This window comes from Stegodyphus dumicola, chromosome 2 (genome assembly GCF_044657685.1).
Source record: "Stegodyphus dumicola isolate Sdum_Otavi_A_Nest chromosome 2, ASM4465768v1".
In the NCBI taxonomy this organism is placed as follows: Eukaryota; Metazoa; Arthropoda; class Arachnida; order Araneae; family Eresidae; genus Stegodyphus; species Stegodyphus dumicola.
The window spans coordinates 79618077-79733063 of record NC_140769.1 but is presented as its reverse complement, the minus strand read 5'-3'; the positions used below and the strand labels follow the sequence as shown (position 1 = coordinate 79733063).

The 114987-nt window shown below is 32.5% G+C and overlaps 3 protein-coding genes across 5 annotated transcripts; all 3 read right to left on the bottom strand.

Annotated features, from left to right (window-relative positions):
- Window positions 1–1729: 1729 nt before the first annotated feature.
- On the bottom strand, window positions 1730–3877 carry LOC146998487 (peroxynitrite isomerase THAP4-like). The gene is made up of 2 exons (XM_085810804.1): window positions 3563–3877; window positions 1730–1973 (listed from the first exon to the last, which is right to left on the bottom strand). The coding sequence occupies exons 1-2, from the start codon at window positions 3713–3715 to the stop codon at window positions 1758–1760; spliced, it is 369 nt and encodes a 122-aa protein (XP_085666930.1). The 5' UTR covers window positions 3716–3877; the 3' UTR covers window positions 1730–1757.
- Window positions 3878–16922: 13045 nt separating this feature from the next.
- Window positions 16923–104174, bottom strand: LOC118187976 (insulin-induced gene 2 protein-like). 3 transcript variants are annotated; one of them, XM_085810803.1, is made up of 7 exons: window positions 103891–104174; window positions 88265–88451; window positions 74118–74305; window positions 48059–48183; window positions 36078–36244; window positions 32007–32106; window positions 16923–23586 (listed from the first exon to the last, which is right to left on the bottom strand). In XM_085810803.1, the coding sequence occupies exons 3-7, from the start codon at window positions 74299–74301 to the stop codon at window positions 23545–23547; spliced, it is 618 nt and encodes a 205-aa protein (XP_085666929.1). In that variant the 5' UTR covers window positions 74302–74305; window positions 88265–88451; window positions 103891–104174; the 3' UTR covers window positions 16923–23544. The 3 variants fall into 3 exon arrangements, with proteins under 3 accessions (XP_085666929.1, XP_085666928.1, XP_085666927.1); XM_085810802.1 differs by lacking the exon at window positions 88265–88451 and adding an exon at window positions 74762–74837; XM_085810801.1 differs by lacking the exon at window positions 88265–88451 and having other exon boundaries at window positions 103891–104170.
- On the bottom strand, window positions 99913–103051 carry LOC146998486 (uncharacterized). The gene has a single exon (XM_085810308.1). It carries the CDS (start codon window positions 100430–100432, stop codon window positions 99929–99931), a length of 504 nt encoding a protein of 167 aa, XP_085666434.1. The 5' UTR covers window positions 100433–103051; the 3' UTR covers window positions 99913–99928.
- Window positions 104175–114987: the final 10813 nt, after the last annotated feature.

Below are 114987 nucleotides of genomic sequence, written 5' to 3'. Positions count from 1 at the left end.
GATTTTCACCAAATGTAATATAAATACGAACTAGAAACTGTAATAAAAAGTCCTTCCTCTCCAATCAGATCACCTTTGTGTTCCATTGTATTTGTAATACTTCTAAAAATGCAATTTTTACCTAAATTAAAAAACAGTTATTCCATAAAAGATAATAAATTTGAACATATATAGAATGAATTTTGTAATTTGAGTTATGTTACAAAATAAGTCATAGTTTATATATTTTATACTAATAATTTAGATAAAACCTGTCCAATTTAAGAATGTGTGTTAACCACATTCTTAAATTGTAAAAGGACGACTTAACCCCACGTAATTCATTTCAAAGCATAAAAGAAAGCTTATTTTCTATTTTACACAGCAACAGCATTTTCATGCAGTCAAGGTTTTTTAATTGCTAGTTATTATACATAATACTTAATTTTTAATTTAATAATTATTAGAAAGCATAACTAAGAAACTTCTTTTTAAAGCACCACAGTGATTGCAAAGAATGTCGTTAAATTTACAAAAGTATTGAAGATATATTTAACAGCATTATAACAAGAAACTACTGTACAAAATATGTAAATTTAGCATAATTTCTTTTTTAGTATTTGCATAGTTTCCTCCAAATGAACCTTAATGGGAAGTTATCTTGCGAAAATTTAAAAGTATTAAAATGGCCTCTATTTAAGATGTAACTGCATTTATAATTATTTTGTAATTGTGAATAGATTATATTATTGCAATTAGATTATGCACTTACATAATTGCATAAAGTAATGAAATTAAGAGTTCCCAGATACAATGTAATATAATTACAATGCAATTATCTAAATTGTAATTATATTCACTTATTTAATACCACAATATTATTACAATCACAATGTAATTTAAATTGGGTACTATATTTGTATACCCTCCACTCAAAAGGAGGTACTGATAAGCCTGGAAGTTATTATCAACTAAAAGCCTGTTCAGGACAGTTTGATGACAATTTCCACCGGGCGAAAAGTACATTCTTAAGCCCAGGCAAATCATGACAATAAAAATCATTTAGTCTCATGATTCACTATATTTCAAACCCTAAATTTGAATTCTGCACCAAATTATTTACCTATATTTTAACATACTTTATGAATTATTAGAAGCAAATATCTTCTAAAAATAACTGTAAAATATTTGTATCCATTAATTGATTCAGATACACACTTTTATTATTTAAGTATATCAAAGTAACAGTTTCATGTTCCTGAAATACAAAAATTATGAAAAAAGTTAAAAGTAATATTCTTAGAAGCATGATATTAGTCACCAGCTGCAAAATAGTTAATTTTTTGCCCTAAATACAAGTTTATTACACAGTAGTCAAACATGTAACTTAAAAACATGTTATATAAAAAATTAATGATAATAAGTTTATCAGAAATGAATTAATTCTGCAAATAAACTTTCTGCATTTGAAAATTTTCTACACCTGAGGGGAGAAAGAGATCTAGTAAAATTAGATTTATTATAACTTCAGTTGGACCAAATACCTTCTCTCTCTATATATGCATCACTAAAGAAATAAATAAAATTATCATGCTTAAAAAACAGATGTACCATACCAGTTTTTTTCCCCTTGTTACCCTTTACATTGAGAAATAACAAACAGTACAACGCTGAAAAATACTATCCTTGAAATTTTGTTTAAATGAAGAAACACACGCACTATCTTTTTATTTAAGCATTACACTTCAAAAACATATACACATACCAATTTATTTTCACTAGCCTTTATACTGATAACATGCCATATAAAAATGAAAAGAATTATCCTTGAAATTTAGATAAAATGAAGTAACACAATGGGAAAATTTATGCACACGGACATCAGTTACAGATGGTGGTGGATTTGGAATGCTAAAGAGTGTTGGTACTGCAGTTTTTCTTAGTTTTTTTCTATCTTTGCATAGTGACTCAAATTGAGATTCCTCAAAATGATCCTGTAAATACATAAAGTAATAAAAAAAAAAGTATACAAAATAAATAAAAGTACAAAAAACAAACCACACAGTGAGGTTGTGCCAAAGGCAGCAAGCATAAACTGTAAGTAAGTATAGGCAATAAATAAATATGCAGGTAATTAAATTAGGCCCAGTATTATAAAAAACTGAAACAATAAACAAACCATGTCTAACATATCAGCAGCAGCATCTTGTAAGCTTGGACAGAATTTAATTATCCAATATTTATTTTTTGCCTATAATTTAAAGTGTTCTTTAGAACATTATCCAAAAATTAAATGAAGTAGTGTTTTGCTATAACATTAAAAACAACTAAAATAAAACTTTATATTTCTTGCTATAGTGCTCTTACAATAGATAAGAAAATAAGAGTTCACTTCACCCAACTTTTAAGATACTAGGCCGATAAATACATTTATAATTACAGCAGACTATGATTCTTGTTATAATTGTAGTAATGTTTATTGCTCTAATTGAAATATTTAATTTTTAATTCTCTAATCATTCAAAACATAGCCCTAATTTCGGAGCACAGTGCCAACATGCATTTTAAAAAGCATCAAGGCCAGTTTAAACAACAATTTTTTAAATTACACCGGCACAGACATATCCAATTAAAGTTATTAAAAACTCTAGAAGGTAGTTCAGTAGCTTTCTGAATTTGTAGGCAATTTTTTATTTAGAGATGACAACACAAAATAACGCTTCAGAAAATATTATTTATCATGTATAAAAATCTGTTTTGTAACACAGATCAGTAATAACTGTTTATCAATGTCATGAGGATTTAATTTGACGAGATCACATTCTTTAGAAGTATCAAATTCATGAAAGGATTTTGGCTTGGCCTTTGAAATTCATCATTACAGGCAGATTTATTTGATTGTTATGCATGCATTAAACACTACACATGCATTAAAAACACTACACATGCATTAAAAACACTACAATTATTTTTGAAAAATACACATGCAGTTTCACAAGTTTTCTGTGCTTATTTGAAAGTTCTGCATTCATTTCTAAATCTTTACTCCATTGCCAAATTGTATAATACTGGATTATAACTATATGGTACTTGCAATTATTGATTAGATTATATATATTTTGTCTCATACTATTCAATTTATTCTACTGACATCAGATGTCAATGTCAAAATTCTGGAAGTTATTTTAACCAAGAAACAGTAGTGGGCACCGTGCATAAACAACTCATCTAACTTTTTAACAACAGTGATTATAAAATAAAGAAAAAAATTATATATCATTCCAACGTTATTGCAACTATAGTATAATGTTACATACATTAGTATAAATTCCACAATTAGCACAGGAAAACAAAATCTGCGCTTTATATTAGAAGAGAAATTTCTTTTCCACATTCAAAACATCCACATTGGCGATGTTTGGCGACGGGTACATTAACCCTAGACTAATTTAATTATAGCTATTATTACAGAAATTAGCAGATACTCAGGTTATTGTACACAAGAATTTCACTTTACTTGCACATTATAAACATCAGAGAAGATATAAACTCTAAATGAAGGCGTAATTAACATTATACTTACTAAGCAAAGTTCAGCGCCTGGACCAGGTTTCCAATTGTCTCTTCGGCAATTATTTACCCATATTTTTCTCCTTTCTTCATTTTTAGGAAATTTTACCAATGTATGACCTTTCCGTGAATGATTTGAACAATTAATAGCTGCACATTCGCCCATTTTACACAAAAAAACACAAAAAATTGTTGCACCGTAACTACACAGCCGCCATTAAATCTCCCACTTGGGATCGCGAATGCCTGATGATTCAGCCTGGTATATAGGAGCCTTAGTTTTGGGTTTTAATCATACGACACTGGTCGAGATCGATGCCGGAAGACCTAAGGCTCATAAGGAAGACCAGTCGGGATTTTCTTTCCATTCGACAGCTGAAGGAAGAGTAATCCGTCGGCGGAAAATGAAGCGAAATTCCGTACGGAAGTAACGTTTATGGCATAGCAACCAGTCTGTCTCAACCAAGGAGGTTAGAACAACGAGATATACAGGGTTATCCAAATTAAACTTCCCCAACTCAGAGGCCTGTGCAGAGCGTTGTATGGGTCATAATGTGATGAAATTTTAAAAACAGACACTTCAGATCATGCGCTCGAGATTTATTACACAGAAAAATTAGTACAAGAAGTTGCCGATAGGTGGCGCTGTAACACTAGTAATGTGCATATTGCAGCAACTTGATTTGCAGAAAAAAAGCTTCTGCGCAACTTATCCAAAAGACGAGCCCTACAAAAAGTGGAAGACAGGCCTTGCGCAGGCAGTTGTTTCCAGCTCGCGGATGCACAATGGCGACTTTGAAAGACAAAACTCTGTTAGTGAAACTTTTCTAACAGAATGACGAGAACACTGCTGCGATAAGAGCATTCTGTCGGCTGAAGATCTTACGCCGAGGACCAATGACACCATGCGCTCTACGAGACATGATGAAGAAGTTCGAAAGAACGGGACAGCTGGGAATTTTACCAGGTAGAGGACGACAGGTTGTGGACTCTGCACGCGTAGAAGTCGTTGCTTTGGCGGTCGTGGACCCCACTAGCCAATCGCCACATGGTGTTGTCAGTGTGCCAACTGTTTCTCGTGCTGTTGATATGCCCTATACGACCGTCTGGCGTGTGATGCGTTGAATCCTCGGTTATTTTCCTTACAAAATCCATAGTCGTCATCAGCTGTCCGACGGGGATCCTGTAGTTCGGGAAACATTTGCGTTGCAGTTCCTTTCCAGAATGGAAGTCGATGCTGCTTGGCCGTGGAACATCCTTTGGACGGATGAGGCACATTTTCATCTGAATGGTCAAGTGAATACGCATAACTGCCGCATTGGGCAAGTGAAAACCCGCGCGCTATCCATCAAGTGCCCTTGAACCCTCCAAAGGTTACTGTATGGTGCGGTTTCACTGCAACATTCGTCATTGGGCCTTATTTTTTTGAAGAGGTGACTCCAACAGGGTTCAAAACCTGCTCTGTCACAGGAAAAGGTATCAGGACATGTTGACAACGTTTGTGATCCCTGAACTGCAACAACGTGGCCGCCTCCAGGACACGATATTTATGCAGGATGGTGCACCTCCCCATGTTCTTCGTGGCGTTCAACAGGTGTTATGGGCAACTTTTACCGATGCACGTGTAATCAGCCGCTGTTTCCCTACATCTTGGCCTCCCCGCTCGCCTGATCTCACGCCATGCGAATTTTGGTTATGGGGATTCTTAAAGGATCGGGTCTACCGAGAACACCCCAGCAACCTTGGCACATCTGAAAGACGCAATTATTCGACATGTTCGTGGAATTAATGTGGACTTACTGCGTTGCGCTGGGGAACACACTGCTTTGCGAATGGAAAGAGTTGTAGAGAACCACGGCACACATATAGAACATCTGTAGAATGTTTTGTTGATTTGCAGCGCCACCTATCGGCAACTTCTTGTACTAATTTTTTTTTTGTTGTTTAATAAATCTCGAGCGCATGATCTGAAGTGTCTGTTTTTAAAATTTCATCACGTTATGACCCATACAACACTCTGCACAGCCCTCTGAGTTGGGGAAGTTTAATTTGGATAACCCTGTATACTGGTAGAGAACTTATTGCAACCTCCAACCGTTCCAACATTAGTGTCACGTGACTGCTGGTCGAATTCCGAAAGTCCGGAAATACTTTACATTCATTTCTATGGGACAAAAGGCGCCTGCTCTGCTTGGTCACACAAAGTTTAAGAAAAAATGGTTATTCGCTGCAACGCCTATGTATGTAAAGAAACTTTTGTAAAAGGAGGACCTGTAACCATTGATAGCTAAGTTAAAACTGCATGATTTATTATTTTATTTCCAGTATTTTTGTCATTTTACTATCTCTGTTGAATTGGTTGGAAAGTTTCAGTCATATTGTTTAAGAAAATTGCTGCTGTATATGACATTTTCAGCATGTATTAATAGCATCAAAATGTATTAAATGCTGTAACATTATTTATTGGAATCACCTTTTACAAATAATTGAATTTTATGTTCTTTTTCCGTGTACTCCGTTGAAATTGAAAGCTGCGCAAATTGGCGCTAACCTTTTTTCGCCAAGCCGTACGCGTTTTGGTTTCGTAAACAAGTACTGCCTGCAATAAAAAAAAAAAAAATCTGAAATATTTCAGATTTTAAATTACGTCCAAAGGGGCGTTTTTTAACATTTTGTGTGTTACCTTTCTTTATTAAATATCATGTTCCTCGCACTTAAACCATAAGATCCAATGCAACAGCAATATCGCAAAATAGTTTTAAAACGAGCATATCTTTAGAATTTCCGATACAGCGACTCACGCGCTGGAGATAAAAATGTTTTTTCTGCACAACGTTGCCATTGCTCGCTTTGAAATCCTTGAGTTTGTTAATCAAAAATTCGTCAAAGTTTTAAAAAATAGGAAATCGATCATAAAACAAATTTCAAATTTCAAATTTGGTCTTCCACATGCTCATATTCGTTGGAGGATTACGTTATTCAAAATTCGATGACTCTATGTACCGTTGTTTTATCACAATACGAGAAATATACATACATTTATGCAGATTTTTCATTATTTAATTTCTTCAAATATAATGCAGGACTCTAACATTTTGTTGCAATAGTTTGAAAAGTGAACCGACATTTATGAGTCCGACGCAAAATGCCAAAACGAAACTAATAGTCCTTCGGGATTCAAATCCCTTTGGACTAAAAACAAAGAAAGAAAGAAAAATGCTGTTATTATTAAATTATTGAGATAAGATTGTGCGATATGTTTACTTTGTTAAAAAAAAAGCTAATTCAAAATCTATAAATGAGCTGAAAATTTGTATACTAGTGTATTTTAGCATTAAGAAATCCTAAATTTTTTTAAATTTAAGCTAATGCACAAGAATGCTCTGGTAAAGCAGGAATAAAGTGGCAGTGAATTCTAACTTACCAAACATTATAAGGAATAAAATGGTATTAACTCGAAATGTCAACAGATTGCCTATACGTAAAAGTGCCATCTATTTATAACTTAATCACCTCAATATTTGATTGCAGAGTTTTCCCTCTCATAGTAATATTTCTTTAATTTAAGATTTTTTAAAAACCTTTTCCTTTAAAACTATATTTTAGCAACATAAATATATCATAACTATAGAATTTTCTTTAATTTATAATGAGAAACGAACTACCAGTGTTCAGCGATTTTACCGCTCGGCCGCTGGTGAGCCATAAAAGATTGGTGTTCATACAAAGTAGTATATTTTTGTTTTACTTAATTTTTGAGTGTTTATTTGTAATTAAATCCACTTACTTTATAGTATATACTATATTTAAATGCACATTTTCGTAATGTGTTTATTTAATTGGGATACAGTAATAAAATAGAATATGGAAATCGATCATAAAAAAAATTTCAAATTTGGTCTTCCACATGCTCATATTCGTTGGAGGATTACGTTATTCAAAATTCGATGACTCTATGTACCGTTGTTTTATCACAATACGAGAAATATACATACATTTATGCAGATTTTTCATTATTTAATTTCTTCAAAATGTTATGTTTGAAATTATAATTCAGAAAGTAAATTTTATTTTGGAAATGTACATTTTACAACTGATGTGCAAAATATGAAATCTTACTAAATTTAATGTATAACAGCATACAGTTAAGGCAGTAGCTTCCAAGTTTGCATGAAATTATTTTCTGGACATTTCTAATAAGTTTATAAGCACTATAATATGCAAGTAACTGAAAATGGGCATTTACAATCAGTGAAAGATCTTTTTAAAAATAAAAATTTTATTTACTATCGTACATTTCCAGAATGCAAGTACTATTGGTAACACTGAAAGGTCAAAGGTAAATGAAATTGTTCCAAAAACTATTTCTGACTTGAAGTAAAATTATGTTTACTTAAATATAAGTGTGTGTGTGTGATTATGGCAAAGCCTCGAGGGCTATCTGCCTAAGCGAAGGGATGCCTTCGTGGAGGACTTTCTAAGGGAAACTGCCTCGTATCAAGGCCAACTAGTTGGCCTTGCTCGTATACACGTTACACATGGGGAAAACCACGAAAACGCCCATGCAGCCAGCCCGTTCACGGGATTCGAGCCTCGGACCGAACTACCAGTGTTCAGCGACTTTACCGCTCGGCCGCTGGTGGGCACTTAAATATAAGAGAGTAAAATATTTTTCTGTAATAAGATTTCAGTATAATTATAAGCTTGGACAGTAATTGTTTATAGTTCCAGCTGAAAGTCTGTAAATATATATTTCATCAATTGCATAAATACATACATTACAATGTGATTTTCCTTTTCTCTTTAGGATGCAATGCATTAAAAATAAACGAGATTTTTTTACCTTCTCAAATATTATGACAGAAGTGCAATTAATTTTTAAACTTTATTCAAAATTAAAGTTTCCATCTCAATTTTTTATTATTTATTTTAGATTTTCTTCCTAAAATTATTTAACCTAAACATATTAAACAATGGCGCAAATAATTTAAAGTGATTATTAAAAATATAGATAAAATAGTCAGGAAAAAAGAGGTTAAGTTATATCTAAAAATAATTGTAAAAAAATCGAATAACCTAGTTCGAGGTCGTTGTCTGCCGACTGCCAGCAGACAGAAATAAAAAACACTACCTGCCATATCAAAAGCACGCCAAACTGGCGATGAACAGCCTAAGCTATCACTCCCCAAGAGCGCCAAGACCATAAGTCACGTGGTATATGTTGGAGACAGCCTAGCAAACGAATTCTCTGTGGGTGAGCCGTCTACCCAAGGAGGTTAGAATAGAAGGAGGGAGGGTTCGCAGTTTCCTCCACTATCGGGGAATGAAACTCCACCGAACAAGCGGCGTCCATGTTTGTGACTTCAAAACATTGCATTACAGCAGTGACATGTACGTGTTTCTAAGCTGTTCCTTGCATTTATTTTCCAGTAAAAATATGTTAAATTTATAATGAAATACCTCGCTATTGTTGACTTTTTGTTTTAAAGTAATATCCATAATGATGATATCCATAATTTACTATGTACAGCAAATTATTAAGAAATAGTTCGAAATCTAAATGCATGCGCATAATATTAAAGCCTTTAAAAAATGATGTTTCTGCACATTTCACGGATTTGCTTAGGTTAGAAAATAAATCTTAATAAAATAAAACAGATTTATGTGAATTCAATAATTTCAGTTTATGCGCATTTCATATTTATTAATCTCAAAGAAACTGCCTTTAATTAAGTTGAATTACAGAAATACGCCTATATAAGTTTTTGGATACATCTTTCCACATGTTCAATTGTGTAAATATTTTACTTACTTTTATCACTATACTGCCCAGAAATTTGTAAGTTTATGCAAAAAAATTTTAACAGCAGAACAGTATATCTTAACTTAAATGAATAATAATTAATATATAAAGAAAAGCATTGCTTTATTTAACACCTTTACAATTAATAAAAGTAGTAACAATTGATTTCTTACTTTTCATGAAAGTTATAAAACGAATTAACTAAAACGTTCAAATTATACAATTGAAATCCTACCACATAGAATTGTATCTTAAGGAACGAAGATACCAGCTATAAACCGAAACATTAAAATGTATTTAACATATTTTGATTATAGTTATATTACATAACCTATTTTGATTATTTAAGTTCTTTTTTTTCACATCTGGAAAGAAAACAACATGACATTGTGATATTTTTGACATAGTTGTCATATTACATAAAAAAAGAAAATCAATATTTACGTGTGAAAAATAATGCCCGGAATTTTTTTCGAGAATCTATTTGTGCATCCATATGCAACACAAGCTGACATGCTTCAAAAGGAAAAGAAAAAAATGTTGCAATGACAGACTTCCTTGCACAAGTCACGGTGATAACAGGAAGATGGCCGCCAAGCTTCACCGTTTTAGTTGAACCTTCCCTCCTTCTATTCTAACCTCCTTGCGTCTACCTGAAGTCGTTGTGTTAGAATAGGAGGAGGGAACGTTCAACTCAAATGGTGAAGCTTGGCGGCCATGTTCCTGTTATCGCTGTGACTTGCGCAAGGAAGTCTGTAATTGCAATATTCTTTTCTTTTCTTTTTGAAGCATGTCAACTTGTGTTGTATATGGATGCACAAACAGATTTCGAAAAAGATTCCTGGGATTACTTTATTATTTAGTATTGATTTTTTTTTTTTTAAGTAATTTGATAACTATGGTAAAAAACATCACAATGTCATGTTGTTTTATTTCCAGATGTGAAAAAAAGGACTTAATAATAATCAAAATATGTTAAATACATTTTAATGTTTCTGTTTATAGCTGGCATCTTTGTTCCTTAATATACAATGATGTATGCTAGGATTTAAACTGTATAATTTGAAAGTTTTATGTAATTCGTTTGATAATTTTCATGAAAAGTAAGACACCAATTGTTACTATTTTTATGAATTGTAAAGGTGTTAAATAAAGTAATGCTTCTCTTTATGTATTAATTACTATTCATTTTTAAGTTTTTTGAACTGTTAAGAATATAATTTGTGCATTTGATCAAGATAAACTAACTTTTCTGTTGTTAAAATTTTTTTACATAAATTTACGAATTTGTGGGCAGTATAGCGATATAAGTAAGTAAAACATTTACACAACTGAACGTGTGGAAAGATGTATCCAAATATATAGGTATATTTCTGTAATTCAGCTTAATTCAAGGCAATGTTTTTTAAGATTCATAAATATGAAGGCCCACCAGCGGCCGAGCGGTAAAGACGCTGAACACTGGTAGTTCGGTCTGAGGTTCGAATCCCGCGAACGGGCTGGTTGCATAGGCGTTTTCGTGGTTTTCCCCATGTGTAACGTGTATACGAGCCAGTTTCCCTTAGAAAGTCCTCCACGAAAGGCATTCCTCCCTTTAGGCAGATAGCCCTCGTGTGCTTTGCCATAATTAAATACACCAACACCATAAATATGAAACGCGCATAAACTGAAATCACTGAATTCATATAAATCTATTTTATTTTATTAATATTTATTTTCTTGTTGTTATACGGTTGTTGGTTGTGAAAAGAATCTATTTAAAACTTTCATTTAAAAAAAATGCAACCTGTGATTATTTTTTTAGATAATTATCCGCTATTAATTTCAGGTTAAGTATATTTTAAATGATTCTTTAATAAATTACAATATTGTAAATAAATCAGAAATATCACTTCTTAAAGGAAAAACTGGAAAGTACACCCTAAACAAATAAAAATAAAACCTAAGCAAATTCTTGAAGTATGCAGAAACATTATTTTTAAAGGCTTTAATGTTATGCACATGCATTTAGATTTCGAACTATTTCTTAATGATTTTCTGTACGTAGTAAATTACGAATATCATCTTTATAACTTTAAAACAAAAAACTAACAATAGCGAAGTATTTCATTATAAATTTTATATTTTTACTGGAAAATACATGCACGGAACAGCTTAGAAACACGTACATGTCATTGACGAAATGCAATGTTTTGAAGTCACAAACATGGACGCCGCTTGTTCGGCGGAGGTTTCATTCCCCGATAGTGAAGGAAACGGCGAACCCTCCCTCCTTCTATTCTAACCTCCTTGGTCTCAACTCTACATTGCTCGAGGCAAAGAAAGATACATATTCTTTGCTCGTTCTCTTTTGTGTACATGTATTCTTCTGTGAAATAGTTGTTAAAAAATAGTTAATTATGTATGGATTAGTAATTAGGTACTTAAGGTAAAAAATATGTATTTAACTATTAGCAATTATGAATTTAAACTCTTACTCATTTAATTATTTAGCACATTCAGTTGTATTTCTCATAATTCGAAACTTTTATCATGTTATTCGATGAGGGGTAGGGCTAGGGCGCCCAGGCACCCTGGTGGTTAAGCACTGCAGTTCAATTGTAAGGTCCAGGGGAAGCGGGTAGTTTGTTGTCAAAACCGCTTTTTCGCACGTGCTTATCGCTAAGGGTGGTGGTAGCAAAAAAAGATTACCAACCCGTTCAAGTACATGGTGAAATTTTTTGAAAAAATCTGCAGCTATTAAGCGGTAAACTCGATAGCACATTTAGTAAAGAGAACATAAATGGGAAGAGTTAATGGATATTTTAAACGCAGAAAGAAAATGCCTTTCCTAAACCGTAGATATCTGAAGAAACGTAAGCATAATTTCACATATGATCTGTTGCAAAATGAAAATTTTCTAAAAGCTTACATTACTGTAAAATATTTGTTAATAGGAATTTTATGATTAAAATATTTTTTGTCTTAAAATGTTACGCAACAATGTCATAAATCAAATCACTGAAATATAGCATCGCGTATGTGTGTTTAATATTCCTACTGAATTTGAACAGAAAAAACTTTAAAAATTTTTAGCAACTGATGATTATATCAGCAATATTATTTATTCAAAAATTAAGGCCCGTTTCCACTGCTGCGTATGCGTTGCGGTGCCTATGAGTTTCTCCAATCAGCGAGCGACTTCACTTTTATTGACATCTGTAATCGGGTCGATGTGTGATGACGGATGACGTACGGATGGAGTCAGTGCCTCCTAATGTTCAACTTCTATCCGTATGTCTGCGGATGCGTTGGGGTCACGTGGTAAAAAAAGGAGCAATCATGTGTTGTCACCAAAAATTAATGGCGGCAGAAGTAGCGATGAACGCTCACTTAGGGAAAGATTGTATTTGCTAAAAAATACTTATTTCTGAATATTCTCATGAAGCCTTCGAACAAACTGTAGACCGTACTACTTGAATTCTAGTGGCAACATACAGCTCAGGTGACAGCTGTGAAGCTATAGCAGTCCTGTGTCGGCGCGTTGAAATTTCCAAATAACGATCCTCATTCGTGGTTGTGGTTCTCGGTACACCTTGTCGAGATCTTCTCGATGCGGATCCACTGTCATGAAACAGTTTCTACAAACTGAAGACAACACTAGGCGTTACACTGAGCTCCTTAACCATCTGGACCTGTAATTGGATTACTTTCAATCTACCGAAAATTCATCTCATTCTGTTCTTCATCGAAAATTCATCTCATTCTGTTCTTCATAAGTGCATGGCTACTCACGTCTTGGAGAAACACGACGAATTTCGTGAAAGAGCACGAGCGCACCAAATTGTCGAAAACCCCTGGTGCCCTTATATCCCCTCCATAATCACAGCTCCGAAGACATACACATATATACTTAGGTACTCGACTCTGAATATTTGCATAAGTATTATCTTCGATTCAATACTTTTCCACCAAAGCAGACTTAATTTGCAGTCTCTTAATTTTGCACAAGAGTGTATATGTCATCCCGCATCCTTTCTATTTTAGGACGTTCTATTATCGCAGAATTCGCACATTTCTAAAAATTTTTGTAGATAATGAAAAAATCTGCTTGCCCGTTAACCTTTTTTGGCTCACTCGTGCAATGCTTTTTTTTCCCCCTTACTCTTGTCAGCAGGAAGCGTTCGCAGCCATGACGAGAGTAAAGGTGAAGTAACATACATCATAGACACACATTACCTTCCTACAGTAACTACTTCTCGGAATCTTAATCATTACTGTGCTGTTCCGAGCAAGAGGTCAAAAGAGTTTCAGTCTTGAATTTAGGGTGTGCGTCAATGTCAGTTTATCATGTTTAAATATGTCGTCCTTATGAATTGGTAAACATGAGAAGCGTAGAAACTGCAGTGCTAATACGAAGGAAAAGAAATTACAGACTCATAAACTTGAACAAAGAGATGGAGATAATTAAATGTTCTGAAAATGGTGAATTCTTAGTTTCAGCCGGAAGTTTCTAGGATGTAAACAGACCTATGATAGTTCGCTTCCAAAAAATAAGATTTTTAGAGACATTAGGTATTTTTGGAAGCAAGCAAGATGAAAAATGAGCAATCACCTTCCCCGGGAATCGAACCACGGACCTCTGGAATACCGCTCCAGCGTGCAGAACCACTACACCACGAAGACACGCTAGGAAGGCAGGAGAATTACCTTATAGATTAAAATTAAGGAGCACGTTCAAAACTGTGGTAATGTATCTTCAAGGATTGTTTCCAAAAGATATGGTATAGTGATGGATAAAATGAAAAGATATCCGTCATCATGGATTGATGATATAAATCAAAATAATGTCCCCTTGAATTTTTCGATATTCAAACTAATGCTGTCAGTTTGTATGAAAACTGGAAAACTATATTAAATGCAGATTCAAAGGCAGTGTTTCAAGCAAGTAATAGTTGGTTCGAAAAATTTAAAATGAGACATTCTTTACATAATGTTACTAATTTTGTACATATATAAATAATTTAGTGAAATTTTAATATTTTTTATGTAATCTAACACAAAAATTTAAGGAGGCGCTGCTTTGCCGGAAAAGTAAGAATACAGGGGCAAGTCTATCTAACACTGAGCAAATGGCTATCTCGCTAAATTGGCCAGATATCGCCAAGCTGGCCATGGTTTCGGCGACTAACTTTTGTCTCAGGAGAGAAATTACCAACCATTTGGCGGTATTTCGGTCCGGTATCTGCATAATTGTAATGGATATTGTAATTGTATAAATGTAATTGATCACTATATGCAACTGTTCCGCATTCGGCCCTTAGATGTAACTTTAACCGTATATGCATTCAATTTATTTCAAGAAATGGAATTTATTACAGACTTCTCAGTGGCCAAATGAAAACTATATAAGAACGGAGAGAGCATCGGTTTCTAAGTTTTTATTAGTTCAAATCTGAATTCAGAGTATTATGATATCCGCTCTTTAGATGTGATTTTGCATTGCGTTGTGTTAAACATTCATAGTAGTGTGAAGTGTAATATGTGATTGTATCTTTTGAAACTCTGCAGAGTCGCACGAGTAATTTTGTTGAAAATTCCAGAACAGTGAAGTGTTCCTTTTGCTAAAATAGATTTTACCAAGCTATCATCAATTCCGTGTGCATTCAATCTATTATGAACCGATTCGCATGGAACAGTTTTTGGTGTCAGAAGTGGGGAATGCCAGTTACAAAACCGATGAATGAGCAACAGCTTGTGGCAGTCTTTGCTGCATTTAAACAAGTGAAGAAGGGAGGCCAAAAAGACATGCAAGCGAGCCAAGAACCTGTTAAGGAAGAGATGGAAGCTGTTTAAGGAAGATGGAAGGAAAGGGTCGTCAAATCAGTTCAAGAAAAGATTGACACAGGCCGGGAAGAAATGAAAAGAGAAATTACCTGTGTAATAGAAAACAAATTCGGGGCCTCGGAAAAAAGGAAAAAGACGATTGAAAATAAAGTTGGATTCATTTAAGAAAGAGTTTCTTCTGTCAAACAACAAATCGAAGAAGGCGTGTCCCCCATCCTGCAACAAATTGATGAAGGAGTTTCTGCTGCCAACACCAGGTTGAAAGTTTAAGAAATCCATAAAGATAGATAGTCACAAATTTAAATCCTTTGTTCCTATTAGTGTGTTATATTCATGATAAAAATTAATTACAGAATTTTTTCTTCTTTAACAAATCAACAGAAAAATAATTTGTCTTCCATTTCATGTCAAGTCCATTACCTTGAGATTATTTAATCCAAAATTAGTTTATAAATCTATCTAAAAGGGGCAGTACATATTCAGTGATATAGATAAACTAGTCAAGCTAAGTTTGACTACATTGAACATGTACTGTCCCCTTTAGGCAGATTTACAAACTAATTGGGGGAGAATAATGTCAAGGTAATGGACTAGTCATGAAGTGGAAAAAAAATTCTTTTTATTGATTTGTTAAATTTTTAACTAAAAATTTTCAATAGATTTTTTTTATAATTAAATTGTAGAAATATATTTATAGTCATTTTATGCACTGCATTGCTTAAATTAAACTTTAAATATTAATTTATCTTGAGTCTTCTTTCCTTTCTTCTGGGACAGCATACGTAAGCAAAATTTGAAAAAGGGCCTAATAAACTGCCAGAATGCTTTGATATGCATGCCGAACAATAAAGTGGCCATTGAGCCAAATACTTATCATATAGATTTTTGCTAATAAATGATTGTGTTTACTCAACATGGAGGTATTTTGTTTAGTGTCGAAAGTGAAATTAAGATCAGGACTCTCCACACGCTATATTAAGAGAAAAAAAAAAAATGTCTATAATGCATGCATAATCCTCTCATTTTGCAAAACGTTGCTGGTCTGGATATTGAATGTCTGAATTTCGGACATTATACTGTATATTTATTGGCTTCCCTCTCCGAGCTCTCATAGTTTCTTTCTCCTTCAATATCTTCCGATTTTCACACACACGCACACACACACACACATAAATAAGTTCTTGATCGATTGCGGTTAGTAACTGTAAATGTACATACTTAGCATAAAATAAATAGCTTTTATATACCAAACTTGCTTTTTTTAAAGGTCCTATAGTATTTATATTTCACATGTTAGATGCCAATATGTATAATGTTCATATTTCAGGCAGATTAAGATGTAATAGATGCAACATAATTTTAAGTTCAAAAACATAGATCTGATCATTAGAATAAAATTGTACATTTTCCCGAAACTTAAAACTTTCATAGCATCTCAGATCTAGTATTTAATTAGTTTGAATTATAATTCTAATATAGATCTTGAAACATTTTAAGCATCTTAATTTATGTCCTAGTAGTGGGAAATGTACAACACAAAATGCAACTAACATTAGTGTAACTAAATGTTTAATACAGACTCAATTATAAATAGTTTGTGATAATCATTTTACTACAAATCTTGATTATCACAAATTATGACTTTGTAGAAAAGTGCAACTTCAAAATAATGCATATGAATGGCCATAAAAGAATGTATAAAACTATATTTTCAAGGGATGCCAAAATATTATAATTCATAAAATTTCAAAACAAAATCAGTAAAAAATTTATTATATAACTACATACAGTAAAATAAATGACCTAAATATGGCATAAATATAAAAGTTTCACAAAATAAAATATATGACAATGGGGTTATATACATGAACACAAACTGAAAATGCTCTTTCAACACCACAGTACAGCGTTTCCCAAATTTTTTTGTCTGCGGTTCGATACGAGATTTTAAATTTTTTCGCGACTCACCTTATAAAAAACATTTTTTTACAAAACAAATTTTATTTTTTAATAAAAATCAAAATTCAAGTTATTTGTTTGTTTATTTCATACACAAAAATTGAAAAATAATTATATAACAAAAACATAAGTAACTAAAGACAATCCATTATCTTCATTTAAAACTTAAAGTAAATTTTGTTTTACATATTTTGATCTTAGTGCGAAGGATGATGTTGTTTTTCATCACATAGTAATTTCAAATTAGGACTTAATGATGTTAATTTTATTCTCAAATTAGGTTTGACATCCAATCTGTTTCGATACTTATTTTTTAAGTACACCAAGGCTGAGAATGCAATTTCACACGTATAAGTGGTGATAAAAGGCATTAAAAATTGTATCGCTTTTTCGCTTACGATTGGATATTCCTTTTGACAGCGCAACCAAAAATTAATTAGTGGTACAGTTTCAAACACTTTTCTAAGATCGGTGTCGCATGAAATTTCAATTAAATTATCAACTTCTTGTTCACTAAGATTAAGCATTTCTTCCTTTTCAATATCCACAGGAAAAGGATCTTTAATCCACATATTATTTGAAGGAATATCCGGAAAGTAGTCTTTAAAACTATTTATTAGCTCCAAAAGATGTTCTTGAATTGAAACTGATAGTGTTTCAAGATGCACATCTTCTTCATTGTAGTTTGAATGGGTTTCAACAAATTCATGTAATATTTCAAAAGATTTAAAATTTCCTTTTGAAAGTCGTTGTTTCAACAGAGTCATTTTTTTAATTATTGCAGCGACTTTTTCTGATACTTTGAAAATATTTAAACCAAAAATCCTTGCAAATTTAAATTCAATTCATTGAATGTAGCAACTATGTCACACAAGTAAGCTACTTTTATTAACCACTCGAAATCATGGAATCTATCCTTAAATAGAAAAATAGCATTTTTTTAGATGGTGGGTGTTCATTCAGAAATACCAAAGCTTCGTCTTTTAGCTTAAACACACATTTTAAAAATATTTTCTTTTGAAAGCCATCATGAATTACAATACAAAAGGAGGTGTTTATGATCACTCCCTATTTCCTTGCATAATTCGATAAAAAGTCTGCTATTTAATGGACAAGACTTTATGTACTTTACAAACTTTACACATTCTTCCAAAGTCATGTTTAAATTTAAAGGCATTTGTTTTACTGCCAACGTTTGTTTACGGATACTACGGATACTGCAGTGCACTCATACACAATTAATTGCTAATTCTTGAATTTGTTTAACCCTTTCGTGGGCCATTTATTTCTCTTTTGAATTTCTCCCGTTTTTTTATGTTTTATTATCAACTAAACAATAGCATTTAAGGAAATGTATTTTATTTTGCCAAATTTTTTTGTTTACATTTAAATTCTAGGGGTGGGAAGTACGGGACATTTTATGGTCATAGAGAAAATTCAATTTAAAGGCGATTATTTGCCGTGAAAAGATGAGAAACATGTTGCAATGCACAAGGGTACATCACATAATGCACACATATAGCGGGTCCTCTTTTCTTGGGCCTTTGAGCTACATTTCTTACATCATCTATAGTTGGAAAGCATCTTTGGCATATGATTTCCCACATTGGCTAAGCGTATATCATCCAGAACTGCACACCTTTTTGTTTGGAAGCTAGCAGGACGGCCTTTCCTTTTTCGAGGAATATCCGTCTATTAGTTGACGAGCTAATGCTATACAGAATGTTAGCTGGTCTAAACTTCTGTTTCTCTTGTTTACTTGCCACAGTATAAAACTATTTACAATGCCAAGATCAATAAGAAAATCAAAAATACGATGCCACCATTCTACAGATCTTCTTCCTATTTGGTATCTTTTCTTTGATTGAAGTAATCAACCCCTCCCATGATATCATTATATACTGCTACAGCTTTAGGGCAAGGCACTTCTGTTTTAGTACCATCCTTTTGTGTACGATTTACAGATGTAATATTCGCTGAATTGTGTGCAGTAGTCAACAATGTAACAGCCTTTTTGTCCATCCACTTTATTGCAGCAACGCCTTCCTAAGTTAGGAACACTGATTCCCCTCTTTGTAGTTTGTTATTAGCCTTCAGCATTGGTAGAAGATCCTTCCTTTGCGGCCTCACAGTCCCCACAGAAGACAGACCATTTATAAGTAGACTTTTTGCGAGCCTAAAAGATGTCAAATAGTTATCATAGGCTATAAGATGACCTGTCTGTTTCACATCTTCCGTTAGTTTAGTTTGTTTCCCCTAAGCTCAATATTTTACCCTTATTATCAGAAGTTTCTTTTCCACAATAAATTTCAAATTTTTCAATATATCCAGTCAGAGTCTGCTAAACACCACACCTTGTAACCTCTTTTTATAGGCTTCATTGGCATATACTGCTTCAATGAAATTCTCCCTTTGAAAGCTATCATACATTCATCTATTCATAATGTTGACGAAGTTTCGTAGACTTTAGGTATGGAATCATTGAGCTGTGAGAGGATTGGTCTGACTTTATCGAGTTTATCATGCCCAAGTTGCCCACATGGATTTGTGCTGTTATCGTTTACATGTAAAATCTCAGTTACTTTTTTGAACCTCTTTGCGATTATTATTCTTGCTCCTGATTGAACATTGAGAATAGGGTCTGTGCAGTAGTTTTTCAGTTCAGGCAATTGATGTTTACCCATGAGTATATGCATACCTACCCATGCTTTCAATTTTTCTGATGTGATTTCTTTCCAGTTCAGGATAATGTCTTTTGTGGTATGACCCAATCTCTTCCTTTTCTTAGGCTGCTTTGCATATGAGTTTCGTCAACAATATTCAGTAAAATTTCCTCGGTAAAAATCATGCCAAAATAATCCTTTTCTTTCTCAGTAGAATTGAATGATATTTTCAAATGTATTTTGAAAAATATTCTAATTTTTCCAACCTACCTATTGCTCGTGGCTTTTATACACAATGCAATAGCATTTTCACTTTCCAACCATTATTTATTATTCAATATTAGATAGTTCTTGCAGAAATATACAAAATAAGAGAACGTTATTATAATAAAAACAGTGTTTTACTTACATTTGTAGCAGAATCGTATAGTAATGCAAATGTCAAATCAAAACAGGTGTCTTAGTGGAACAGATCTCACACAACGCGTTCGAACTTTCAAAACAAATGTGGTAATTCTGTTTTCAATCGATTGAACACACATGGCAACACAATACTGAAGTGGGAATTAGAGTTCCCAACGTTATAATACCAAAGCCAATATATTATAGTGGGTTTTGCGCTTCCCACAGGTGTATTTCCCAGGATCATGTAGGTGGGAAGTAATCTTCCCACGGCCCACGAAAAGGTTAAACAAACCTTTATGAAGGCCTGCCATTGCACATGCTTACTTAGCCCAATACACTTCATCCAATCAATATCGTGACTAGTGACAAAATTATTGGTAGCCTTAAAAATTGAGGTCGTTCTTGTTAGTAGCCTTTTACAAAACAAAATATTTTCTTGTATGGTGTCTTTGTCAATATATCTGATAAAACACATATTTGCATTATTCTTGATATCTGTGCTTTCATCTATTTGCAAGGGGAAAAAACTTGCTCTTCTTTACTTGAGCAACTAGTTCTTCTTCTAAATGTTTTCCGCAATCATCAATTTTCCGTTTAACTGTATTATTTGATAATGGTATCTCCAAACATAAACATTTTTCCTTTATTCGTCATAAATTATTTGCGACAATTTTCAAAGCGGGAAATATTAATTTTTCTCCAGTACTATGAGGATACCCAGCTTCAGCTATTAATTTGGAAATTTCAAAAAATGTCAAAGTCAGGTTTTTATTTGACTGGTGAGGTAAGAGTGTATTTTTCTTCTTTCTTTCTTCCCCCCCCCTCCTCTCTCTCTCTCTTTTGAGCAGCAATCAATTTATTTTTCTTATCAGTAAAAAAGTTCATTGGCTTATCAGAGTAGTCCGAATGGAGTGTGTTTAAATGCCATTTCAACTTTGACGGTTTCATACTTTCATTTGAAAGTTGCTCATTGCAAATAAAACATAGCGGCAAATTATTTTGACTGCCACCGGCAATGAACCCAAAGCATAAATATTTGTCTCATAGTTGCGAGACCAAGTAGCTTTACGCTTGTTATTTTGGTGCTGTACATCTGCTTTAGGTGCTTCAGGCACAGTTTCTTTATGTTCATGATGTTCAGCTTTGCTCGTGCTTGTTTGATCATCATCATTTAAATCTGTGGTTTTCTTGATTAACCATTTATCCATTTTAAAAATGTTGAAAGCTTTAACAAAAAGAATTTTACTATTAATGATTAATAAGAAAACATATTTATATTACTTACCAATATGAAGTTGCTATTAATAATAGGTAATAATAATTATTGTCAAATAAAATAGGTAACAAAAATTCAAACATAACCTTGTTTTGATACATGTGAGTTTACGGCGCATGTAGAGAAGGTACTGAATGACGAATCAAAAGCAGCCAATTAGAGCATCCGAATTTAAACGGTCCGGTAGGAAACGGTGAATCTGCAGTATATAAAACCTGCAGTACTTGAAAAAGTTTTGAAAAATATTAAATTTGGAGCAAAATGTTATAGATTTTTATGTTTCTAGAATTTTTGTCATGACCCAGCTGAATTTTTCTGTGACCCGTGTGCCGGATCGTGACCCACACTTTGGGAAACGCTGCCATAGGACACAAATTATGAAGCTTCCATAAATAAACTGTTATCACACTTTCAAATTGTAGAGAAGGTTTGCCTTATTTGTCACAAACCAAAGATGGATACATATCACTATATTTTTAAAGCCTACAGAATATAGGCAAATTGAAGCACTTTAAAAGTGCTGAAACAGCATCATAGTAAACAATCACAGATTACAATTTAAAATAAAATAATTTACAACAGAAAAAATACTGAAAATATATAAAAGATATTTAAAAGATCACTTGAAAGAATGGAAGAAAACAAAACAAATTTATGTTTCAATGAACTTAAAAAGAATAAAGTAGTGCACGATTTATTTTAAAATACAATGGTAATAATTGAAAATTTGCTACTTTTTGACACTGATTTTAAGACTCTTTGAGTAAGAATAACATTATAATTAAAGACTGTTAAATATTATTCATGTGATAAGCTGCAGTTGTAAAAATCTAAACTCCCCCCTCCAAAAAAGATACACACACACATATATATTAATAAGAAATTACAGAAATAAAACTAAAAATTGTATTTCATATTGAAGAATTTTATAATTGCATTCTGTATCCCCTTTTAGAAACTGGAAGCAGGACTTTGTATCAGGTTAAAAACTTTTAAGATACCATGTCAAAAGGAAAGATATTGAATTATTACAACATTTGCATAAAATGTTGTTCTCCCTACAACATTTTATTCAAGTTTCTATTTGCTGACACTATTTTTTAAAACAGCCAAATAACTGGGCTCACTTGATACTGTTTACACTTTATTCAAAAGCTGCTACAGCTTCATTTGATGATAAAAATTATTTTTGTCTCAATTCCTTTTTCACAAAACAAAATGGAACAGTGTTGCGATACAAATGCAGTTCTCAAAAGAAAATTCAAACCATTTACCAAACAATTATCACTTTACCATTATTGTATCTCATTCACATTTTACCAATAATAATGATTTCCAAAACACTTGAGACTTTTTCCATTATTATGCTATTTAATATTAATATACCAGGACATACAATTCTTTTTCTACTGGTTAACAGAAAGATGGAACAAACTTAAAAACTGCTTCATGAAATCAAGCTAATTCAGATTAATTGAGCTGACATTCCCTGAGCAATCTATAGAATGTCCTTAATATGAATAAAGGAGCTATGAGAGTTTTCAGTCATTAGCTTTCTTAGAGTAGCAACATTTTCCTTTATGCCCGAGTTACACAGATGGCTTTTGTGTGTGTCATATTCTAGAAAATTAGCTCTAAATCAGAATAAACACACTAACTTAATACTGCAGTAAAAGGGCTTAATCTCTAAACCTAAATCCTCATCGCATATCTATAGATCTGATATCCTAAAAAATGGGGCACAAAAGTTTTCTTGAAGCATTTTATGTTCATCAAGGACTGGTAAAAAGCATTTGTGAATCAGGAAATGAATACATAAATTATGAATTTAACTATCATAAACTGTGAATATTCTAGAAATGGGTTTTTTTTTTTTTTTTTTTTTTTTTTTCTTTTTTTTTTTCAAAGCAGCAGATTTTATCTGAAATCTACAGAATACTAGTAACTTTTTATTCTAATCTGCATACTCTTAAAATACCGACTTCTTTCTCTTGACTATCCTTTATGATGTTATGTTCTTGGGTGTTGGGAGGAAAGAATAAAAGCTTCATGTTTCTAAATTTTCATTCTGCATGAGACTTATTTTCACTCTCTGCAAAGTCATTCTAGAAGAAACAAAAACATACAAACTTATACTAAAAATAACAATTTATTTACGTTTTATCCCCCCCCCCAAAAAAAGTTATGAACTGTTGCTTGCATGAAATTCATAATTTGCCCTCTTTCACAAATTAATAATGTTTAATATAGGTTTCCAGAATAAGTATTTGCATTTGCAAACAACAACTCTCTGCCTAAATCTTGTTTAACAATGATTTTATATGAAAATGCTCTACAAAATAAACTAGGAAAAAAATGTAATAAGCTAAATTAATTCAGCATTGTAAAGTCCACTTTTGTACAAAGACTGGAACGTTAAACTGGAAAGCATTGTCAGAGCAGCAGCAAAAGTGTCATGTTTTTAGTACTTACTAACGTAAATGAAAAAATATTCAAAATGTGGTACACGAAATTACTGAGAAATGATAAATAACTTAGAAATGTAAACAAAGAAATTTACAGCTATAAATAACAAGCCATTTTTGTCAATCAATGAGACTAGAAGAAATCAGTAACATATAAATTTAAATGATTAAATGGTAGTTATGCAGCTAATGAATGCCCTTCTCTTCTCTATGACTTAGTCAGGCACATACGATAGATCTGATTGAATTATTTAAGCATGATAAAGTACACTAAGGATACAAGTCATGAAAAGGAATTACAGTCAAAAGTCTTTAATTCGGACGTCCATAATCCGGACCTCAAAGCTACAAACTTTGTGCGCATGCGTCAACGCATAATACCTTCACGCATGCACATATGCGTCCATACATGCGCATAATACGTTTACTCAAACGCGTTTAATGTATAACAGATGGTATAAACTAAGCTAAAATTATATATTTCAGTTAATGTTGCAGATTGCGTTGTTCCTTAATCTTCTAATTAGATCCGGCTTATTATTTTTTGCAGACTGTTAGAGCAATTTTATAAAAGTAAGCTTGAACTTTTGATTATGTCAAAAAGAATTTCTGATTCTAGAGCTACCAAAGGATCTACAAAGTGAAAGCATAATTCGATGTCCATCAAACAAAAAGTGGAATTGCTGCAAAAAGTGGATAAAGGCATATCCTTTGGTTTTCTAATCATTTCGAAATATGTTAATCAATTTCACGCTGTTCTGCGGGGAAGGGGGGGGGACGACGAGGCGCTCAATGAACTAGAAGTTGATCTGTCAGCACTATTTTTATCTTCAGGGCAGATGTTTTTATTTTATTCGGCTTATAATTCCTTACTAAATGTAGTATTTCATCTCGATGTACTCAATCTTTCATATGATTTAAATCAAATTCCTTGTCATTATAAATATCACGAATACACATCAAAAAGTTTTCTGGTTGCAATTTTCTAATTTCGACTATGTGTAATGTATGCTTTATGCATACGCGCGTTGAAAGAAATGTTTAATAAAGTAAACAAATAAATATTAAGCTTTTTTTTTTTTTTTTTTTTTGTAAATTTTGATACCCTTTAGATCATAATTGCTCTTTATTTCATAAATTACAGTTTCATATTTTTTATTTCATAATTTCTGCATGCCATCTTACGTATTTAAACTGATGATCTATAATCTGAAAAAATCGATAATCCGGAATCGCCGAAGTCCCGACGAGTCCAGATTGAAGACTTTTGACTGTACTTAGCAAATATTTTAACCCTACGTGACGAAAAATGGGTCACACATAGTGGCGCTTATCAGCAGTTAGCACTCGTGAACTTGTTTATAAATAACCCCTTTTGTATCAAAGAAGGTTATGTTCTGTGCGTAACTGATAACATATATTGCCATATTGCAAAATGCTGCTAACTGTCCTATATGGCCAGTTTTTCAAGGAACACGTTCATGAAAATCTGGAAATTATTGAAATTGCACTTACATCTTCAAAAATATTGTTTCATTGTATATTAATGTTAAATATAATTTGGCCAGTGATTTGAGACTATTATCAATCAAAGTTAGTAAACTTTGGTGTGCCAGTGATTTGAGACTATTATCAATCAAAGTTAGTAAACTTTGGTGCATAGGTGGAAGACGTTTGCGTACGTTTTGATCAGTAGCATAGAGTGACAGGGGTGGCAAATTTCACAATAAATAATAATAATAATAAGTCATAATCTGAAATAAAAATTTTAACCATCCCTTTTCATAATTTTGCTGCACCTGCAATTTGGACTGATTAAAATTAAACTTTTTATTATTTAATCTGTAAAAGAACTGGGCAATCCCCTTTCTTTAGGAAGCGTAGTAATCTCAATCGTTTCATCAACTGGCAACACTGTCTGTACTAACCAGTTGCCTTGTGATTATTCCCCGTGCTTTATACTGTGCTTGGATTGTTTATAATAAATACTGAGCAAAAATTCATTCTTTCACATCAAGAATAGAGTTCAATATTGTCTAATAACACCTGTTACATCAGTCCTTTAATTCACATTGACTCAATTAACCAGTTACAATTCACGATTTTTTTAAGTGCATGTTGCAATTTGTGATTGTTAAATTATTGAACTTTGTCAATAAAATTTATGTAAACTATAAATCAATGGTCTACATGTTTGGCTAACCATGTGATTATTACAGGTATTATATTTCAACTGCTCTCGAATCCAGCCGAATTATGTTTCTGTACGAAATATGTACGTATGGGCAGAAAAAAGGATTGTGTTCACCAAAACAAATTGTAAAATGGATTCAGAAGAGATTTTTTTTTTTTCTTGACATACATATGTCAAGAAAAAACATATGTATGTATAACTTATAACTGAAAAATGAAGAAACATAGAAATTTGTATATGTTAAAACGTAGAAATGTTGTATATGGGACTACTATAATATGTATTCATGAATCTCCTCTTTTTTCGTTGCAATCAGTCGCACTAAATATGCATATACAGATATATATATATAAAAGAAAAGAAAAAAAAGCCTGAACAGATTGATCAAAATATGAGACTGTTGTTCATTCAGCAAGGCCATGAAGCTGTTCAGCATATCACTACTAAATCTGCGGAATTAAAAAAGGCCAAACATTATTTGATTACATTTGACAGCACTCCAGATTTTTCTCATAAAGACTGAAATTGCCAGGTATTAAGATACATAACAACTGAAAATTGTGACGTACAAGTCAAGGAATCTGTTACAGATTTCATTGAAACAAAAAATAAAACTGCTGAAGGAATTTCAAATATGATATTGAGCAAGCTTGAAGCTGATGGTCTCAATATAATTAATTTTATAGGCCAAGCATATGATAAGGATGCTTTTATGAAAGGCATTCAGGAGTTCAGCAAAGAATAAAAGAAATAAATCCCAAAATTGAATTTGTACCTTGCTCAAACCATTTGTTAAATCTGGTTTGTTAACATGCTGTCTCAGCTGAGGCGAGTTCAGTAACTTTTTTTCAGTACATTAGAACACCGCTATTTATTTTTTTCCATGTTTACACATTACTGTGGAGTTCTAATAGCAACTAGAAGCAAAAGTTTAAAAAAGGTTCTGGATATGTGGTGTAGCAGAGAAGGCAATGCCATAAATATGACACAGCATCATTACAAAGACATTTTGGTAACTCTGGGAAAACTAATAGAGATGGATGAAAACTTAAACATAAGAACAGATGCAGGAACTTTGCTAGCTGCAATGCAGTCATTTTTTCCTATCTTTCTTTTTGGTGATTCTGGCAACCTGAGCTATATGAAATGAACGATGCAAAAAAATAATTACATAAGAAATTGATATAAAACTGTGCACCTGGAAAAGTGCTTTGCAGGTAATACTCATAGCGAAACAAGAGGAATGACGTACAGCACTGTAAGTTATACAAAAAATGCATGTGAAGACTTGGCATTTCCATGGAACTTCAGAGGCACAAAACAAAAATGCATATTTCTGATGACAGAAGTAGAGATGTCAATTTGTAAGATAAAAATCAGTTAAGACAGAAGCTGTTTTCTCCTTTAGACAAAATAATGGTAGAAATCCGCAAGAGATTTTGGCAGGTATGGAATTTGAGGGAAAAGTTTGCTTATCTAATGCAAGCTATACTTTTAGACTGGAATGACACTAAATGGAAAGTGTGCATCTGCTGATTAGGGATTATGCATGTGCCGAAATTGATGAATAGTACTTCAAGTTCAAACGAGTTCAACAATAGCTGTTCTGGGCAACTAAAATAAATTACCATGGACCCCCTCAGATTATTGCAATTTATTCTGAAATCCAAGCTGGAAGATCTCTGCCCAATATTATGATAATGCTCCGAATATTCCTCACAACTGTTAAAAGCAATACTGGCTGTGAGAAAAGCTTTTCAAAAATTAATGTTGATAAAAAATTGTTTAAGATCAACAATACATACGTTAACCAATCTTTCTATTTTGTCTGATGTGTAGACAAATAAAATATTAGTTAAAGATGACAGTTTTATTTAAAAATTTTCAATAAAAATATAACTTTATTTTTATATTTTAACAGCATAACTGTAGTTCTAACTGGAAGTTGATTTGTGCTTTATATTTTGTTTTATGTTATCCTTAAATTGCATTTCTAATTTTATGTAACAACAACTTAATCTTGTCAATGAATATCATAAATGTCATATGTATTAATTATGGCTTATGTGTAAGAACTTTTGTAACTTTTGTGATTATGAGATTATTAAATATACATAGATGACTTCTTTATTTTTACCCCATATAATACACAATAAGAAATTTATTCTTGCTGAAAAGTTATTTAGAATTCCTATAAATTGTGGAACCTCTTATATTTAAATATCTAAATAAGCTGTTGGCAAATTTGGCCTAAGTAAATTATTTTTACACTTCAATAGAAAAATGCTTTCCCGTTGGTGGTGATAAACTGGCATATTTTAAGCTTCTTGAGTAGTGCTGGTGGGAAGCAGGTTGATGGGTTTCCTTAGAGTAGAGTTATTGGGCTAGCCGTGAAAATTAATTTGGCAAGATGTAATTAAGAAAAATTATTGCAAACAATTTAGAACAGAAAGGAAAGCTAGCCAAATTAAAATGGACAGTAAAAAAAAAAAAAAAGGATTCTTGCAAAATTAAAGTTAATAATTTTGAGTTACATATTTTAGGTCTTACACACACAAACATTGAACTCTCACCCCATTCAGTTACAGCCAAAAACATCACAGAGAAAACAATGCAAGGTGAAAACGTCATGGTACAAAACATCGTGGGAGAAAATCAGCAAAGAGAAAACATCATGGTACAAAATATCATCATCGAAAACAAAGCGCTTAAAAAAACCTCGCAGTTTAAAAACATTGTCGTTGGAAATATCGTGATAAAAAATAAAGTACCTATAAATCATCTCAGACATGTGTTTTAATGCTTTAATAATTTAATAATTATAAATGGATATTTGCATAATGATTTGTGAGAGCAAGATGGAAAGAAGGATAACTTTTACTTTCCTATTTTTTTATTAACTAATAAATTTAAGAAAAAAGAAATTTAAACAAAACAAGAAATAATTTTCACTCTAAGAGTATCAGATTAACAAAAGTGAAGAAAATAATCTCATAATTAACTTAGTAATTTTTTTATAGATAAGGTCATGCAGTTACTTATCTTTCCTTGGTCATGCAGTTACTTATCTTTCCTTTTCTAGTCTTTCTTAGATTATACTTTTCATGAAAAATTACCAGCAAAACTCTATAAAAATAATTTATTAACAACCTTTGTTAGTTAGCTATGTCAGTTTAAAATTCTATTAAGTGCTATAAGTTGCATTATAGCACTTAATAGAATTTTTCTATTCTTAACATTTTGTATGCTTAAGTTTCCATATTACATTTTCAGCAAATATTTATTAGTTAATAAAAAAATATGAAAGTAAAATCACCCTTCTTTCCAACTTACGCTCACAAATCCTTACAATTATTAAAGCATGTGTTAAAGACACATGTCGTGTGATGATTTGTAGGTACTTTATTTTTTACCACGATATTTTTAAACTGTGAAGTTTTTGAACCGCTTTATTTTTGACGATGATATTTTCTCCCACGATGTTTTGACCTTGCGTTGTTTTCTCTACGACGTTATCGTTTGTGATGTTTTCGCCGGACACCTCCATTCAGTGGAAAACAATATGGAAAGCCAATTTTAAAGCCTGTGTGAAATTGCCAAAAACTGGTCTGCCATCTGCTCAGCATATGCAGCTATAAGGTTGAGAGCATTAACACTGATTAGCGTGCTCAATTGAAAACTTGATTAACCTCATCAACAGGACCACTGATCCTTTGTTAAACACATACAAAGTAGTAAAATAATAGAGTAAGGAGGTAAAACGTAACCAACATACACAGATGAGAAGGAAACTTGATATAATTTTCTCTTTTTGGTGTACTAAATTAGGCACAGCCCTTTCAATTTCTAACTTTTATTTGGATATGTTCTCTTCAAAGAATCAGTACTGCATCATTTACATCATTATTCCTTCTGATCACCAATGCTGCAGAGCTCTTGTCCAACTGCCATTCAAAAAAGGAGCCGAGTTTATATATGCCCCAGCTGCTGAATATGCAGTCACTTTCCTCCCTTTGCAAATATATAATTAATCACTTTGCCATATCAGATATTGTCTAGCAACGTGAATTTGTAGTATTTAGATTTGTGTGGATGCTTACTGCACCCATAATAATGCGAAAATCAAGACTATATCTCCTAAGAAATTAATGATGTGTGATTGAAGATATGTATCAAATATATTCAGGAATAAATTATGTGTTGAACTTGGAATGTTCGCCTGTTAGTCTGCTGCTCCATCTCCACAAGAGTTTACAGCTGTCTTCTATCATTAAATTACCTATAAATAAATCATTATTTTTGTGCGCATATTGTGTCCATTTATAGAGACATAAGCCTTTTGATGAAGATGCCATGAGAAATGTAAAACCTTTTTGGTTTTGTATAATCTTTTTATGATCTTTTATGTTTGAGTTTTATATTTTTCAGTATTCTGCAGTAATTATATTTTGTCTGTAACGTTCTTCTTTGTTATTACTGTTATTATTACTTTTTATTTTTATCTTTGTTTTATTCTTGCTGTTTCAGTAGAATGTGAATTTAAAATCATGATTTCTTAACAGGATTTCTTTTGTATGCCTGATTTTATCCAAACTTAATTAAAAAACTAAATTTAATTAATTCCTTTTTTTAATTAACTAAATTTAAAAAGGGAAAAGAAATGGTTTGTGGTTTTTGTCTTATTAGAAGTACATATAATAAATACTTCATGGAATTGCACAAAAATGAATCTAAAAGCAAATTTGTGTAAGAAAGATAAGACTTTTATGTATGTTTTACGTGCGTTTTGATGCTGAGAAAAGCATTTTCTTAAGATTAACTTACCGTTTGAGTGGCAAGCTCACTTTCATCCAATCATGAAATTCTTGATCCTTTTGAATAAATAGTTATTTCAAATATTTTATCTCCTTACATTCTTTTATGATCTAAATGAATCCTTACTAATGAAAGATTATGAAAACAAAGAACAAAATATATAATTTTAGAAATCTAGCTAATGGATGCTTAAATACAGCAGTTCACTAGATTTAAAAAACCACAGAGCTAACAGGGTTAACATCTGAAAGAAATAAAAGAAGACTCAAATAGGTAGCAATGTCATACTCCTACTAAAATTTATTTTAGAAACTCCATTATCAATCATAGTTTACCAAAATTTTTTCATAATAGCTTGTATACAGCTATACTATTTCTGCATTTAATTATTACTTCTAAAATTACTCTCATAATAACCCTAACTGTCCATGTACAGTACAAAGTCTTTAATCTGGAATGATCTATTATCCGGACCTCAAAGCTACAAACTTTATGCTTTTACGCATGCACGTAAAGAGAAGAGATACTGTTTATAGAGAGAGACTGTTTATAGAAGAGAAAATTAAAGAGAAAGTATTAGCACAAAAAACAAATCAACTTAAACAACTTACATTGAAAGAAATGTTTAATAAAGTAAACAAATAAATATTAAGGTTTTTTTTTTTTTTTTTTTTATATATAAATTTTGATACCCTTTAGATCATAATTGCTCTTTATTCCATAGATTACGGTTTCATATTTTTAATTGTATAATTTCTGCATGCCATCTTACCAGATTTAAATTGATGTTCTATAAAACAGAAAAACCCTTAATCCAGAATCGCCGAAGTCCCGACAGAGTCCGGATTATGGACTTTTTACTGTATTTTGAAGTATCAAACTTGCAAATAATGTAATTTTCCACTACTTTAGAAAATATATCAATATATTTAAAATTCAAAATACAATATTTGCTAGTTTATTTGGCTTATTAAATATTTATTCAAGAATAATTATATGCTTATACTAATTTTATAAAATTGTAACGCAATAAAATAAAATCAGAACTTACCATTGCCAACTGCTTTCCAATATTTGCAATTGTTATGCCTCCAGAAAAAACAACACAAGGTAACCAAGATCTCACATAGAGAAATTCCCTTTCAGAATACCTACAAATTAATAAACAAACTGTGAAACTTCGACAATACTCATCATCTCTCTATCTATCTATAAAGCAATATTTTTAGGGTAAAAAATAAAAGTGCAACATAAGATTTGTATAGATTTTCCTTTTACTTCTTTTGGAAATATGAAAGAAAGTTATGTTTAAATTTTTAGATGACAATTATGTTACAATGTATATAAAAGTCATTTTTAAAAGTATAGATGAGAACTCTGTTAACAAATCATTTGATACTTTGATTATTTGAACCACTGGTGAAAAATTATGATAAAGCATTCATGTAGAAAAGCAATATATCACAAAAATAGTTATGTGTCAAACCATGATGTTACCATTACCAAAAAGTATTTATGCTACAACACAGGTACTCGCATAGCACATGTAACAGTTTAATCGGCGTAATATTTTGGGGCGGGGGTTATGTAAATTAAATCGGTATTCGAATAAAAGGGACACACAGCTTGAATTGAATTCCTGCTCATGTAAATCAGTTCACTAGAATTTTTCGTTTTTTATTGCATTATATTTATATATATTCGGGATGATGAACAATTGCATTATTTTCTGCTGTGGATATAAACTTCTCCCAAATGATATAATGATATCGTCTACTATCGCTGGTTTTATCCCATAAATGTTCTTTTCACTTTTGTAATTTACTTTTGTTACATAAAGAACAGACAGTTTTGTCCATGATTTTTTACATAAATTTTAACTTCATTTCATAATTAAAATATTTAACTTTTCTCTTCCCTCACAGGAACAGAAAATTCACAACTTAGTTTATAGGAAGTTGCTTTTTATTTCTCTGTAACAACACCAGAAATAAACTAAATCAGACTATTTATCATATGAATCGTCTAAGTATCAGCTAGTAAACTTTAATCATTTCATGTACTGTAAAAACAAATTAAAACTAGGAATATTTGATGCTAAAAATATAAGATTCATAATGAAAGAAATGCTTTGGGTTAAAGCTAAGCCAATTATGAATTACTATGACAGACTATTTAATTTTAAATGTTATTAAATTATAATATTACTACAACCAAAAAGTTCTTGCTGCTCTGGATAAAAAATAGAAATGACTTTTCTCGTTCTTTAAAACAATAAGACATAAATAATAATCCACCACTAATCCTCAAAGTAACCAGTGCCTTTTGCCAACGAGTGGCTAGCTGTGCAATGCCATCGCGGTAAAAGTCACAAGTCTTTGACGCAAAGATGTCCGTGAGGGCCCTTTTTGAGGTCTGGCTGGTTGTTGAAGGACTTCCCACGAAGATGGTTGTCCAAGGAATGGAAAAGGTGGTAGTTTGTCGGTGCGAGGTCTAAGTTTAGTGGATGGGGTAGTGTCTCCCAGCTTAGTGGCTGGATGGTATCCCTGGCCTCCCGAGCCACGAGGCCTTTAATTGTCATGGAGGAGGAGTACACCTTTACAATTGACCAATGCTGTCTCTTTATGCATGAGTGCTTGATGCACATGTTCCTACTGCTACGAGCACAGGCAAGGTTTGGCCCCCCTGCAGGAGCTCATAGTGCACCACTTGGTGACTAGCCCACTGGATGCAGAGTATGATCTTGCATGGGTGGAAAGAAGGTTTCATAGTGTGAGATACAGGATCCCGTGGAGACAACAATGCCTGGAACGCCTAGGTGTGTCATACTGGACCCATGTTTCATCACTGGTGAGTACTCGATCAAATATGGATGCACTGCAGTGCTGAGTAAGCAATGACAAACAGCCAGCGGCACACTGTTCCTTGTTTGCATCGAACAGTGTGTGGAGTACCCACTTGCTCAATTTGTATGATTTCCTATTGGTGCAAATGGAATTTGATTGTTTCATCAGATATCTGGAAGTGTGCGGCAAGCTCACCATATGTTTGGCTACTGTCACTCTCTATGGCTGCTCCCAAGGCCTCATCATACAGCGCTTGTGGCTGACCGCTGCATGGTGTATCACTAAAAGACATATTCCTTGATCTCTGGAAGGATCTTTTGGAACCATTGCCCAGCAGTTCATTTACTAACAGCATCATCCCCAGAGGCCTGGCAAAATCAGCGACTTGATTCTGCTGCTCACGAGCCCACTTTAAAATCATACAGCAAACAACTCCGAACCAGCACTTTTGACAAGTCCATTTCAATCAGTCGCCGTGTGAGTTACATTTGAAGTACCAATGCAACGTGCTTTTATACTCTTGGTCAATGTCCGTACTCCCATCCTAACCACTTCGTTGCCAAATTTGGTGACTATTTTTATGCTAGGGTTCACTCTTCCAATGTCATATCAGAAATGGCAAGAACTTTCTTGGTTACGTTGTATATTTTAGTTTAAATTAAAAAACACTTACAGACATTCTAAACTAATCATTAATATACATCTTTTCTTGATATACGTTCTATATATTCTTTTGCTTAAAGATAAAATATTTGATACCAAATATGTTAGATTTTAAATCATTAAATATTATTGGTTTATAAATATAAATTTCAGATAAAAACGCTTAACGTAATATCTAGTTATGTTCTTTAGTATTTATGTTACTTCCCCTCCCCCCCAAAAATGTCAATATCAAAGCGCATGAATCATGAAATGTTTCATAAAATTGTGAGTGGTAAATTACAGGTCATAAAAGTTTTACAACTTTTCATTATTTACCATATGTTCATCGTACAAATTGTGACCCCCACACAAGGAAATTACTTCCTTAATTATTAGCAAAGCAGCTGGTCCATACTCTTGTTGTTCTGTGTCAATGCATTGACATCAGAATTTGAAAAGCTACTATCTCAAACAGATATTAGGACTTGCAGTGGCTATGAAGCTGCAAGGCAGCAGAATATGCCTTCCTCCTCTGTATAGCATATCATTCATGATATCTTTGCCTCTACAATTTCCAGTAATTCCACCAGTTTATAATAACATATAATACATGCACAAAAAAACCTGCCCTATGGACTGTGTGTCAAAAATTGTGAAGATGTCGAAATGTATATATGTGTATCATGGTAACATGAAACTTATTTTTAGGGTGTGATAGGAATACACACAAATTTTCCAGATGGATAAGTATTCGTACACATGTGTACACACGTCACAAACACTTCATTCACCATGAATAACAGTTTGATACAGTTTAAATTTTTTAGCCCTTTAATTTTACCCATGAACTTATAAACATGCAATGCTATTTAATACGGCAGCAAATTCAAATTATGCTGTCTCTATTAGAATGAAATGTGTTGCCATGTTTATGGAGAATGAAATACCAGCTCACATTTTACTTTCTGAAAAGAAATTCTTGATGGAAATATTTGGTGAAGACAGATTAATATGTAAAACATGATCCTATAGTCTCCTTAACTCTAGATATGAAACCAATAAATTTTAGGTTGTGGGATATTTAGTATGGGGTTTATAAGTCAGACCCAAATGCATAATGAAAACAGAAAGATCTCTTTCACTACAAACTGAGTTCCATCCCTTCAGACTTATTGTACTCTGAAATCAAAAGTGCCACTATCCATAAGAATTATGTCATAACTTGGGGTATAGATCACATTGACTACTTGCTGTTATAATAAATCCCATCTATTTTCATTGTATTTAAAAAATATTCAGTGCATCAGTTAGTGAATTTCAAAATATTTTTACTCTGTAAAAAAAAAAAAAGTTTATCCAGCTGTACAATAAAGAAATAATTTTGCCGTTGCCCTAATTTTGAGAATACCATATTTGAATGATATTTTCTACAGATTGTTGATTCACTCTCTATAAATAATAAATCTAAATGTTGAAATTTTAGAATTTGGTGCATCCAATTATGAATAAAAGGAAGACAATATTTAAGTACACAGCAAATATAAATATGCATTATAAATGTCCATCTTATGAATCAAATGTACTTCTAGAAAGTAATAAGAGTAAATTAGGACTGTGGTTAAAATACTTACAAGCATACTTGATGATGCACAAGGATTTGAGTGATAAATGTGGCTAAAATTGCAACTATAACTCCAATTCCAAAACCAACTTTCGTCCTATCAAAATACCACCATAATCCAACAGATAACACAGAAAGTGACAATGATAGCTGTAAATTACTGGGAAAATCGATTTTCTAAAAACTTATGTTAAAGAAATTTCACAGTAAAGACACATATAGAAATTTATATAATGCAAATACACTTGTTTTAAATTTAAAGAAAATCATATGATGTGTAAATGAACACTTAATATTCTTTAAAGAGTATTTAAATATTTTCAATAAGATTTTAATATTATATATGCATTATTATATATGCATTAAAATCTTTATATGACATAGATGCTGGTAGTAGTTTTGAGATGAAAAGAAAGTAAATAAATAAATGAAAACCATTATTGACAATTAAGCAATAAAATAAATATACCAGCAGCATATATAAATACAAAAACTGACTTTTTTAAATGAAAAAAAAAAGTTTATCCAGCTGTACAATAAAGAAATAAATAAAAGTTATACCTAACATATTCTTCATATCTAAAGTTCTCTCAACTTTAAATTTACATCAACATTTTTTTTGCTTTATATGTAATTTTTTCCAATAAGAAACATTAAAAAACTCAAATCTAATTTTGGTTCCATCTAAGCCACCGAGTCACTTTTTTTTAATGTGAATGAAAAGATATAACCAATTCAGTTATCATCTAACCTTAATACAGAATAATATGGCCTATATCAGATGCTCTAATTAGCAAGCAATTTTTATACATTATGTATTTAAAATAACAGCTGCACATGTGATATGAGCACAAAAAAAAAAAAAAAAAAAAAAAAAAAAAAGGTCTTTTACTAGTCAGTAAATTACACAAAATTTGTATTAAATGTGTCCCTCAAATAGACATTTGTGCAAGCTGCATTTCTCTGTCTTCAGAGTAGCTGTTGGATTGCTCTGTGGTTTATTAGTACAGCTAAAAAAAGAAAGAAAAGTAAGCAGCTAAATGTTTTAATCACTATTTTTTTTAAATCAACATATATCTAAAGTACTGAATATCTTATAGCAGTGTAATGGCATCATGGATAATATTTCTGACATGCTGGTCAAGTCAAATCAAATTCATAAAGCATTTAAGTCTTAACAAGATAGTTCAGATATTTAAATAGTCAAGTAATAGAAATGAAATGATAGAAAGGATAGCTTTGAAATTCAGCTTAATTAAATCCTGAGTTATTTTCTTCTACTATTTAAGCTAAAATATACTGTAATGTTGAATCTTTCACTACTGATGTATTTATGTAGTAATTCAGATATTCACACCCATATAGCAGACGAGCAGTGGTCATTAGTGTTTGTTTTTGTTTCCCTCTGCATAAATGATAAATAATATTTGTTTGACAGCAATCATTCATATTTGTTTTTATTGTATTGAGTGTATTTTTCTTTCTTTCTTGTAAGCAATCACAATGGAACTGTGGAGTTTGCTGTCTGATGAAAAAAGAAAGTGTTATATTTCTTCAGATAGATGGAATTTTGCCCAACAGTACGAAATGCAAAATTTCACATTCTGAAATGATGTGCTTTATCAATGATAAATTTTATGGATCCAAATTTGTGCACCAAATAAGGAATTTGTACAGTTCTCTGATGTTTTTCAAGCAAAAACAGATCACTGTGAACATGGAGAGGGGAGTAAGTAATTTATTATGGATGTCTCTTGCAATTCTAGGTGTACAGCCAAGTTTGAAAAATAGCCTTTTTTTTTTACTTCCTTGTACGAAATAAAAAGGAATTATTGTAATTGCGAAAAATTTCAGGTATCCTATTTCAATGAAAATATCCATCTTGACCGCTACGAATGCAATTTAACGATGTTTTTGCGTGACATGTGTATGTAAGCACAGAATAAAGGATTCTTTTTTCCCCACAAAAATTATAAAACTGATTTTAAATGAATTCTGAAGAGAACTTTACATGGCGTCTGTGCATACGTATGTATCTTGCATAACTCAAAAACAAGTAGCCTTAGAACATTGAAATTTTGTTGAAGCTTCATTTTATTCCTATGTTTTCCGTGCTCTTCAAGTTTTCTCCTCAAAACTATCCCTTGATGAAGAACTAAATTATTCAAAAGCAATAGCTATTGACAGGGGCTTTTCACCCAACATTATTAATCAAGCAGTTAAAAAATTCTCAACACACTAAAAGGCACACTCTTGTTTTAGGAGATTATAAAAATTCTGCTGTCAAACCCTTCTTTCCATCAATTAGCTATAAAGTTGCACATATTTTGCAGAAATTTAACTTTTGGGTCAATAATTCTCCCATCAATAAAATTCAGAGTTCCATACTCAAGGACCCCATTCCGGATATGAATTCCTGGGGCATTTATAGGATTTCTTGCCTGTGTGGTTTAATTTACATTGGCCAAACTAAGAGAGCCTTAAAATTTCGCATCAAGGAACATGAGGCATATGTTAGTAAAAAGGAAACACAGAAGTCTTCTGTTGCTCAACATTGTTGGTCCGAAAATCACACTCAAAAACATCTTCCATTGGAGAACTGGATTTTCTAGAGGCTTTTCACATTAAAAAAAAATCTTTCTGTTCTAGTTAACGATCCTAATTCCAATTCAACTTTGCCTTCGGCCTTTAAAGAAATTATGTTTTAGTTCTGGTTTCCTCAACAGATGGCGTCACTTGCTTATTCTTGTCCAAGCTTTCTTATCTTATCTAATCTAATCACTAAATCCTATCACGTTCATTTGCGGTTTTGCAGCTGAGGATGGTGGTTCGGTAAAACCATCGAAACTAGTCCTGTGAAAATTTTGAAAATATAACTCTGATTTTTGTTGTTTGACTTCTGAATTAGTATTTGTTCAGCATGTTATTGTCTTAATTAGTATTGTAATTGTTAATTATAGAGAAAGATATGCTCATAATTACTGAGAGGTAAATCACAATGCTATAAAAACCAAACGGAAAGACTGAAGGTAGGAAGGGAAAAAAAATTATTGATATATAAATTATGATTTTTTTTTTTTTTTTTTTAAGTTTAACATAAAGCTCTACTATTGGAACAAATATAATAAAATCTAAATAATGTGAATTGCTTCTGCTTTATGATGTAATTATTATTTAATAATTACATAAAACACATAATTTTGGATAAAAATAGATTACACTGTCATACATATATCCAGAGCTTCTAGTGACTACATTAATGCATGGCTCACTGATTTGGGGAGATGCTAAATTAATTGCAGATCATTCTTTTGTAACTGTCATTCCTCTCTTATTTGAATTGCTTTTTTTTTGTCCTCTGTTTAGAATCAGATTCTAATTCAAGATCCAGGCTTAATTTTAGTGATTGTTTAACACATTCTGATTATGTGCTTTGCATTTTGGAAATTCTGAATGCAGTTAAGCACATCCATAAAGCTAGGTGGCATACAGTATCAAACTTTGCCATGGCAGAAAGCCATATTGATCCACAGATGATGGAACCATGGTCCAATTTAGAGCTTAGTACCCTGAGGATGAGGAGCACCAAAGAGAAATCTGCATCTCAAATAATCGAAAGAACTTTAAATAGGTTAAGAAACTTTAAACATTTCTTCATCAAATATCTAATGTGAACTACAAAAGTTAACTTTCTATTAAAATACGAGGCCGAGAAATTTTACCTCAGGGATCAAGCTCCAGACATATCAGAAACTCTGGATCGGGAAGTAGGTTTTCCTTATGATAAAAATTGACACAAATGGTTAGAGTACTTAAATCTCTCGCTATAAGTCTTCTTTCAGGCAATCTGCAATAGTCTTTCTAGGCAATGCACATAAGTTTCTTGGCAGCTTATCTGAAGATTATAAACATATAAAGCTCTACTTATGGCTAGGGAGAGTTCTTTCAAAAGAGAATTAATTTTGAGGCTAAAAAGTGTAACACTCAGCGAACAACCCTGTGCTCTTCTTGAATTAGATTATCAGATATCACATAACCTAACTTTAAATTTTCAGTCACTCAAAAATTTCTGCAAAAATCTTGGTAGGTTAGGGTACAGATGGCCACAATATGAGTCTCAGAGAATGTCATACCTCCAAGTCTTCTCACAGACTTTTTGCACATAAAAAGAGACAAAAACTCTGTATTTCTTTTTCATAAAGGAAAGACATACTTTCCATCTTTCCAAATGCTGCCATCTTTTCAAAAGCATTCCGAATAGCCATCTCCAAAAGCAAGAGGTTATCAATACACTGTTTCCCTGAAAATAAGATCCGGTCTCATATTAATTTTTGCTGCTAAGAACATGCTAGGGCTTATTTCCAAATAATGTCTAATTTTCCATGCACAATAATTAATTTTTGCTCATGTTCAAGAAACACATTTATTCAGGTTCAAGAAATACATTTATTCAGGTTCAAGAAATACATTTATTCACACTCAAGAAGCAATCAAAAATTAGCAAAATCATTTATTCTAATTCAGCCATGTCATCTTCTTCTGGAACGTCATAGAGCTCCAAATCACAAATCCAGGCCTGAATTTTTTTGGAACTTCCTTTCTTATAAGATCATTGGCCCTAGCTTCTTAAGCAATGGCACTCTCCTCAAATGAGCTCTTCTTGTCTAAGCAGCCTCCTCATAGGGCATTTGCAACACAGCTGTCCATTATTTTATCATATGCATTTTTCACATAAGTAATGATTTCTTGTCCCTTGGGCTTCATAAAATTTCCTTGTTGATTTCTTATTGTATTTGAAATGTAGCCATTGATTTCCATGCATAAATAGTCTTTAAATGGGTTGTTTATTGCAATATCAAGAGGTTGAAGATATGCAGTTATTCCAGCAGGAATCATTATTTGACAATTCTTCTTTCTGCAAGGAAATTCTTCATGGTTTAAGTATGGGTGTATTGGCAGAATTCCACTCTAGAATACCTCTTTGCCTACTTCACAAACCAAGTGGAAGAAATAAAACTTATCCACTTTCTTATTACTGCTTGTGTTCACCAAATGTTTTCAGTCTCAAGAACTTAAATACCTGAAAACACATTTAATTTCCTCTTTCTTGCTCTTAGGCAAAGGCAAGAAAGATAAAGGTTCTTTCCATCCCCAATGAATTGCCAAAATACATGTAATAGGTGCACTTCCGTAACCAGTGCAGGAAATGTATATTGTAGTGGCAGCCAATATACATTTTCAATCAATGGTAGTTTGAGAACCTTCATCCATAAACACTGCAGTTTTATACATAGCAGTCATGTTCAATAATCAGTACTTGGAAAAGTCTATGCCATCAATGAAAGACTTGAATGCAAATGCACCTTTAATCATTTCAGTATCTTACAATTTCAGCATATCACTGAAGGCATTAGTTGTGAAATACATTTTGAGGTCAGGCCTTTTTAATTATTCTCAGCAGAATAATTAATCCTAGAAATCCCCTTATTTTAGACACATCTACAGAAGTACATTGATTTTGGATGAAGATGGATTTTCAATATCTTTTGTTCATAGAAATTATTAGTTTCTTCAACTATTTGCTCATTATATCATCACTGAAAAAAATCATTTCATTCACATAATTTTAAATTTACTCCTGCAATTCCTGTAAATTCATAACCAATACTTAACAGATCAAGTTCATGGTGGAGTATCCACTGCTGTGCTAGATTGCAATGTGAAAGCAAAACAAGCTTCCAATTGAGCTTCTGACAAAAACTCAGTATCTAAATCGCTATCCTCACTTAAATCTAGAGAGTTTTCGGCATCAAAATAGTAACTCTTGAGCTTATTTACCATTTGAATATACTCTTCTTCAGTTAAAAACTTCTTTCTCTGCACTGTTATTGCACTGTTAGTTTAATTCTCTTAACCAGTACAATACATGTAAACTATCTAAAGACGAAGCAAACTGAATACAAACGAAAGTTCCAAAAACCACAGCTCCACTCACAATCTTCCCACAGGGGGAAAAAAATTACAGCATCAGAAACTGTTCAATACTTGCCTCAACTGCTCATCAGCTGGGTTTTATTTACTTTATATCTCCCACTGGTACATCTAAACAAACCGCCAAAATCAGAAAGAACTTTGCAGACAGAAGGTCAACAATGTGCATGTCCAAATAAACTAACTATGGTGGGCATGAAGTGCCATCTAGTGATTTTAAAAAATTCTCAAAGAACGTGTATGTTTGAAAGTGCATATATGATACACCCGGCAGAAAAATCAATAGAAGCGGCAATGCACCAGTACATCATACAGCTGCTAGCGACATTTTGGGCTGATGCATATATTACACACCTATCTCCAGAGGGTTTTCAGTTCAGCAACACACCATCACGAAGGGGTTGAGGACCAGCAGTGAAAAAAATTAAGGACCTAAAAGCAAATGGGAATTGAATAAATTAAAGCAATTATCTACAGCCAAACTTCACTTTTGTAATACTATTCAAAGAAAAAAACTGATCTGTAAGTAGGATTTTGTTAAAACATTATCTATTTTGCTACACATTATCAAATATTTAACAAAATTATAAAACAAGTTCAAGAATAAACCATCTTCGTAAAATTTTTCAAGTAATTATCCTTAAATTATGAAATTGCTTGAAACATTTACATTTACAGCTATTCCATGCACTTTACAGAAGATTGGTAACATTTTATTTTAGTTTTACTAAAACTTTATGTTGATTCTTTCTTTTACACTTTCTTTTACTTTCACTTATCTCCTTCTTTCATCATGTACTTGCTCAGTCCAGGTTTCTGCAGATATTATGTCAGGCAACATAGATTAAAATGAGAAGTAAAATCATAATCAGCATAATTCACAACAGAAGCTTGGCTGTTGCCATTGCTGCTGTTTACTTAGAAAGAAAGAGATACTGACCAGAACAGACATGAAGCCTAATGCTGAGGCAGTGTTGAATGTTAGCTGTAATTTGTCTGACCCACTTAGTTTTGTACCTTCACACTGAGTTGCTGAAATTGTAACTCAGTTGTATAACAAGCCACTGAATTGTAACTACTGTGAAATTCCAAGCCACTGAAGCAATAGTGGTGAAATATTGTTTGTATTATTTTGGGTCTCAATAGTTGTAGGGAGCAATATTTTTGTTAAATTTTACATTTTTGTGTTATATCTTGCATCCACAGCAAGGATTAAGGAAAGACGATAACTCACCTTAACACAAAAAGATAACATCTACAGGTAAGCAGTTATTTCTAAATAATCAAATCCAGTAGTTAGATATCTGGTAGTTAGATTATAGATATATAAAGTAACTATTATTCCTTTTTTATTAAAGAAATATTCACTACAAAAGCACTGTTAAAAACACAATCTAAGAATATTTTACAGTTTAAAGTAACAGAAGTTATACATTTAATTTAGGACATTAATTTAAAAATGATATTAGGATAATTAACTATACATTTAAAAAACTGCAAAACGTATGTTTTGGTTGTTTGTGATATTAGTTATGAATTTTAAAAAATCTTTTTCACGTTAGGAAATTTTTTTTTTTCAGTCTTTTTTTTTTTTTTTTTTTTTAAAGCACTTACCACATCATTTGGCGAGTTTTTAATTGTAAACACAGAATGACTTAGGTGAACTCTCCCATGTTCAGATGCCTGGGTAGTTGCTCCATTCTGTATAGAACTGCACTGGTAGGAGAACATAACACAGAATTGTGGCTAACATGATGGTGTGGAAAAGAGGGAAAAGGCAAAAGTCACTTCCGAAGACATGAAGTCATCCAAACAATGATATACATCCAGAGTGAAATTTGTTGGATCAAATGCAGCATTTCATATGATGAGAACATGAAATACGATAAGTAATTAATGAATGAAGTAGCAAGAGACCACTTGGGAGCGTGACAAATGTCCAACACCATGTAAGGCATCCAGGGATAGACTTGAGGACAAAAATTTGTAGAGGGTGTAAACAGTAGCCAGAGAGGCATGGCTATCTGTCATGTGCAGTGGAAGAAGTTCATGAGAGTCTGGAAAAAAGAGTGTATTAACAAGCATCGGAAGGGACTGGAGATTATAAAGAAATCAAGCACTTTTGAATAAGTTGGCTGAAAGACAGTATTAACATAAGCAAATGTTTATGAGTTTTGAAAACATTCCAGGGATTTCAGCTAAATTACATCAATCTCCTTCACTTTAGCATCTTTTCTATATTTATTCACTTTTGAAGATTTATATCAATCTAAAAAACTTCATGTATTTATAATTTATAGAGGAAATTGCTAATTTATTAATAGTATGAGTATTAAAAATAAATATGAAATGATATGGTCATTGCTGGTACCAGAATTTTAAGTGCTGAGGAACAAAATTTACGGGTTGAAAAATTTTAAATTTCAAACAGGCAGCAGAATTTAAGAGGTGAAAAAAATTTTAGAATTTAGGGTGGCACTGGGCAGCAGAATTTAGGATACACAGAGCTTGGCACCAGATAGCTAAATGCCCATCCTTGGCCCTGTGTATGGTGAACCAAGATATATAAGATGAATCTTTTAAATTCTCAGTTTTCAATTTCTTTATTAATAGAATAATTCCATTGTACAGATACCTGGCCTTGAGACAATATTAGAATCATTTTTGGAATTTTCCACATTTATGTCTAGTTAAAAAAGAGAAAAAAAAAAAAGAGAAGATAAACATGCTAAGAGAAGGACTTAAGGGGTTAAAAGTAGAAAATTTACACAATTTTGTTTCCACTGTTCCTCCAAGTGAGAAATTTATCACAAGCTCCTTATAAAAGATGTCTATTACATTTTAATACCATGAACACCTTCTTTCATTCTACCACATTTTTATGAAATATTTTAAAATTCTATGTCTAAAAACCTTGCCTTCAAATCCTTGCGAGGTGCAGGGTCTGAATTCTGAAAGAAAAATTATCCCTACCAACTCTGTAACAGCTGAAAGCCAACATATTTTTGAGGACAAAATTCAGAAAAGAAAAGCGTTAAGTGAATTTTACAGACTAAACTGAGACATTTGAATATTCTGAAACAATAAAATATAAAAATAAACATAAAAATAAATAATACATAAAATAATACATAAAAATAAACTCTTACAAAAATACAAAAGAAGATAAACTAATTTTAAAATAATTACACACTTTTGTTTTTACTAAGAAGTGTTTTGGAAGCTGTGATTTGAAACACTTATTACCTTATTTATTTTTCAGAATTTAGATATTCTTAAGTCACCACAATGGAAATTAATGTCACTTTAAAATTTAAGAAGGAAAAACGAAAATGTTTTATTTTAATATTATTTCTTAAATATAACTTCAATATAGTATCATTATTTTAATGTTATATATCATTGTTTATAAAAAAATTTTTTAAAGTAAAAAAATTCACAACTCTGCAAATCAAAATTTTGTATACAAACTGATCTGAAAAATTTCCGAAATGTTGATATGTTACCAAATTTAGTGCTGCGTAACAAATATATTCATTTCCCAAAAAGATCCAAACCCAAAATGATTTTTGATATAATATTTTATGAACTCTTCATTTAAAAAAAAAAAAAAAATCAAAATATTTATGTTTCAATCATGGTAAGGACTCATGCCAAGAAATTTGATTATTGCACCCTTTATATTAGAAGCAGGAATGAATCCAAAAGATTACCTATCAAATATATATTTGTAAATGAATTACCAAACAATAATCCTCCAAAATGTTAATTTCACTCAAAATGTCAGTTTAATAAACATAGAAATGTCAGATGAGCAAAATTAAGTACCTTTTAACAGTTTTTGCAGAAATTAAGGACTTTTAAGGACCAAAAATCATTTCTAAAAAACCTCAAGAACTTTTAAGAACTGTACAAAGCCAGTTGTTATATAAATCAGTGTAATGGTGGTCGCTTAAGTGCCTCCATAGTAAAATGGGCACCACTTCTGGCTTTAGTAGTGACCAATGCTGTTAAAGGCAAGTGGCCACCACTAGAAAAAAATATATACAGTGAAATATGTTTAACGTGAAAACGCTTAAGATGAAATATTGGTTAACATGAATAATACCAATGGTCCCAACAAACTACTACAGTCAAAAGTCGTTAATCCGGACTCGTCGGGACTTCAGCGATTCCGGATTATAAATCATCAGTTTAAATCTGATAAGATGGCATGCAAAAATTATAAAATTAAAAATATGAAACCGTAATTTATGAAATAAAGAACAATTATGATCTAAAGGGTATCAAAATTTACCAAAAAAAAAAAAAGCTTAATATTTATTTGCTTACTTTATTAAACATTTCTTTCAATGTAAGTTGTTCAAGTTGCTTCGTTTTATGTGATAATACTTTCTCTTTAATTCTATAAACAGACATAATTTCTTGTTCAGTTACAAAGTTCCGCTGTTCAAGTCCTATAAGTGCTGTATCGAGAATACCGACTAATTTGTCAATCGAAATTTTTTCGTTTTCAATAACCTCTGTGTCACTTTCTTCACTATCGGAAGCGAATTATAATGACAAGGAATTTGATTTAAATCATATCAAAGACGGAGTACATTGAGATGAAATAATACATTTAGTAAGGAATTATAAGCCAAATAAAATAAAAACATCTGCCCTGAAGATAAGTATAGTGCTGATAGACCAACTTCCAATTCATTGCGCACCGCGGCGTTTTCCCCCACCATGATAATGTGTGTACAGTACCAATTATGGCAGACAAAGACATTTTAGAGTTTGTTGAAAGCTAAAAAAATATCATTGATGCAGATTCCAACAATGAAAATGAAATAATAATGAAGCTACTGCTCCCATGACATCCGAAATGAGAAACACCATTAAAAGTATGCGCAGTTAGATGCTCAATGGTGAAATGAATAACAAAATGGACAATATTGAACAATTTGTTGACAATTTGATGCTAGGAAAAAAAAAAAAAAAAAACAATGAAAAGAAAAATATTAGATTATTTTACAAAAACTCAATAAATACTTTGTTTTTCAAAAAACTTCAAAATTTTGTAATGAATTAAGTTCTTGTGGATGTTTTGGTTTAATTGATTTTTAATATATATACTTGCATATATACATATCTATGTAAATAAAATGTAATCTAATAAGGTTAATTTTGTTGAATATATGTTTTTTCTTTGCAATATCCTTTAACACTGAGGTGTATTTCAGTCCCCTCAGTTTCATGTTAAACGATTTTCACTGTATATAAGTCAGAGTTAATATTCTTTCTGGAGAGGGATTTCTCTGGATCAGAAGTTTTTAAACAGATATTATGATCGTTTCAGAGAAAAAGATTTTGTGGTTTGTTGATGCAAAACAAAGAAGACAGCCTTTAACTAATGTAATATTATTCAAAACAAATCTTATCTTAAAAATGCCTAAAACCATCATATGAAAAAAACTAAAAAAAATATTTAAGTGATAAAAATGAAGGCAATTCTTTGTTAAAGCAGCCACCACATAAGCCTCTGCAACACTTGAAGTTTACACCTTGCAGATATAATGCTTATACCCGTATTTGCCAGTTTTAACAATTAAGCACAGTGGCTGCTTGATAAAGAAGTGACAAAATAAAATGACACCCACTTAAATGCACAAGATTTAACTGACCAACAGAAGAAACTAAACATTAATATGCTAGTATATGCAGGCAGAAATCACAAAGAAAACTTTGAATTTTGCCATATATAACTTTCAAATAACTGTAAAAATTTAAAATATTATTCAGTCTAGCAAAATCAAGAATTACTCAGATAAAATATATAAAGCTGTAAGTTTGCAGATTATTTATTATACCAATTAATGACACTAATATGGAATATTTTCTACAATATATTAATTAAAATTTTAAATTGGTATCAATTACAATCAATAAAAATACAAAACAGCATTAATTTTGGAAATTAAATTTTAAAAATATTTATATATTTCAAAAGGATACAGTGCAAGCTTCATTGATCCCTACAAACATAGCAATGCATCTTAAAACATGTGACCATTCTTGAGATCTCATATGCTGGTCATTAATTTTATGCTCCAAGAAAGGGCAGATTAATCCAACAAATGCTAAAAGGTAATAAAAAATGTGCTTATTTAATATGAATTATAGTTAAAAGTACTTTTGATTTAAATAGAGCTATAGTGACACCTTTCTAAGTTGACCATCAATGATTTCAGACAATTTTTTGTTCTGTATAGATGTTGCTTGAGAGTATATAACTTTCAATAATATTCCATACTATAATTTATTTATATTTGGTCACTTTCATAGGTGATTACCATGAAAGTTCTCACTGTACTTCTAACTTTCATAACTGCATACTAGCTTTTGTAATTTAAGGAACAAACAGAATTAATTGTTAGAATAACGCAATATTACAAATCTACATTCAAAAAAACTTTCCAGTATATCGTAAAACAAAAATTAGTGAAGATAGAAAAGATTCTGATATAATGTAAAGCTACAATTGAAGCTTCATTGATATAAATAATAATTCTATTCAATTTGCTTATGAACATTAACCCTTCAGCACACGCGCATCGCTGCGTTACGTTAGTACATGTGCGGGACAAATTTTATCCCAGTGTTTGTTTTTCGGAGTTCACCTCCCAAGGTATAAATAAATGCATTTTCTTTGTTTTAAATGAATGTATAAATGACTAATAGCTTTGTGAATTCTGTTAAACCTTTTTTCCAAGTTTAATTCGAGATAATCTTACTGTAAGTTATACAAACATTTCCATACTGATTATTACCTAAAGTAAGCCATAAAAATCGAAATTTATGCAAAATTACTAAGTTATATAAGATACATACCGTATATATCCGTGTATAAGTCGAGATATTTTGGACAAAAAAAAGACTTCAAAGTGGGGGGTCGACTTATACGCGGGGCCATAAAAAATTAAAAGAATCAGAAGTTCAAAATTTCTCTATATAATGCAGTTGTTTTCTTCCCGCCTCAAATTGGACGACTTATCAAATAAGTCTCTTACTTGAAGTAATTTCATGACTTAAATTATGTGACGAACTAATCACAGAGTTTCATACTTTAACTAGAGTAAGTTTCGATTAAACCAAAGAATTTTCGGGCCCGAACAACCTATCAATAACGAGCAATAAAAAAGTTTCGCCAACACTCCAAGAAAAGAGAAATGCAGATAGTTTTTACTTACGTATAAATCTTTATAATAGTTATTGTTCATTCATGAAATACTTTTGTTAACAGGCGTACACGTCAAAATTTAAATTGATCATTTTTAAAAGAAAAACTTTACCGAAAAACGCTGTGTTTCCAGATGATTTTGAATAAATGTAGTACTTTAAAAAAATTTTTTTGAAGTTTCTCGATCGATTTCGGAAGTGTGTGTGTGTGGGGGGGGGGGTCGACTTATACGCGGGTTTCTTATTTTCTACGAATTTTTTATGTCGAAGTGGGGGGGGGATCGACTTATACTCGGTATCGACTTATACGCGGGTATATACGGTATATGATTTTTCATAATCAAAGAATAGATTCTAAATACGAATACTAAAAAGTATAAATAACACATAGACTTTCCGCCCCCTCTCCTACCTGAGTTTAATTATTCAAATAATCTCCTTTTGAACAATCCTCACATAGTGTGACAACATATTTTTACAAACAATTTCTTAGGGTGAAGGTCTGCTGCATCTTCTATTCCTGCCAACCTTTTTACTCCAGTTTTGAGTTCTTTCGAGAGAGATAGAACTGCAGTCATTTTTGGGACATTTTCTTTTACAAGCTCTAATGCTAAATCTTTGAGTAAAGCTCTTCGATTCATATTCACTTGGTCGTTGATAAATAATAAAAACATTTATACCTGCAATGTTCATTACTCCAAAAAATACCGTTAGAGGCCAGCGGCGGCATTTTCTTGAAACAGACTAAGTTCTACATAACTTATCAACAGTATAAACATCACCTTTTGTAGAGTTGCAAAAAGTTATCATTTTGAGCTTGAGCTGCTCTTTAGAGAATGAATCGATTTGATTATGCTCATGCATGGATGATAGAACAAGAACCGATTTACTCTTTTTTTGGAACACATGAAATAACAGTTAATTGTTTACCTCTAAACCCAAAATATGAAGAGTACAGAAACCTGTTCTATTTGGCAGAAATTCTTCTACAATTTCACACTTATCTTATCAAAGTGTTCCAAAACCTATCAGTTTGTGCTTTTCAATAATTCATTGCCAAAGGAATGCTCATGTACCAATTGTCCATAGTTATATTTCTTTCAGTGTCACTTATGGGTGCAATAAGTCTTTGTACAACATCCAATGTCACATTTGATTGTCTATTTAATCCGACGGGCGGATGACCTGCATAAATTTCTAGGTTGTATGCGGAAAATGTATGAGAATCGCACAAAGGAAAAGTTTTTATTCCATATCTTGGGAGCTTACTTTTTATATATTGTCTGAATTGACACCTTTCTCGAAAGGGTTCTAATTTTTCGTCTATAGTACAATATTCATATAAAAAATATGTTTTTCGCATGTTTTTGACAAATATTTCAAAAACATTTCAAATAAGTGCAAGTCTAGCCGTCATCTTTCGCTCTGCTCGTAAATTTATATCATCAAACCTAATACACATCAACAGGAAATGGAATCGGTTGACAGACACTGTTATTTGAAAAACAGTTATTCCGCTTCCATCAGCTGACCACAAATCTTTGCTTTGAGAAGTGCTGCTCTCAGCACTCCAGCATAATATAATAGGAAAAACAATGCCTTCAATTCAGCTACATTCGTCTCTTGTGCATTACGCTCTCTAAAGAATTTGTTTCTTATTGATGAAATGTAAATGTCTGTTGATTTCACCAAATCTTCCATTATTTCTTCATCAAAAATTTGCAATAAATACTCAGTTGGATTTTTCAAATTTCTAAAGCTTTTCTTGACACCAGGTAAATGTGTCACTATATTGTACGGCCGTGTCCGAACTTTCCTTGAGGGTAATTTTTTACTTCAAATTATTCCATTATTTCAAACATAAAAATTATCTGATGTCAAAGAAGATTGCTCCCTAAATCATGTGAATCATCATATTATTGTCAGAATCAGTTTCGTGATCACTTTCAGAAATATTATCGCACTCAGAATCGGAATCTTCAATATCGCTATCGGTTTCAACACTAGCGAGAAGAACCCGCAGTCATTACTGTTCTCGCTCGTACGCACTCATCTCAATTAATGTCTCCCTGGAAGTGAAACGTTAGTACACGCGCGGGGTAGCTACAATCCCGTTGCACATGCCTTCCCCGAAAACACAAAAATCCCATGGACACGGGAAAAATTACTTTGGACGACCACTTCCTAACTTTGATCTTGAAAGGTACATAAAGTACTAGAAAGGTCACATACGACCTTCCTTTATTTTCTAAGAAAAGACTAAATGTGGTTTGGGGTGGGTTTTACCCCAGCGCGTGTGCCGACAGGTTAACTGGATTTGACTGGGTTAACTGGATGAATGTATATCGGTAGAATTCTAAATTTGATGAAAATTTGTTTTAATTACTGCAGGAATTTAAAAGCACTTATTAATTCATTTACTTCATTTGCATGATTCTATGATTCATCATTTGATTACACAAACCAAAGATATTTTCAAAAATCATCTCTTTACTGTAAAATCTAATGAATTTTACTGTGGATTAATGCCAAACAATGATAATGTACTATGTATTACTTCTCTCACTTTGACATTCTGATATATCCATTCTTTTTTAGTACAGTCAAAAGTCGTTAATCCGGACATCAAAGCTACAAACTTTCTGCGCATGCGTCAACTCGACGCATATACCTTTACGCATGTGCATATGCGTGTACGCATGCACATTATAACGGATGGTATAAGCTAAGCTAAGCTAAAATTATCTAATTATCTATTTCAGTTAATGTTGCAGATTGTGTTGTTCCTTAATCTTCGAATTGGAACCGGCTTATTAATTTTTTGCAGACTGTTAGAGGAATTTTATAAAATTAAGTTGGAACTTTTGATTATGTCAAATACGGTTTCCGATGCTGGATCTACAAAGGGAAAGCATGTTTCGATGTGCATCAAACAAAAAGTGGAATTGCTGCAAAAAATGGACAAAGGCTCCTTTGTTTCTCTAACCATTCCCAAATCTGTTTATCAATTTCACGCTGCTCTGCGCGGGCAAGGGGGGGGCGGCGTGGCACTCAATGAACTGGAAGTTGATCTGTCAGCACAATCCTTATCTTCAGGGCAGATGTTTTTATTTTATTCGGCTTATAATGTAGTATTTCATCTCTATGTACTCCATCTTTGATATGATGTAAATCAAATTCCTTGTCATTATAAATATCATGAATACAAATCAAATAGCTTTCTGGTTGCAATTTTCTAATTTCGACTATGTGTAATGTATGCTTTATGCATGTGCACGTTGAAAGAAATGTTTAATAAAGTAAACAAATAAATATTAAGCTTTTTTTTTTGAAAATTTTGATATCCTTTAGATCATAATTGCTCTTTATTTCATAAATTATGGTTTCATATTTTTAATTTTATAATTTCTGCATGCCATCTTACCAGATTTAATCTGATGATCTATAATTCGGAATCGCCGAAGTCCTGAGGAGTCCGGATTAAAGACTTTTGACTGTATATGATCAGAAAATCTAAATACAGTGCATAACTAGAAATTATTTCATCACACTTTATAAATTTAAATGTAAGCTTTTTCTTACTTTTGTACCTAGAAAATGTTATTTAGGTTTCACATACATTTTCAAATCATATGCAGTTGTTATTTGCTTGTGAATAATACAGTGCATTATTCACAATATTCATAAGAAATGAGTGAATTCAAAGTTTTTTTGATTTCTAATTTGCATTAACAGCCGACTTTGTGTAAAATGTTGAAAAAAAAAAAGCTATGAAACAAAAATCTCCACTACAAGAAGTAATCTATTTTAATTAGTCACTATGAACAGAATTATGAGCGCCCATCAGCAACCGAGTGATAAAATTGCTGAACACTTGATAGTTTATTCTGGGGTTCGAGTCCTGGTAACGGCTGGCTGCAGGGCGATTTGGTAGTTTTCCCCACATCTAATGTGCACACAGTCCATTTCCCTTAAAAAGTCCCCCATGAAGGCATCCCTCCTCTGAGGCAGCCCTGAAGTGTTTTGGCATAATCAAATAAACCAATGAACAGAATAATGAAATATGTCTTTTTCTGCCTTAAAAAATAAACAAATAGTATTGCACACATTTTATAAATTTGTCTAATAACTTTGGAAACATTTTATTGAATTTTTTAAGCATTTTATTCTAATAGTAGATGAACAAAAAGATGAGGTTCCATGGCTATTAAAAATTAAAAGTTTCCAAAACAGTCAATTAATACATCAGAATATTTTAAAAGCATATACAGAATGCAAATCAGATAATGTTTAATAGGCAGATAGCCCTAGTGTGCTTTGCCATAATTAAATAATCCAATTGTATCCTAGATAATGGTTAAAATTATCGTTCAAAACTTCTCTAGCATTATTATCCACATTACAAGCTCAAAAAATAAAATAATAAAAAAAAGCCTTTAAGCATTCTGTTCCTTTCATGTTCAACCAGTCAGATGTTCTCATGCCATACGAGGTTCATTTAATATGGTAAAAAAAAGGCAAGTTAAATAGTTTTCAGAAAAATTTATTTTACTTTTTACAGAGTGTCATTTTGGGCAAGTTTGCAACTTTTTTTCATCTTACTAGAAAAGCAAATTTAGTCAAAAATGTGAAATATGAATTGGCAAAAGCAATGAGCCCATTACTGATAAGACTTCCCATCAAACCAAATTTTTCAGTTTCCAGACACAAAACTGAAAGTTGCTCAAGATAAAATCAGCAAATCAGATGCTTCAGAAACTGACTCCAAATGAAATTCCTGCAATTTTGCCATTTCAAAAATTCATTTGCAAAGCAGACACAATAAACCCTTACCGAACACAGGGGTTATGTCATTAACACACTGCGCATATGGCAAAACTGCATTCTCCAAAGTTAACTTGTATATGTATGAATTATGGAAAAAACAGATTACGTATAACACATCACTCAACAAGTCTTTGTTCTAGGAAAGAAACACAATTTTTTTTTAGAAATTCGACTTTATTTGTCAACACACTCTCAAGAGTCACACATTCATTCTGATGCTCCTCTTTTTGATACACTTTTTAAAGAACAATCTGTCTTTGCTCTCAAAATAGGCTTCAGTTCCAGAAATCACTTCATTTGGGCCAAATATCTTTCTCTAGAGCATCTTCTTGATATCCCCTAGAAGCCAGTAGTCACTGGGGGCCAGATGTGGCGAGTATGGTGGGTGAGGAGCAGTTCAAAGTGTAATTCATTCAATTTATACTAACTTGTGGACATGAGGCATTGTCTTGGTGAAACAGCCCTTCTTTCTTTTGCATGTGAGACTGTTTTTACCTTATTTCTAAAGTCAAATGATCTAACAATGCAATATAACATTTGCTACTGATAGTTTTATCTTTCTCAAGATACTCAATGAATAAAATTAGTTTTATCTTTCTCAAGATACTCAATGAATAAAATACCATGCGCATTCCAAAATGCGGACACCATAACCTTACTAGCCGACTTTTGAGTTTTAGGTTGCTTTGGATGACTCTCACCAGCTGCTATCCACTCAGCAAATGATCTTTTTGATTCAGGTGTGTATTAGTAGATCCATGTTTCATCCATTGTCGCATACTGATGCAAGAAATCCTTCTTATCTTGTTTGAACAGTTCCGAACAGAGCTCTGAACCATTGACATGTAGTTGTTTTTGGTCTGGTGTGAGGAAACGTGGCACTCACTTTGAAAGCAACTTATGCATGCTCAAATTTTCATGTAAAATTGTAAACACACTACATTCTGATATCTTCACAGCTTTCAGAACAATTCTGTGCACTTTTTTTTTTTATGTTTTCCAGAACAGCTGCCAATTTTACACGACCAGAGTAGTCAGCATCATCAGTGTTTGTGCGACAGCATTTAAATTTAGCATCCCAGTCAATAAATAGCTGCTTTCCCTAGTGCAGATTCTCCACAATGCTTATCAAGCCACAGTTTGGCTTCAAAAGTATTTTCCTTCCCGTCAAAAAAACAATGTATAATCAACATACAAAATTATTTTTTATTCATTGTCTCAAAAATTACAGAACTAGAGTCATTAAAACCACTTTAATCTGCAAATTAATTATCACAATGTCATGAAATTTTGACATGTATTGTTTGAAGGATGCCATTATCCAGAAATAAAGTTTGAAGGATGCTATTTCCAGATCATATGGGTTTGTTAACAGTGTTGCCATACATGTGTCAGACCAACGGCTTTTTGAGTGATGTGTTACCTTGGATTAAAAAAGTACGTATAAATTACACAAACCTAAATATTATTGTAATTACAAGAGGAAAATTCAATTTTTTTTTAATGAAAGGAAGTCTGTTACTCCTTTATAAGGAAGTATATGACACAATTACTTTTTTTTTAACAGCTGGTGATTTTTGCTTGGGACGATGTCTGGAGCAATTTATTAAACATTTTGTAGTAAGGGGTGCTGCGAAGTTTATATATATATATGCATAGACTCCAACCTTCAGCAAACCTTGTCAGTAGTCAACACGCGAACGACATTTTTACAACTTTGAAAATGTGCGCATAGCGTATGTTGTAATTAACCATTCATTAATTTTAAATTAATAATTAATTGTAATCAATTTTATTACATTTAAAATCCATATACATATAAAACTGAATAATTAAAAATATACCTTGTAAATTATATGCACATTTAATTAGAAATTTTCTTTTAACTCCTCAAGCATTCACTAATAAAAAGTACTTCAAATCACTACTAATCATAGAAAAAATCAGAAGCTATAAATCATATCTTTATTCTGGATATGATTTCTACAGGGAAATAAAATTTAAATAACCAAGAATGATACATATAAGTATTAAACAAAATATGCATAATTTATGAATGCAAAGATTTATATGTAGCATGCTTAGCAAGCTTAAGTTCTGATTTTGAGAATGTTTTTTTATAACACAGTTCTTCATTTGCCTGCATATTTTTTTTTTCAATCAAAACTGCTTCAAGAGTTTTAAGACCTAAATTTGGTTGAAATTCCGTCTGATTTTTTTTAACAATAGAAAAAATTCTTTCGCAAGCTGCATTTGAATGAGGTATTATTAAGACAGCAAGCATTACAGAAGGCAATACTTTGTATTTAATACACCCATTCATATTTTTTAATTTGGCAATTTCTCCCCATGCTATATCAATACGCAAATCTACAATTTCTTTCAAATCATCTACTTGATACATGGAAAATTCAATTTCTACTTGATTAAGACATTTTTCATCAATAATGGATGGAAAAGTATTCATCAAGTAAAGAACAGATGAAAATGAGACTTCAGTTCTCAAGTTGATGTCAGCAACTTCAGCATGTTTTAGAAATGGATCACTCAGTGGAAATTTATCAATTATATATGAACATGCAGTTACAAAAAAAGCTCGCACAGAATTGAAAAATGATTTCACTTCACTTTCATTCAACTTGGCATTTTTTAAATATAGTCTTGTTTCCGCACCAATCACTAAATTTTCATTTTCTTTTTGTTTACTATACTTCTGAAATGGAATAGACGTTAGAGTAACATCTTCATTTTCTTTAGAAATTACTGATGGTTTTACGAATATAACAAATAAATTCATTAAAAGTTCAAAAAGTTCTCTTCTCAATTTATGTATATAAGGAGCTTGTTGCAAATTAATATTTACTGTTATAAACAAAGGCAAAGTATTTTTCAAAAATAACAAGTACAATTTGGTGGTCGGTGACTGTAAAATTTTTTTAATGTTTTGCAATCTCTTTCCTTCATTCTCACTGTTATCTGGTTTATCTCCAAAAAAAATTATCACAGCATCCCACTGTTCCAAAATCCTTGTTATAGATTCTAAAAGAGACAACCATCTCGTACTGCAATATTTCAAAATTTTATGAGATTTTGCATTCTGTCCCAAAATTTGTTGAGCAACTTTGAAGCTATGCTTCCGTTTCGAACTTTTCTCCAAGTAAAAATATATATCTATTATCAACATTTCAATTTCTGAGCCAATTAATTTTTCAGTAGCTTTTTTTGCAGCTATATGCAAGAGGTGGCACGGACAACCTCGGGTGATTATACTTGGTTGATGCATTTTGATAAATGATGCTACACCTTTAAACTTTCCAAACATATTACTAGCATTATCTGAAGAAAATGAAAAGCAATTTTTCCATTCTAAACCTTTGTTTTTAAAGTTTTCATTTATACAATTAAAAATACCTTCTCCTGTATTATTCGTGCATTCTAAAATAGAAATCAATGAAGTAATTATCACTCCCTTTTCTTTACTGTAGTATGTTATAACCAATGGGTACAGTTTGTTATCATTGTTATCATTACTTCCATCAGTACTTAGAGAAAATGATGTACTGCACACTGATTTTATAATATCAGCAACAGTATTTTCTGCAAGCGTTTTCACAATAGCAGCAGTTTTGGTATGACCGCAGCTAAATTTTTTTGCTATGGCAGAATCCGGAAACATTGCTTTGAAAAGCTCTTTGGAATGATCCGAAACAGAAAGTGGTAGATTATGTTCAATTAAAAAACGAACAAAATAGCATTCGGCTTTTATAGGATCTGTTTCATCATCTTTTATTAAGAAATTTGTTATTTCTTTAGATTTTATGGTGCCAAGTTCTATATGCTTTTGAGAAAACACATGCCGTTTACAGTCATCTTTTCCGCCATGAGCAACTGAGAAGTCTTTGTTGCATACACTGCAGTGTGCGTGATTCACAGAAATTTCGGACGCTTTAATGCATGGAAATTCTGAAGAATATGAATCTTTAACCTTCTGCTTTGATAATTTTGGCTTCTTGTTCGAGGCAGCATTATGATTAAAAATCTTTCACCTGATTCACAGTTCACAAGACACACGCTAAGCTCTCGCCGTAAACTACACAATGCAGCCGAATGCAGCCTAAACACGCATCAGCGAGGAACCTGGGAGACAGACAATTGGGTGGAACTATTGATAAGTCGTTAACGGTTGGAGTTACGGTTGAAATGCGGTTTAGCCCACTGCTTGGCGATTGTTTTTCAATGGGCAATAAATGCGCCAACATCTACGATTGGCTAATTCTTTCTGATCTACGATTGGCTAATTCTTCAAAACTAGGAACGCACTCAACACGTGATATATGATAACACGAGTATTCAGCCAATCATCGGATGAATTAGTTGGTTCCGTTTTGCGTACTGGTTCTCCTGCTCTTGTTTCTGTAAAATCCGTAGTTTTTTCCATACTTTTCGTAGCTCGTAGTTTTTCATGAATTTCCGTAGAAACTACAGAGAATCCATAGTAGTTAGAGTCTATGTATATGTATATATATCTCAAAGTGTCTTCTTCTTCCTCCATTATAAAATCGGACAATTCTTGAGCATTTTTTAAAAATTTGTTTAAGTTCTTGTATTTAAAAGGCTCTTTATTTTTACTACTGCTGTTTCACTGTCAGCTGGTGCTGATCATCAAGTTCTTCATTTTTCATTTCATGATCAGCATTCTCGACTAATTCTTTAATTTCTCCTTTTCCCATATCTCAAAATCCTTCACCACTAGTTGCTTTTGAAATTTGTATACTTTTCTTGGCTTCATTTTTAACCAATGGAAATCCTCTAAAACTTTTGACAACTTCTGGCTATAGCTGATACAAGCAAACACTCATTGTTGATGAATTGAATTCACTTGTTCACATGTGAGGTTAATCATTTCTATGCACAGTCTCACGTGAACTTCAAACCTCGGGTTTTGCTGTTCTAAGTAATGGCTGACTTCTTTAACAAATTAATTTAAAAACCAATCATTAAAGAGGATTATGACAATGCAGCTGAGCTCTGCAGCATACCACGTATAGTGTGAAATTCTTGCACTGGACAAATTAAATGGACACGATTAAGATAATGTGTATATGCACAATTTCATTAAGATAATGCATATCTGCACACGTTTATTGCATTGTCTTGGTGAGAAAGAGCATTTCTGTACAAAAGTTTTGAATCTTTTTCCCCTTTTTCTTTGATACAGTCTAATAATATTTTATAACAGGCTTCTGCTACTGTTTAACATTTCTTAAAGTAACTGAATAAGATGATTCTTCAGAACCTCTTCCAAAAAAAATGGCCATTATCTTTTCAACCAACAAAACTATTCATCTTTTCTGATGCACTTTTACCACTTGCTGATCACTGCATATGTTCAATTCACAGCCTGTAGTTAAACATTAGTTAACTTTTCACTTTTCTAAAATCTTTTACATGCATGTTTGGTAAAGTAGCCAATAATTATGATGCCAACCACACACACTTTTTTTTTTTTTTTTTTTTTGTCTGTAATTTTTTCTGCATACCATGCGCATTCCATTAATATCTGGATATCTGGATATCCAAAGCCAAAACATTCCACATTCAAACATTGCTGAATTTGTATCTTCTAAATAATTAGATACAAGTTAACCTGGCAAATAATTTTTAATTTCTTTTTTGCTTTCATGATTACAAGACTATCAACCCACAGCAGCCTGAAAAATGACTCAAGCAGTAATGCTCAAAACAACAACTTTAAATATTAATATCTGAATACCAAACAACATAGTAACCTTTCATATTGACATCGCTTAGTAATAATTACAGACTTTAGCCAACAGCACTACATACTGTTGAGTGTGTCTTGCAGATCTTTTCGTATTTGTAATTTTTTTTATGAATTCCCCCTAAAAATTTCTTTAAGGGTGCTAGAATGTGTGCAGCTTTTGGCACAAAATGATGGTAGAAATTAAAAAGACCAGGAAAAATCTTTTTGCGAGATGGTGGTAAGTTTTGGAAAATTTAAAACGAAATCCTCCGCCTTTTAAGGGTTCAATACCACGCTCAGATACTTTGAATCCTAAAAAAATTATATATGAAGATCTGAATGTGCATTTAGAGGGTTTTAAGCTTAGATCATAGTTCTGTAGATGTTAAAATAAAATTTTAAGATGCTCTATGTGCTCCTCTGGAGACTTGCAAGCTCTTAAAATGTCATCAGTGAATGCATAAACAAATTTTAGACTGCGAGTAACATCATCAATAAACCAATGGAATGTCACAAAGGGCAAATTGCAAGCGTGTACTTTCAAATAGATCAAAGAGTGTTATTATGGCACTTTTATAGATGTCGTCTGAATTCTACATGAATTCCTCTATTCCAACATATAATTTTTCAATTTCCGCAAGTAAATGCTTTTCCTAGAAACTAAACAAGCACTTACCATTCCAGATGTGACTTAAATCAGTCGGTCTGTGACTTCTGCTGCCTTGTCAAAAGTTAAGGGTGTGACTGCTGCAAAAATTATTTGCTCTGATGTCATTAGATGCTGCAGGAATAATCCTAACATTAACTTTCTGGAATTTAGTAAGATTCTAAGCATCACCACATGATGCGTATGAGTTAGCTGACTATCTCCCAGCTACTCACTGCCTAGAAGTTTTTTTCATTTATTGGTGCAATGATTCGCCACAGCATTTTATCAGTTCTGCTTTTTCATGGTTGAAAGGATCAGTTCGATTAGGGCTCATAATAATCTCCTTTACAAAATGATGTTGGTTTGGGAGGAATAATTCAATAGTCAAATCGCACATCTAAAACCATAATGCTGGATCGGAGAAACTGCTGAGTGGAATCTTAACTGCATTGACTCCTGTAACGTTTGGAGACCATAGGCGCTAAGCCCAAAAAAAAAAAAAAAAAAAAAAAAGTTACATTGATCTATTTCTATTCATATAACTGTCCATAGAGGATTATTATCAATTGCCTCTGATGATGGTAGAATTGACCCTTGTAAACTTTCTTCTGTGAGGAAATCCTTGAAACTCTTGTATAAAGCTTGATCATCTTTGGGACTGAAATACTCTTTATGAAGCCAGAATGCTTCAAAAATTACAGTGGAGAAAAACTGATTTTCTTTTTTGTGGGAGGTGTACGAATGTTAGAATGCTGTGTGGAATTTGAGAAGTTTTTCTTTCATCAAGGAGGATAGCATCAAGAATAGAAGGCACAACAAAAAGGACCTTCAGACTCATGGAGAGAAACTACCACAAAAAATTTCCGTTGCTCGCTTTACCATCGACTGTACAGTGCAAATAAACCAAGACTGGAGAAGAAATTGGAAAGAAACAGGTAACTGTAAATGTAAAAGCACCACAATCTTAAATCTTAAGCCCCTAAAAGCCTTAATCTGGCTGTGAGTATTTTCGGTACTATTCGGTTTCGAGGGCCATAAAAAAAATTGCAGCGAACATGTACGCAAAAAAGCTCCAAATCTAACAAATGCGCTTATTTAACAGCGCACCAAATCTACCGCTGATTTCAGATTGCGTAAGTTTATATAGTTCTATATTTCTTAAGATGCCATTGAAATACTAGTTTAATTTTTAAATCCTTTTTGGATATCCTATGGATATAACAATTTTGGAATGTCCATGACGAAAAGTCGACAACAGAATTTTGGGTAAAGTGCAGAATCCCCCATTGCTTCGGTATCCATGTGCACATCGACCTATTTTCACTTTAAAAAAAAATCCTAGAACTGCACAAAAATAGCACTGTGCACACCCTTGACTTTATCTATGTACACATCGACCTATTTTCACTTAAAAAGTAAAAGAAAATTGACAAAAATCCAATTGTTTTTAACTTTGTAAAAAGCGGCAAACAAATAAGTGAGCGATTCTGCACTTTACCGAGAATATTTTCAAAGAAAAGGCATCATTCATTGTAGAAAATTACGTTTGAACAACCAGCGAAATGAAATTATGCTTTAGCGATAAGTTGGTAGCAAAATAGCGATGCAGGCATCCATTCAGTTATGTTTAGCAATTTTTATATGAATTATAATAATGATCTGAAATAGTTATTTACTCTTATGCTTCCATTCAGTCATGTTCAGCCTTTTTCATACAAATTATAATAATAAAAAGGTATTATATGAAATTCACCTTTCATCTAAATTAAAACATCAATCTTAAAGTTACTTACTATTATACTTAATTTCTTGCCGCAATTATTTTTGGCAGCATTGGCATCAAGAATAGTTTGCGATTTTTTACGGCCCTCGAAACTGAATAGTACCGTATTTTCTTTAAATTTCTTATTGGTAGACATGTATCCAAAAATCCAGTATATGTGTATATATGAAATGTAATTTCTCATACATTATTTGTTTTGTGCAGCCGGGGCAACAGGAATGAGACAAATTTTGGAATATAAAGTGGTAGGTTTATTTCAGCATCCATCTCACAAGTGTTTTCCTCGTACCTTCAGCAGAAGCCCTACTTATACATATGTGTATGTCACGAAGCTCCTCCAATCAGCGATATTAATTGAAATCACGAGATGACGCTATCCTCTCATCAGGAGTGTTCTAAAGGACTTTATGTAATATGACAGATTTATGAGTTTGGCGATTTGGCAGGCGCCAACAGGTTAATATATTTTATACTAAAGAAAGGATTTCGCCAAAATTTAGGAACAGGGATGCAATTTAGGTAGAGAATCGCCAACACATTATTAAGCAATATAAATAGAATTTAATTTAATCAATTGATTTAAAAATATCATTACACATATATATATGCTATAGATGTTAACCTTGAAATATGAAACAAACTGGAGATTTTCGGGCCCAAAATTGGAAATTTCAGGGAAGTCTCTCAACTATGCTGCAGCCCCATTTTATAAATATTCTAAATTTAGCTTAAATTCACTTTACAATGCATGATAAATATTACTGAACTATTTGTAATATGATTCTGATGTAAAATATATTAATATTTAATTAGATATTCTAAATTGTATGTTCTTTAGCTAAATTTATATTATACAGACAAAAGTCTTTAATCCGGACTCGTCGGGAATTCAGCGATTCCAGATTATCAATTTTTCCGGATTATAGATCATCAGTTTAAATCTGGTAAGATGGCATGCAGAAATTATGAAATTAAAAATATGAAACTGTAATTTATGAAATAAAGAGCAATTATGATCTAAAGAGTACCAAAATTTACAAAAAAAAAAAAAAAAAAAAAAAAAAAGCTTAATATTTATTTGTTTACTTTATTAAATATTTCTTTCAACGTGTGCATGCATAAAGCATACATTGCGCATTGTCGAAATTAGAAAATTGCAACCAGAAAACTTTTTGATGTGTATTCGTGATATTTATAATGATGAGGAATTTGATTTAAATCATACCAAAGACTGAGTACATCGAGATGAAATACTACATTTAGTAAGGAATTATAAGCTGAATAAAATAAAAACATCTGCCCTGAAGATAAAAATAGTGCTGACAGATCAATTTCTAGTTCATTGAGCGCCTCGTCGTCCCCCCCCTTCCCCGCAGAACAGCGTGAAATTGATTAACATATTTCGAAATGGTTAGAGAACCAAAGGATATGCCTTTATCCACTTTTTGCAGCAATTCCACTTTTTGTTTGATGGACATCGAAACATACTTTCGCTTTGTATATCCTTTGGCAGCTCCAGCATCGGAAATTCTATTTGACATAATTGAAAGTTCAAGCTTACTTTTATAAAATTGCTCTAACAGTCTGCAAAAAATAAGCCAGATCCAATTCGAAGATTAAGGAACAACACAATCTGCAACATTAACTGAAATAGATAATTAGATAATTTTAGCTTAGCTAAACATTAAACGCACATGCGTAAACGTATTATGCGCATGCGTGAACGCCTATGCACATTCGTTGACGCATGCGCAGAAAGATTATAGCTTTGAGGCCCGGATGATAGATCATTCCGGATTATGGGTGTCCAGATTAACAACTTTTGACTGTAATTTACTTGCATCTTTATGGTGAGAAAATTCTGAGTAGAGAAGGAAGGCTGTTATTTATCAAAGCACTTTTAGATACAATGAAAATCACTACTGATGTAAAACAAAGTGCAAACATTCACTGATAAAGTATCAGTTGAATCTTCATAAAAATTTCTACAAATGTACGATACAAATTAAAACAATTCAGACCAAATAAAATGCAATATGAAAAATTATGCTGAAAATCACTAGGAGTGGGAGAATTGAATTTGCATAATTTAAGTTTCATCAACTCTATAAATTTCATTCAATGCCGGAAAATATTTTCTTTAGTACAGTCAAAAGTTGTTAAATTGGACACCCATAATCCGGACCTCAAAGCTACAAACTTTCTGCGTATGCGTAAACGCTGCGCGCAAGACCTCTATGGCTGCGAATATGCATGTGCGTTTAAAGTATAACGGACGGTATAAGCTAAGCTAAAATTATCTAATTCAGTTAATGTTGCAGATTGCGTTGTTCCTTAATCTTCGAATTGGATCCGGCTTATTATTTGCAAACTGTTAGAGCAATTTTAAAAAAGTAAGCTTGAACTTTCGATTATGTCAAATAGAATTTCCGATATATATTTACTAATATGTAAAGGATCTACAAAGCGAAAGTATGTTTCGAAGTCCATTAAACAAAAAGTGGAATTGCTGCAAAAAATGGATAAAGGCATATCCTTTGTTTTTCTAACCATTTTGAAATCTGTTTATCAATTTCACGCTGCTCTGCGGCAGAGGGAGGGACGCCACGGCGCGCAATGAATTGTGTTGGAAAATATGACCTATTGTAACTCTTTTTCTGCATCATCTCTCCTCCTTGAAATGATTCTAACTTTTACATAAGTTATATATAGAACATCTAGTTTAGTTCTTAGTTTTAAAGGGATATAGTAGTTACTTCTACTTCATTTTTCACTGCCACTGTTTTTATTAAGAATGGACTGTTTCAATTAAGATGCAATTAAGATGCAAAAACGAAACTTGATGTTACATCATCTGGAAAGCCGTGTCGTGACGATAGCTGATTGGTTGCCGTGAGATGACATCATACCTTAAAGCTTTCTATTGGGCGTGGCATGCTGGCTTACTTCATAAGCTATCTAACTTCCTTTTACCAAACAGCTTTATCAAGCTTATGCATTCTTATTTTAAACATCATACTTTTCAAGTGTGCTGTGGTGAAGCAATCTCTTCAAAAAAAGTGATTTACAGTGGAGTAGCTCAAGGCAGCGTTTTAGGACCGAAGCTTTTTACAATATTCATAAATGATATGCCTCTACCTTTTCATTCTAATATACTCAAATATGCCGATGACACAGTCATCCTCACCAGTTCACAAAGTCCAAATAATGCTTTAGAGAAACTTCAGCTCCAAGTCAACATTATTAACAAACTTTGTCAAGACTGGAAAATCAAACTAAATACTGATATATGCTGCGTAGTTCTCTTCCGCAGATACAGAAAAAATATCCCAGTGAATATAAATATCCGACTCAATAACCAAGATATTCCTGTTGCCAACTCCTATAAATATTTAGGTGTCTATATTGACAAAACTCTAAATTTCAAAGATCATATTCAATATGTTACAAATAAGGCTAACGCTGCTTTCATTGCTCTCTACTCATTAATTGCAAGAAACTCTAAGTTAAACCTCCGTACCAAGAAAAATATCTACATCTCACTTGTTCGCCCAATAATCCTCTATGCTGTTCCAGCCTGGGCTACTGCCCGAAAAATAGACAGACAAAAATTAAATGTTCTTCAAAAGAAAATCTTACGTAGCATAGTGAACGCACCCTGGTTCGTGCGAAATTCTCAAATTCACAAAGACCTGGATATCAACCCAATTCACAACCAAATCCTAATTTCTGCACACAACTTCTTTGAAGATATGAGAAATTCTCCCTATGAAGCTATTAAATTGCTTACAGACTATGACCCTACTATTGAGCACGTAGTGAAAAGACCTCGAATGATCCACCACAATTCTAAGTGGTGGTAGTGTATATAACGTAAAAAAAAAAAAAAAAAAAAAAAAAAAAAAATTACTATTCCTCTGCAGTTACTATTCAAGAAAGATGAACTTTGCAAAGTTAGGACTTTATTTTTCATCGATGAATTCTTCGTTTTACTACTTATTTAACCAAGATTTTTACTTTTTTATTTTTACTATTTCGTATCGTGTGTTTTAAAATCAAAGTTCATGGTAACACCAAGTTCTTACTCTCACTCATTAGCCCTAGTGAGCTACATGACCTCATTTTCGCCTTTTACAATTTCCTATTCATTTAATGATTATATCGCAAGTTTAGAAGATTTTCAAGTGTTTCAAAAGACATAGGACTCTTAAATTCACAAATAGATGTTGCTATGTTTGAACTTTATTTATTTCCAAAAACTAGAAAAAACTTCATTTTTCAAACTCTGACTCCTCGACCAATCTAAATGCCGGACGCTGATCACGTGTTTCTGCTCTTCCTAATTCACCCAGAAGCTTAGACTTTCATTTCGCTTCTCGCCACCACTTATATAATCACCCATGCTATGCCATTATATGCAATTTAGAAAAACTTATTTTATGAGTTCTCTCATTTATTGATTTCGCCTTCGGGCGAGGTATATTTTTAAATACACCTCTTAAATTTTTAACTTTATGGCCTATGGTAAAATGATAATATACTGGTAAGAGCTCCTAGTAGCTAAAGCCAGCAGTAAAGATATGATCCAATCCAATAAGCTCATGCCTTCTAGTTCCTGTTTTCTTGGCTCCTTGGTGTGCAGTTTCCAGCCCCTATTGGAAGACGTCTTGCGATGCGTGCAGTCCGGTGATAAGTGCCATGGTTGCAGTCTACAAGATGATTTTTCCTGGATAAGTTCCGTGGTTCCAGTCTACAAGATGACTTTTCCTGGATTCTCAAAAGAGGCTACGATGTGAGTGACTGCTGTGGGCGGCATCCACGTTCTTCATGAAGGCGGCATTTAACATAAGTTAGCGGCGATGTTTTCCTAAGCTGTGACTCCTCGTGTTTAACTACAGTGAGCGGCGTTAGGCCAGTTTTAAGTGCTCTTAAGGATTTAATTTAATTTTCAGGTGCCCTCTTGACCTTGAAGCATGGACTTATTGACAGTGTAGCTAATTTCATTAAAACCACATAATTTCTGTTTAGGATACGTTTTTTGCATATTGAATGCCAGTGTTTTGGAGATCAGGTAAAATATTATTTAATATATGAAATTTTTGATAGTGGTTATATTATAATTTTTAAGTTTCTGATATTGTTTAAATTTATTCATTGTGTTTTTATTTTTATATATTGTTAATAAATTGGTTAAGTTTAAAAACTTTTTTTTTGTCTTCAATATCTGCACAGCACATAACCTTAGGGAACTTCTATTGCTACTGCTGCTAAATGTTTAATTTTACAACTTTAAACTTTGCCTTTTCCATCATTTTGGTTATGGGCCCAGCCCCTGTGTTATCTTTAGTGCAGACTTTTGAAGTTTAAAATTAATTTAGGACTTAAGAGACTGGGGGGGGCAGTTTTTGTTGAAATTCAAATATGGCTACTGTTAATGTTATGCATAATATTGCTAAACTTGATGCATGTAATTATTTTACATGGTCTAAAGATATGCAGTTTGCTTTAAATGAGAAAAATGCATGGCTTTCGGTTAAAGGTATTGAAAAATGTCCTGATTTAAATGATGTTACCGGTATTACAAAAGAAATTGTTGCCGACTATCAAAATAGAAGTCGTTTGCATTATCTTTGATTTATATGAATGTAAGCACTGAATATAGAAACTTAATATGTGAAATAGATGACCCAGTAATTGCATGGAATACGCTTGCCAAATATTACCAGCCAGATTATCGATCTACACATATGTCCTTGTTTTCAGAGTTCTTAAATTGTAAAATTAAGCCAAATGAAAGTATTAGTTTCTTTTCTTCTAGATTAAAACGGATAACTGAACAATTAGCTGATATTAATCAGGCTGTAAGAGATGCATACACATGTTTTCAGTTTCTTAGGTTTCTTCCAGAAAAATATGATCAAGTAGTTCAGAATGTTTTGAGGTGGCCAGATGAAAAGTTCATATTTAAAAATGTTGAACTGGAAATACTAGCAGAGGAAACGCGTCTTAATTTAAGGGAGATAGATAGGGAAAATTCCAATAAGACTATAGAAGTTCAAAGTACGCACTTTGAACCTAAATTTAAGCAGATCAAAGGGCTCAAGTGTTATAAATGTGGCTGTCCAGGTCATATTCAAAAATACTGTAGAATGAAAGGTAATTTTCCCAGATCACCCTCGCCTGCTTCTTCTGTTTCCTCAGCTGTATCTAGTAGTAATAAAACATCCCCTAAGAGTAAGAATAAACCCAAGTTGTGTAAAGGTAAAAATAATTCCCATGCTCAGTCCCATTTTATAACTCAAGCTAATGTTAACAATTTGGAGGAAAATGATGATAGTTGGATTTTTGATACTGCTGCATCTCATCATTTTTGTAAAAATCGTGAATTGTACGATACCTTTTCTCCTGTGAAGAACGAGAATATGCTAGTATCTGTTGATGGGGCAACTTTTCCAATTCATGGGAAAGGTACCGTTAAAATGAAATTCGGTGATAGAATTATTTTGTTTAAAGATGTTTTATACTCACCTGAACTAAGACAAAATTTAATATCTGGACCTAAGATGCATATCAATGGAGCGAAATTTTATGGTAAAAATGGGCAAATTAAAGTTACTAATGATGAAAATGAAACTATGTTCAAGGCTAAGTTGATAGGAAGTAACTATCATGTATTCCCGAAAATAGTGAAAAAGGGGGGCAACTCTGTGAAATTTTAGGCATCCATAGTTCAGCATAACAATAGTGAATTATGGCACGGTCGGTTTGGTCATATAAATTATGGTGCTATTGTCAGGACTAGTAAGAGACATTCAGTTCGAGGTCTTCCTGTGTTAAAGAACTCACCTAATTTGTTTTGTGAACATTGCAAAATCAATAAGCAAAGACGAATCTCCTATAGACCTTTAGAAGGTATTCGAGTGAAGAGACCGCTTGAAGGGTTTTTTCTGATGTATGGGGACCTATTAACATTCCAGGTAGAAATAGTGAACGTTATTTCGTTTCCTTTATTGACGAATATTCTCGTTATGTCGTAGTGTACCCTATTGTAGAGAAAAGTCAGGTGCTTGAAGTATTTGAAAGGCATATAGCACGTGCTGAAAGATCTCTGAACCTTAAATTGAAATACTTTAGGACTGATAATGGACGAGAATATGATAATGAACAATTCAGGTCATATTGTAATAAAAATGGTGTAAAGCACGAATTTACAGACGTATATACTCCGGAACAAAATGGAGTTTGTGAGAGATTCAATCAGACAGCTCTCAACAATGTACGTGCAATTTTACATGATAGTGGAATGAGTCCTGAGTTTTGGTCAGATGCAGTGATGTATTTTGCATATTCATTTAATAGAATTTGTCATAAGGGCCAAGATAGAACCCCATTCGAATTGTATACTAAGCGGAAACCATCAGTATGTCACCTTAAGGCATTTGGAACGATTGCCTATGTGGAAATTCCAAAAGGCTAAAAGAAATTCTAAGCTTGATCCAAAGGCAACAAAGGGCCAATTGAGTGGATACAGTGTACGAACAAAAGGGTACAAGATTTGGTTGGAAAACGAACAAAAGGTAGTAGAAACCCTAAATGCTACTTTTAAAGAGTCAACTGGAATGCAGAGAAGTGGCAGTGGAGCTGCACTGGGCACCCTTCCTGATTTGGAATCTGAAGAGAGGGTCGAGTTCCAATCTACTGACACTCCAGTTGGCTATTTTCCTGAAATAGAAGAAAGAATCGAAACCAGTATACCCTCTTCTATACCTAGCACTCACACTCAATCTACATTGAGACAGGTAACTTGGCTTTGTAAACCTGTTCCAAGGCCAGACGGCACTCGTCCGAATGTGTACTATTTTGAGAGGGGTCTAATCAAGGACTACGATCACCAAATGACGTCGAAAGGTATTGCACTGAGCATAATATTCAGTATGATCCTACCTAGTTTGATTTCAAGGGAAGCAATACTTATAGTGGTGAAATTGACCCAACTGGCTCCTTCAACGTCATATACCCAAGATAGCTGACTAGAGGTTTCAATTCCAAACACTTATAACCAAGCAATGAAATCCACAGAAAAGCATAAATGGATACAGGCAATGGAAGAGGAAATGGCCAACATGCGAAAGCATAAGATATGGCATCTTGTTCCACTTCCTAAAGACAAGATTCCACTAGGTTGCAGGTGGATTTTCAACATTAAACGTGACGAATTTGGAAACATTGTTCGTTTTAAAGCTCGTTTAGTGGCTCAGGGTTATCGGCAAATTAAATACGATACCTATGATGAAACCTACTCGCCTGTAGTCAACTTTTCATTAATAAGGCTCTTTTTCTCTCTTTTAGTTGCATACCTTGGATGGGGAAATATACAGTGCGGCGTAAAAAGTGCCTATCTCTATGCTCCTTTACCAGAGGAAATTTACATGTCCCAACCTCAGGGTTTTGTAGAGCGAGATAAAGAAACTTTTGTGTGTCGTTTAGATAGAGCCTTGTATGGTCTGCATCAGAGTGGGCGATTATGGTACTAGGAGTTGGATAGAACACTATGTAACCTAGGGTTTACCAAGTTTGAGTGGTGTAATTGTGTCTATCGTTTTAAAGATTTTGTCATTCTGTTGGTTTATGTTGATGATATTGTTGTGTTTGGAAAAAGTGAAGTTCAGGCTTAAAAGGATATTAAAAGTCCTGAATTCACATTTTGATTTGAAAATTTTGGGTAAAACAAGAAAGCTTTTGGGTGTGGAATTTGAATACGAGAACAATAGTGTTTTGATTCATCAGCAATTATATATAGAAGACATAGTTGATCAATTCAAGTCTTTTAAAATACAAATTACTTCCCTTCCAATAGTTAAAGGTGTGAAATACTCAAAGTCTCAAAGTCCCAGTACAAAAGAAGAAATGACTGAAATGATGAATTATCTTTATAGAAATGTTTTGGGATGTCTCTCGTTTCTTTGCAATCGTACTCGTTCGGATATAGACTATGCTGTTAATATATTTGCTCAGTTTCAAAGCAAACCTGGTAAGTTTCACTGGGAAGATTACTTAAACTTGAACTTACTAAATCTTGGCGTACATTTAAAGAAAGGGGAGTGAGTATGTCTACTATGGAGGCTGAATTTATCTTCATGACTGAATCAGCAAAAGAATTAGTTTGATTTAAAAACATTTTGGATGAATGCATTCAGTTTAAGATTGCAAGTAACTATGTTTCAAAACCAATATTGTTTGCGGATAACATGGCTGCTATATATTTTACAAAATCACCCATTGAAAACTCAAGGACAAACCATATAGATGTAAAACTATTTTTCATTCGTGATCTATTGAACAGGGAAATTTTTTATCTAAAACATGTTCCAAGTAAAGATAATCTGGCTGATCCCATGACAAAACTGCGAACTAAACATAACTTGATAAGATTTTGTGGAGCAATTTTCTTGTGAAACTTGTTTTTGTGTGTATTTAATTTTAAATTAAGAGTTTTGTTTAGTTGAAAATAATATGTTATAAGTCATATTATGATGAGTATTAGATAATGTAAAACTGTTTAGTGTAGAATGTTGTATGATTGACCAGGGCCCTGGGTAAATGTATTGAATGTATGATCATTCATATGTCTTTGTATTGTTTTGTAACATGTTGGACTTTCTTGTTATGGTAAAATTTTGAAAAATGGGATAAGATGTTCCCAAAGGAAAACTTTTCTTAAAAAATTTCTGAATTGAATGGAGTTGTGATATTTATTTATTTTTGTTCTGAATTTTGTAAAGATACTGGCGTTCAGATTTATTTCAGGTCAGAGATGATGATGTGGGGGGCATTTGTTGGAAAATATGACCTATTGTAACCCTTTTTCTGCATCATCTCTCCTCCTTGAAATGATTCTAACTTTTACACAAGTTATATATAGAACATCTAGTTTACTTCTTATTTTTAAAGGGATATAGTAGTTACCTCTACTTCATTTTTCCCTGCCACTGTTTTTATTAAGAACGGACTGTTTCAGCCTAATTAAGATGCAAAAACGAAACTTGATGTTACGTCATCTGGAAAGCCGAGTCGTGCCGATAGCTGATTGGTTGCAGTGAGATGACATCATGCCTACTTCTGGTATAAGTATCTCGCGTCGCTCTGGCTCATGCCTTCTAGTTCCTGTTTTCTTGGCTCCTTGGTGTGCAGTTTCCAGCCCTTATTGGAAGACGTCTTGTGATGCGTGCAGTCTGGTGATAAGTGCCGTGGTTCCAGTCTACAAGATGACTTTTCCTGGATTCTCAAAAGAGGCTACGATGTGAGTGACTGCTGTGGGTGGCATCCATGTTCTTCATGAAGGCGGCATTTAACATAAGTTAGCGACGATGTTTTCCTAAGCTGTGATTCCTCGTGTTTAACTACAGTGAGCGGCGTTAGGCCAGTTTTAAGTGCTCTTAAGGATTTAATTTTCAGGTGCCCTCTTGACCTTGAAGCATGGACTTATTGACAGTGTAGCCAATTTCATTAAAACTGCATAATTTCTGTTTAGGATATGTTTTTTGCGTATTGAATGCCAGTGTTTTGGAGATCAGGTAAAATATTATTTAATATATGAAATTTTTGATAGTGGTTATATTATAATTTTTAGTTTCTGATATTGTTTAAATTTATTCATTGTATTTTTATTTTTATATATTGTTAATAAATTGGTTAAGTTTAAAAACTTTTTTTTTGTCTTCAATATCTGCACAGCACATAACCTTAGGGAACTTCTATTGCTACTGCTGCTAAATGTTTAATTTTACAACTTTAAACTTTGCCTTTTGCATCAAATTGGAAGTTGATCTGTCAGCACTATCCTTATCTTCAGGGCAGATGTTTTTATTTTATTTGGCTTATAATTCCTTACTAAATGTAATATTTCATCTCGATGTAATCTGTGTTTGATATGATTTAAATCAAATTCCTCGTCATTATAATTTGCTTCCGATAGTGAAGAAAGTGACACAAAAGTTATTGAAAACGAAAAAATTTCGATTGACAAATTAGTCAGTATTCTCGACACAGCAATTATAGTACTTGAACAGCGGAACTTTGTAACTGAACAAGAAATTATGTCTGTTTATAGAATTAAAGAGAAAGTATTATCACATAAAACGAAGCAACTTGAACAACTTACATTGAAAGAAATGTTTAATAAAGTAAGCAAATAAATATTAAGCTTTTTTTTTTTGGTAAATTTTGATACCCTTTAGATCATAATTGTTCTTTATTTCATAAATTACGGTTTCATATTTTTAATTTTATAATTTTTGCATGCCATCTTATCAGATTTAAACTGATGATCTATAATCTGGAAAAATCGATAATCCAGAATCGCCGAAGTCCCGACGAGTCCGGATTAACGACTTTTGACTGTATATATATATAATTTCATAATTACAAAACAATTTTTTAAAACAAAATATAAACATATATGCCTAGTATTTTCACACATTAAGCTGCTGAAAAATTATCACTCAAGACTTAAAGTAAGAAATTTAGATATAAGCCTTGAGGACTTTGTTACATTTATAAGCTCTAAACACTTAATTTACAGACAATTCTGAGAACAATGACAAGTTTAAACAAAACACACCAATCCTACAGTTGCTAAATTTGTTTACTGGTCCTACAGTTACTGCTTGTTTGTTACAAATTTTATTGTTAGGTGTATTATTATACAACCCTTCCTGTAATAATTATATTTCAAAAGTATTTTAACAAGTCTAGATCCATACAATAAATATATTAAGCTATATTAAATTCATTTAAGAAAAAAGCACAGTACCAGAGCCAGATCCACATATAACAGGTAACCACCATCTAGAGCAAAGAATACTGTTCATTAGATCTTCTGTCCTTGAAGATGAAAAACGTCTTTGCGCTTGCAACAAAGTAAGAACAAAAGTGAATATTGTGCCAATGAGAAACAATACAACCCCTCTCCAAAACAGTTGCCCTGCAGTCCTCATTTCTCTAAAACATTAATGTAAATGATCTTACACACACATATATACATATACTAAAAGTAAACAACTAAATTATAATTATTAATTCAATTCATAGCATACAATTAAGTGAAAATAAAAATTTGAATTACTGTTCATCATTTATCCAATAATTTTTCAAAGTCTATTCAACTCCACACATCAAAATTTTAAGTGACTCATTTTATTCAGTTATTTTCAGTAACAAACAACACATACGGGCTAATCTTTGGAATATGGTAACAGGTAGTTTGGCAACATTTTGGTAAGGCGATAAAGGTTACTAGCTAGAACTTTAGCAATATTCTGAGAAGTACACAGTTCCAATCACAGATTATTTTGTCTCAGAGAAATGAGAGATCATAAGACATGTCATGTGACATTTATGGTTTTTTAATCCATAAAGGAAGGGGAAATTTGCAAAAATATCTACAGCACTTCATACCATTTTTTATCTTCAGCTTCATTTCATCTTGGATCTTGTGTGAAACAGTGTTGCTTAGTATTTGGATCCCATGGCCCTATAAGCAATAAATAGATTTTCTAATTTATGAGAAAAATTATTTACATGTTTCATATATAAATTTGTCCTGTAAAAACAAATTTCTGTGCATGTTTGTTCCACTACTTTCCAGAAAATTCCGATCGTGATTTTAGCTAATACGCACTTAGAAACAATTTCGCACCTAATCTTCGTCATGATTAACAGGGTTCGTACACATTTCTTCACATGGAAATTAAGTACTTTTAAGGACCATTACTGGAAAAAATTAAGGACCTACGAGCAAACAGCAAATTAATAAATTCAATTAAAATATTATCCGTGCTTGAACTTCACTTTTGTAATACCACGCAAAAAACAAAATAGATCCGTAAGTAGGATGCATTATTATTAAACATAACTTAATTATTAATTAGTTTAAGCATAAAATATACTTTATGAAATTTATCAAACAACATTAAATATTTTAGACTTACAATAGTTCAGTATATTTGAAAGAACATAAGTAACAGTTTATTTACATTTTACTAATAGTTAGTTTCATGTTAATTTTTTTTTTTATGTCTCATTACTTGCTCAATCTAGAGGTTTAGTAAATAGCAGGTAGATTTTATGTCAAGTGTCATAGTTTAAAATGAGAAGTAAAATCATAATCAGAATGATTCATAAAAAAGACTGGCTGTTGTCACCGCTCCTGCTTGCCTAGAGAGAGACCTGCTGATCAGAACAAACCTGTAGGCACAGTTAGTAAGTTTTGAAAGTTAGCTGAGCTCTGTCTGACGTCGTTAGTGTCATAGCTTCGTGTAGAGTTCCAGGAGTTGTAACTCGGTTAATATACTTTAAGGTTCTATTAAGCCACTAAAGCATTAGAGGTGATAAGTTGTTTTTTATTTTAAATTTCACCAGATGCGAAGAATAACTTTTACATGAATTTTTATATTTTTGTGTTTTGTGTTCAAGTATCATTAAATATTTTACACTTATAATATAACTGGACATATTTGAAAGAAGATAAGTTACATTTTAGTTAAGTTTTACTAACAGCTTTTTTTATTTTTAATGTCTAACTTTGTCACATACTTGTTCAGTCTAGAGGTTTAGTTAATAGTAAGTAGATTTTATGTCAAGCAGCATAGGTTAAAAAGAGCTTTAAAATCATAATCAGCACGATTCATAACAAAAGACTGGCTGTTGTCACTGCTGCTCCTTACCTAGAGAGAGACCTGCTGATCAGAACAAAATTGAGAGGCCTAATGTGGGCACGGTTAACTACTTTTGAAAGTTAGTTGGGCTCTGTCTGTTGCGGTTAGTGTCGTAGCTCCGTGTAGAGTTCCAGGGGTTGTAACCAAGTTAATATACCAAGGTTCCAATAAGCCACTAAAGCACCAGAGATGACACTAAGTTGCTTTGTATTATTTTAGGTCTCACTAGATACTAAGAATAAGTTTTACATGAATTTTTACATTTTTGTGTTTAAACCTTGTGCCACGCTAAGGAATAATGAAAGGCAATAACTCACTTCATTATGCAGAGATAATTTTTAAGAGTAAGCAGTTAGTTATGAATTAAATTATATAGTTAGAAAACCTTAGTCAGTATGGATTTACATGATTACTATTAAATTTTACTTATTTTTTAACAATATTGTTAACAGTCCCAATTAAAATCCCAATCTAATAAAATTTCACACTTTAAAATACATAAAATTTATGTCATGATTCTTAAACGATATTAGGATAATTATACATTAAAAGCTACAAAACATTTATGATTTGTAGCAACAACACTCAACAAAATATTTATGCATCTTTTTAATTTGAAGCCTTCCCAGACATTTTGGCTTAATTTATATCAATTTTTTTCTCTTTAAACATCTTTCCTAACAATTAAAAATCTGTTTGAATACACAAACCAATGTTCTGACTAGTTTCTGCATACTTTATCTCCTAAGTTATCAACCTCTCCACAATGTACCTATGAGGGTTTAAATTAATTTGGTAAAAGTTAAATAGTCCAAAAACTCCCGACAGACATGAAGCAAGTTATCGCTATGTCTCAAAGTAACTATAAAGTCAGATAAACATTTAAATAAGCCTCTTATTTAAAAAGAACTTAAAGGCGTGTTCTTATGCTAACCAATTCAATTGCAGTTTGCGGTCATGTAATTAAACAAGAACAATCAAATTCAAACAAAAAAATGCGGACTAGTGGTCAAAGACTAAACAATTTAATTTTAATTTAAGCTGGCTCAGTAACTCTATCGTCATAACAAATTCAAATGTCAGCAGCGATAATGCAAAGACAAAAAGTTGCAAATTATCAGAGCTGGCAGGAACTAATGCAACAAGCAAGCGGAGATTAAAAACACATTTCTGTCTTGCACACCAAAAACCTCAGTTTAAAAACTGCCTAAGTGATTTGCATTCTGGGGAGGAAATAGAAAAGGGAAATTATAGTAAAGGCTGAAATTATAAACAACTGGGTAATTTACATCATAATACCTATATATATATATATATTTGAAGAATAATTTTCTTTCTCTGTATGTACTCAGTTTCTAAGTTGCTAATTTTATTTCTTTAGTAATATGAACATTCAGGAGAAATAGGAAATATATATGGTAAGGGCAGGTTACAGAGTTAGTGTGGCAGAATTTTTAGAATTTAGTGATACATTGAGCAACAAAATGTAGAAATGGCAAAACTTTTAGAATTTAGAGCAGGCACTGGAAGCAGAGTTTAGAAAGGCACTAGTCAGCAAAATTTAGGATCTACAGAGATAAGTTTAATATTCCATGTGATTGCACCAAGTGGGAAAATGCCTAGCGTCAGACCTGTGTATGATGCATTAAGACGTATTAGATAAATCTTTTAAATTGCCAGTTTTCATTTTCTTTGTTAATAAAAAAATTCCTTTCTATAATGCCTGTCTATGTGATAAGATTAGAAGCATTTTTAATATTTTTCCTACTTGTGTCTAGTGAAAAGTAGAGAAAATAAAGGGAAGATAAGCATGTTAAGAAAAAGATTCTAGAATCAGAAGTAAAGCATTCAGATATTATGTTTTCATTGTTCTTCCAGATGTTCTCCAAAAAGTAAGAAATTCATTGCAAACTTTCTGCAAAATACATCCATTACATGTTAATACCATAGAGACATTTTTCATTTTCTCACAATTTTCTAAAATCTTCTGGAATGGTGGGTCTATAAATCTTGCTTTCAACCTTCTAAATTTTCCAAGTTGCAATGTCTAATGTCCGGAAGAAAAATTACGCCTACCAATTTTGTAACAGCAAACAGCCAGAAATATTTTTTAAAAAAATCAGATGGAAAAAGTGTGAAATTAATTTTATAGAGAAAACTGATGCATATTCTGAGAATTCTGAACACTCTGAGACAATTACATGAGAAAACGCTTATCATGAAAAAATTAAAAAGAAGATATTTTTAATCAATATGTTATTTTTTAAATATAATTTCAATATATTACCATAATTTTAATGATATTTATCAATGCTGGAATGTTTAAAAAAAAATCGTCGAAAAATTCTCAAACCATGGAAAATAAAATTTTCTATAGAAACTGATCTTAAAAATCAACAAAATGTTGATAAGTCGCCAAATTTGGAGCCGTTCAATAAAAGAATTTCACATCCCCAAATGCGAAAAGTTGTTTAAGAGCTCTTCATTAGAAAAAGTGAAATAATTTCGAAATACTTGTTTCACTTCTTGCTCAGAAATTCTAGTATCCCACTATTTATATTAGAAATAGGAACAAATCATAACCCATTCAAATAACCATATTTATCAGTAAACCGTCAAAAATATACCTCCAAACTGCTAATTCACACTCAAAATGGCAGTCGTAAAAACAGATAGAAATTTCACAGGATTAAAATTAAGGACCTTCTGCCGATTTTGGCCAAAATTAAGGACTTTTAAGGGCCAAAAATCGATTCCAAAAAACTTACGGACTTTTAAGGACTCTTAAGGACCGTACGAACCCTGGATTAAGCACTTTTGTTTCATAAAAGTTCTAGCATAAGCGTAATTCAGCTAGCAAATTGTTGGAAAAAACGTTGAGTAAAAAAAAAAGCCTTGACTTCGTAAAAACAAAATAGCTTCAAAAAAAAAAAAAAAAAAAAAAAAAAAACTAGCAGGCTGCTGTAGCAGGGTTGGTCGCCAAATTTTTGCCAAAAAATCGCCACATTACCATAATCCGAAGATTCATCCACATACGCAATACTTTGGTATTGGTTCATTTCTTATATTTTATATTATTTCAACATAAAAAAGTTACACAAAAACATTATTTGGTACTTTTCCGTTTCGACGGCGCAAATCTCGCCAAGCAGACTTTATTGGCGACAACATACACATAAAAAATATTAAAAAAATTTTAGTTCTAAGAATTCTTTTTTTGAAGGCATAAACATTTTAATATCGCTTAAAATTTTATAAAAAGCCAATAAATAAAGACAATAAATTTGTAAAAAGACATTAATTTAAGAATTTACTATGCTTTCATGGTTCAACATCCTGATTCGCCGGTTCATATCACGTGACCCCAAGCGATCTCATCTCACGTAAACTACTCTACAAAAATCTAATGCTCTCAGTAATTATCTGCATTAATTTCAAGTTAAATCTTAATTTGGAACACACGTTTAAATGCAAGAAATATTTCAATTCGTACGAATAGCTTACTCAGAAATTATGTAAAACAGCAGTGCTTTACTTCACTAATGCATTCTCATTAGAATGGATGAATTTAACCCTTGACTTTACCTTTTCTATATTTTCGGCTTCGGGTAAGCGCTGTGATGGCATCCTAATTGACTTAATTACCGAAAATGGCCTTAGACATAAAAATGAACTATCTGATAAAAATTCTATGTAATTTTATGCCAGTATTGAAAGAAACAATCAATCTGATAAGAAAAAGCTGCGACTTGTTTTGAAAATGAGGCGTCAAAGGCTACCAGCGAGAATATTCCGTTTGGCATCGGTTGTATGCCATTATTGGCGACTTTATTGCTTGCGCCGGCAAAACGGAAAAGTACCCATTATTTTAGTTCATTATAAAAATATTAATAATAAATACAGTTTATGTAAGATATAAGAAAATACGACAACTGCTTATAATAATAATGCCAAATAATTGGCGACCTCAAAATTAACGATTCTAGATTTGGTGCTCTCCCCCTAAATTCATCTGTTTTCCCAAGTTCGAGATCCATCTATGTTGTATAACAACCTCAAATTAACCAATCATAGCTTGTCTCTACAATCACATCAGACTTAGTATAAATACTCTTGGCACAATAAACTACATCATTCCATTCCTTTTCCTAAGTGCTGCTCTGCCAAACTTGTACCGCTTCGCATCTCAAATGCCTACGTCTTAATTTTAAAATCAGTGTACATAGGATTTACTGTATTTCATTATGACTTGATAAACATCTACTAAGATGGTTTTATATGTGTGAAATAAATATTGGGACTTCTTCAAAATTCATTTGGGTCAGCGTCATCTGTTAGTCTGTCCGCTCAGCCATCACGACTATGCATTAAAAATGTCACATTCTTAAAGTCTGCCGGGATCACAGTGCAGACATTTCCCCAACTTCAATTTCCAGTGACTACGAAAGAAAAAATTATAAAAGAGTGATTAATGTGCGTATTCCTTCATTTACCAGTGACACAACATGATTCATTTGTGATGACCACTTCAAGGATATTCTGCTCTGAATCTACAGCGTGGTTTTTTGTGTGTCAAGGCCGTGTTTATAGTGAAAAAAGTGACGTGTTAAAGCGTGTCATCAATTTTGTGTGTTTCCGTATACTGAAAAGTGTGCACATCTTTTGAAAGATTCTAACGACGTTTATAGTGAAAAAAGTATCAGTGAATATGCAAGTTTGGTGCTTTAATTTTGTGTTTTAGTGCTGCAGAAAAATTACAATTCAATGGTGACTGTTGCAAATTCATTGGAAGAAGTGTGTTTCAGTACTTTATTTTGCAAATTTTTCAAAAAATTATGACATGTGCAAAGTGATTAGGTGCTTTTAAAAAAATTATGATTCAGTTTTAATTAAAGTGAAATCTCAATGGTGTGTTCTACTATTAGGTATGCAAACCAGATCTAAAACCAAAACGTCTACAGAAAAAAGTGAAATTGTAACTGTTAGTATCAATAAATTTCAGTGTGCCATATTTGATGGACAGATTTCCGATATTCCAGTTGCTAAATATATCTTATTATTTGAGGAAAAGTGGCAAAACAAAAATATTAGTAACACAGATAAATCGTTAGTACACTCACTTCCAAAAGTTAAGCACAAAAAATGTAAAATACAAAGAAAATCAACAAATACTGCTTTGATTGACACAAAATTCGGCAAGAAAGTAGCATATATATTTATGCATAAAACAAAATCAATAATTATATACAGAAATGAAACAATATTAAATTTTTGTAAGTTATCAGATAATGACATACAGGAGACTTAAACAGAATTATGTATAAAGTGAAAATAAACAGCATAAAAGGAAGGACATTAATAGGGTATGTGATCCCCCTCATCTGTATACACCTTTTGTATACAAAGTTTACACCTTGTGACCATGCTGTAAATTAGGTGGTCAACCACCGCAGAATTAAGCAACCGCCATTCTTCTTGTAGAGCAGTTTCCAGCTCAATAAGAGTGGCTGGAGGTGGGAAACGTGAAGATGCAGTACAGCCGAGAGCATCCCAAAGATTTTCAATGGGATTAAGGTTGGGGGAATATACTGTCCACGCCATACGCGCAATCCCCTCTATCTCCAGGTAGTCATCGACGATGTCAGCTCTATGGATACGTGCGTTATCGTCCATTAAAACAAAAGTCGGGCCAACTGCTGCAACAATCTCACAATGGGTTCTAGGACTTTATTTCGATACCGAACAGCCATAAAAAAAAGCATTTAAAGATGTGCAGGTCAGTGCGGTATCCTAATGAAATCCCTGCCCACACCATAATGCTTCCGCCTCGGAACGTGTGATGTTTTGGGACTGATTGCATAATCGTTGTTTACACCATATCCTTATACGCTTGTCATCTGGCTCCAGAGCAAATCTTGACTCGGCAGTAAACATGACATTGCCCCAGTCAGACACATTCCAACTGACATGTTCCCGGCACCACTGTAATCGTGCCCCTCTTGATTGGACGGATAGAGGAACACAAACTCGAAGTACCCGGGCGTACAGTCCACTCATATGTTATCTTGGGCGTACAGTAGCTGCAGATATCGTCTTACCAGTGGGTGCTGTAACAATAGAGGTCACACGTGTGGAGGTCGCTCTGTGATTCCGCTTGGCTACCATAGCAATATATCGATCTTCCGCGGGGGGTTGTAACCCTTGGGCGACCGGCTACGGGCCTTCAGACAACCGTCTGTGTGGTTTGGAATTGTTTCCATAAACATGAAATTACAGAATGATGAACGCCGAAGAAAAGAGCAACATCTGTGATCGACTGTCCTGCTTCAATAAGCCAAACAGCACACCAGCGCTCAGAATCTTTTATTCACCTTCTGGAAGTCATAGATAGAAACACATATGTCTTGAAAACAAATTGTACGAAAGTTTTAAACACCTTCTATCAGCACTTACAGTCAACTTCTGTAACCCTTCATAAAGCTGGCTTCTTATATAACTGCCTTTTTCGCATATTTCTTGACATGAAAGCGCGATTAGCTGTTACTTGTTTTAATCATATTAATAATTATTGATCTATAATAACGTTCATTACAACACTCTCACGTAGCACATTGTTTATTCTAGACCAACATCAACTGACAATTACTTCACTTCAGTTTGACCAGCAACTACTGTGTTGCCACATATATGTAACATCTCCCCTCTTTTGGGAAACTCATAGGAATCAATGCATTACATAATTATCATATTTGGATGGTCGATATACATTATGACTACTTCTTGTTTTATATACACAATCATGATTAATATTGTTGCGTGCGTACGGGTTCGTCATAAAATAAATGCACAAGTCCGATGAAAAATGAAGAAAATTTATTATTATCACAACAAATATGATTAAATGTCCTCAAATAATCGTGCAGTATCACAATATATCACAGTCGTTATCTTCTTACTACAGTCAAAAGTCGTTAATCCGGACTCGTCGGGACTTCGGAGATTCCGGATTATCGATTTTTCCGGATTATAGATCATCAGTTTAAATCTGGTACGATGGCATGCAGAAATTATAAAATTAAAAATATGAAACCGTAATTTACGAAATAAAGAACAATTATGATCTAAAGGGTATCAAAATTTCCAAAAAAAAAAAAAAAAAAAAAAAAACTTAATATTTATTTGTTTACTTTATTAAACATTTCTTTTAATATAAGTTGTTTAAGTTGCTTCGTTTTATGTGATAATACTTTCTCTTTAATTCTATAAACAGACATAATTTCTTCTTCAGTTTCAAAGTTCCGCTGTTCAAGTCCTATAACAGCTGTGTCGAGAATACCGACTAATTTGTCAATCGAAATTTTTTCATTTTCACTATCGGAAGCGAATTATAATGATGAGGAATTTGATTTAAATCATATCAAGGACGGAGTACATCGAGATGAAATACTACATTTAGTAAGGAATTATAAGCCAAATAAAATAAAAACATCTGCCCTGAAGATAAGGATAGTGCTGACAGATTAACTTCCAATTCATTGCACCCCGCGGCGTTTCGGCGTTCCCCCCCCCCCGGGGCCGCAGAGCAGCGTGAAATTGATAAACAGATTTCGGAATGGTTTGAGAAATGAACGATACGCCTTTATCCATTTTTTGCAGCAATTCCACTTTTTGTTTAATGGACTTCGAAACATACTTTCGCTTTGTAGAACCTTTACATATTAGTAAATATATATCGGAAATTCTATTTGACATAATCGAAAGTTCAAGCTTACTTTTATAAAATTGCTCTACCAGTCCGCAAAAAATAATAAGCCGGATCCAAATCGAAGATTAAGGAACAATGCAATCTGAAACATTAACTGAATTAGATAATTTTAGCTTAGCTTATACTGTCCGTTATACATTAAACGCGCAAGCACAAACGTATTACGTGCATGCGCACACGCATATTCACAGATGTAAAAGTCTTACGTGCATACGTCAATCGGCGCATGCGCAGAAAATTTGTAGCTTTGAGGTCCGGATTATAGATCATTCCGGATTATGGGTGTCCGAATTAACGACTCTTGACTGTATACTCAAACATTCAATAGAACTTAATGCAAAACAACTAAAGAAAGCTAATCCGCGAATTCGCTACAATCAACAAGAGCAGTTTTCTAAACAACAAACTAAGTAACTACTACGAACTGAGAAATTTTCCTCCTTTTATAAGATTTTTAAATCGCATGCGAGAATTTTCTGGTTCTTTCTCGAAATCAAAAAGACATATTTATTTATTTAATGTTAAATGCACATGTTCTTGTATTTTTAATTTTCCGGCTTAGCTTTCTTCTTTTAATATTCGTCACTTGCTGCACTGCGCGGAAAATGAAACCATTTAATTTATAATTGAACTAACATTAGCTTTTTAAATAACAAATTCGTAACACTGCCCCCTTCCCAAAGACTGCACGTCCCGGGCAGTACAATCCCTGGACAGGAAGCCAAACTTACAACTAAAGGTATAAATGCAATAATAAGCATTACATAAGAATAATAAACAACATGAACAATAAATGCAATAAATAAAACAAATCATCAAAATCAAATACAAAATACAAATCAAATAATAAATACACATTTAGAAAAAAAAAGGACCACGGTCTTACACTATTTACAATTATTTACATTACGTACTATGTCCATAGTAACGAGCTAACCTGTCGTAATGAACGACCTTAGGTTTAGAGTTCGAAGACTTACGAATCCAAACCATGACGTCATTCAGTCTGTTCAGCACTGTATATGGACCATCCGAAGGTGCCTGTAATTTAAGACCGAGTTCTCTTCATTGAATCGGGTTCCACAACCACACCTTGTCTCCTTCTTTGAATCTGTGTCCAGTAGCTCTCATGTTGTATCTGGATTTCACTTTCGCCGTCGCCAAGTTCACTCACTCTAGTGTGGAACGGTGCATCACTTCAAAACGGGCCTTGACATCTTGGATGTGTTCCTCAGGCGATAAAGGTGCATCCGAATGGCGACCAAACAGGCGGTCACAAGGCTGTTGACGAAGGTCTTGACCGAAGAGCATCTGGGATGGAGAATAACCGGTAGTCTGATGTTTCTCTTCGACCCTAGTATGATTTCGGCAGCTTTCTGAGCTAGGTCTTTCAGACAAGGCGTTGGCATTTCCAGGTGAGGATCCCTTCTTAGAATGGATAGTCATGTCTTCAGATCCTGAAAGCAGTTTCTTGTTTTTCAAGTCTAAGGAAAAATTGTATTTCCTTAAAAAGTCCAATCTGAGTATGCATGGATCTGTAATATCCACCACATATGCCGTGTGATGGTAGGCAGCACTTCCAAATGTGATTTTCACGTTTAACTTCCCAGCTATGTCGATCTTGTCACCAGATGCAGTCTGAAGGGTAACATGGGATGGCGTCCAAATAAGTTTATCGTTAAACTGTTCAGCTAAATCTTTCCTAATGATGGTAACATTAGCTCCTGTGTCAATGATCATATTGCAAGGAACTCCATCGATATTTCCATTGATGGACAGTCCGTTATTGTCGCCACTCACTCTAGAAATCTTGAGTGCTTTAAAACAAGGTTTTTCATTATCTGGCAACCTCCATTCGTTCCTTGATATGATCATTAATTTGTTTCCTGCGTCTTTGCTGAGAAATGGTCTCATTTTCCGTGCCTCGGGGTGTTCTGCAGTTTCTTCGTATGTGGCCTTCAACTCCGCAGATCCAGCACTTTAGAACTAGTTTCTTTTCACTTCTGTTCGTCTCAAGCCACTGACTTGTCTGGTAAAATCATCTGCTTTATATTCCGTATCCTGGGGTGTTCTGCAATTCCGTCTTAGGTGACCTTCACTACCACATCTCCAACACCTTAGAGCCACTTTCTTCTCGCTCCTATTCCATAACAAAGCGTCGACTTGTCTGGCTAAATCATCTAATCGAGCCATCAGTTGATCCACTGGCTCATGGACTCGCACAGCTCTAACTGGGTAGCGATCTCTATCAGTTGCTTGCTGGGCTGCCTCGAACTTCATGGCGTACAACAGAGCGCTTTTTATGTTCTTTACAGCTGCCATTCGAAGACCTTTCCGTATTTCAGGATCCCGGATGCCATCGATGAAATATTGCAGTGAGAGGATTTCCCTGGTTTCTCTCGGGCACTCCGTAAAGGCAAGGTGGAACAGCCTTTCTACATCCGTGGCGAGTTCCTGGAGTGATTCGGTGGGCTTCTGTTGACGGGATTTTAATTGAAGCCTGCTGTTTAAACTTTTCTCACCAAAGCGCAGCTCCAATGCGCCGGATAGAGCTTCGAAGTCAAGTCTTTGATTTTAGAGAAGTGTCTGCAGGATATCCGCTGCGTCTGCTCTCAGAGAAGCGGCGAGATGACAGGCCTTAGTTTGGGAATCCCATCCATTCGCATCAGAAACGATAGAAAATTGTGTCCTATACACTTGCCAGGAGGTCTTCCCATCATATGTAGATAGTTTCAGAGAGGGACAAGCAGGCATTGGTAAAAATTTAAAACCATTCGAATTGCTCCCTGCTGTCGCTACGAATTTCTTTAAAGTATCCACTTCCTTGGCGACCGCAGAAACCCGGTCATCGATTTGTTGTTTGATTTGTTTTTGAACGGAACAAACTCTTCCTTCTATTTCTTCTTTGACCGAATCAACTCTGTAACCTATTTGTTGTTCCACAGCCGATACTCTGTCTTTTATTTGCTCTTTCACAGAAGAAACTCTATAATCGATTTGTGTTCTACGGCCGAAACTCTCTGTTCTATTTGTTGTTTGACAGAAGAAATGTTTTCTTCAATTTGCCCAACTTTGTTTTCAACCGCGTCCATTCTGCCTTCCATAGCCTCAAATTTATTTTCTATTATGCAGGTAATTTCCCTTTTCATCTCTTCCTGTCCTGCTTCAATCTTCTCTTGGCCTGCTTTCATCTCTTGCTGGCCCGTTTTCATTTCCTCTTTAAATGCAGCAAAGGCTATCAGCTGTCTTAACTGCTCTTCCATCGCTCTTGTGATCGGCATTCAAACCCCACTCCTGACACCAAAAATTGTTGCGTGAATACGGTTTCGTTACGAAATGAATGCACAAGTCCGATGAAAAATGAAGAAAATTTATTATTATCACAACAAATATGATTAAATGTCCTCAAATAATTGTGCAGTATCACAATATATCACAGTAGTTATCTTCTTACTATACTCAAACATTCAATAGAACTTAATTCAAAACAGCTAAAGAAAGCTAATCCGCGAATTCGCTACAATCAACAAGAGCAGTTTTCTAAACAACAACAAACTAAGTAACTACTACGAAACTGAGAAGTTTTCCTCCTTTTATAAGATTTTTAAATCGCATGAGAATTTTCTGGTACTTTCTCGAAATCAAAAAGACATATTTATTTATTTAATGTTAAATGCACGTGCTCTTGTATTTTTAATTTTTCGGCTTAGCTTTCTTCTTTTAATATTCGTCACGCGCTGCACTGTGCGGGAAATGAAACCATTTAATTTATAATTGAACTAACATTAGCTTTTTAAATAACAAATTCGTAACAATATTATTGTTATTATTTTGATGGTGAGGATCATTATGTATTTTTGGATGTTCACTACTTATATTTTCCTCATTCTCATTACATAGATCATAATAGTCTAATGTCACTAAATTCTGATTTTTAGTTTTTCTTAAATGGAATTTATTCTGTCTAATTAACTTATTATCTTTTGTTCTAATCCAATATGATCCAGGAGTTGAATGCTTTTTTAAAACTATAGCAGGCTCCCATTTAATTTCCCATCTCAACATTACCTTTCCCCCACGAATAAATTCAGGTCTTTGCCTTGCATGTTTATCATAATAGATTTTAGCCTGTTTCTGCTTACTCCTCACCTTTTCTCTATATTGATCTTTAACAGTTGGCTTCAATTCTGTTTGTGTAATTGGTAATCCAGTTCTTAAATTCCTACTTAATAGCATTTGACTTGGTGATAATTTATACCTGAAATTGGAGTATTTCTATATTCCAGTAAAGCCTCATTTAATTTCTCTAATCCTGCTTTTCTAAATAAACTCTTAGCTATACCTACCAACTTTTCTGCAAATCCATTAGATTTAGGATATCGAGGACTGCTAGTGATTATTTCAAATCCCCAATCCCTTGCGAAACTCTTCATTTTCCAACTATTAAATGGTATGAGTAGATAAAAAATGGGGGTTCACCTGCACGGGGTGTGGGCGTGGTCAATGACGTCTCACAGAGGGCGGGGCCAAAGGCAACGTCATCACACTAGGAGGCGTGGTCACGAGTGGAGTTGAGGTGTTGGTAGATTTCTGATTGAGTTGTAGACCTCCTGCTTCTCATTTAAAGTTAGTTTTTTTTAAATTGGCAACGGGGTCATGGCGTCCTCTAGGGATGAAAAATGAAAATAATCTGTTTAGGAATTGGTCATGGCGTCCTCTACGGACGAAAAAAGAAAATAATTTATTTTAGAAATTTCTTTTTTTTTTTTAAAAAAAATATTCTATTATTCAAAATGTAGAATTGAACTCTCAAACATATCATCTCACCAGCTCAGTAGTTTGAAGATTTTAACCACTAAGCTGATGTGATACATTCAGATTCAGGTAAAAAAGCCTATTTAAGAAAATGGAATTTGAATCGACTCATCAATTTATTCTGATACTTTTATCCTTTCTAGTTTTCCATGAAACTTTAACTTATTTCTCAGGTTTTCTGTTTTCATAATAACATATTCATTTACTGTCATATTTTTTTGATACTTAACGTTTCTAATTTGTAATATTTTATTTAATTACCACATACTATTTTCTTTCATACCTTTCATAAATTTCAGCATACCCTGATTTTTAACTTATGTGTTATATTTCACAAACGTTCCCGCACATGCTGTTTATTTGTTACATTACTTAATTTTAGATGCAATTTCACACTTTTTTTAACGTTATAATGTTCAATATATTCTGAATTTTAACTTCATTCACTTTTTTAAAACATTCTAGTATTCTATACACACTTTAACTTAGTGGTATGAAATTGTATTTAAAAAGAAACGTTTATTTTTCGTAATCTTAGTTCTTTTACTAAATTTTCTACAAAATTTCTAATTTCTTTCACATGTTCAACAATATCTTCCTTACATTACCGAATATTTTTTAAAAAAAATTAAGTCTATAACTGTTAATTGCTTTTCTTACGTTCATGATTTCCCTTCTGTGTTTATATTTCTTAATTCTAGCTTAACTTATTTATTATAACATTTTTATTTGTCTCATCACTCGTAATTCCCACATTTTATCCCTTTTTATTCATTTTAACGATATGGATTGTTTTCATTTACTCCATATTCAAATATTTCCTTGCAATTTTTAAAATACTTGTTTTATTCCTCGATCATAATAGATCATCTACAATTTTTACTCAGAAATTTCCATTCACAACTTTACAGTTTAATACCATTTATATCTAAATGTATTTCTTTCTCATATAGTTTTATGGTCTTCAAAGTGTCTAACATCATGTTCAGTTTTAAATCCCGATTACCTTTAAGTGTGTTGATAATTTTCATTTCTAATTTTACAACCACGTTCAGTGTTTCATCCACATATACCAAAATATTTCTTACATCTTCTGATATTTAGTCTATGTCATATTTCAGTACTTCAAATGAATTTACACTGCTCACACTAATATTTTTTCATGTTTTAGAGACACTGACTGTACAAATTTTACTATTTTTCCTACACTAATTACATCTATGTCAGCACTCATGATAAACTAGCAATTGTTTTGCATCACATGCATAAAGAAATTCTTAAAACCAACTTTTTCAATATCGTACTCAAATTACTGTTTTCCAGTTGGGAATTACCAGTATTCTTTAGTTTTACTCTGTTACATCTTTTTAAATTTTAACATCTTACTTTTAATTCTAATATACATCTTTTGAACAGTTTTTTCTTTTAATGATAGCCTTACCTTATCTGTTCAAATTAATTCTTTCATTCACCTTCTTTACTACCTTTCAGTACCTTCATAATTCACTATGCAAACGCAATCTCTTTCACTGACATTCTGTTTCATAATACTAAAAGTTTCCTTAATTGACAAAAAGCAAATTATTTCTCATTTCAAAATAGAACTACTATATTTTCGCACGAACATTACCTTCATCCATTCAAGACGCCCCTTAACCTGTAACTGATGTAGCGATAGGAAAGGAGACTCTTATCATATGCTCTTTCGACATTTGAGGTTTTTAGAACTTCTTTGGCAAGTATATCAGTACCATCAGAAAATATACTTGACATTTTTACCCAGTTTAAAGGCAACATACTGTTATAAGAAGGGTTTTAGTTAAATTTATCAGACAAATAAACACATTTTGTGCTAAATAGGCATAAACATTTAGATTCAGAATATTTCTTTTTAATCCGATGTAAGACTTGAATTTCATTCATGATACGGATTGTCTCTTCATTTTCTTTTTGTTTACCTTACACTAATAGAAAATATTTATTTTACAAGTTCAGCTTTTAACGAAATAAAAACTACGATACACCTGCTGTTTTTAAGAAAAGGAACTTTGATATATTTCTGGAAATGTAAATGCTTTTAGAGTTTTCTTTCAATAACGTTGATTTTCATTACTTTACTAACTTCAATAATTCTCTTATTAGCTAATATGAATGAAAGAAGATTGTCAAAAATGTGACACAGTATAATTCTTACCAAGATACGTACCTTTACCAGCATACAGAGATTACTGATTGAAATGAAAAAAGGTACAGATATTTTACTACAATCTACATTAAATTAAAAAAATATTTAAACTTTCATACATTCCAAAGAATAAACGAAAACTCAATAGATATTGTCATTCAAATATTTCCTTGCAATTTTTAAAATACTTGTTTTATTCCTCGATCATAATAGATCATCTACAATTTTTACTCAGAAATTTCCATTCACAACTTTACAGTTTAATACCATTTATATCTAAATGTATTTCTTTCTCATATAGTTTTATGGTCTTCAAAGTGTCTAACATCATGTTCAGTTTTAAATCCCGATTACCTTTAAGTGTGTTGATAATTTTCATTTCTAATTTTACAACCACATGAGATAAAATATGTTTTATGAATGGTATTTAAAGTAATGCTGAGAACTTCATAAAAGCGAACATTCACTATGTTAATACACATATCATCAGTTATTTACATTAATCAATGTAATATTAATCATTACATATACTATATGCATATATATTTAAAGTTTAATTGTCTTACAATTGAATAATTAACTATTGAGAGAAAGAGGTTCATATCTTACACTATTTAATTCACATGGAACAAATTTTTCCATCAACCACATTGAACACTACATCTGATGTTTCTTTCATGAGATTTCAAATATCTCTTCAGATTACTCGTATTCAAGATACCTTACAAATATATCACATAAGTTCAGCGAATAATCACTTCATAAACTCTTAAATTTTCAACACGAGTGAATCACTCGTGTTGAAAAGCATATACTGCACTGTAAACATACAATACTTAAAAAAATTGTTATAAAAAATAAAAATACATTCATTTCACCAAGAAGCTTTTCTATTTAAATACATTTATTTATTTCCAAAGAACAAGTTTCTGTATTACACATAAAATATACTTAGAATTTTCTTACATTAATTAACATCAAATTAACAGCAATATCCATTTACTGACATTTGATATACATGTTTGCTTTAAAATTAAAACTAAAATTTCAATATATTTCTATTAAAAAAAACATAAGGAAAAAAATAGTCATAACATCAAACAAATGCAGAAATTTAAATAGAATAGCTGTACTTATATTAATGCATTTTTATAATCTTCATAACATTTTGATTCAAAAAAACCTATCACAAAATAAATGAAAAATTTTTTTCTGCCTTAAAGAATCTCTTATATTTTTTAAATTAATACATAAAAATATATCTTCACCAATATATTTAATTCTATTATCAACACTTATTATAATGCAATCATGTCTTGTTTGTGAAGGATGATTTACAATGCAACCTTCGCATTTAAATAGTTTTTTAATCACTGAATTTAATTCAGTCTTGATAGAGTTTATGAGTTCTTTAAAAAGTTCATCATCATCACTTACCATATCCGAGCAATTGTTTTTACATTTGATTTACAACGGTAAAATAATTTCAAAAATACTTTTATATAAAGTATTAGATACATCTGGAATAATTTCTTTCAACTTTTTAAAAATATCACAGTTTACTTTTAGGTATGTAGGTTTTAGTTTAAAAGAATTTTCATCTTGTTTAAAAACTTGTTGAAAAATACACACACCTTCTTTGTTGAAAACGACCAACTCATTATTGCAAATGATGCTGGCACTCATATAGACAAGATTAAATTCATATATTTTTGAGGAAAATTCTTGCCATGTTGCAGGAGTAACACCGCGTGTAGTAGGGTATAATATTTTATCTTGTTCCACACATTCACGTAGATGAATGTTCATTCTGTTTTCAAACTGATTTACGGACACAAAATATCCCCAACCAAGAGTCCACTGTGCAATCAACTTCAAACTTTCTTTTTTCTGTTCTCAATTATTCGGCATGAAGGTATTTACAGGAACAGATTTCATATAGTGGGCAAACCAGTCATCCTCTGGAAGTTCATCCTCATTATCTTCTAAGCGTCGTTTTTTAATTTTCAAAATTTTTATGTTTCGGAATGTGATACTAATTCTAGGATCTTTAACGTCAGGTTGAGAGGGTATTCCATGCATCCAAAATTGATTCGTTGGGGGGTTTCATTACAAGGAGAGTTCCATGAGTTACGTCCACGCTTCGAGATGTGAAATTTCGCCTGGTAAATACCATTTGACGTTTTGCACCTAAACTGATGATAGGTATATCACTTTCAGGTTCGAGACAAGTTTCATTGTCTTTATGCGTTGAAATTTTCGCCACTCCGTCAGGATAATAGTTCAATAAAGCAAAATTATATTTTTTGCCAGTTATCGTTTCAACATAATCTTTTACATTTAGAAGAGTTTGAGTCCATGGTTCTGCACAAATGCTCGTTCCAGAGAATTCGTAACTAAGTCCTTCATCACCAAAACCGAGTACTTTTCTTCATGGAACATACTAAGTCCCATTAATTTCAAAACTAATATTTTTAAAATTATAATTTGATAGTTCATCTAGCAAAATATCAGCTTCATTTCGTGAATAAAATTCTTCGTATAATTCCACATTTAACTCTGTATCACATATATTCCTCATATTCGCTTTTGAATCTAACGACAATTCTGAATGATATAGAAATACGTAGCATTCTTAAATAGCAAAAATTATCTAAAAAATACATTAATGAAATGATTTCATCAACACTTATCGTAATACATTCTTGTCATGTCTTGTTTGTGAAGCCAGTCTTTCCGGCATCATATGTGTAAAAATAATCATGATAGGATAGTGGGAAAGAGTTATAGTGTCCTAATGTTGTTATTCTGAACCTCGATATTACATATATGCATAAGGAGAATCTTAAAAGCATCATCCACTTATCATGATAGAGTAATGGAAAATTTCTAAAACTCTGATAATCATATGCAAAAGAATCTATTATCTTAAGGTTGTTGTTGCTATTCCAAGTTTGACAGTACATACAGAAGTGAAGGAAGATCCTTGATAAGCGCTGTAGACTTCACGTTATCGTGATAACGTTGACATCGTTAATACATGCAAGTCTTCTAAAATCGCAACTCTTAATAGTATGTTCGCAATTGAATTGATTTTCTAGAACACAGAAAATGATCATGTCTTAAATGTACTTCTTGAATATATAAAATTGTAGTTAGTAGGGAAAAAAAATGAGTTATGGTGTAGTTTTACACTGAGTTATGATATCGGTGTTTGAAATGGTAATCAATAGTTACATTTAAAATGTGTCGTGAGTGCGAAAATGCAGAAATAAAAGAGCTTTGGCGAATTTAATAAACGTGGTTCAATGTGGTTGATGGAAAAATTTGTTCCATGTGAATTAAATAGTGTAAGATATGAACCTCTTTCTCTCAATAGTTAATTATTCAATTGTAAGACAATTAAACTTTAAATATATATGCATATAGTATATGTAATGATTAATATTACATTGATTAATGTAAATAACTGATGATATGTGTATTAACATAGTGAATGTTCGCTTTTATGAAGTTCTCAGCATTACTTTAAATACCATTCATAAAACATATTTTATCTCATATATACAAACATGACAATATCTATTGAGTTTTCGTTTATTCTTTGGAATGTATGAAAGTTTAAATATTTTTTTAATTTAATGTAGATTGTAGTAAAATATCTGTACCTTTCTTCATTTCAATCAGTAATCTCTGTATGCTGGTAAAGGTACGTATTTTGGTAAGAATTATACTGTGTCACATTTTTGACAATCTTCTTTCATTCATATTAGCTAATAAGAGAATTATTGAAGTTAGTAAAGTAATGAAAATCAACGTTATTGAAAGAAAACTTTAAAAGCATTTACATTTCCAGAAATATATCAAAGTTCCTTTTCTTAAAAACAGCAGGTGTATCGTAGTTTTTATTTCGTTAAAAGCTGAACTTGTAAAATAAATATTTTCTATTAGTGTAAGGTAAACAAAAAGAAAATGAAGAGACAATCCGTATCATGAATGAAATTCAAGTCTTACATCGGATTAAAAAGAAATATTCTGAATCTAAATGTTTATGCCTATTTAGCACAAAATGTGTTTATTTGTCTGATAAATTTAACTAAAACCCTTCTTATAACAGTATGTTGCCTTTAAACTGGGTAAAAATGTCAAGTATATTTTCTGATGGTACTGATATACTTGCCAAAGAAGTTCTAAAAACCTCAAATGTCGAAAGAGCATATGATAAGAGTCTCCTTTCCTATCGCTACATCAGTTACAGGTTAAGGGGCGTCTTGAATGGATGAAGGTAATGTTCGTGCGAAAATATAGTAGTTCTATTTTGAAATGAGAAATAATTTGCTTTTTGTCAATTAAGGAAACTTTTAGTATTATGAAACAGAATGTCAGTGAAAGAGATTGCGTTTGCATAGTGAATTATGAAGGTACTGAAAGGTAGTAAAGAAGGTGAATGAAAGAATTAATTTGAACAGATAAGGTAAGGCTATCATTAAAAGAAAAAACTGTTCAAAAGATGTATATTAGAATTAAAAGTCAGATATTAAAATTTAAAAAGATGTAACAGAGTAAAACTAAAGAATACTGGTAATTCCCATCTGGAAAACAGTAATTTGAGTACGATATTGAAAAAGTTGGTTTTAAGAATTTCTTTATGCATGTGATGCAAAACAATTGCTAGTTTATCATGAGTGCTGACATAGATGTAATTAGTGTAGGAAAAATAGTAAAATTTGTACAGTCAGTGTCTCTAAAACATGAAAAAATATTAGTGTGAGCAGTGTAAATTCATTTGAAGTACTGAAATATGACATAGACTAAATATCAGAAGATGTAAGAAATATTTTGGTATATGTGGATGAAACACTGAACGTGGTTGTAAAATTAGAAATGAAAATTATCAACACACTTAAAGGTAATCGGGATTTAAAACTGAACATGATGTTAGACACTTTGAAGACCATAAAACTATATGAGAAAGAAATACATTTAGATATAAATGGTATTAAACTGTAAAGTTGTGAATGGAAATTTCTGAGTAAAAATTGTAGATGATCTATTATGATCGAGGAATAAAACAAGTATTTTAAAAATTGCAAGGAAATATTTGAATATGGAGTAAATGAAAACAATCCATATCGTTAAAATGAATAAAAAGGGATAAAATGTGGGAATTACGAGTGATGAGACAAATAAAAATGTTATAATAAATAAGTTAAGCTAGAATTAAGAAATATAAACACAGAAGGGAAATCATGAACGTAAGAAAAGCAATTAACAGTTATAGACTTAAGTTTTTTTTAAAAATATTCGGTAATGTAAGGAAGATATTGTTGAACATGTGAAAGAAATTAGAAATTTTGTAGAAAATTTAGTAAAAGAACTAAGATTACGAAAAATAAACATTTCTTTTTAAATACAATTTCATACCACTAAGTTAAAGTGTGTATAGAATACTAGAATGTTTTAAAAAAGTGAATGAAGTTAAAATTCAGAATATATTGAACATTATAACGTTAAAAAAAGTGTGAAATTGCATCTAAAATTAAGTAATGTAACAAATAAACAGCATGTGCGGGAACGTTTGTGAAATATAACACATAAGTTAAAAATCAGGGTATGCTGAAATTTATGAAAGGTATGATAAAAAATAGTATGTGGTAATTAAATAAAATATTACAAATTAGAAACGTTAAGTATCAAAAAAATATGACAGTAAATGAATATGTTATTATGAAAACAGAAAACCTGAGAAATAAATTAAAGTTTCATGGAAAACTAGAAAGGATAAAAGTATCAGAATAAATTGATGAGTCGATTCAAATTCCATTTTCTTAAATAGGCTTTTTTACCTGAATCTGAATGTATCACATCAGCTTAGTGGTTAAAATCTTCAAACTACTGAGCTGGTGAGATGATATGTTTGAGAGTTCAATTCTACATTTTGAATAATAGAATATTTTTTTTAAAAAAAAAAAGAAATTTCTAAAATAAATTATTTTCTTTTTTCGTCCGTAGAGGACGCCATGACCAATTCCTAAACAGATTATTTTCATTTTTCATCCCTAGAGGACGCCATGACCCCGTTGCCAATTTAAAAAAAAACTAACTTTAAATGAGAAGCAGGAGGTCTACAACTCAATCAGCAATCTACCAACACCTCAACTCCACTCGTGACCACGCCTCCTAGTGTGATGACATTGCCTTTGCCCCCACCCTCTGTGTGATGTCATTGACCACGCCCACACCCAGTGCAGGTGAATCCCCATTTTTTATCTACTGGTATGTTATCAGAAATTAAAGTTTGGGGTATTCCAGGTGTTGCAAATATCGATTTCAATTTACTAGTAACTTCCACTGCATTTTTATTTTTTAGAGGAATTATGTCTACTCATTTAGTTAAGTAACTGCCTATTACTAGATAACTTTTCCCTGCATACTCACAGATATCAGCACCAACCTTTTCATAATGTAAACTAGAAATTTCATGAGAAACAAGAGGTTCTTTTACTGTTTAAGGCCTGAACCTATCACAAATTAGGCATTTAGAAATCATATTCTCAATGTCACTGTTGATTCCTGGCCAAAATAGTACTTGTCAAGCCCTAGCTTTTGATTTTTCAGTCTCACAGTGAGCTTCATGCAATAATGTTAACATACACTTTCTTAATGCAACAGGTACTACAATTCGATTATTAAAAAAAAACTAAATCTTTTTCAATACTCATCTCATTTTTTAATTTAAAATAAGATCTTACTTCTTTAGGAACTTTATCAACACTCAAAGGCCATCCATTTTGCCAATATTCTTTCACTAACATTAACCCTTCATCTTCTAATGTAGCTTTCTGAAATTCCCTTTTCCCTGCATTCCTCTTGGACATTTGCAGTTGTTTTGTTATTGTATGAACAATCACTGTCATATCCATGTTTTTATTTGTGTATGTATCAGTAAAGGAACGTGACAGTAAATCTGCAATATACATATATTTCCCAGGCAAATATTTAAGTTATATTTTAACAGCTTAATTTTTATCCTTTGCAATATATTTGACAACACATTAGCAATATTTTTGTTCAGAAATTGAAACTAATGGTTTATGATCAGTAAGCACTTCTACCTCTCTACCATAAATGTAATAGTGAAATTTATTAGCAGCAAATAAAATACTAAGAAATTCTTTCTCAATCTGAGTATAGTGTTTTTCTGCATTATTTAAACTCTGAGACGAAAAAGCAATTGGTTGCCCATTCTGCAATAAGCAGCAGCCTAACCCATCTTTAGATCTATCTGCCTGTATAGTTATAGGTTTACTGCTATCAAATATTCCTAACACAGGTGCATTGGAAATTAATTTTTTTTTTTTAATTCGCTGAATGCTTTAGAATGCAGCTGTAACCACTGCCATTCTACTTTGTTTTTCAAAAGTTCCCTTAATATGGCTGTTTTCTGTGAAAAATGCGGTTCAAATTTCTCAAATAATTACACATTCCCAAAACACGCTGTAATTCATGCTTATTCTGAGGTTCCTATAACTCAGTAATGGCATTAATTCGATCAGGATCAGGTCGCATGCCTGATGCATTAAATAAATGACCTAAATATTTTACCTCACTAACCCTATATTGAAGTTTTTGCTTGTTGAATTTAATATTGAGTTTTTTAGCTCTGTTAAAATTTTATCATGTTCTTGTATAGTGCTAGCAGCAATGAGGATGTCATCAAAATAGACCAATACTCCTGGTATATTACCTGGTATATTTGTTTTCAAGATTGCGTTTCTGAAAAATTTCAGGTGCACAGGAAATACCCATTGGAAGTCTTAAGAATTTATAACATCCAAATGGTGTGCTAAAAGTACAAAGATCACTACTATTTCCATCTAACGCTATTTGAAAAAACCCATCCTTTAAGTCCAAAACAGAGTAAATTGATTTATTACATAGCTTTGGTAAAATCTCCTCAATTGTTGGAATCAACACATGTTCTCTTTTTATGGCTTTGTTAAGATCTTGAGGATCAAGGCATATTCTTAAGGATCCATTAGCTTTTTCAATTATTACTAAATTGCTAACCCAGTTCAAAGGTTGATCAACTTTTGCAATAATGCCCTGTCTCTCCAATTTGCTTAATTTTAATTCAAGTTTAGGTTTTAAATTAAGTGGTACTGTACGTGATGGTCTCACTACAGGAGCTATCTGATCATCAACCATGATTTTACACAATCCACTAAATTTCTCCACACCTTCAAACACTTCTGAATTATTAATAATAAATTGATCTTTAGATGGAGGTAAAACAATTGTATACTGATCCAACTTGCCTATAATTGATATTCCAACTTTATTTATAAACTGAATCAAATTAAGTTTAACACATGCATCAATTCCTAATAATGGACGTATATGCTTGCTAGAAACAATTAAAAACTCTAGAGTATGATCCACACCATCTGAGGAACATTGTCACATTAATGACACATCAGGTTTAACCTTGGACCCCCCCCCAAATGCTTCTAATACAACATTACACTTGTTTAAAATAAGATTAGAGTTCTTAGCACTCAAGTGTTTCATAAATTTTTCACTTCAGACCCTGTGTCCAACTTAAAAGTCACAGTTGTCCCTTCAACAATTATAGTTTTAGTCCACTCTTTTGTAGAGGATGTTGAGCACACACTTTTAGTTCTTTGAACATTTATGGAATTCACGAAGAATTCATTATCAGATTCCCTATACACATCTGCGTTATCATGCTGAGAAACATTTTGGACATGCTTCAGTCTGCAAATAGTCGAAAAGTGATTTAGTTTGCCACAATTAAAGCATTTTTTTCCATATGCCGGACACTGTCCATTAACGTGATGTCTGTTGCATTTTTTACATAAAGATGTCTCAGTATTTGAAGCGTCATCACAGAGGCAGAGGATGTGCATCACAGAAGCACAGAGGATGGATCCTCTGTGCTTCCTCACTGCTAAAGCTGCATTGGCTCCTCCTGCCAGATGTTGCTTCACTTTTCCTCTAGTTATGCTGTCAACATTGCGTTCTCTTAACGTTTGAGCACGAGCTTTGCTCAATTCAGCTGCTTTTCTTAATTCAATTGCTTTTTCCAAACTCAGATTATTTTTTCGCAGCATCCTCTCCTGTCAACTGGCATCTGATACTCCAAGGTCAATGCGATCATGTATGACAGAGTCACTCTGCTCACCAAATTCGCAAGATTTTGCAAGTTTTTTCAGGTCAGTCACGGAATAATCAAAAAGTTCCCCTTCTTCTTGTTTTCTCTTATTGAATAAAAATCTCTCCACCACAACATTTGTTCTAGGCATCGTGAAAGCTTCAAACCTCTCAAGCACTTTTTGATAGTTACCCTGATCTCCTGTTGAAAGATTGAGCGAGTTGAACACTTCAACTGCTTCCTCACCAGTGGCATTTAAAAATAAAGCAACTTTCACATCTGAATCTTTTGAAGCATTTCCTGAAGCTTTCATATAAATCTGGAACAGCTGCTTGAATCTGCCCCAGTTTTCGGCCACATTGCCTTCGAAACTTAGGCCTTGCGGAGGGCGACAAAATTCCATCTTGCGTCTGCTGAGAGGAAAAACAACCAAAAGGATTGCCTGGCAATTAGTTGTAATACTATTCCACATGACTACGCCATGTTTTAATCATATTAATACTTATTGATCTATAATTAAGTTCATTACAACACTCTCACATAGCACATTGTTTATTCCAGACCAGCATCAACTGATAATTACTTCATTTCAGTTTGACCAGCTACTAGTGTGTTGCCACATATATGTAGCATTACCTAACATATTCGCATACTTCCATTTACCTCAACAGCGAATTGCATTCTCTTCAATTCTGATTGGCTTTCGGAAATTAACATTTTCCTTTCTCTGCTTAACTTTTGGAAGTGAGTTTATTTTCGGAATGCCTCCGAAAATACTCCGAATATGGTGAGGCCTTAATCATTTTTTAGAAGAGTGTGGGGATTTCGATTGGAAAGATATCAAGAATAAATTTTTAACGTATTTTGCCGCAGGGAAACTGTTACCTTCAATGATTTTATTAATATCACTTACTCTAAATTTAATGACATTCACAGATACTATCAACAAAAATTTAAATTGGCATCAAGTTTAAAATTAAATAACGAAATAGCAATTAACGCAATGAATTGGCATCTTCCCAAGCAGCAGAAAATGTTGTTCACTGTGCAAAATTTTACAAATCTAAATGACTGGATTATGACAGCTAGTCATTTACCTTAAATTCAGTGAGAGAACTTAATCAAACACAAAAATTCTTAACGCCAAGACCACATGTACCACAAAATGTTTTTCAACGAAGATTTTACCAGTCTAGGTATCATGCTCCACGGTTGTTTCCTGCTCACTGCTATACTCCTCAAAATCAAGCACGGAGAAATTTTCAACCAGCACCAGTAGCTTATCTGTACAGATCATTTTCTTCTTTAACCTACGATAGTGGAAACTCCTTTTTTGTTATTTTATTGTTTGGTTTAAAATGTAGTTTAACGAGATTACGTATTTTTTGTTTGCCTCCACTGTGGAAAAAAAAAAAAAAAAAAAAAAGCTTATAAAAAATAACTGGCATTAATTGACTGGTGTGTAAATGAAGATTAACTTAGTAGCCATTTTCCGGACAGTCCCGTAACTACGGAAGATATTTTTGACTCTCACTTTTGTGAATTCATGTGGCAATGCCAATTTACGGATTCGAGTTCAGATAATTTTAGGAAGTTTTTGGATGCTGTTAAAGAATTTTGTGTGCCACAGTCTGAAGACGAAAAAATTTCTAAATAAGATAAGTGGATATTTGCTTTGTGTATTGCTTAGATGCACAAGAGCCCACCAGCGGCCGAGCAGTAATGTCGCTGAACACTGGTGGTTCGAATACCATGAACGAGCTGGCTGTATGGGCGTTTTCATGGTTTTCCCCATGTGTAATGTGTATACGAGCCAGTTTCCCTTAGAAAGTCCTCCACGAAGGCATCCCTTCCCTTAGGAAGATAGCCCTCGAGGCTTTGCCATAATCACACACACCATAGATGCACAAGAGGTTTTTTCCTTTTTTGTTATTTTATTGTTTGGTTTAAAATGTAGTTTAACGAGATTGCGTATTTTTTGATTGCCTCTACTGTAGAATTGACTTCTTTCACTTTTTAAGTGAAAATATATCAATGTGTACATGGAAAAAGTCAAGGGAGTGTGAAATGCTTTATGCAATTCTGAGTTTTTTAAAGTGAAAATACGTTGACGTGTACATGGATAAAGTCAAGGAAGTGCACAATGCCAAGTTTGTGCAATCCTGTGATGATTTTTTAAAGTGAAAATAGGTCAATGTGTACATGGATACCAAGTTTGTCCAATTCTTTTACTTGTTATTTTGTCTTAGTGTGGCGGTGATTTTTGGAGTTAAAATCGGCACTACACAAAGCCAAAATAACAAGTCAAAGAATGGCACAAACTCCCTATCCATTTGCAGCTACAAATCGCCAATTTTTGCCAAGGGGTACCCGTAAATATACTTTTAACTAAGAAAATACGATAGCAGCTTTAAAAATAATTGGTGACCTCAACATTAATGATTCTAGATTTGGTGCTCTTACCCTAAATTCATCTGTTCTCTCAGATTCGAGATCCTTCTATGTTATATAACAACATCAAATTAACTAATCATAACTTGTCTCTTACTCTGGCAACCTCATGCCGCTTCACTTCTCAAATGCCTACGTCTTGCATTTAAAATCATTGTTTATAGGATTTACTGTACTTCATTATGATTAGATAAATATCTACTAAGATGGTTTTATATGCATGAAATAAAGCTTGGGACTTCTTCAAAATTCATTCGTGTCAACATCATTTGTTTATCTGTCCACTCAACCATCACGACTAATATCACATGTAATACCATGCTTAAAAATATACAATACATAACTTAAAAACATCACATGTATACTATATATTTACACATGTATGTATATATATAAAATTTTGAAAACATTTACACATTTGTATATATGTGTGTGTGTGTGTGTTTGTGTGTGTGTGTAATGCTTTATATATGTTTTGAAAATTGTTTTCACCTGATAACATTTGCTGTATACCTTTATAACGTATCTGCTTTTTTTCTAAAAATAATTTTTTTTCATTTGCGTAACAAAGCACCTTTTTCCTGTCAAAATTTACATTTTTCACACTTGCAAAACTATCAATCACTATTTTTATTTTATTTTATTTATTTATTTTTTATTTTTTTTCAAAATTTCAGAACAAAAGATTAAATTTAAAAGTAATACATCAGGTTTTTATGATCACTAATATATTATATTTAGAATTAAACTAAAAATTTACATAAATTAAATTTAAAATAATACAAAAGAGATAAAAATAACTAAAATTATTTATATATATATATATAATAAAATTATAAAATATAATAATTAAATTTATGTTATTTAATTGAGAAATTTCAAAATGGTATGAAACATTTTGAAGCATCATAACTAAATAATATGAAAATTTCTATGAAATAAATTATGGTTAGGAGCAAAGCAGTATCTGCCAAAGTAAAATATAAATTAAGAAAGACAAACAAACAAAAAAACTTATACAGGTTTTATATACAAATTCTATAAATACTACATACTGCGTATGTCTTTCTTCTTTAAGATAAACTTTTCATTCCTTGAAAAGGAAGTATTTCAAGCTCGAAACTGATAATTGTATAATAAATCTATACTAACTTAAAAGATGCATTTTGCCCCTTAATTTTTAAATGATGGGTACTGAGATAAAAACAAAAGAATTTTATAACACTAAATATTAAAATCTTATTTTGCATAACGTGGTTGCAAAAGTAAAATAATGACAATTCGGTTTAGTTCAGTTAAAGCAACCCCCAACTGCTTTTTAAATAACACTTTTCTTTTTAATTAACAAACATAACCAATAGAAAATTAGAGAAGGAAGAGGACTTATACAAATTAACTTTAAGCAAAGAATATTAGCACAGTATATGCAAAAGCAAATTTAAAAATCTGACATAAATTACGTTAAATCAAAACCCTTACCTTAAATAACATTCAAGGATTAATTTGTAATAAAAACAGCAGTCAAATTGTATAAAGTTACAAATAAAATATAAAAACATTGCATTTTAACTGGCTTTTCAGCATTTTACACAGCAGAACATTTACAATTTAAGAAAGTGTCCAAAACATTCTTAACCGCTTTCGTTTCGCGGTCGTAATTGCCACCCATATGCAAAAGCAACAAAGCACAGAGTACACAATCCAGCCTCCGCTGTCAGTAAGCTATGCTCTAATTGTCGCACCATAAACACGCCACTATCGTACGGTGCTTAGCGCAAATTCATCTCTTCCTAACAAACGGGCGATAGAAGCAAGCCAATTAGAAAGCAGCATACAACAGAACTGAGACACGCACATAGCCAATGAAAAGGAATTTTAGCTTTTGACATTTGTTTTCTTCTTTGATTATCTTTCTTGATCTATCTGTCACTGACAAAGAAATATTGTTTCTCCATGTTCTTCAGCTGCGATACGCTCCCGAAGGTACTATATATAAATATATATACAGAGAGAGAGAGAGAGATATGTGTATATATATATATATATATATATATTCAATATATATATTCAAAATAAAATAATAAATTGATATGAAATATATATATAATCAAAGCTTAAATTGCGCCGAACCCCACCGGAGCCCGGCTCCGGTACTTCTTAGTTTCTTTCTTTTATATAACTAAATAACTTCAGTAGAAATTTGACCTCGAAAATTTTATTTTTTGCAATAAAATTATATTACAAATCGCTCATTAAATTTTAATTTATCTCTACATTTTATTTTAATTACTTAACTGTTTTAATAAGTATAATTAATTATTTGTTCAATTAAATAATAATCGATAAATATTAATTATTAATATTAATTAGGTAATAATTAATTAATTTGATAATAATTGACTATTTGATTTTTAAATTATTAATGATTTTAATAATCATTTTATTTACTTATTTATTTTCTTCTTTGCTGACGGTTTTCCATAGGGCTCTGGCACTTCTAATTTTAGAAATTAAGGCCCTGTATATAATTAAAAGACATTGAAATGGTTCATCGGCTAATTCTGGATACAGAAAAGCAAGGATTTTTGTAGAAGATAGATCACAATTGATTTCAGTGTTCCTATCTCCCTGAAGAAGTAGCACTGAAGTTGATTGAACTCCTCTTCTGTGTTTGTTCATTTTTCTTTAAATTGCATTGATTTTTTTTAAATAGGAAATTGCTTGTTTGAAAAGTTTTGGTTTTAACTTTTTAAAATTCTTTGTTGCATTTATAAAATTATATGAAATTTATTAATTATGAATTTCAATTTTTGGTCTTTGTGAAAAATTAGTTCTAAATTTCTTACTTTATGTCTTTAATGATATTTTTTCTGCAGCTTAATGCGCGAAAATACTAGGCATGTTCAAATTTTGTTTTCAAAAGAATTGCTTTGTAATTATAAAATACAATAAGCAGCCATTAGCGCTTATACTATTTTTATAGTTTTACAAATTTAGGGATTAAAACTAACATCACAAAGAAAAGGGTTGTAAAACCTAACGCTAAATGGCAACAGTAAAAAAAAATTGAAACATCTAACATCTGAACCGTTAGTTAAAGAGATTCGACAGATTTTTACATGGACATAACTTTTCCTCTTATCCAAGAGTAACTGCTTTATGTTACCTTTATTACTTTTGACATGTAATTCTTCCATGTAGTGTTTTTCTTATAATTATAATTCTTTCTTATTTGCTTGATTAAATGTAAAGTTTACATGGCCTTCTGGTTATAGTTGTACTTTTAATTGTTGCTCGTAAAAAGAATATTGAAATAAAGGAATGTCAGAGTTCCAACTGATTAGCATGTAAACATGATGATACTCCTCTCAACCCTACAAAAAATAAACAACAGACACTATGAAAAACATTTAATTTCATTTACTGTATTACATGCAATAGATGAAATCTAGTTTACATGGGACAAACTAAGAATCCTCTTAATATTAGAATTAACAACCATAGATCTCACATTAAAAAAATCTCAAACAGCAAAAACAGTAATAATTCCACTACCAAAGAACTTGAACATTTTAAAATTCACGACTTTAATAATATTACTATCAAAATTTTGTAGAACCTAATCTTAAAAATAGACTTTTTAAAGAATCTCTATATGTTTTGCAGTTAAGAAAGGATTAAACGTTGACTTAAACTCTTGTATTGATAGTAAATCTGCCTTTTATGCTACCGTTTACGAACAATTCAGTCTTATAGTAGAAAAAAAAAAAAAAAAAACCGCACAGAATTACCAGAGGAAATAGCAAAAAAGTTAAAACTTCTCTTAATACTAATATTCTAAATTCAAAATTTCAAGATTTATTTGAAGAACAACATTTCAAGAAAAATATTTTTAACTACCTTCACTCCCTACCTCACAGACATCTTATTATCATTCAAAATTTTGTCAAAGATAAATTCAAAGGAAATAATCTCATGGAACAGCCCACCTTGGAAAAGTAAGCGTGATGGGACGTGATGGGACATTTTTGGATAAATATTCGATGGATTTCCATCGAATATTTATCCAAAAATTTTACTTTATAAAAGGTTTTAATATTTTTTTGGATTTCCTTTTACTTTTAAAACATGATTTAATCTTCTTGGGATGGATTCGACTAATTTTTTTTGCGATTTCTGGAGTGATTTTACCCCATTCTTCTTGAAGCACCGATTTTAATAGTTGTTTTGAAGAAATGGTGTGTTTCCGAAATTCTTCCTTGGGTTTTATCCACACCAAGATTCTACCGTCAGAATCAAATATATTAAATTTACTCTCATCAGCAAATATAACGTCATTCCAGTAATCAGAATTCTTATTTACGTTGGATTTTGCGAAAGCCAGTCTGAGGTTTCTATTCTTTTCACTCACGAAGAATTTTTTCCTGGCTGCTCTACCGTGATATCCAGCAGATCGAATTACTCTTCCAATAGTCTCAGGATTAATAATTACTCCATGTAATGCTTGTAAATCAGCAGCAACTTTAGGAGCATTCATTCTTGGATTTTTTTTAATATTTCGAACGATAATTCGCTTTATTCCATTGAATAGCTTTGATGATCGGCCAGGTCTTCTTTTATCCTGAATCATATGATTCTTTTTATATCGTTTAATGATACTGAAAACTGTTGAATGACTCAGGTTAACTGTTTCAGCAGTTTCTCTAATAGAATTTCCACGTTCAATATGCAAATTAATAACTAATTTTCGAATTTCAGGCAAAGTTTCTTTTCGTTTAGCATTCATGGCTTCACAGAGATAAAAAACACAAAAATTCCAAAACCAACTGGAGAGAAATACTGCAGACGATTTTATAAATTATTGCCAATTGCTTTTGAGTAAAAATAAAAACCCCAAAAAATATTTTTATTGCTTAATTCAGACGATTTTTGTTGCATAGTACGTAGTAGTATCTAATGGTGCCCCATCCCTTATGTGAACCATTTTTTGCTCCGTTCTAAACAATTGTATTTTTATTAAATTAATATTTTGAGAAAATGTATGTTATGTAATAATTGTTACTAAATTGAAGTATGAAACACACCCACAAAAAATTTTTACATGTTTTTTTAATTTATTTTATTACAGTTTCCTTTTGTAAAGCACAAGTGCCCATCACTTTTGTGAGACATTGTATTATCAAAGAGCTCATATTATCAAGTGCGATTACGATTGCAAACACTACCGTATTAAATTAATGAGGTAAAAGTTACTTATAGAGTCAAAGTTTACAGTTTTGCTGCTGTTGAGTAGATCGTCGGGCTATCGATATATATCGTAAGTCGGAAAGCATTATAAACATATCAAAACCGAAAAATTAAAAATACAATTTAAATGAAAAATGATGTCTTAAATATAATTCACAATTAAAACAACAATACAAATTTAAAATACGCAAACGATATGTTAAACATTGCATATAAAATACGTTACATTACAGCTCGTCATCATACATTATTTCGTTTTCCTTTATACACAACGATCCGTATTCGCTCAAAAAACATCAAAGCTCGGTGTCCATGTACACATCCATCTTTTTCCACCTTAAAAATATCAGAGAATTGCACAACCTCGGCATTGCGCACTACCTTGGCTCTGCCCATATACACATCGATCTATTTTCACTTGAAAAAAATCCTATAATTGCACAAACTAGGCACCGCGCAGAACCTAGGCTTTGCGCACTACATTGGCTTTGTCCATGTACACATCAATCTATTTTGACTTAAAAAAATATCATAGAATAGCGCAAACTAGGCACCGCGCACAACCTCGGCATTGTGCACTACATTGGTTTTGCCCATGTACACATCGATCTATTTTCACTTAAAAAAACATCCTATAATTGCTCAAACTAGGCACCGCGCACAACCTCGGCATTGCGCACTACATTGGCTCTGCCCATGTACACATCGATCTATTTCCACTTAAAAAAACATCCTATAATTGCACAAACTAGGCACCGCGCGCAACCTCGGCATTGCGCATTACATTGGCTCTGCCCATGTACACATCGATCTATTTTCACTTAAAAAAACATCCTGGAATTGCACAAACTAGGCACCGCGCACAACCTCTGCATTGCGCACTGCATTGGCTTTGTCCATGTATATAGCGATCTCTTTTCACTTAAAAATCAGAAATTGAAAAACTCTGCATTGCTCATATACTAAGAAATCTGCTTTCACTTAAAAGAAATCGGAGAATTGCAGAAATTCTCGCATAAGCAACTCCATTAATTCGCGTTGTAAAAAAAAAAAAAAAAAAAAAAAAAAATTCTAGAAAATTTGAGCTTACTACAGGCGAATCAAGATCCTAGCCTAATTGATTTCTCAGCCGTACATTTTTTGCAAATACTACCTTTCGATGACTTTTTCTGACTAACTAACCAGCATGGTATCTTAATTTTTCACAGAAAATGTTATCCTTCATTAATCGACAATCCATCAAAAATCCTCTAAAAAGTTCATACTCTATTGTTAATTCATACATAAAATATCTGTTTCCAAATTTTACTCTTGTTTGAAAACTCCCACCTTAAATTTTCCTTTATAATCTCCTGATACTTAATTACAACATCACTAACAGCAGTTTTAGAGTAAGCAATAACTAAACGAAAAAATATCACCTCAAGTAGCCAAAATATATATATATATACAAAATAGTATTCACGGTATCTGAGCGTTAAACAATCGCCAAACAGTGTTACAGGGTTGCCACTCAAACAGGAGAATGAAATTCCCTGACTTTTCCAGGATTTCCAGGTGTGTTTCAAGAAAATTCCAGTCTATCCGCGTAATGTACGTTGGCTGTGCTAAGAGGTAAATTAATTATGGTATTACTTATATTGTGTAGCAAATTCACTTAATTATTCAATAAATCCTAGAGGACATTTATTCTTAATTATTCTTGGTATACTTTGTTTGATAATTTTGTTTAGTTTTCCACTTAAGAAACTTAATAAAATTTAAGATATATACATTGGATAACAAATGTATGTTTTATTTAATTATTACTCTTGATCATTACCAGTTCAACACGAGGCTAATCCGGTCCTTATAAATCATAACGCAATGCTAAATAGTTAGGTTAGATTTTAGGTAAATTTAATTTGCGTGAGGTATGTTCTTAAAAGGCACCTTAACACTTGAAAACACAAATATAATTATAATAGTTGTTGTTTTCTCCACTGAAGATTGAGATTAGAATCTTCCCAATCTGGAATAAAATAAGGCTTTTTTTGCAGACATTCTGCAGCTAAACGAAAGAAAGAAATCTATTTTAATAAATTGAGGTATTTTATATTTATTTTGCAGCATACATAAGGAAAAAATATGTGCATTAAATTTCGTGACGGTATGTCATCATACTGCTATAATTAATTTTAGGATTATGCCAGAGAAAATTTCCTGAAATTTGGAAATATTATTTACTAATAATAAATAAATTTAGAGGGAAGAAGCAACATTAAATTATATGAATAACATAAAAATAATTACTTAAAAATTGAATTAGAATAATCAACGATATTTTAGCGAATATAGTTATATTACATGGCTAGCCTAGATGACTGATTACTATTTTTTTATTTTACTGCAAAATGGCAAGGTATTTATTAAAAAGAAAAAAAAAAAAAAAAAAGTTTAAAAAGATTTTGCGGTAAAATTCTAGTATACGGTAAGGCTTTGGCACGATTTTGAAAATTGTCGCCAAGACCAAAATGACCCGTTTACTGCGCATCATGATGTCGCCAAATCCCATTATTATTCTAAACAAAGAACGTCTATGTAAAGAAGAAAAGGTTCCATACAAGTAAAATGCTATTACGCCGTTAGAATGCGGAGGGAAAATTTGCCAAGGGATTTGGCGACGGAACCTGGCGGCCAGAATTTCTCTCTTCGCGCTGTGTACAGGAAATTGAGAAGCACGTGTTAAGAAGAAACGCTCTTTGACAAAAAGAAAACTACGAACATCCGTTTTTAAAATTATTGCGAAAAATCCACGCAATAATTTTAAAAACGGATTTTCGTAGTTTTTTTTTCCCCTGAAAATAACTAATCCATGAATTAATTTACTTGCGCCAAAAAATATTTTCTTTTCCTTTAGAGTTTAACCACTTGCGCTAACAATACAACAAGCGGTAAAGTGTCTCATTTACGCCGCTCCGCATCTGCGAGTGCAATCCAGAGCTGTAACTCGAGAAATAAACAATTTCGTTGTTAGGCGACTTGTGCACCACGTTATTTTCATTTTTGCGATAAATGCTTATCGACGTGGTGTTCACGTCGCTCACGGTTTGAGACAAAAGCATCTCGACGTGCGTGGCACGTCTTTTTAGCGCAAGTCGTTCAAGAAATTTTAAACGATATTCATTTTATGAACTCTTGATAACGTGACCTTCGAACTTCGACACCGGTTTCGAGCTTCGGCGACAGATATATCAGACATGCACAGCTGTTTCCCTCTATGATGGAACGGAGCCACGTCTGTTGCAGAGAGGTTTTCCTTCTTTACAATACATATTCTTTGATTCTAACCTCCATGGTACCGTATACTAGGATTAAACCCATTTTGTTTTATACGAGAACAGGTACTTTCTTTAGTTCATGCACTGCACATGCGATTCTCGAGAATACTGGAAACCAAAAGTTGCGGGAAAGTTGCTTTGCCTTTCTAAAAGACAATCAAATTGGAGCTGCGAAAATTGGCTCTATGCCAGCTACCCGAATGACACTCACGTGATACATAATTCGCCAAAAAAGTTATCTCTTCCGACGTCGGCGCAAAAATCGCTTTTTTTGGCGGCATCGTTGTATGAACTTCCCTGACTTTTCCAGATTTTGACAAAAATACTTACATTCCCTGACTTTTCCCTGAATATTTTGGTCAATTTTCGAATTCCCTGACTTTTCCCGGTTCTCCCGGTTTTCCAGGTAGCGTGGCAACCCTGGTGTTAACAGTGTTACGAATTGTGTATTTAGATATGAATTTTAGTAGAATTCTAATTTAAAATGTTGTATTTCCTCCTGCAACGCAGCGTGAGACAAATTTTAAGAGAAATCTATAACGGAAAAGTAAGAATACAGGGCACGTGCATTAAACTTTGAGTAAGCGGATATGTCGGTAATTTGTATTGAAATTGAATAAATGTAACTGACTACTAAATTAGCTGTAACCGTAACTCCATCCTCTTGTTTACATTGCGTTTGGCGAATAGTATGGGTTACCAGATCATATCATTTATCGCCGCTCTTGGCGATATGTTTTTTGTTTAAAATTCCGGGTGGGGGGAGTTTTGTTTGGCTGAAAACTGAATGGCATAAGTAATTCTTTCAATAACATCGCGCCAATGCTTAGTCTCTTTTTTTAATAAATTTTGAAATTCCGAATCAACAGGTTGATTTTTTCGTAACCTTTCTAAGAAATCGGACCAAAGATGTAGATTCCGGAAATGCATTTTATTTTTTTTTCATGAAGTTTTAAGAGCTCATTTCAGTCGTTCCATTCGTTAAATTCAGAACTACTCAGTTCTGCGTTGCTGAAACTGTTAAAAATTTTGCAACAAAAACAATAAACAGAATTTTTTGAAGCAGAATTTAGCTTTTAACTCTTTCGTTGGAATTAACTAATCCCTTTTAACTCTTTCGTTGTTTGGCAAGATTCGACAAAAGTACATCTAAAAACATTTACGTCCATTTTTGTCTTTTGGGAAATCGAAACTCGAAACCAGGTTATCCAGGACCATTTTCTATTAACGCTTGAACTTGGGATGGCAATAATGGACTTGGGCATAATCCGGAATCTTCAGGCACAGGAAAATGCGTATCTACTGCAGAAAGTGTAGAATTCACTAGTATTTCTTCTGTTTTTTCGACCGGCTGCATTAAAGGTAATTTCCCGGATGAAAACACTTTCTAACTCTTTCTGATTGTTAGGTTCTTTTGAAAATTTCAATGGCAGCTGAGATGTCGATAGTGCTAGTAGCGTCAGTTTGGGTATTCTCTGGATTTTGAAAAAACTGAGTAATTTAAGTTCTGGTTTATTAAGTCTTCCTCTCAGTTCCTTTTTCTTCATTGCATTCTGATCCCCAGACAGTTTATTCTGTTTTTCTTCCGACATCTGGGGAAAAATGAAAACAGAAAAAGCGGAGTAAAAATAAAAAAGTATAAAATAACTATTATAAGAATTATTACGTAAAACACTTCTTCTTAAGAACACTCGGAAAGTCACTGTTCGAAATATTTTACCTTACTTCAGAGGAACAGTGTATCTTAAACCATTGCTTGGAAAAAATATGAAATATTAGTTCAATGCCAAATAATTCAAGGATTCTTTTGTTTATTAAAGTAAATAAATCAAATTTAAGGTATGTATTTAAGAAGTAATGAAATAACGAAACATTTTCCTTCGGTTTTTCATATAGCTAAAAATCAGAAAATGGCTAATTTTTTATTTCAAAATACCTTGTATATACTTATACTTCTTCAAATCTCAAATAGGTATATTTTAAATTTAGTGGTACTCTGTAAATATGTCAATTCTTTCTTCTCGAAAGATAATAATTCTTAGTTTAATAAACAAATGGTTCATGTACAAAAATTCTTTTTCGAGTAATTATGCTCAAATCGTAGCTTTCCTGCATTAAAAAGCTAACCTAAGTTTACCATGATATGTAACTGCACTAACCTCTTCCATGTAGAATAACAAGCAATCACACAGACACACACCACACACACACACACACACACACACACACAAAATCACAAAAAGGATAAATGTTGCACAAATTACTACGACTGCAACAGTAGACACAAAACAAGGACTAAGCAATTTGTCATTCGCGTCTACCCTTACAATACGCATCAGCATCCCGTATTTTCGTTCACATATATTTATAAGATCGGCTCAACTTATGCCAAAAACTGCAAAAAGCATTAACTGATAAAAATAAAAGCCATATAAATAGTATAGATCTTATGCATGAACTGCAGTTTTTGCAAACTTTTGGAGAAAATGTAGCATCCGTTGAAACTCTAAGCTATATCACTGTGAACAACATAGCGGTGTGCAAAAAAGAGTTTTAGATATATCCCTAAATATCAGCCCTAAAGCATTTTTTGTGCCCTGTTGTAATCACAGTTTGAACCTTGTCGTAAACTACGCTGCGAACAACAATTTATTCAGTGCAAACTTATTAGATATCTAAATTAATTTATTTTTAATTTTAAGGTAATAAATAGTGTTCAGAAATATATTTGGTAACCAATGCGTTTAGGTATCCAATGAAGATGCCAATTAAGATACAATTTAGGTATCCAGTGGCGACTATTTCGCTTCGCTTGCAGTGTTACGTTTAATAACATATTGTTGTTGACTAATGCTCACTTGTCTGACCTATAATCAGCGCAAGCCCACGAAATTCTTCGTGGCAAGAAGCGCAAGGTACGCCTGTCGTTGGCAAAGGCCTTGAACACCTCACAGGCGACAGTGAGATTTAGCTCATTTTCGGCCCAATTTTGATGGAGAGCATCTTGGGGGAACGGGTTCGAGCGTCTCCCACCCCTCTTCCCCTACCACCAGCCTTTCGAGAGGACTTTTGCCTCACATATTTAGAGTGCCCACATGGCGCACGGACATAATACATTTAGAAACATCCATGTCTTTTTCGAGATTCGAGCCCGGGCCCTTCTGCACGGCAGTCAGCAACGCTAACCACTATACCGGTTGGGCGGCTTTTTGTAACATAAATATATGTATAATTCTTCAATAAATCTGTTTGAGGTTGTGTTTAAAGAAAGCACAAAATGTTTGCATATTTAGACAAAATAAAATATAGAATGTAATATATTGGGTTTTTCATAATGCTTCATTTTAAATGTTAACAGTAAGCAATATCTCTTTAATATCGTCACTGCATAAAGGCGTTCGCTAGACATTTGCACGACGGCGCCCATTAGACTTTGCGCGGGCCTGCACACTACGTTGCAAACTGGTCCGAGAGGTTACAAAGTGGTCCTGGTAGATTTTACGACGTCTTTCCAAGGTTGCGAAGACGCAAAATATTTTCTGTTGCATCTTGGCAATTTGTCGACGTCGCTGAAACGCCATTTGATATGACCGCTTCTAGACGTGGTCGTTTTAGCATTTTTTTTTATAGTTCATCAGCGTTACTTTTAGAATGAAAAGAGACTAAATCTGCCCTTTCAAAAACCTGAAGTCCGCATAAGATTAACGTGGCAATGTTTCATTATTTTATTTCATCTAAATATATTAATCTAAGATAGATTCATCTAATGAAACATAAATTTAATATAAATACTTTTGATTTATTAAATTTAATTAGTACTAAAATTACGTTCTAAATAATAGTTTAAAATTTTGTTAAAATAATTAAAACTTAAAATATTTTTTATAAATATTATAGCAAAATATTTAAAAATGAAACTAATCTATAAAGTAAGTTATTAAGTTATGCATTTTATGTATTTTAAAAAATCATATTTCCGAAATCAATGCAAACCACATGTTAGCAATTA

Excerpts from the sequence above, each read along its gene's own strand:
- LOC146998487 (XM_085810804.1), bottom strand. The coding sequence starts at position 3,715 with ATGGGCGAATGTGCAGCTATTAATTGTTCAAATCATTCACGGAAAGGT. Across the intron at positions 1,974-3,562 it reads CAGGCGCTGAACTTTGCTTA|GATCATTTTGAGGAATCTCA; the intron begins GTAAGTATAATG and ends ATGTATTTACAG.
- LOC118187976 (XM_085810801.1), bottom strand. The coding sequence starts at position 103,970 with ATGTTTTTATATTTTATTTGTAACTTTATACAATTTGACTGCTGTTTT. Across the intron at positions 32,107-36,077 it reads GTGCATCATCAAGTATGCTT|GTATTCTGAAAGGGAATTTC; the intron begins GTAAGTATTTTA and ends ATTAATTTGTAG. Across the intron at positions 23,587-32,006 it reads TTGGAAAGCAGTTGGCAATG|AATGACTTTGCAGAGAGTGA; the intron begins GTAAGTTCTGAT and ends TGTTTCTTCTAG.
- LOC146998486 (XM_085810308.1), bottom strand. The coding sequence starts at position 100,432 with ATGTGGAATAGTATTACAACTAATTGCCAGGCAATCCTTTTGGTTGTT.